This window comes from Phyllostomus discolor, chromosome 2 (genome assembly GCF_004126475.2).
Source record: "Phyllostomus discolor isolate MPI-MPIP mPhyDis1 chromosome 2, mPhyDis1.pri.v3, whole genome shotgun sequence".
NCBI classification, from domain to species: Eukaryota; Metazoa; Chordata; class Mammalia; order Chiroptera; family Phyllostomidae; genus Phyllostomus; species Phyllostomus discolor.
In genome coordinates this window covers 8283419-8423590 of record NC_040904.2, presented here as the reverse complement: position 1 = coordinate 8423590, position 140172 = coordinate 8283419, and the positions used below count along the sequence as shown (strand labels likewise).

General features: G+C 57.2%; 1 protein-coding gene across 5 annotated transcripts; it reads right to left on the bottom strand.

The window, feature by feature from the left end:
* Positions 1-22818: 22818 nt before the first annotated feature.
* On the bottom strand, positions 22819-113704 carry PDE9A (phosphodiesterase 9A). Of its 5 annotated transcripts, none has more exons than XM_036017470.1 (19): positions 113537-113704; positions 90645-90796; positions 89300-89377; positions 83331-83374; positions 55879-55933; positions 54951-55021; positions 47946-48030; positions 41508-41589; positions 40150-40224; positions 36870-36956; positions 35768-35872; positions 35359-35441; positions 34163-34319; positions 30068-30181; positions 27750-27854; positions 26873-27001; positions 25354-25452; positions 23858-23930; positions 22819-22973 (listed from the first exon to the last, which is right to left on the bottom strand). In XM_036017470.1, exons 1-19 carry the CDS (start codon positions 113603-113605, stop codon positions 22960-22962), a joined length of 1677 nt encoding a protein of 558 aa, XP_035873363.1. In that variant the 5' UTR covers positions 113606-113704; the 3' UTR covers positions 22819-22959. The 5 variants fall into 5 exon arrangements, with proteins under 5 accessions (XP_035873363.1, XP_035873364.1, XP_035873365.1 ...); XM_036017471.1 differs by having other exon boundaries at positions 22819-22970; XM_036017472.1 differs by having other exon boundaries at positions 90645-90715; positions 113537-113702.
* Between the last annotated feature and the right edge of the window lie 26468 nt (positions 113705-140172).

Genomic DNA, 140172 nt, shown 5'->3' with positions numbered 1-140172 from the left:
TCGATGTTACTCCTTGCACGTGTGCTGAGCTCTGTGCGGTGCTCCACGCGGTGCCGGCTGTTCCTCGCCCCTCGGCAGAGAGTGTTCCGAGTCCTCTGCTGGAGGAGCGCCCTGGGGACGCGGAGCAGGTCAGGCTGGCGGCCGCGTCAGTCACCGTCAGCTGGGACTCCGCTGTCCTCCTACCTTTGTGCACTCACATGTCTAGCTGCAGTCGTGGTTTCGTCTCATTATCCAATGTCCTGCTGGTTTTGCTTCCTAGATTTAAGTATTCTGATACATTAGCTCTGGCTGGTATAGCTCAGTGGATTGAGCTCAGGCCTGTGAACCAAAGGGTCACCAGTTCGATTCCCAGCCAGGCCGCATGCCTGGGTTGCGGGCCAGGCCCCGGTTTGGGGCGTGTGAGAGGCAACCACACATTGATGTTTCTCTCCCTCTCTTTCTCCTTCCCTTCCCCTCTCTAAAAGAATAAAGAAATAAAATCTTTTTTAAAAAGATTTTATTTATTTACTTTTATTTTTTTTTTTTAGTGAGGGAAGGGAAGGAGAAAGAGAGAGAGAGAGAAACATCAATGTACAGTTGCTGGGGGCCATGGCCTGCAACCCGGGCATGCACCCTGACTGGGAATCGAACCTGCGACACTTTGGTTCGCAGCCCGCGCTCAATCCACTGAGCTACACCAGGCAGGGCTAAAAATCTTAAAAAAAAAAAAAGAAAGAAAGAAAGAAACCAGGGATCCTCGGAGAAAAGGGTGATTCCAGGGCTGGGGCGGGGAAAACCCACGCTGAGCCTGGAACGTTTTGTGGAGCAAGAAAAGAAGGACGAGCCTAAAACCCATGGCCACTGGCTGAGAGAACGCAGGGGCCAGCCCGAAGGGGCTCCTGTGGGCAAAGCTGGAACGGTTTGAGCCGGAAGTAGCTGAGGGCAGGACTGGGTGACAACCCACAGTGTAACACACATACCCACGGGTCCGTCCTGATGGGAATAACTCACTGAGCGAGTAGACAGAGCTGCAGAAGGGATGGGTCCTCCGTACTGGAGAACCCCAGTTAGCACATATACAGAGCAGGACCGAAGTACAAAACCATCACCACCAGGCAAACGCCCCAGTAACGATTGTTGCCAGCAAGACTCTGGGGAGCAACTCGATACCTGCAGTTTCAAAGCACCTCCTCCACGGTATTTATTAGTTACAAAAGGAACACGATGCCTTTATGAGGGGAAAGCCCGGCAGACACCACCCTCGCTGGTGATCAGGGTCCCCCGTAGCCCAGCGTGCGGACACCACGCTCCCGCCCTGCGGCACTGAGGGCCGACGTCACTGCCGTGGAGCTCCTGCGGACACGCACGGCCCCCGGGGTCAGACAAACCCACGCAGAGGGGCAGTCTGGGCCCTCACCCTTCTGAGGCGTCATGGCCACTCGGAAAGGGCAGGCTGAGCGAGGGGTGGCCTCAGTGGGGGGGCAGACGTTGGGTGGGGGGCGGCAGCTCAGTGCCGTGTGGGAGCCTGGGGCGGGCCCTGGAGCAGGAGGAGGGTGTTGGTGGGAACGGTGTTTGACAACTGGGCGACACCCGGGCTATGTGCATGTGTGGGAATGAGCTGGCAGAGGAGGAACAAGGGGTGAGTTAAGAGGGAGGAGAGGCTCCCGGGGGGAAGTCCACGGGAAGGTGGGGCGGTGTGGGACCCACAGCCGCCTTTGCGTGGTTGGGTGCATTTTGGGGTGGGGGCGAATGTCCACAGTAGGATGGGGGGCCCAAGGTGTGTATGTGCACCAATGGGGGCATCACACACCGTCCCTCGAACAGGGTGCAGAGGGCTCCACCCCGGAGACTTTGCCTGGGCTCCCGGCCATCACTGCCTCCCCGGGACCACGCTCGGACCGGGGCAGGTGGGGCCCCACCTCGGGTGGGTCCACAGGCCCAGCAGATAAAAGGCTTTGGCGACCCTCCTCAGGGCCCGCACGTGGAAGTGCCCCCCTCGGGGTTTTCTCATCCCCCTGGTGCTTGGGGACAGCTGACCCCACTGGTCCCTTTTGGGGTACTCTCTGATCCTCTGTGCCCCTACTTCCCGGGATCCGCTGCTCCATCCCTCACTCACTGTCTTCGGCCACACACACATGTACATACGTGTGTCTAGCTTCTGCTCGCCCTTCCGTGTGGTGACGGCCGAGCCAGGGTGGAGACACGCGGGTAACCTGAGAAGGGGTGGGAGAGGGTGGTTCAGAGCCCTGAGTGTCGTCTTACTGATTTAGGCTGGGCAGCAGTCCGAGATGGGGGAGAGAGTGCCCCTCAGAGGGCTGGCGGGCTCTGCTCCGCGTCTGGTTTAGAGCCTGTTTATTGTGCCTGTGTGATTTGTATCCAGACCTGCTGCCTCGGCCCTTGGCGCTTCCCACGTTGGCGAGTGACCTGTGCCTGACCCCCTGTCGCGGCAGGGCCAGGCAGGGCCAGGCAGCACCTGTGAGCGTCCCTCCGGGCCCCCTGGGGCTGTGGGCAGCAGGTTCGCCCTTGCCGCCTCAGCAGGTGCTGGTCGGGAAGCCTGCGCTAGGACCCGGCCTGTTCACCAGCCCTCTCCGGTTTCATCTGTTCACCTGAGAATGTCAGTTCCCCAGCCTGCTGGGGAGCTGCCAGCCAGCGTGCACCTGCCGCAAAGGTACGGCACAGGCCTTTGTGAGCAGACATCGCGACCTGACTTCTCATTGTCCCGACCAGCATGTTACCACCTCCACATCCGGGTCGGCAGCCCCAGGAAGTCCCCCCGCCCCCAGGGTCCTGTGCCCACTCCCCCCACGCCCTGGGACCACAGCCCTGGTCTCTAACACTGCAGATTGGTTTTGCCTGTTTTTGAGCTTGGTGTGCTTGGAATCGAGTTCAAAGTCTCTTTTGTGTCTGGCACTTTCGGTTTGCATCACGGTGTGGAGAACCACCCACGTTGCTGCGTTGTGTCCAGCTTGGGCCACTGCGTCTGTGCGGTTGTGCAGTTGTGACCGTTCTTGTGTGTGTCTTGTGTGATGGGTGCCTGTGTGTGTCTTCACGAGCGTGAGAGGTCAGTCACAGCATGAATGAATGAATGAGTGAGTGAGTGAACTGGGATTGGAATGTCCAGTAACACTTCTTTGGAACTCCAGCTCATAAGTTTCACTGGACGTTGGGCAGGGTTGGCGGGTCCCTCTGACCGGCACGGGCCACACCTACCCATGGGTCCTGTGGTTCTCATCAGGGGACCACCGTGGGCCCGAGCAATCAGTTGTGAGAGGTGACTCTTGATTCTGAAAATAGTCTTCTCCCTGAGATCTTCAGATTTTGGGGACAGTGATTTTTGAGGACTGCGAGGGCTGTTTCCATGGATACAGGAAGAAAAATATTATTTCCCCAGTACTGCTGACCACCGGGGGAGGCATTCCCAGGGTCCATGCTGCTGCGTTTTCACAGCAGCCGCCATCATCACCCCACTTCGCAGAGCGGGAGCCTGAGACGCGGCGACAGGTGGAACCAGTCTGTCTGCCTCCCAGGTCCAACCCTCCCCAGGGCTGGATTCTTGTCTCTGTGAGATAAGGTGCTGTTGTCTCTATGTCCCTGAGCCTGCACAGTCCCCCCCCCCCCAACATAACAGGCACTCAGAGTCATGTGGGGAGCTCCGGGGGGACAGGGAAGCAGCAGCACCCTGTAGCTGCCCCCCCCCCCCGGCCAGGCCGAAGGCTTTCAGGCTGAATGAGTAACGGGTGGGGGGAGGGGGAGGAGTGGAGGACTTACTCATTTCCTCCTGTAATTTGGCTGTACATATTTTGAAAACATTTACTTAGTGGCTCATCGGGTCAAGGTTTCCTAAAAGGAAAATTGTCCGTCTGTTACTAACCAAGGACATGCGTCGTCCCCGGTCATGTTCTTTGCCTCAGGGGCTCTGGTACTTGGTACTGAAATTGCAACATCAGCTCTCTCTTGGTTAACACTTTCTTGGTGTATTTTCTCCAAGCCTTTCCTTAAGTCTCTTGTAAATGGTAGGTGGCTGAGTCTTTCCCTCTGCTCTGAGAGAGCTGCCTTCTAAGTGACGAGCCTGTTCTATGTACGTGAAATGCAATCGCTGGACCCGTCTTGCTGGGTGCTGTCTACTCACCACGTCCTCTTTTATGGTGCCTTCTCTCGCCCCCTGTCCCCTGGTTCCGCTGAGTTTTTACCCATCCCCCTCGCCTCTCTCCCCACCTTTCCGGTAAAATGAAGACAGGAACTGGTTGTTAGAGAAGATGACATTATTCACTGAGATGACTGCGTGGCAGCGTGTAGTGAAATGAATGTTTTACTCGGTAATGAAGTCCTGATGTTAGCTGGGCACATTGCTGCTCAGCCAGAGGGCGGGGCTTTCCGAACAGCAGGGGGAGTGTTGCGCACTGTCCTCCTTCCTGGAATGCAGTCACGATGGCTGGCTTCCCATCCATCATCCTGGCCCACGAGGCACTGTTCCGAGGATGGTGGAGCGGGAAGATGCTTATTTAACAGGTGCACATAAAACTTAGGTCTTGCTCTAAATATTTTACAAATGTCAACTCATGTCATCCTCACAGCCAGCTCTGCTGTTCTCCAGGTCACTTCTCCTCAGCCCCAAAATAGTTCACCAAGCCTCAGATAAGAGGAATGTGGCAGGCAGGAGCAGTGCGCCACTGACCCCGTACTGGCCCTCCCCTCGCCATGCTGTCCTTCCACATACCGCCTTCCGTCTTCATCTCCTCTGTCCTGCCTGCCTTCAGATGTGACGTTTAAGTTCATCTTACATTTTTTCCCTTGCTTGATTTCTGCCATATTCCCCTCTTTGTGGCTTTTCCATTTTAGCCATTTACTTTTGGAAGACAAAAATAAAATCGTAAAGCATGCAGAGGGAAGTGCTGGACGACTCATGGGGTGGCCGTGGGCTTCCAGCTGACGGGTCATGGCGGTGGCAGCAGCTGGAAGGTGGCGGGAGAATCAGAGTGCCGAGAAAAGGGTAACTGCCAGCCGGGCTTGGTAGACTCGGCCAGGTGATCTTTCCTAAACTCGGATGAACTGGGGACATTTGCAAACAAGCAAAAGCAAAGGGAATTTACCGTGAAAGATGCAAAAGGAGGGGTGGACAAAGGAACTGAAAAATGTGGGTGAACATAAACAAGTATTGACTACGTAAAATAACACTAATGATAAAAGAGGTTTACTTGGGCCATTAAAAGACCATGGTAGCCCTGGCTGGTGTGGCTCAGTGGACTGAGCGCCGCTCTGTGAACTGAAAGGTCGCTGGTTTGATTCCCAGTCAGGGCACATGCCTGAGTTGCAGGCCAGGTCCCCAGTTGGGGGCGTGCGAGAGGCAACCACACATGGATGTTTTTCTCCCTCTCTTTCTCCCTCCCTTCCCTTCTTGCTATATGTACATAAATAAAATATTTTTTAAAAAGTTTAGACCACCATGGTAAGCCCCAAAACACTGGGCAACAAAAATGCACTTAGATAAAACAAAACTTAAGTATCCAAAGATATTTGCCTTTTGCAAGAGGGCAGAGTTAGTAACTTTACTTTGTTAATTTAAGTGTACAGTTGAGAATATGGAATGCACCAGCAAGAAGGCTAGAAATAGTGGTGAGAAGAAATGAAATAGAAAAATCTTAACCCAGAAAATGAGGAAAAATACCCAAGGGGGCCTCAGAAAAGCCTGCGGCTGGTGCTGGGGGGGCCAGCGCTGCCCCTCCCCCAGCGACCTCCTCCCTGCCCCCTTCTCACTGGAGTCAGCAGCTGCCCCATGACGTCACCTCGAGGGCCGTGAAGAGATGAGACTTTACTGCCAGTGGCAGCCGGACTCCATCAGAGGACTAATTCCAATTAAGTTGTCACTGACATGTTAACTCACCAACTTTTTTTCCTTTTACCATTAAAAAGCTTCCAATCCAATCCTTTCCTGTTCTTTCTTGAACCGTCCTTGCTTCTGCTGTGCCAGGGACGCAGGACAAGGCAAACCTCCCCTCCTCCCTGGGGGCTGTCCTTCCCCGCCCAGAGGGGTTTGGAGGCCTTTCTAGTTTCCTCTTCACAGGTTGGGAGTCGTTGCTGGCGGAGTCTGTCTTCCTCCCGTTTCGCATTTAAATAAGCCACTTCCTTAATGGAAAGAGATGAATTTCTGATGGAGGGGTTTTCCGTGGGACCCTTGGTGGCAGGAGGACCCTGCCTGTATTTGAAGGCTCAGCTGGGGGTGGCACCTCTTTGGGGGGCACGTGTGCGGATGGGGCTGCAGGGCAAGGGCTGTGAGGAGCGCACTGTTCAGAGCAAAGATGGAAAGCACCTCCCAACCCGTTCCCAGCAGCTGGGAAAACTGAAAACCCCAGGGAAGGAAGGGCAAGTGCAGTGTGTGTGTGTGTGTGTGTGTGTGGGCATGCACTTACATGTGTATGCATGCATGTGTGTACAGAAGCATGCGCTTGTCTGGACCCTTGGTCAGGGAAGGAATTCACACAGTAGTTGCTCTCATTTCCCAAACACTCCCTGTGCCTTGGACGGAGCCACCTGCACCAGAGGGCTGTCCTTGTCCCTGCCTCCCGCGAGCACGCTTTCCCCAGCAAGGCTCACCCGACCCTCGCCCGGCTGCCCAGGGCCCTGTCTTGAAAGCACACTGGTTCTTGAGTGTGCAAAGTAGCTGTTTCCATACATTTCTGAGGAAGGTAGCCTCTCCGGAACGCTGCCTCTTCAGCTTGGTTTGTGTCCTTGTGTCCAGAGGACAAACCTTATCCACTTCAGAGGGAGTGGTCACTGCGCAGACAAGTCAGCCTTCCAGCCCGGGGGACCTGCCTCCCTGTGCTTGGAGGGGGCCCACCAGCCCTGCAGGAGAGCCCCCTGCCCCGCCCCCCCCTCCAGCCCCTGCCCCAACCTGGTGGGCTTTTGCTTGAACTCACTCCTTGCTCTCCGGCAATCACTAAAAGCCACTTCTCCGAAGAGCTAATTTGCCAAGTGACCAATTCCCTGAACTGTTTGTTTCTTTGCACTAATTCATTTTAGTGGAACAGTTTTCAATTCGTGTTCCCATCAGTATATTCAGACTGCTCTTTCGTCTCTGCCTGGGTGCCCTGCAGGTGGGGGGACAGAGAGCAGGGTTGCTGGGAGGGCCCTGGGGAGGACGGTGCATGCACATAACCTTGACTGTGAAGAGTTCTGATCAGCCTGTTCTCTATTAAAGTAGTTGTCATACAGCAAATATTTCATATTGAGGAATATATTCAAGATGACAATGATATATATTCTATAATGTGTTTTTTTTCTTGTAGATTTATTCTTCTACTTTTTTCAATCTGAAGGTGTGAAAGAGGTTGCCAGTTGTCTGTCCAGTATCCATTCTCTCTTTTCCCTGTAACAGAAGGTCTTGTGTTTTGAGGGGATACTGTTGTACCCGGTAAAATGACATTTCCTAGCCTTTGTGAAGGTAGGGGCAGCTGGAGAGTTGTCAACTGATGTATCTGGGTGGAGCCTCATTAAAAGAGTCCTGTAAAGAGACTCACTGGGAGGCATGCTCTTTACTCTTCTGCTTACCTTCTCCTTTCTGCCTGGAATGTGGTCACAATGGCTGGATCTGCAGTGGCCATGTTGGGACCATGAGGTGACCTTGATGCTGAATGCTGAAAGACTGAATGTACAAGTGGACAGTGGCCAAACTATGTATAAAAATAAGACTCTGACCCCACAGCCTACAGCATTCTTCCCAGGAAACCAACTGGTTCGTTATCTGCAGTAACCAGCCCAGGGAGCCGGCTGCTGTGAGTCAGACGTGTAGGAAGTCAGGCCGCTACCCCTAGTGACCATTCAGGCAGCCAAACGATGCCCCCTGTTGCCAGGGATAAAGATGAAGGGGTCGTGTCATGAAGAAGACATCACAGTCTTTAATGTGCATGTCCCAACAACAGAGCTTCAGAATTTGTGAAGAAAAACCTGAAAGAACTGAATGTTGCAATAAACAACCCACAATGACAGCCGGAGACTTCCACGCCGGGTTTCAGTACCCAATGGGATACGCAGACAGAACGTGTAGACAGAAATCTGTGCCTCTAGCCTCCCGCTAGCCTAGCGCGGGGGCTGGACCATCTGGTCAGGCACTGGCTGGTTTGGTTTGTGGTTGCCATGGTTATCCTAGTGCCACAGACTTCAAATCCCACCAGGTGTGGGCTGTAGTGGCCTCCTGGCGAGAGTGGGGGCTGGCGGGCTGGAGGGTTCTTCTCAGGGTTCCCGTGCTCCCCTCGGCTTTTAGCTGCCCCTGCTTGTCTGTCCCACTGGAGGGGCCCCTCGCCAAGCTCTTACCCCCTCCCCGAGAGCCACTGGATCTTTGCTTCTGCCCCTTCTGCAGCAGCTTCGGTCTTCTGCTTGTAAGAGTCCAGGAAGCACGTGGGGCCTGTCCCTGCCCCAGGAGCTGCCGAGCCCTCCACGCCCACCCGTGTCCCCTGAGCGCTCTCTCTGGCCTCCTGCCCTGTTCCTGTTTTCCTAGGAAGCAGCCAGTGGGGGCCCGTGGCAGAGAGCTGGCCAGTGTGCGCAAAACTCCCCTTACTTACGGGACCCCCAGCTTTTCCCAATTGTCATTCCTGCTAGTCTTTCAGAATTTCTTAGCATTCAGTTGAGTCTGTCTCATCCGTCTGTATGGCAGCCACCTCTTTGTTTCGTGCTCTGTCAAAGACGAAACCATTCTCTCTCTCCCCGTCTCTCTCTGTCTCCCCTTAAAGGGACTTGTTTCTTTTTGGAATTCAGTTCACTATGTTCCTCCGTGACTCATCTGTCTGATGGCTTTGAGGATTATCTGAATTTCATCGTTGTTAGTGTGGGAGTGATGTTCTTTGTGGCTTTTTGCATTCTACGTGAAAATGGAAGTCTCTGTTATGCATGTGCAAACCTAGCTAACCACACTGTGAGCTCATTTTCTGTGGAAATTTCTGCAGCAGGCATCACGGGTAATGGCAGGAGCCCTCCGGGCTATGTATGATGTGATGAGGCCGCAGCAGGAAACAGATGGCACAGAAAACTGGGTCACTGGAGAAAGTTACAATGCTGGGGGCGGGGCTAGAGAACCCAGGACGTTGGCGCTAGCGAGAACAGGAGGCTGTGGCGCCCTCAGGTGCGGAAGGGTGAGGGGAGAGGCTGTTTCTCGGGTCCAGAGAGGGGACCGGCAGGGGCCGTGGCCCTCAGTGAGAGGCCTCAGCCAACTTGTGGCTGCACGTACCATAAGCAAGGATGCTGAAGAACCCTGCACTGTCGCCAACCAACAGGATCTGATCAACATTCATAGGACACTCTGTCCAACCCAGGCACAATCCTGACGCTTTTCAAATGCCCACAGAACACGTACCCAGATAGATGGCATCGTGAACCACGACATGCCTCTCAACACATCAGACACATCCCAGATCATGCCAGGTGTGTTCCTTCACGCCAGTGGACTCCAGCTGGATTAGCAACAACAGAACACTAACAGGAAAATCTCCCAGCAAGTGGAACTAAGCAACACACCTCCAGATAATCCACGGTTCAAAGAGGAAGTCTCAAGGGAAATAAAAAAAATATGTCAGACTGAATAAAGATGAAGGTATAACATATTAAGCTTAACAGTACAGGGCGGAGAAGGAAATTTACAGTAGACAATGCTTACACTAGAAGGGAGAAACAATCTCAAATCAATGATGTGGGCCCTGCTCTCAAAAAAAAAAAAAAAGGATAAAATTAACCCAAAACAAACAGAAGGAAGGCAATGATAAAGATTAGAGGAGAGAATGAAATTGAAAACAGAAACATAATAGAGAAGGTCAATAAAACGAATTGGTGGTTCTTTGAAAAAAATAACCCTTTAGCAAGACCGACAAAGACGCAAAGAGAGAGAGAGGTACACAGATTGCCAAGGTCAGGAGTGGAAGAGGGCGCATCACCGCAGATGCTGCAGACTTCAAAAGGAGAAAATAAGGAGACACTTCAGACAACTCCATGTACACACATTTTACGACTTAGGTGAAATGGACCAATTCTTTGAAAAACAGAAACTAGCAAACTTACCCATAATGAAAAAGATAATATGAATAGCTCCAGAACTATTAAGGAAATTGAATCGGTGATTTAAATAATCCCCCCAAAGAAATCCCTACAGCCAGATATTTTCACCGGAGGATTCTTTTAAGCTTAAAAAAAAATAACACCAATTCCACACAACCTCTTGCAGATAATAGAAGAGAAGGGAGTGCTTCCTAATCATTCAACAAAGATAGTGTTACCTTGATACCAAAACCAGGAAAAGACACAACAAAAAAGGAAAATTACAGACCAATATTCCTTATGAATATAGACACAAAATCCTTGACAAAATATTAGCAAATAGAATCCAGCAATCTATAAAAAGAATTAATCACCATGGCCAAGTGGAGTTTATTTCAGGGATAAAAAGTTCAGCCCTGGCTGGTGTAGCTCAGTGGATTGAGCTTGGGCTTGGAACCAAAGCGTCGCAGGTTCGATTCCCAGTCAGAGTACATGCCTGGGATGCGGGCCATGGCCCCCAGCAACTGCACATTGATCTTTCTCTCTTTCTCTCTTTCTCCCTGCCTTCCCTCTCTAAAAAATAAATAAATAAAATCTTTAAAAAAAAAGTTCAATGTGCAAAAAAACTGGTCAAATGTAATCTATCACTTTCACAGGATAAGGAAGGAAAGAACCACAAGATCATATCAATCAATGTGGAAAGAATTTGACAAAAACATACCACCCATTCAATGTAAAATCTTTCAGAAAAACAGGAACAGATGGGAACTTCAAGCTGATAAAGAACATCTACAAAAAGTATACTCAGTGGTGAAAGACAGAATGATCTCTCTCTAAGATCAAGAACAAGGCAGGATGTCTGCACTCACGGCTCTTATTCCACATGGTGCTACCATTCCAGCCAGTGCAATAAGGCAAGAAAAGGAAATAGAAGGCACACAGGCCAGGGGGAAGAAATGAAACGGCCCTTGTTTGCTGATGACATAATTGTCTACATGAAAAAATCCCAAAGAATCTATGAAAAAAGCTCCTAGAACTAATTAGTTAATCAAGGTCACAGGATACAGGACCAATATACAAAAATCAGTTGTATTTCAATGGACTAGCAATGAATGCATGGACACTAAAATTAACAATACAGTTTACACTCACTGAAACAAAGGGAAGTACTGAGGTGTAAATGTAACAAGGCAGGACTTGTGTGCTGGAGACGACAAAGTGCTGATGAAAGAACCGAATCTTGGTGGATTCGAAGACTCAACATAGTGAAGATGTCAGTTTTCCCCAAATTGAAATACAGGTTTTAATGCAATTCCTACCCAAACCCAGCAAGAGTTTATATATTTGAGAAAGAGTTTATATTTGAGAAAAGGTTATTCTCAAATGTATATGGAAAAGGAAGCAACTAAAATAGCTAGTTATGTTTAAAAAAGAAGATGAGAGGAATCAGTCTATTGATTTTTAAGGCCTATTATACAGGGGGTGGGCAAAAGTAGGTTTACAGTTATAATACAAATTATACTATAATAAATATTCAAATTATAATCGGAACTGTACAAGAATAAACTGTTCCGCATACTCACAACTGTAAGATCTACTTCTGCTCACCGCTGGATAGCTACAATAATCCAGACTCTGTGATATTGGGGAAGACACTGAGGGACAGACGGAGATCAACGGAACGTAACAGCGAACCTAGAATCACACCCACACAGATATGCACAGGTGATTTTTTTAATCCTCACCCAAAGGATCTCAGAGAGAGAGAGAGAGAGAGGAAGGGGGAGAAGAGGAAAGAGAGAGAGAGAGAAATGATTGGTTGATTGGTTGTTCCCATTTGCACCCCAACCAGCAATCGAACCCTCTATCTAGGTGTGCGCCCTGCCTGGGGAGCGAATCTGCAACATTTGGGTGCAATAGGGTGACGCTCCAACCAACCGAGGCACCTGGCGAGGGCCGCAGTTGATTCTGACGGTGGAGCAAAGGCAGTCCAGTGGAGGAAAGAGTCCTTGCAACCAATGGAGCTGAAGCAACGGAACACTGAAAAAATGGACCTCAACCCTGACCTCGCACTTTGTATAAAAGTGAACTCAAAATGGACCGTGGATTAAAGTGTAAAAAACTATTAGACTTTTGGAAAAAAACATGGAAGAAAGTCTTCAGGATCTAGGGCTAGGCAGAGAGTTCTTACACCCGACACCAAATGTAAGGTTAGTTACAGGAAAAGTTGATAAATTGGACTTTATCAAAAGAAAAAATGTCTGCTCCGTGAGTGATGCTGAGAAAGAAGGATGAGCTGCAGACTGGGAGGAGATATTTGCAAACCACACGTCTGACAGAGAACGGGTATCTACAGCATGCAAAGGGCTTCCACAACTCAGCAGGAAAAAAAAAATATAAAACAGCAATTCTCCCCCTCGCCCCAAATAAGACACGAGCACACATTCTGCCACTGAGGACGTACAGAGAACATCCTTCCAGACGTTCAGCATCTCAGCTGTTGTGCACTCACACACTAAAGCCACAAGGGCCTACCAGAACAGCTAAAGTGAAAAAGTGAAAACACAAAAAACTAATGAAAGTGTGGAGAAACTGGATCACCGGTGCATTGCCGATGGGAAAGTAAAATGGTATATCCATGCTGGAACAACAGTTTTTTTAAAGAGTAAGTGAGCAGCCCTGGCTGGTGTGGCTCAGTGGATTGCGTTCCGGCCTGCAAACCAAAGGGTTGCTGGTTCGATTCCCAGTCGGGGCACATGCCTGGGTTGCGGGCCAGGTCCCCAGTAGGGGGCGTGTGACCACACATAGATGTTTCTCTCCCTCTTTTTCTCCCTCTCTTCCCCTCTCTCTAAAAATAAAATCTTTTTTAAAAAAGTAAATAAACAATGACCATATTACCTAGTGTTCATACCCCTTGGCAGTCATCCCAGGGAGATGAAAGGTCGTATTCAAACAAAACCTCTTAGTCAATGTTTATAGCAGCTTTACTGGGATGAGTGAAAACCTGAAGTCAGCCCAGGTGTCCTTCAACTGGTAAATGGTTAAACAGACTGTGGCCCACTAACGTCATGGGACTCGACTCACCAATAAAAAGGAACAGATTCCTGACCCACATGACAACCAGGTGAGTTTCCAGAAAATGATGCTGAGTGGGAAAAGCCAGCCCCGAAAGGTCGCACACAGCATGTGGTTCCATTTGTATAATATGCTTGAAATGACAAAATTATAGAATGGAGACCAGAGGGGTGGCCGCTGGGGGCTGAGGCCGGGGTGCGGTGGAAGGAAGAGGGCGTGGCTATGAGAGGGCGGCATGCGGGATGCTTGTGGGGATGGAATGTTCTGTATGGGGACCGTGTCAGTGTCCACACCCCACATGTGATCCTGAACTAGAGTTGTACGAGACGTCACCCTGGGGGGAGCCTGGGTAAAGGGCCCATGGGATCCCTCTGTATTCTTTCTTACAATGGCATGGGAATCTGCAGTTATTCAAAATAAAAAGTTCGCCCTGGCTGGCATAGCTCAGTGGATTGAGCGTGGGCTGGGAACCAAAGTGTCCCAGGTTCGATTCCCATCCAGGGTACACTCCTGGGTTGCAGGCCATAACCCCCAGCAACCGCACATTGATGTTTCTCTCTCTCTCTGTCTCTCTCTCTCGCTCTGTCTCTCTGTCTCTCTCTCTGTCTCTCTCTCTCTCTCATCTCCCTCCCTTCCCTCTCTAAAAATAAATAAAATCTTAAAAAAAAATAAAAAATAAATAAAAAGTTCAATGTTTAAAAATAACCTTTTTTGCACTGGCTGGTATAGCTCAGTGGATTGAGCGTGTGGGCCTGCGAAGCAAAGGGTCGCGGGTTCGATTCCCAGTCAGGGCACGTGCCTGGGTTGTGGGCCGGGTCCCCAGTGGGGATGCGCTAGAGGCAACCACACATTGCTGTGTCTCTCCCTCTCTTTCTCCTTCCTTTCCCCTGTCTCCAAAAGTAAATAAAATCTTTAAAAAAATGCTCATTTTCTGTTATGGAACTCATCGAGGAGAGGTTAATGTCCCAGACTCGCACACGTCTCCGAGCACACCCTGAGCCACGAGGACTCTCCCTGTGCAAACCGCCCTGAGCCCCGCTGCCTTCCAGACACCTGCTGGTCTGGTCCAGCGCTGGGCCCCCCAGGGGCCAGACTCGGACTGGAAATGAGAGTCTGGCAGGGATCACCCAAGAAAGCGGTCTTCTGGTTGTCTTTGAATGGTGCTTCCTGGATTGGGGGGAGGTGGGGCGAGCCTGTGGGCGGGGAGGGTGTCCTGGGGGTGGGGTGGACACCACCTATGGACTGGTTGGTCACTGGGCCCCGGCCTTGATGACGAGGGTCTCCAGCACCTGAGTCAGTGTCGGCTCTCCTTGTGGGGAATTTAAAAGAACCACAGAAGTTCCTGCTGAGGGGACTGTGGAGGTCCTGAGAGGCTAGGGGGCTGTGCCTGGAGAAACAGCAGGAAATGACCCAGGAAGGACAAGTCCTGGGTGCGCCACCTCAAGTATAGGGCTCTCTCTCCGGCTCACGAAGAAGCAGTGCTTGGCCCTGGCCCATGGGGCTCAGTTGGCTGGGCCTCGTCCAGTGATGCAAAAGGTTGCTGGTTCAATTCCCCATCGGGGCACACGCCCGGGTTGCGGGTTTGGTCCTTGTGAGAGGCAACTGATCGATGTTTCTCTCTTACACCAATGTTTCCCTCCCTTCCCCTCTCTAAAAATAAATAAATAAAACCTTTAGAATATAAAGGAGCAGCGCTTGTTAGAAGTGACCAACCGCACTGGGAGCAAAGAGTCTCTCCTCACCCTCCTGGTGGGCGCAGGTGATAAATGTTGACTCACCGGCCAAGCTGCAGCGAGGAGGCTGTGCGGCTGATAAACGAAGGTGTACGGGGCCTGTCGGTTTGCACCCCTCGCACCCCTCCCCGGGGGCTGCTTGACCTCATGGCTCCTCATTCCTCAGCGACTGGGCAGGTGTGGTGGCCTGTGCAGAGGCAGGGGGACTTGAGTGGCTGGGACCCAGGAGGGCTGGGTTTGCCCCCTCCGTGGGCCCCCTGCCCCAGTTTCACCTCCTTGTCCCCTGCCCCGCCCCCCTGACTGGCCTCTCTGTTTCTGATAGAACTACCATGAGCAGCAAAGCACTGCTTTAGCCACTGAAAGGACCCTTTATGGCCAGGAGGAAAGAGCACCCCTTTCCCTTTGTGCAGTAATGCTAATATCCCCCCCTCCCATTTCCCACTTATGCCCTTTGACTTCTGAACAAAAGTGGATGCATTTTCCTAAAGACAAATACATCGGGAATCTGGGTAGCTGACCTGGTGCACAGTGGCCTGCCACAGCCACAGCAATCATAAATATACAGCATGGCGCTCCGCCCCCCCCCCCCACACAGTGTGAGACCCTATCTGAAGCGCCAGGTCTGAGGTGCGGGGAGGGCATGGCATGCCTTTTACCTTCTGTTTCCTCTGCCAGACCTCAGGTCCATTGTGATGCAAAGCTGGTAACTCTCTCAGCTGGAAACAGGAGCACTAAACCCAGTAACTTGACCAGGTTAGCTGTATTGGTAACAGTACAAGCACTGCCATTTAATTCTTTTACGTCACCTGCATGCACCCCTTCATGTGTCCATCAAGGAACCTTGAGCACTTCTTGCCCACACCAGGCTGGGCACCAGCAAGAGACCCGAGAGTGTATCTCCCTCGAGTTTACTGCTGCCCACCCTCATCGACCCCAGTGTGCTCTGGGCGCTTTCCGAGACGCCTCTCTCACCTGTCACACGTTAGCTGTTTAAGAGAACCAAAAAGAAATTTTTTTTAAAGATTTTATTTATTTATTTCTAGTGAGAGAAGGGAGGGAGAAAGAGAGAGAGAGAGAAACATCAATGTGCAGTTGCTGGGGGCCATGGCCTGCAACCCAGGCATGTGCCCTGACTGGGAATCAAACCTGTGATGCTTTGGTTCACAGCCCGCGCTCAATACACTGAGCTACGCCAAAAAAAATTTTTTTAAAGCTTCCTAACCCTGACTGGATTTTTTGGCAGTTTATAGCTCAGGTGACCTGGTGGAATGTCTGGTCTGACACCTTTGCTCATATCAGGTAGGTGTGGGGGAGGCTCCCAAGTTCATGGACAAGATTAGATTTTGAAGGTGCCCAACGGAATGAAAAGATCAGGTAGTAGTTAATAACCAAGTTCAACCACCACGGTTATTCCACAGACTCCACACTAACCTCATTCAGTTCAAGTTGCATGATGGATTGTGGGTGATTAAATGCCTAATTATGACCATGAACTGCAGATCTAATGAGGCCCTAAACGCTGGCCCCATAATCACGGTCTCACTCAGGGGAGCTCCGAGGGAGCTCAGGTGTCCGCTGCGGGGGGGGGGGGGGCATGCGGACTGCAGGGTGCCCTGGGGTCTCCAGGTGGGGCCGGGCAGAGCACCCCCAGGCTGGGGCTACAGGACCACCCAAAGTGTGGCTGCTTTTCCATTACGGGGTGGGGTTTCTCTGACCATGAATATAAATAAAACAAATATCGCCTGTGTGTAGCTTAGAGACATGTCTTGCGTGGTCAGCATTCACAGCCTCTCACCGGAGACCCGGCTGACCACAGAGCCTCAGGCCCGTGGTGTCGCTCTGTGGTCGGGCTGCCCCACCAAAACACACCGTTGTGCCCGGCTACCTTCCCACTGAAACGCGGTGCATTTTCATTGTGGCAGAGGCGGGAAGTGTGCAGAAAAAAAGGGTCCGTTGTAATCACACCTGGAAATAACCTGTGAAATGCCCGTCATTGATATTTTCCCCAACAAAACTGGGACCAGACCGGACAAGCTGTTTTGTGCGCCTGCTTTGCCCAATCTAACGTTATGTAACGAACATCTAAAAATCAAGTTCAGTGCCCTGGAAACACACAGTTTTCGCTCTAGCTGCAGCCCGCCATACCCCGAGGAGGAGCCCCGGTGCCTTCCAGGCTTCTCCCGCTTGTGAGACGCCGGTGTCTGCCCTGCCTGGCGTTGCCTGCGAATGCCCGGTCCCTTCTGAACTTCTCAGAAAACTGAGTGGCCCTGCTCTGCCACCATTTTTAAAAAGATTTTTTTTATTTTCAGAGAGAGGGGAAGGGAGGGAGAGAAACATCAGTCAGTTGCCTCCCACATGCTCCTAACTGGGGACCTGGCCCGCAACCCAGGCCTGTGCCCTGACTGGGAATCGAACTGGTGACCCTTCAGGTCGCAGGCTGGCGTTCAATCCACAGAGCCACACCAGCCAGGCCCTCTCCTACTATTTTAAACAGCAAATAGGACACTTTCTGTGAGCACATAGGGCCTCAGAGTCAAACCTTACACTCATTAAAAAAACAAAACAAAACTCTTACTTATGTGCTGTTCTGCGAAATTATTGTTTACACTTTCTTTACCTTTTTGTCAGGTTCTTCTGATGCGTTGGTACAATAACAATGTAGAAAATCTGGTGAGGCCGAATCACACCAGTGGTAAGAAAACCTCCCTTTGCCTGCTCACAGGTTCGGCAGGTGGACTGCAAGGCTCCCCCAACTCCAGAGGTCGGGGCCCGGATCCCACCAGTGCTGGTGGGCAGCCCGAGACGAACGGGCGGCGGGCCTGGGGCGGTCGCTCCCTGGAAGCCGATGCAGCTTTGTAAGCTGAGCTCCCTCGATGGGCGATGGTTGAGGACCACAGTGAAGACATGGGTTCAGCTGCTCTTTGTTGGCTGGCAAAGTGCCTCCACACCTGAAATCGGGTAACGCTCGGTAGGCTTAGGGAGAAAAGGGGGCGGGCATCTGGTGGTGGAGGAGGTTAAAACAGGACTCTAGAGAGGACGGAAGGATGGCTCCACCGTCTTTGGTTTGGAACCACAGTCTCCCTCCCTCTGGCAGAGGGCAGGAAATGGCCAGGAGTTCTTTGCAGCTCCTTCTGCCAAGATCTGGGCTTGGCCCAATGACCTGCTGTGGCCGACAGCGTAATAAACGTGTGCCCAGAGACTCGTGGGGTGCTCGAGCACCGGGGCTCATGCCTCTGGTTGCGGGTCCACTTTGCCAGCACGTGAATGAGCTGTATCACCCAGCCACACGGCAGACGCGTGGCTGGGACTCCAGCGGACGTCAGGCAACCACTGCCGGACACGCGGGTGCAGCCATCGGGAGGAGCGGCTCCAGCCAGTGGGGCCAGGCCAACACCCTGCCCGGGCACCCCGAGGACCAGGAGAAAGAATCAATGTGTTTCATGTCACTAAGTTTTAGGGTGGGGGGGTTACCCAGCAGGGGCTACCCAATGCACCCTCAATGTCAGACCCCGACAGCTGAAGGCAGCACTTCCGGCTGGAGTCTGACCAAGCCCGTGGTCAGAATTTGCCTTCCTGGCTCCTTAGCTTTCTACCCGCCTGTTCCTGCTGACCCATTCCTGCCAGCTCTTCCCTCCGAGTCACCCTGCCCCCATGTCTGGGTCCCCTCCCAGAGACCCTGCTGGCCCTTCTCCGCACCTGCCTCGGACCCTCCCTGGGTCTGCTGACCCGCAGGGGCCTGCCCTCTGCCTTCCTCAGATCCCGCTCGTTGAGGGGAGCCTGGCCAAGAGGAAACGGCCCCAGATAACAGAGCCACGGCCCTGCCCTGGCAGGGGATGCACGTGGGTGACGGCCCCACGCCGTGATGCTGTAGCCCACGGAGAGATGGAGGCAGGCTCCGGAGGGGTACCTGGTGTCGATGGAGAGCTGGGTGCCGGGCATTATGCCCAATGCCCGGCATGTTATTTCATTTGATCCTCGCCACAACCCAGAGAGGTGGGGACTGACAGATTGCAAAACGGATACTACGAGGGTGCAGGGGTTTGAACCGTGCCCCTCCCCGCAATGAACACAGCCCCTGGCACCTGTGAGTGTGACCTTATTTGGAAACTCGTTCCCTGTAGAGATAATTAAGTTAAGATGAGGTCATCTGGATTAGACTGGGCCCTCATTCAGTGACTGCTGTCCTTATAAGAAGGAAATCTGGACACAGAGACACCCAGAGGAGAGGTTGGGGTGATGCGGCCACGAGCCAAGGAACGCCAAGGGTTGCTGGCAGCCACCAGAACTGGGGAGAGACGAGGACGGGCTCTCCCCTGGAGCCGACAGGCCCCGCAGACTCGCTGGGTCTGGCCTCCGGCCTCCAGAGCTGAGAGGGAGTAAGCTCTTGGTGTTCGGAGCCACCAGGCTTGCAGTGGCCACAGGACACTGATGCAGAAGGTCTGTAGCCCGCACAGTCGGGGAGCAGAGGAACCTGGAGGGGTTCAAACCCCGTCCTGCCGGGCTCTTTCCAGAGCAGGCGGCCTCTGGGGGACCCTCCTCCTGCCGGGGGGAGCTGGACGGCCCAGGAGGGCAGGAGCGGCCAGGTCTGGAGGCCCGTGGAGAGGACGCCGCCGGAGGGGGCTGGCTGGGACCCCCGGACGCCCCTCAGGGTTCCCGTTCAGGGTGGACGGGCCTGTCCCAGCCTGGCAGGTCGTGTATGAACAGAAGGAGCATTGCTGTGTGGTTCCTTCCCGACCAGTCAACTGTGGGCAGCACATCATGTGTCTCGGGCTGGCAGGCGGCCCTGGCCCGTGGAGCTGGCGGAAGTGTCCCTTGTGCTGGGCGCTGAGTGCCACGCTGCCAGCCACCTCCTCCAGCTCAGCCAGCACCCATGGGACACACAGCAGCTGCTGAGCAGGCACCTCTGGGCACCCACTAGCCGCAGTGAGAACAGGCAGGGTGGTCAGCCAGCCACCACCACTTAAGGATTCCTGCTGTTCCATCCCAACTGGGATTTTAAGGTTTTTGTAAAATTATTGTATATTTTTTAAGATTTCATTTACTTCTTAGAGAGAGGGGGAGGGAGGGAGGTAGAGAAGGAGAGAAACATCCGTGTGTGAGAGATACACTGACTGGTTGCCTCTTGCATGCACCCAACTGGGGAACAGGCCCTCAACCCAGGCCCGTGCTCTGACGGGGAATCGAACCCAAGACGTTTTGGTTCACAGGCCAGCACCCAATCCACGGAGCCACACCAGCGAGGGCTGGAAAATTATTTTAAAGGAAAACAGCAGAGATGACTCCAGAGCTCTCACTGCCATGAATAGCCATCAGATGCTGAGGGGGCCTGGATGCCACGTCTCGCTGCCCCGGGAGGGACCCACCGTCTGCCTCCCCCGCCTCTCTCTAGCACCTGTCCCTTTGTTCCTTAGCAAGTCCAAATGTTCCCTGATTCTACCCCGTTTGCTGCCAGGTCTGAGAAACCGAGCCAAGGACAGACGCCAGACATCTTTGCATCGTGTTAACTTCCTTTCTGGTGGCGGGGGTGGCGGCGGGGGGAGGCTCGGTGTGGAATAGGCGCAGGTGGGTGTATAAATGTGCGCTTGTGCACACACACAGAACACACGAGTGTCACTGTCCCCCCACCCCCACCGCACACATTCTGCAGGATGACTCTCCTCTCTGACGTGATTCTTGGGGGTGGCAACCACAGATTCAAATTCACTTATTCATTTGGCACATGTCTGAGCTCCTAACACGTACCAGTCACCAGGGCTGGTCCTGGGGTGTGTGGGGACCTGGGAAATTACTTTTTTTTAGAAGATTTTATTTATTTATTTTTAGAGAGGGAAGGGAGGGAGAAAGAGAGAGAGAGAAACATCAATGTGTAGTTGCCGGGGGTCATGGCCTGCAACCCAGGCATGTGCCCTGACTGGGAATCGAACCTGTGACACTTTGGTTCACAGCCTGCACTCAATCCACTGAGCTACGCCAGCCAGGGTGGGAAATTACTTTTTGCAGGGTACATATCTACATAGCAATGTGGGTCACCCCAAATCAGCTCTGGGCTGTTGGAACTCCAGCGGGAGTCGTGGGGCTGTGGGGCAGGCCCGGAGGACGGGCTCTGGCTGCGGGGGTCAGCGGCGGGGAAGGCGGGGGCACCGCAAGGCCTGGTCAGCCCGTGAATCCCCTTGGCGGTGACTGTAGGTGGACATCGCTCCCCCTTCTCACAGCTGACGGCCAAGACCAGTCCTCAGAGCCCACTGCTGCCTCTCCCGGACAAGGACGGACGTGTCCCTCCCTGACTTCTAGCCTCCAGCGGAGCCCCACTGGTCTGCACAGACACCCCAGGGCCCCTGCGGCCCCATCTCACCGCTGCCTCACCTGGCCACCCTCTCCCCGAGCTCCGAGCATGGCACCTCTGCCACACCGTCCCTACCTCCCCTAGAGAGTGGTTCACAGACGCTGTGGCTCTCAACCCCCCCTGGAGGGCCCCCCCCCCGCCTCCTCCTGGTGCCCGCTGGTCTTCCAGAGGTGGGTCTGGAGCCGCCCTCAGGCTCTTCCTGCCGGTTCCCAGGTGTCCCGTGGGACCACAAGCAATGCAGGAGCGTGGAGCTGCACAACAATCCTTCATTTGCTGGTTTTCCCACTGGCCTGGCCGGGAGCTCCGAGGGTGCGGCCCACAAGGCACCTGATCCAGAGAGGGCACCAAACCCATTTAAGGACCAGAGGGAGGAAGGCAGGGCAGGAGGGCAAGGAGCATGGAGGTCCCACTGCAAAGGAGAGGCATGTTTTCATTCAGCTGGAGTAGGAGGGCTCCGCGTGTTTTTAAAAGAAAATGCTTTTAATGCTTTTTAAATGCCCTGGCTGGTGTGGCTCAGTGGATTGAGTGCCAGCCTGTGAACCAAAGGGTCACCAGTTTGATTCCCAGTGAGGCACACGCCTGGGTTGCAGGCCAGGTCCCCAGTAGGGGGTGCGTGAGAGGCAACCACACACTGATGTTTCTCTCCTTTTTCCCTCCCTTTCCCTCTCTCTAAAAATAAATAAATAAAATCTTAAAAAAAAAAAAAAAAGAAAAAGCAGTCACACAACCTGGGAGAGGATTTTCTCCTACTTACAGGTGTGAAAATTGGGAAATGCGGCTCTCAGAACAGATGGGAAACCTCTCAGCTCAAACATGAACCCTGCGAGGATGGGGAGCAGTGTTCTGGAGCGCACCAAGAGGGCGTGAACGCTCCGCGGACACGGAACCGGCCAAGTCATGTGTGCAGACGCCCTTGAAAGGTCCGTTCTGGAGTGGAGGCTCTCTCACAGCCGCTTTTGTCCCTAGAGCGGGCATGGGTGGGGCCCACAGCCCCGGGGGGGGGGGCACTGGGGGGTGTAAATGCAGGCGGCTGCGCTGAGTGGGGGCTCAGGAGGCGCGTGTGGCCCCTCCCACACGCTGGGGGTGGGTGTCCCTCTGTGGGCTCCGTGCCAGCCAGAAAGCCCCCAGTGCTTGTCCCGAAAACAAAGGCAGGAAGGAAAGGATAGCGTCTCCCTTGCAAAAGGCACCCTCAGATGTGCTGAGTCACCGAGGCCCCTTTTCTCCTCTGAGTTACAGTCAAGGCTCCATGCCCACCTCGCGTCAGCGAGTGCGGGATGTGCCGTCCTGCGTGGTCTCGGTCTCGTCTGCAGGGTGACTGGCTGCTTCGGGCCTCACCTCCCCGCACAGGCACCAGTGCCCCCGCGCGGCTCACAAGCACAGGACGCGCACGCGCCCTGCGCTCCGGGAAGCGGTCACGTTTCATGCAGGATTTACGCGGAGGCATGCGCAGAACATCGACTGGGCAGGTGCTCTGGCCGCATCTGGGGGCACGCACAGCACCCCGTCTCCACGGGGGGACGAGGGGGGGCTTCCATGGTTTCTCAGACACACCACACCACCAAAGAAACAGTACAGTACCCGTTTCCGTATAAGAATATATTATTTAAAAGGCAGTTTAAAAATAAAAATTCTGTACAGCATCATGAATTTCAGTTTCGGTTTTTTTTGTTGTTGTTGTCAGTGAACAAAGTGGTTCTTAAAAAACGTGGTCGTGGGGTGCCAGGGGGTCAGGATCAGCTCTTCTCCGGGCGAAGGCCTCGCTGGTTGGTGGGGCGGCCCGGCCCCGGACGCCCACGGGCGCTCCCGCTTCCGTCAGGCACGGTCTGCAGGGAAGGGAGAGTGACTGCGGGTTTGTTTGTGTCGGGGCTGCCGTGTGCAGACGACATGGCAAATGTCGCAGCATTAGACACAGACTGTGTTTGAAAAATGAGGCCGTCGGACATATTGTCGAACACGTTTAGGCAAAATAAAACAATTTCGATCCCTTTTCCAAGCCATTCAAAACCCTGATGCGGCTTCAAAACCGTGAAGAGCCGGTGTCTGCCGCGTACTCGCACTCTCGGGCACCAGCACCCTGCTGGGGGGGGGCGGGCAGTTGCTGAAACCGCAGACGGTGTGATTGCCTTCACCTTGGCTCAGAGAGTTTGGGCGGCCTGCACACGACACTGAGCTTGTACCAGCAAAGCCTGGCCCCAAAGCTCGGTGTGTCGGATGCTGGGGCCTCCGCTCCCCTCACGAAACCAGACCCGTGTCTCATGCCCGGCACCTTGAATGCTCTACGAACTGAGACTCTCTCTGAAATAGTCCTTTAGACACACGTGTGGTGTAACCCTACTATTCGGCCGAATGAGCTGGGGCGCCTTCCGCAGGGACTGAGCCGAATGGCTGATGTCCGCAAAGACGCGGGAACACCATCACAGCGGTGCCAGCAAACACTTTCTTTGTGAAAAGCTTTAAAGAAGCGTTTTCCTTTAGAAGTGGTGCCCATGCTAATTCCTGACCTTTCTCTATGAACCAAAATACGCCGCCCCCCCTTCCTTCCCAGCCTAATTCTAATGGTCATAAACAAGGAAAGGAGTGTCACTTATTTAAACATATTTGGTATTCAGATTTCCTCCCTCCTCCCCTCCCCTCCCTCCCTCCCCAGCCTCCAGGCGTGTCTCAGTGATTTGGTGGGAATTACTGAGCCATCCACGCGGAGGGGCACTACCTTCGCTTTTTTTCGCGTCTCTGCTCTTCTCCCTCGGCTTGTCGGGGCCCCCACCCGGCCGGCTCTCGGTCGTCTGCAACCAGGACAGAGCACACAGAAGGCAAGGGTCAGGCTCCGGGGACACGGAGTGACGGCCGTCTGCTCAGGAGCATCCTGTGGACTGAAGGGGCTGGAGTGTGAGGCAGAGACGAACGCCCTCAGGCTCACTGTGCTGGCACGTCCGCGCGAGCTGTTCAGACGCAGCTCTGCGCATGAGCCGCCTTCCTGCTACTGGGGGCCTCTCCCGGCACGGTCACTTCTAGTGCTCGGGCAAGGTCACGGTGTGCACAGCCCCGGGGACTGGTGGTGGTGAATGGGGAGTCCACGGCCCTTCTACTGCCTTTTCGGGTCTGTCCTTTTCTGGGGGCAAGAAGGTGCCTTGGAGGGTCCCAGGGGACCCCACTGGGCGGCCGAGACTGGAAGCTGGGAGAACCCGAGGCCCCATCGAGATGGCTCGTGGATGGCCCAGGAGGGCGAGGGCCCTGTAGCTCTCCTGCAGGGGAGCTGGGCGGGGCGACACCTCTTCTGACATTGGTTGCCTCTGTCATTTGCTCTTAAGCTTTTAGCACTTCTGGACCTGTGACTGTCTGCTAGAGTCTAACTACAGAGACCTAGGCGGCTGGTCCGCATTTCCTGAGCTCCTGCAGCACGCCGAGTGCTGCTCTGCCTGGGTTGAGAGAGGCGAGAGCAGCACAGGGCGAGCCTCAGCAGTGCGTGATGGGAGGGCCCAGTGCCAAAGACGTGGGGGGGGGGCACCGTAACGGAGGGGGGGCCCTGGCTGAAGTGGGCTGTGCAGAAGACAGGGTACAGGTGGGGGCACTGCCAGGGCGGCATGGGGTGAGGCCAGCCAAGGCCAGATGGGGATGCAGCCTGAGGCAGTAGGGAGACTTCAGGCTGCGCCGGGGGCCCACACCTGCGGGGTGCTGTGCGGTGGCTGGAGGTCAGGCGGGGAGGTCCTTGGGTGGTCCCCAGAGGCAGGGGGCCCTAGCGCAGAATGTCCGCAGACCGGCTTATGAAGCTCTGTGGAGAGCCTCTGCCCCAGCTCTGAGCCTGGGGACTGCACCAGTGTCCTGAGCGCCCTAAGGCCAGGCCTGGTCTGTCTCCCTGGACCCTGGGAGGGGCCGAGCCATCTCGTGTGAGTCCGTGGCCTGGAGCTGGGACACGGTGGTGGCTTTTCCCTCGCCAGGGGGAGTGTCTCTTTCCACCGCCCCCTCCCGGAACCAGGTCCTCACTGGGGCAGGCAGGCGGGAGGGCGGGGGCTGGGTGCTGCCAGCATGGAGGGAGACACTGTGGCCGTGGACCCTCGGTCACATCCCAGGCGGGCAGCACCATTCCCTGATTTGACTGATGTGGCTTTTCTTCGGGTGGGCGTGAGCGCCCGGCCGGAGGGGCCGCCTCAGTGCCACCGGCAGGGGGGGGGGGGGGGCGGCCTGCTGGCCGGAGGGGGCCGTGTTTACCTCTGAGGTCTTGGCGTCATCTAGTTGCTTCAGCTCCTCGTAGCGGTCTCTGGACTCCCACAGGGGCTTCAGCATGCTCTGCTCCACCACGGGGAAGAGCTGGAGTGGGGCACAGGCTTGGTCAACGGCCCGCCACCGGGGCCACAGGAGTGTTCGGGGGAACACAGGTGGCAGGTCCCGTGTCTCAATGGACTTCGAGGGAAACGTGCCTCCAGCTGGCGCTTTTGGGGCCCCCAGGGGTGCTGCCCGCCTCGGAATCCGGGGTGATGGAGGTTCCGATGCCGTCCGGGCAACGGCTCCCGGAGCCCCTCGCACCTGCCACCTGCCCACCTATTTCCAGAGTCCCTGCTGTCTCCTGCTTGTCCTGGGGGCCTGATGGAAGCCACGCCCTTCCCTCTGCCTCCCGTGTCCGCCCGACTGTCTGTGCTGTGGTGGCCACGGTGCACGCTCCCCTATTCCACGTGCCACCCTCACCCACTAGGCCCCCAACAGTCCCAGAGCCCGAGTGGTCTCTGGTCCCACCTGTCCCCTGGCCTGACAAAGGGGCTCTGACCTCCTGCCTGTCCACCTGGTGGACTGGCCTCAGTCTGTGAGACTCAGTTCAGGGGTGCCCCTCCCCGTGGAGCCTTCCCCAGCCCCGCAGCCCTGAGCACACAGCCTCCCCCGAGACACTTTCTGTGCGTCTGCAGTCACACCTCTGCCCCTGCCACGGGGGAGGGCGGGGCCGCTGACCTCCCGTGAAGGCGCCATTTCTGGAGAGAGCGCCGTGCACAAGAACGCAGCTCCCAGAGAAGTGACAGTGCTGCGGGGTTCCAGGAAGGGCATGTCAGGGGAGTTCTGGGAAGCTGGTGGGAACAGCAGGGGCTGAGGCTGGGACACCCCAGGGGGAGGGAGGGCGGCCTTGGAGGTAGAGGCTGGAAGAAAGGTGGGGGGGAGGAGCTGCGGGCAGGCCATCCCGCAGGACAGAAGCGCTAGAGAGGCTGGGGGACTGCGGCCCCGAGAGGGGCAGCGGGGAGCCATGGACACTTTGGGGGAGAGGCGGAGACAGTCTCCTTGCTGAGGTCGGCCTGGCAATGCTGTGCGCTGGGTGGAGTGGAGTGACTCGAGATGGGGACCGATTAGGAGGGGACAGTGAGAGGGGCGGATGGGCTGGTGGCTGGTGTCCCGGGAGTGCAGGTTCTGGGGTGGCTCTGAGAGGTGCTGTGGTGCTGTGGCACGGTGCAGGAGGGCTCCACGGGAGCCAGCAGGCCTGCCACATTGGCCCAGAGGGGGAAGCCAGGAGGCTCTGAGGCTGCGCTGCTGGGTGACAGGTCAGAGCGGGGAGGATGCGTGTTGGGCACGCTGGTGTTCAGGTGGAGGGTCACTGCAGGTGGGGTCTCTGTCAGGCAGGCAGTGACAGCTCACGTGCGTGTGTGCGCGAGCACGTGCATGCACGTGGGTGCAGGCATGTGTGTGCATGGCTGTGCACTAGTGTGTTTCACGATGTCGTGTTGTCCAGAGTGTGGTGACGGCCACTCACCTTGGCCACTGTCTCAAACATTGGGATGAGGACGAACTTGATGAACCCGATTTGGGCTGTGGCTTTGGTCACTTTGTCCCGGTCCATGAAAGGGGCCACGGGAAGGCCTTCCGACTTCTCTCGGTCGCTCTGGGGAGAGCAGCAGCAGAGGGTGACATTAAAGAAAGGAACATCTGTGGAACCTGGGGGACTCGGAGGACCAGTGCTCTTCGAGAAGGAGGAAGATGAGCTGCGACACCACAACCAACCAAACCGCTCTGCGCTGCGTAACTTAGCAGTAACCGTCACTAATCGTTAGTAAAAAACGGTGATTTCCTGAGTGCTAACAGGGTGTTCACTCATGCAGGGCCAGGCCTGGAGGGGAGGGGACAGGTAGAGGCTCATCACCTGGGCCACGAGGATGCTCAGCGGCAGAAGCAGCTTGTGGAACCCCCACTGCGTGTTCTCTTGGGGTGTAATTACCAAGCTGTTGTCGTCAGAGCTTATTATTCCTTCCAGCACTTTCCACGTTGGCTGGCCTGGCTTTCTGAGTCAGAGCCTGCCCGGGACCCCCCTGCCTCTGCAGTTCTTCTTGACCCTCGGGCTGTCTGTCCGCCACCCCCACCCCCGGAGTGGCTGGATCGGTGGGACCACGTGGCAGTTTTACAGCCTCAGCGGCTCCAGGCTGCCCGTCCTTCATGCCACGGGTTACAGCCTCTGCCGTTTTTGATGGGCGCCTGCGGTGAAGGTCTCTGGGGGCGGGAGAAACTCCCGCCGCTCCATCTGCTGGCCCACGGCAGCCCGTCTGTCACGTCCGCACAGGGACCTCGCGGGAGGGGCCGGGAAGAGTGGCGGGGGTGGACTGCTGTGCACAGGCGTGTGCACGAAACACTCTCACCTGCATGAAGTACTCCTCCAGCAAGCAGTCCACCCAGGGCTCCGCGACTTCTGTCGGACGCACCTCGTTGGAGATGTCGCAGCATTTTATCAAGATCATCTTCAGCTGCAAGGAGAGATGTGGCGTCAGGTGGTGGCTGGGCTGCCCCCCAGGAGAGGAGTGGGTGGGTGGGTGGGCGGTGCTGGCTGTGATGGGTGGGGAGCTGAGCTTTGCTGCCCCTTCCGAGGCCCGGCCAGGTTGCCTGTGGTGGGGGTCCTGGAGGTCTGCAGCTAGACCCTCAGCCTCAGCGGGGGAGGAGGGGGGTCACTGTACCCCCCCCACAGGCTCAGAATGTTTTCCTGGAGAGACCTGAGGGATAACACAGCTCCTTTAACCCAAGGACATTCTGTTACATGAATGTACACGGTAAAGGTCAAAGGTGTCTTCTTAATTATTGAAGGCACAGAAAAAGCGTGGAGCGGCATCGTTAGCGATGAATAATGGGGCCACCGCAGACAAGCTGCTAAATTAGGAAGCTCATGTTGCCTACGGCGTGAGGAGAGGATTCGATGCTTGTTCTAACCAGCCTGGCAACTTCCACCTGAGCTCCCTGAGGTCCTGCATCGATGCTTGGACACATGTCACCCCTCCGGTCACCCTCTGACTGATTACCTCTGAAGGACCAAGGAGAGGATGTTCACGCATCCAGACCACTGGTCACGACCAGACCTCTGTGCATCTGACTGACAACCATGCTGGACCAATCCCAACCGGCTGGGGCGAAGGGTGCTGGGCTGACTCTTCCCAGGAACGTACTTTTTGCCGTAAGAACTCTTAGCTTTTCACTCTTCTTCGGGACACTTCTGGGTGTCTGCCTAGCTGTGTTTCTGGGCTGCAAACCCTGAGACCTTTGGATAAATCTTCACCTTTTGTTTCTAGCCAAAGCTTCCCAACTCTTTCTGAGTTCGTCTGACATTAGGAAGCAGAGGTTGAAAGGGTAATAAAAGTGGAGAGTGTGGGGACCCCCGAATGACAACACGGCACATTGTAAACATAGGCTGAAGGGGACCCTCATGTAAAAGCAGGGAGGGCATGGCCTCAGCTGCCCGTTCCACCCATAGGAGTGGCAACCGCAGTGCTGCCTGCCGACCCCATGGACATCCCCAGGGCAGGACTTGATTCCTCCCGCCCCCTCCGGCCCAGCGGGAGCAAAATGGCTCCAATGCCAGAGACGGCAGTAGCTGCTGCCCTCTGCTCCCAAGCCTGGCGTCTCCCCTGTGCAGGCAGGGGCTCCCCGCCCGTGCACCTTGGCCCCAGCCGCCATCCTGGAGAAGGCCCTTCTTCCCCACCGCGCCCTTCCAGGTCCTGCTCTGCCCCCCTCTCCAGACTCCCCAGCCCCCAGTGGTGGCCCCCTCAGCACAGCCCCGTGCCTGGCCACATCCTGTTTGTGCTCTTCCCCAGTTGGATGCATTTCTGGTCCTCTGAGCCTGGTGAGGTCTGGGAGCACAAGGGTCTTTCAGGGGGAGACTTGTCAGGCCAAAGAATTCAGCTGGACCGTTCAGGTGACCAGCCGGGTGAGTGCCTTTGGGACTAGCTGCGGCCCAAATGACTTGCCCTAGGCCCAAGTGACCGTCACCGGGAATTGCCAGTGTTTGAGCTCCGAGTGTCGGCTGCCACTCAGGGTCTGCGGCTGAGCTGGGCAGGAATGTCCTTGGGGGCCAGGGGCCCCAAATCTGCCTGGCTGGTCGTCCAGGACGGGGGCCGGGGGAACGGCACTTGGCAAAGGACGGCTGCACTCAGCGCGCTGCCTGGCACGGCCTCAGCTGGACCTCGGGGTGGGCACTGCCCCCCGGTCCTTCCCTCGTCGCCCTGACCTGTCACTCCCAGGCAGACCCTTGTGTCCTGCGTGAGGCGTCAGGCCGCTCGGGGACGCTGCCCCCGACACCAGGCTTCGGCCAGCCCGGGCATGGCCGTCCTGGAGGGAGCTGAATCAAGCCTTCAGGCCTCGGCCGGCCACCGAGTGCCAAAGCCGCCCTCCCAGGGGCTGGTATCCAGTGTTTTCTGGGGCGGCGTCTTTGTCGGGGGGCCAACTTCATTCTAGGAAACCAGAGCCAGGCGAGTTGCCTTCACGTACTTGTTATCTTCAAATCGGAATGAGGTGGCGGACAGACGCCGCCGCCCCTCGGGGGCCCCTGCCAGGCAGCTTTCCCGGGAGAGACAGGGGACTTCCTAGGCACCTCGCTCCAAGGCAAGCCCAGGATTCGGGTTTCGTGGTTTCCAGAGTCTGAGCTGGAGGGGAGGACCCGTTCACCAGCAACCCTCCCGCAAAGCCTACTTACAAGGGTCATGTGCTCCTCATTGCTGTAGTCGAAATTCTCCATTTTTTCTTTGAAGGAATCCATGATTTCTGCATGCCGCGCCATGTCAGTGGCCAGGATTAACGTGATCATCCCCTGAATGGTGGGAGAGCAAAGTGTGAACCCCGGGTGTCATCCCAGCGATTCCCCCAAGGGCGCCGGCCGTGCACGGGCCCTCTGTACGCACTCCGTCATTAGTGCTCACGCCAACTCTGCGTGTGTGTCTGGGAAGGACTGCCCTCACTTGTAGACACAGAACCTGAGACCTGAGGAGGCCGAGGACGCTGCCCAGGCCGCAGTGGGGGAGGAGAAGGCTGGGTTCAAGCCCAGGAGGAGCCTGATGCTTCCCAGGCAGTGTCCGCAAAGCAGCAGCAGCCGCACTCCGGCCCCCCAGGAGGGCTGAGGGCTTGGGGGCGGCCGGCTCAGCCGAGGATGATGCTTTCCCCGCTTTAGTGACCTGGACACAGGGCGTGTCCCTTCCAGATCGTGGTGGAGGCTGATGAGCGATTTCCCAAGAGTATTTTTTTCCTATTGTCTGGTCTGTGTGTGATTACACCCACGTCTATTGCTTGGGAATGATGGCGTCCCTCTGTTTACAAATAGGTAAGTGAGGGTGCAATGAGTTCTTCATATAAACATTTTATTACTTTGTTACTCAAATATTGGTTTAAAAATGATGTAATTCAAAACCATGACCATCTGACTGTCCATCCGTCCCACCCACTCATCCACCCATCAATTTGCCCCTCTAACATGTCCATCCATCTGTCCGTCCGTCACTCTGCGCATCCATCCACGCCCTCACCCCCCACCCACTCATCCCGCAAGCATGTACAAACACACCTCTGTCCTGGGTATGGTGTGCTGCTTTTTCGAGAAAATAAAGCCACAAGCACCAAACGCAGAACTCAAGTCAGCCACTACAGATCATCGCAAATGCATTTGGGGGCAGGGGTCACCGCTGGCATTCTGAATGGTGCAGTTTCCCCGGAGAGATTTAGTTGTGTGACAGTGAAGGGTCTCTGCCTGGGAGGAGTTAGTCCTCAGAATATCCGTGACAAAGTTTTACTAAAAATTGCAATGCCTGAAGTTGTCCCAGAGACGCCTTACACTAATTTTTTATTCTTTTTTCTTCTCGTTGTTCTGATTGCTTGCTTTTTGCTTCATGTTCCAAACCATTGATTTGATTCTCAGCTTCATCCACTCTACTGTTGATTTCCTGTAAATTGTCTTTTGTTTCAATTAGTGTAGCCTTCATTCCTGGCTGAATTTTTTTTATGCTGCCGAGGTCCTCACTAAGTTCCTCGAGCATCCTTATAACCAGTGTTTTGAACTCTGCATCTGATAGATGCTTATCTCCATGTTGTTTAGCTCTTTTGCTGGAGGTTTGATCTCTTCTTTCATTTGGGCCATGTTTCTTTGTCTCCTCATTGTGGCAGCCTCTCTGTATGTGTTTCTATGTATTAGGTAGAGCTGCTTTGGCTCCGTGTCTTGGTAGCATGGCCCAACATTGCATCATATAGGGGCCAGAAGGAGAAGAAAAAGAGCAAGAAATTAAAATTCTATTTGGAAAAATAATGAAAGAAAACTTCCCTAATTTGGTGAAGGAAATAGACATGCAAGTCCAGGAAGCACAGAGAGTCCCAAACAAGATGGATGCAAAGAAGTCCACTCCAAGACACATTATAATCAAAATGCCAAAGGTTAATGATAAAGAATCTTAAAAGCGGCAAGAGAAAAGCAGTTAGTCACCTATAGGTAAATTCCCATAAGACTGTCAGCTGATTTCTCAAAAGAAACTTTGCAGGCTAGAAGGGATTGGCAAGAAATATTCAAAGTCGTGAAAAATAGGGACCTCCAACCAAGACTGCTCTACCCAGCAAACATATCATTTAGAATCAAAGTGCAGATAAAGAGCTTCCCAGACAAGTAAAAACTAAAGGAGCTCATTATCAAACCATTATTATATGAAATGTTAGAGGGACTTATTTTAAAAAAAGAAGATCAAAACTATGAACGTTAAAATGGCAACAAATTATAAAATAAAATGACCATAAATACATAACTCTCAACAACTGAATCTAAAAAACTAAGCAAACAAGAACAGAGACAGAATCATGGATACGGAGAGTGTTTTGATGGTTGCCAGGTGGAAGGGGGTGTGGTGGAGGAGATGAAGAGGTGAGGGGATTAAGAAGTATAAACAGGTAGTTACGGAACAGCCATGGGGATGTAAAGTACAGTACAGGAGATGGAGCAGCTAAAGAGGTTATACTCATGACCCACGGACATGAACCAAGGTGTGGGGGCTGCCTGAGGGAGTGGGGGTACTGAATGGAGAGGAGCAAAGGGGGAAAGACTGGGGCAACTGTAATAGCATAATCAATAAAATATAATTTTAAAAAATTGGGACAACTGATTTGACCCTCAGAAAAAGTCTCATGTGAACATCAGTAAAGCGTAGGACGCAGGACAGCCCAGAGTGTTCCCATGGGGGACAGCACAGGGAAGATCCCGGCTGTGGGGTAGGCTGCTCCCCCAGTCAGGCCCCTCCCTCCTTAGGGCGGGGGACCGGTGCCAAGTCTCAGATGATTCTCGCTTCTCTGAGCCTCATGCATTCCAGGTTGCTGACAGGCAGCAGGGGCAGCTGCACCTGCAAAGCCATCTTTAGGTCTTTAGGATTTGCCCCTTTCCCTGCTCCAGAGAAAGGTTCCCTGGGGCTTATCAGAACGCTCGAGGGCTCACTTGGTGGCTCCACAAACACTGGACAGAGGCCAGAGCGCCTGGAGATAAGGGGAGAACTGCGCCAGGAACCCGTGACTCAATGACAACAGTGATTAAGCGCTGTAATTAGCTCTGCATTTCCTGGAAGCGGGGACGAGCAGGGAAACTATGGTTTACGGAGCTGGTTTCTGACAGAGGGAAGCTTATCAGCTCTCCAGAGGGGAGGGGAGTGTTCTCCCAGTGCTGGATGCTGGACTGTTCACCCGGTGCCTCTTCATGCACGGCTATGGGACCTCAGATGGGGGCAGGTTTTGTCTGTGGACTGCCAGAGTGCGGCTCCTGCCGACACTGACGGTGGCCCCTGTGCCGTGCACGCAGCCTGGTGACCGAGAAGATCAGAAAAGTGTTCTCTCGGGGTTCTGGGGCCCGCAGGTCTGAGATCAAGGTGTCAGCCTGGCTCTACTCTTTCTGGGGTTCAAGGGGAGGATCCTTCTCCGCTTCTTGCAGCCTCTGGTGGCTCCTGCATTCCTTGGCTGGTGGCCACATACATCCAGTCTCTGCCTCTGTCATCTCACGGCCTTGTTGTCCGTGCCTGTGTCCTCTCCTCTTCTGTCTCTTCCAGGGACACTGGTCACTGGACTTAGGGTCCACCTAGCTAGCCCAAGCTGATCTTATCTAGAGACCTTAGCTCAGTTACAATGGCGAAAAAACCTTTTTCCAAATCAGGTAACGTTCTCAAGGTCTGAGGTTCAGGAGGCAGACATACTTTTTTCTTGGGCAGGGGGTTGGCTACCATTCAACCCACTGTGCTCCCCCAAGGCATCACCCTGATACCTCCCCCCGCCCCCCCGAAAACACCAGGGGGTGGAGTGCACACTCATGTTCTGTGGGACCTCCTATGTGAAGGGGGTGTCATTTGTGGTCAGTCGGAAGTGTCTGCCTCGGGACAGATGCTGCTCTTACCCTCCCCCCTGCAAGTGCCCTGGGAGAGCAGCTGGGGGCTAGGGGACACTGGTCGGGCCTGCCGTGTGCACTCCTGCTCCCTGGGCAAGTCGCCCAAGGCTGTGAGCCTCGCTCCCTGGGGCCGAGCTGGAGGAATGGCTTATCTCAAAGGGTAGGTTCAACGGTGGCTGCGAAGTGTCTTGGTGGAATCCCGGGGACACGTGCTGGGGCACCACTTGGCCTTGCAGGTGGCGGGAAGGAGGGCCGGTGCCCCAGGACCCCTGGCGGGCACTGCTGTGGCCGGGAGCTCCCAGGAGCCTCAGCCACTGGGCGGGGGCTGTCTGTGGCCGTGTCTGCTGTCTCCCCCCAGACCTCCCTTCGCTCCGCAGGCGAGCGCTCTCCCCCACGCACCTGTCTGATCTGCTTGAACCCGTCCGGCTGCACGTTGGAGAAGATGTTGCACTCGGGCTGGGCGAGGATCTGGAAGGCCACGGCGCAGTGGTGGTTCTCCAGGGGCGAGATGTCGTTGTAGCGGACGGCCAGCTCTGTGCGGGCGTTGATCTGGTACCTGGGGCGGGGGCGAGGGGACAGGGGCCTCAGGAGCCTGCGCTCGCAGGCAGGTGTCTGAGCGGTGCCTGTAGGGGCTGGAAGGCAGTTGTGCGGGGGCTGGTGAAGGCGACTGCACTCTGCCCGCACCGGGAACTCACTTCTCCTGCCTCCCCCGACTCGCTGCTGCCCTTGATCGAGACAGCCCCAAGGTTTTAGAGTCCCACCAGGTGGACACCACCCAGAAGCCTCCATTTCTCCCTGCTGCGGTGCCCTGAAGGTGACCAGGTCTTTCATCCCAGCACCTTGCAAAACATTTCACTGCGTGCAGAAGGCAGACGGCTGGGAGACAAACGGGGTGCTGGGGTGCAGGCCAGTGTGGGAACACCACTGGGAAGTGGGCCACAGGGGAGGGGAGGCCCCTGGACTTCCACACCTTGGAGTCCAGTAAAGGCTGGCAAGGTTCTCGGGCACATATGGGGTCACCACGCACACAATAAACTCGATACACAAATGCACGCACTTGACAGAAAGCAGCCGTACGCCACTGCAAATGCAAACCACTGCCACACCGTCTGCACTTCAGCAGTTAGGTGGGGGGAGCTCTGTGCCCTCGCCCCCCTCCCCCAGGTGGGAGTGAACCAACGCTCCAGCAAAGCCCCCACTGCCCGCCTGCTCGTCTCCGGCTCGGTCCTAGCCCTCAGCCTCGTCCCTGTTGGGAACAGGCTGCGGAGGCTGCAGAGGGGCAGTGAGATCCAGAGAACGAGGAAGGTGGGCAGCCCGCCATCCAGTCCCTATGGGGGCATCGTGCCCTGCTTCGGGGGGTTGGGAGGCCTGGAGCCGGAAGGGCTCTAGGCCGGTGCGGAGGTGCGGCCTGGAGCCAGGACTGCAAAAGGGTGTGGCAGCCTCTGAGCGTTTGGTAACCTTGCAGGGCCCTGCCCCAGAGAGGCCCAAGGCCACGGGCAGAATCCCGCAGCGGGGAGCTGTGTCCTCGGGAGCCCGCACTGACCGCTCCGACACGGGGCTGGTCTGAGCGCCCTGGGAAGCCGTCGCCCACGTACGTGTTGTTGTATCCTGGGTGGTCCAGGTCGTGGCAGACGGCTGCGGTCATCAGGATCAGGATGTCCATCTGGGAAAACTTCTCCTGCGTCAGGGAGGGGGCGTGGGTGAGGAGGGGCGGGACGGGGTCGGGGGTGAGCGGTGTGGGTGGGATGAAGCCCTCCCAGCCCACCCTCTGGGGCGGGAGAGGGCCCATTGCTCACTCTCTGGGGCGGGAGAGGAGGGCCCACGTGCTCCCTGAATCAGAGGAGCCTCGCCTTGGAGGGCGCTGACACCCATGGGCTGGGTGGCTTCCCTGGGAGGGTGCAGGGGCCGCTGGGGAGCCCCATGGCTGTCCCCTCCGGACGGGGGGGGCCCACATCCCTGAGTGGAGTGCCACCCCCCCCCCCCGGAAGGGCCCCCCAGACCCACCTGGAGCCCGCAGAGCCAGACCATGCTGTACATCATCTGGGCCACGCAGAAGCAGTGCCGGAAGTTGTGGAACGGGTTCTGCCGGTAGTTGTCCTGCACGCAGAGCTGGAGGGACGAGAGGGCGCTGACCACCCCGCGCCCGCCGCCCGCCCTCCTCCCCGAGGCCCCCTGCTAGCTGTTTCAGATGCTCCCTGCCCCACGTGTGTCTGAACCCGAGGCCAGCAGGGTTCCCATGGTTACTGAAGGTGGGGGCGAGGTGGCCCCCAGAGGGCGGGTATGGCCACAGGCCTGCCCAGGCTTTCACGTGGGCTCGTGGACTCGGGTGTCCCAGGGGGTGTCACCCTGGGACATGGGGCTGAGGGGCGAGCTGGAGGGACTACTTGAGGGACCCTGGGTCCCCGTCAGCATGAGACCTTTAACAGGTCTTTAATGCTTGGTTCTCAGTAATGTTTTATTTTCAGAAAGCTCTGCTGCTAAACACACACTCATACATGCACACACACTCCCACAGTACATACTCACACATGCATACCCATACACATACATATATACATGCATTCACACATGAACACACACGAACACCCCACATGGACACACATTCCCACACGTGCACACTTATACACACAGTGTCACACACACACACACTCATAAACTTACACCTCTGCACAGGCTCACACTCTCACACGTGCGCACACGCACTCACACATGCTCCCACCTACAGGCATTCACAACACACTCACAAATGTGTTATGCATAGTGATGCACACACTTACAAATGCACACTCACACATGGACACACGTGCACTTCCCCCACAAGCATGCACACACTCAGACACATGCTCATACACCTTGCACACATGCGCTTACACGTGCTCTGCTTTGGAGCACGCTGCTGCTCGTGTCCACCCTGGGTCCTCACCGTTTTCTCGCTCATGGGAGCAGGAGCTCAGGGGCGGAGGGTGCAGTAGGGACACAGAGACCGGCCGGCTGTCCTGGCAGACCTCTCAAGGACGCCCAGTGCCATCGGGAAGGTGCCCAATGGTCACTCCCGTGTAACTCGATGAAACCGTGCTCAGGAGGGACTGGAGGGGCCGCCACTTACCAGCCACCTCTTGAGCGTGATGGGGTTGATGCTGAAGTCTCTGACCAGGCTGAGGTCATGGTACATGTGCTCCAGGCAGCTCAGCATCTGCGGGCGCGGGAGGGGCAAGGATGGTCCAATGTAGGCCGCCCGGCCCCTGAGGTCCTGGGAGACGTCCGCAGGGCACACCGGGCAGCTTCTCCAGGCCCAGCCCCGGGGGTGGGCCCTCCCTGCCCTGGGCTCCTGAGAGTGAAGCCTGCCGACTGAGGGGGTTCAGGACCCCCCAGAAGGGATGCGAAGTTGGAAGAGCAGTCAAAGGAACGGTATGCAAGAGGGAGCAGCCAGGATAAGGGAGCGACGGGATAAGAGGGGGCACGCCCCGCCCAGAGGGCCGCCCCAGAAGTGCCTTTACTTATTTCCACCCGGGAGGCACGGTCTCGGTGGGTCAGCATCCCAGTGCGGGGTTCTGGGACATGGCTCCACCGAACACACACCTGAGGGCGGAGCCTCACAGACAGGAAGGCCCTTCCCCTGCCTGAGCTGGGGCAGGGGGTGAGGGGGGGCTCTGGGGACTGCCATCCCAGACACGGGGGTCCCCCGGGGCCCGAGGTCACCATTTAACGTGCTACATGCGGAGTCCAGAGGGTGAGCCCGTTCCGGGTCAAGGTCCCCTCCCAAACATTCCTTCCCTGACGGTCTTCTAAAGAAAGCCCTGCCCGAGCTGAAACAGATTTTGTGTTCCATCCCAGAGGAGATTTATCGCCACTGTCATCGCCTACTGAAACGGCGCTCAGAGCTTTGGAGCTAATTAAGCGAGGGGAAATGGACTGAATTATTTTAAATAAATGAAAGTTTGACAAAGAGGGCCTTGCCTCCTGGGATGCAGAGCCTGGGAGACAGACATCTGAGGAGCAGGGACAATTAAGATGTCACTTGTGGAGGGGGGCAGCGCATGACACCCACGAGAGCTCCTCCACCGGGGCCGCCAACTGTGCTCTGCCTCTGTCATACCCACCCGCCGATCCGGGGCCCGCACAGCCACGGCGGGCCTCAGGGCTGAGGCTGCGGCCCGACGCCCCTCGCCCCCGCCCCACCAGCCCGGGCGAGGCCCCAGGCCACCCCCGGAGCTCAGTGAAGTGTCTGATGTGGGAGCCGCGTCAAGAGTTGGAGATGATCGGCAGACAAGACCGCCTGGTGCCACTTCTGCGGTGGGTCCGGAGCAGGCGTGACGTGGTCGTGCACCTGTTCCCGGACAGTGTGGCGGGTCGTGGTGGGGCGGCTGGACAACGGGGAGTGTGGAGGACCCAAGGGCCGGCCAGGAGGCCCAGCCTGTACGCCTGGCGCTCGGTAGACAGGCAGGCTCGTCCCCACCAGGGTCCCCAGCCGCATGAAGTCACGGCCTCCTGGTCCGTGAAGGGGGGATGCTGGGTGAGGCTGGGCACAGCGTTGGCCCTGCTTGAAGAGAGAGACATGAACCACCCCCACTGGGGGCTCATACCTTCTCGGGGTGCCAGCTGCTTTGTGGGTGGCCAGATGCAGTTTTGCGGGGGCCGAGTGAGCTGTTGACGTTTTCGAGTGTGACCCTTTGGTCGTTCATCTTTGCTGCTCATTGTCCAAAATTCGTTGTGTCCCCAGGTTTGTGGAGTCGGGGTCCGGTCTTTGGGCATCTCTGGTGTGTCACTGCAGGCAGCTGGAGACTTTCTGGAACCCCTCACCAGTGCCGTGGAGCTGGCTGGTGGGAGCCCAGGCCGGCAGGCGGCCACGCGGCCTGCCTGTGCAGCCAGCCACCCCACGGGTCGGGGTCAGGGAGGCGGCCTGCCCATCACTGATGCGTGACACCCTCACCCTCTCAATGTGCGGGCACATCGGTCCCCGCTCTGGTCACGCAGACCTGCGTCAGAGACAGGGATGGCAGCGAGCGCCCACGCAGGTGCTGAGCCCTCGGCGGCCCCGGCTCCGCTCTAGCTCCTGGTGGGCTGAGGTCGAAGCAGCGTCAGGGACGGTGCTTTTTCTAGACGTTGCTAGCAGTGGGGCTTGTCCACCTGCTGGAAGCAGGGGTCTGCACGTGCTCGGCCACCTGCTGTGGCCACCTGCCCATGGACAGGCCAGCCCGGGTCGCTCGTTCAGGGGGAGCCACTGGGACCAGAGCTCCTCCTCACGCCTCTTCCGTTCCTCTGGGCTGCACAGCTTCCCATGCCCGGTCCCTTTGTCACCGTTATCAGGGACGTGACGGCGTGTTGATCTGGCGGGGACGGCCGCACACGTGCAACGCCTCCTGCTCCCGCAGAGCCATGCTCCCGTCCTGTGCGCCGCTTGGTGGCCGGGTGTTTTGGGGCACACGAGTCATCCGGTTCGATGTTTGCTGGGGGACGGTCCCTCGGACACAGGCTGGCTCTCCTCAGGGTGGCCACGGTGGGCGGAGGCGGAGTCTGTGGGTCTCGGGTCGGTGCCGCCGAGGCGTCTCCTCTGCTGGGAGAGCAGGAACGAGTGTGCGAGCAGGGCTCCCTCGGGTGCTCTGGGTGCTGGGCCGGGCCGGCAAGCGTTCCGGGTGCAGAGTCTCCTTTTCCCGCGATCTGCAGGGAGGCCGCCGCTGCCGCTCTCGTCCCGGTGGGCAGCTGGCCGGGGGCAGCCTTTGTGCGTGTCTCTGTGAGTGGACGCCTGGGAGCGTCCGCAGAGTTTGGTGGCCTGACGTCTGCGACGGGGGGACTTTCTGTGTTCTCGAGGTTCAGAAAGAGAGGGGCGAGACCTATCTGATCTAGCAAAGGAAGTCCCAGGTTTGTGTTTTCTCAGCAAAGGGAAGCGTTAAAGAAACATCTCCCTGCAGGAGATGCCCCGCGGTCCCAGGTCTCGTCCTTGCGCATGTCCGGGGGTCACAGCCGCCCTGTGCCAGCACGGCTCTCCCGCGGAAGCCCGCTCTTGGGGAGCTATTTCTCCACAGCGTGGGTGGGGGTCTGTGGGCAGCAGCTGGCCCGCCGAGAGGGTGTTTGTGGGGTCAGCACATGACCCCCGAGACTCACGGCGATGACACAATCATGCTCCTTGGCAGGGGGGGTGCCGCCGGACCCCAGGGTTTGAGGTCCCTGCACTTGACCGCCTGCCCCTCTGTCTGACACCCCCCTTCCTGAGTTCTGTCTTCAGGGCCCCCCCCGAGTCTACCAATAGTCAGTTTAACTAGAACCTGGAGAATCAAGTTTAAAAAACGGAAAAGAGCAGAGAGGAGAAAGGCGAGGCGGAAGCGTGCCGAGCATGCCTCCCCCACGTCCCGGAGACGCTGGTCCCAGGAGGCCCCTCACTCACTCACCTCGTTGGGCTCCCAGAGCCACACGTCGAAGGTGGGCTTGCGCAGCGCCTCGATGGTCTCCGGGGACAGCAGGTACTGGAAGGACAGCGGGCGGCGTTAGCCTCGGCGCCGAGACAGAGGCCCGTCACCTCTGGTGTTCTCTCCTGTCCCCCCGTCAGGGGCCCCGGGACGCAGGCTGGAAGGCTACACTCTGTGAGAATCCTGGACGGGGCCAGCACTAGGGCCAGGCATCCCGGCGGTGGCGGCCCGCGGCAGGGCCAGAGCGCCGGGCACGGCCATGCGGGCAGGGGAGGCGGCTCGGGGCCGGCGGAGACGCTCCATCCCTCGACCGTGGGGGACGGGACGCGACCACACGGGCGTGCCCAAACCCACAGAGCTCTGCATCTGCAGAAGAACTCCCTGCACGTACGTCCCCGCTCAACCCTGACTCGGGAAAAAACATGGCAGAGCGAAGCGAAGGGGAGAAACGTGCTCGGTATAAATTCAGCCAAGGGCTGAGAAGCTACTTTTCTTTGTTGGAGGGACGCCCGTGAGCCCAGGCAGGCTCTGCAGGTCACCGGAGTCGGGGTCCATCGCCACGGGAAGCGGAAACTGTGACGTTAGACGTAAAACTGTCACGGTGTTCCCCCAGGTTTGGGCGGGTTTTCTATTTTTTTTAAGGAACTGCAGGGGAGCACTGAAACCCTTTTGTTTTGTCCTAAGCTGGGCCTCGTGAGCCCCTGGGGCTGAACGTGAGATTTGGGTCACGTTTTCCTACGGGAAATACACCAGGGTCCGCCTGAAACCCTCAGACACCCTGCAGGACCCTCCCGGCCCCTGCAAGCGAGCAGGAGCGCGAACACTCGCTCTGGAGGGTGTTGAACTCCAGTTTGGCCGGGCCGTTCACGCACCAGCTGAAGGCACTGTTCGGGCGGGTGACCTCTGGGGCTTGGCTGAAGACCCTCCTCCCCAGTGCCCAGGGGCTGCTGCTTTAACAGGGGCCCGAGGTCTCTCGTAACCGTAACAGAGAAATCTTTTGTGATAGAAAAGCAGAACTTCTCATAACAATGGTGTACCGTTCAGGGACAGGAAACCCAAGAAAGCAGATTTTTAAAGATTTACTTAAAAACCTAGCTCTGACTTCCTGGTCTGGGGCTGCTTTTGCTCAACAAACGTCAGCGAGAAAAATGTTCGGCCTGAGAGTAACAGGCGCATCAGCCCCGCAGCCTGGGGTCAGGGCAGGAGCGGTCTTCACATCAAGGTGGACCTCAAAGACCGGGTGGGGCCAGGCGGCCAGGGTGGCCAGTGGCGGGGGAGGCCCTGTGCCCTGGGGCTGTGGACACGGCCACTGTCTCCCCCCAGGCAGGGCTGCACCTTACCTTGGGGTACGTGGGGACATCCCGCCGAGGCGTCAACTTCTTGCTGCTGTCCAAAAAACTGTACTTGCAGGGGCAGCTGGTCCTGGAGGGGAAAGCAAAGATCAGTCCGTTGCTCTGCTCTCGGCATTCCCGTGGGCGGTGGGCAGTGGGGACCTCCTCAGAGCAAACACGAGTGACCCAAACCCCAAACCAGACCACGAGCAGAGCCCACACGCCCTCCCAGTCTCATCTGTTGTGGGACAGTAGTCACGAAGCCAGTGGTGTCTCACTGCCAACCCCCCAGGGGCCCCGCTGGCCTCCGCAGGTGACGCTGGGGGCTGGGGCACGCCGCCCGCATCACAGACCAGCTCCCGAAACCTAGCAAAGCACTCCCATCGTAAGAACGTCAAACAACATGGAAGTAGACAAAGTAAAATTTAAAAAAAAATCTAAGTCCCCACTTCACCCACTTCTTTCCTCTTAAATCTCACACCCTGAAAATGCTTCCTGCTGCTGGGTGTCCTTCCAGACTCTCCCAGGCACGGGCATGCAGGGACAGCCCTGGTGCTTTTAAATGAAGATGGAATTGTACAAGCTTACTCTCTGGCAAGTAGCTTTTTAATTTAATTATTTAAAAGTTAAAAAAAAATCGATTCCAGAAAGAAGCGGGGGAGGGGAGAGAGAAAGAGAAACATTGCTCATCGCCTCCAGCACATGCCCCTGGGAGGGCACTGAACCTGCACCCCAGGCATGTGCCCTGACCAGGAATTGAACCCGTGACCTTTTGGTGCACATCGTCGTTTCAACCAACCGAGCCACCACACTGGCCAGGCTGCCACCTAGTTCTACTCACTTAACCCACCACACACTGGGTGGGTGCTGATCTCCCAGAGATCAACTCCTTTAAGAGCAAGCCCTCCTCTGGTGCCCCGGGGTGTGGCCGCATGGCACGTTATCACCCCAGTCCCCCGACAGACCTCCGGGATGGGCCCGATTCGTCCCACTGCACACACCCTGACAGCTGGATCTGCTCTCTGGCTCTGTTGTCTCCATCGCTCAAGGTCAGTGTTAGCCAATAAGACAGAACAAAAGGAGCCAGGTGTGCTCCGGATGGAGCGCCACCGCCTGGCACTGGGAACGGTGTGCCAGCCTGTGGGGTCGTCCCCGGGGGGCTGGACAGGGAGGGGGGCTGCTCCAGGAGATCTGGCCACTCACTCCGTGGCCTCCTCCCCACCCGGGGACCTTAACGTCCTCAGACATGAACATGCTCGCCATCCTCCCGCTGCTGGGGAGCACGAGGGGGTGGGGGTGTCTGTGACCCCCTCATTGAGATTCCCAGGCCGGTGGGCAGGGGGCCAGCCGGTGTGCAACAGCAGCTTATGTGGTTTGTGAAAAAAGTTCCACCTTCGGGGAGAGCCACCGAAGACCGTGGAGGGGGAATCCTGGAGAAATCTGCACCTTTTAAGCCGTGTGTCCGCTCTGGGGAGTTCATCTTAAGAATCAGACACGAGCAAACAGCTCCGCGCACAGAGGGGCTCATCACCCAGTCCTCTGTTGTTACGGAAACACTGGAGCAAACGAGCAGCTACCCGAATGGCCCCACGCGGGAACTACTGTAAACTGATGCATTGACAAGATGGATTGTCGTGTGATCTTTGAAGTAACTGAGAGAATGCTGTGCAGTGAGGGAATGTGGGGCGGCCGGGGAAAAAGGGACGCGGCAACAGCAAGCACCGAATGGGACGGGAGAGCCACAGTACTCGCCCGGGGGCGAGGATGCAGGAGCCCCTGGGGGGGGGGGGCGGGGGGCGGGGCAGCACTGCGCCTTCTGGACGGACATGGGAGCTGGGTGTGGGTGACCAGGTGACTTACTTGGCACTCACAATGCTGCAAGCGACAAAAGATGACGACATAATATTCCTTAGTTGTCCTTCAAAACCAGATGCCTACACACCAACACTCATCCGGGAAGTCGGTGCCCAGGCTGTAACTGGGGACACGGCAGCTACCGTCCATCTTTCTGGCGACTCTTGCCCCTCACTGGGCTGGCCTGGTGGGTGCCCGGGGAGGCCGGGCCTCCCCTTTTTGAGCAAACAGCCTTCAGCATCACTTCAGGGCACGGGCCACTCCCACTCCTCCCAGCACTCACAAAAACTCACAAAAACCACCAGGTTGCTCAGGACAGCCTCCACCCCTGGGGGGAGGGACTTTAACAAGAGCCACAGATTAAACCGATAAAAGGTGACAAGCGAATGATTTCCACTGTCACCCTGTGAAGGAGAAACCCCCTTGGCACTTTTCTGAGGGTGAGGGACTCGGTCTGTGCACCGACCAGACAGCGCCATTGTCACCTCCTCTCTGCTCTTAGTGCCTTCCTAGGAACCCCAGTCCGCCTGTGCCTTTCCCCGCAGGGCGGCAGATGCTTCCCTGGGCAAGACTCTGAGACCGCTGGAGTCCAGCCGCCTCCTTGGAAACCCCAGCCTCGGGAGGAGCGCCGGCTGGGTGCCTGGCAACTGGTGCCAGGGCCTCCCCACCTCGCCGGGCGACCCTGCCTGCTCCCTCTGCGCCCTGTTGCCATGGGAACCAGCATCCTCCAGCTGACAGAGCAGTTGACACGGTGCCTTTCCTTTTCATTCTGTTTGGGGCATATTTTTGCTTCATTTCCTGGGCTCTCAGCCTCCGCCCCCTCCGAGGCTCAGTCCAGCGGTCAAGGCCGTTTGTTTGGGATAAAGAGGAGATGATAGACTCCTAGAGCTCTCAGATGCCACCCATGTTTCTGCAGCCCTCCCCCGCCTGGGGTCACCCAGCAAGCTCCACTCTGTGCCCTAAATCTGAGCAGGCAGCTGGATCTCTTTCTTCGTGGGGGAGGAAAATGAGAAACCCCCAAGGCGTGTGTCTTGGGGGAGTGCAGCCTATGCTGGGGGTGTCTGTGAGCCTGCCCCTGCCTGCTGCTCCCGGAGAGGAAAGGGGTCTGGCGCACGCAGACCCTGGCCCCGAGGCCCTGTCAGGGAGGCCGTGTGTGGGTGGCTGTGGGTCAGCACTTCAGGCTCATGAGCCATTGGTGGCTGGGGACAGGGTGGGGCTCGCCCGGCCAGGGGCCTTTTTTCTCTCTGTCCTCCCGGAGAGGCAGGCTTGGGTCGGCGGCCCTGGACAGAGCTGCTCAGAGGTGCAGTTTCTGTGCCCAGCAGTGCAGGGGGGAGTCTCATTTAATGAGCCTGGTCCTAGGAGGCCACGGCGCTCCTCGGCATCCCTGCACGATGGGACCCGCCGTCAGCAGACACAGAGCGCGTGCAGACCGCGTGTTGTTCTGCTTCTCGGTTTGTTTCCCCTGAGAAGGGGGAAGGCTGTCCCCTTTGGCCCAGAGTGGGCTGCTGGGCTCCCGGGCCAGGGCCAGGGCCAGGGACCGGCACGGGTGATGCTGCTCCGGACCCAGCCTGAGCCCCGGAGTCCGGCCCCCTTGGTTCTAAATGTGTCAGCGGTGGTTGAGGCGGCTCCCACCCCCAGCCGGCTCTGTTGCTGATTGCAGAGTCACACTGACGCGTCTCCCGTCTGTCACCTGGGTGGGACGCTGCGGAAACTGTCTGCTGAGGATGTCGCCTTCGGGAGCGGTTAGGACGCTGGGAGTCTTTTCTTTGGATCAGGGAGCTGTGAGCTCCAGAATGTGCTCTCGGGGGAGGGGGTGCAGAAGAGCTCCCCATTACCACGGTGAGCCCCCCCAGCACCCGCCGCCCCTCAGCTCAGCCCCACCTGCCCCGGGGCGCGCCCTGCAGATGACAGATGGACGTCCTGTCTCCAGGCCCCGGGTCGGCTTCCTCCCAGGTGCTCTGAGATCAGGTGCGCCTGCCCCAGGGTGTGTTGCGGCCTGAGTTGTACCTCACGTAAGACACACGTTCAAGTCTTAGCCCCGGATCTGGGGGTGTTACTTCATTAGGAAATGGGGTTGTTACAGGTGTGTTAACTAGTTACACTTGGACGGCCATGGAGACCGGAGCAATGTCGCTATGACTCGGGGAGCCCCGAGGACTGCTGGTGCCCGAGGCCGGGAGAGGCCGGGGACAGAGCCTGCCGGGGGAGCACAGCCTCACCGACACCTCGATGGGAGACTTCTGGCCCCCAGAACGGTGACGGAATACATTCCTGTCTCTTTAAGCTCGACATTCCTGTTGCTTTAAGCCCGAGTTTGTGGCATTTGTTACAGCAGCCGCAGGAAACGAACGCAACGGACACAACATCTTGGTTTTCCCTTGCGACCGGACCTGCAGGACCAGCGCACACCAGAAAGCCCCCTGGGAGTAGCCCCCCGCCACCCCTTCCCGCCTGGCTTCTATAGAGAGGGAGGGAGAGGGAGGAGCAGGGGCACCCGAGACACACAGGGGCAAGACCAGCGGGGCGGGGGCTCCGGACTTGCCCTGGCTGCTCCGAGGGGGCGGCATTCAGTCATTCGAGAAGGGACCAGAGGCTGACGAACGCCAAGCGTTACATGGGCTCTGGGGTGACACCTGTGGGTGGGTGGGTGAGGCGCTGCTCCCAGGGGCGGGAAGGAACCCAAGGGGACACCGTCCCAGCCTGAGACACGCCCTCGGGGAGGGGGGTCCTTCAGCAGCTGCACAGACGCGGGGCTGACGCGCCAACAGGATAGACTCCCGGAGCCCTCAGTGTCAGGCTGGACACCAGGACCCGAGTTTGGACCCTCTCCTCCCTGACGCTGAGGACGACTGGGAAGGCCACTGGTGCTGGACCCGCATCCCCTTCCGAGGCCGCCTGCCCCGCCTGGGCCTGGACAGGTGGGCAGCCATGCCAGGTGGCCCCTCCCCGTGGGCACCGCATCGGGTCACAGCCCTCTTGCCACGATGGGCGTGGTGCTCAGCCACGACGGCCAGTCTGAGGCCTGTTGGGAGGGGCCGGGGCAAAGCGTGGCCGACAGGCCTGGCTAACTGGGCAATGGACTGGCCACAGGACGGAGGTCTGGCATGTGGCAGGTGGGGCACAGGGGCACAGGGGGAAGCTGAATCATGTAAGTCATGAGCCAAGGGTGACGCCATGACAAGGGTCACATGGGGTCTGAGTGTCCTTCCAGCTGCCAAACCAGGTTCCAGCCCCCGGTGCTGCCCTGAACAACTAACTCCACAGCTCTTACAAGGTCGCAAGAAGCTGTCTCCTACCCCCTAAAGAGCTCTTGCTACAGGACGGCGAGAGGATGCATTATTCACACCGTTTTCTGTGGCTGCAAACTCCTCTGCCCCAAATCAAACAGAGTGAGACCCCCTGAAATCCAAGCTGCGAAGAAAGTGTGACATAAACATGACCTGGTCCCTGTAGGACACAGGCCAACAGGGCTCTGAGCCTGCCAGGTCACCCCCGAGCCCACCCGAGGAGGGCCAGCCCCGCCAGACTCTGATGGGACGGAGCTGCGACCATCCGGGGACCCTTCACCGCCTGCCCCCGGAAGACCCTTCAGCGCAGCCTCACCGCCTCCCTAAGCAGGCTGCACTCCACACCGCAAACCAGGGAGAGGTCGCCCACCTGTGGGGTGACTCCGTGGGACAGCCGGGTGCATCTGCAGGGCTGCACTGGGGTTCGCCGGTCCCCCTTCAACCCTGTGCAGGCCCGGCGGTAGCCTCTGCCGCAGCTGGCGGCGTGGAACTCCGGGGGTGCAGGACCACGTCGTGACCACTCGGCCCCCTGGATGGGAACTCCAGGTAGGGTGAGAGCCCAGCAGAGCAGGCTGGTCCCTGAGAGCAGAGCCCTCCGGCCAGCCGCACGCAGGAAGTGCCCCGTGTGCTGGCTACGCTGCCGTCACCTTTGCCGTCAGTGGGCATCTCTGCCCTAAACGTGACGTCTGTGACTACGGTTCCAGTCGAGGGTCCTACTGTGCAAAAATCCCACTTTCGAAGGGGCTGTGATGAAGACTGGGGTCTTTTTTTTTCCCAGGAATGTTGGCTCCCTAGGGGCATGTGTGACGGACCCCCTTCTTGTTTGGCGGGACGGGTGACTTCTGTGTCCAGGACAGCTGGAGGCCTCTCCCCCCCTGACCTGCTCTGGGGACGACCACCCCGCCTGGGAGTGGGACTTCTGGGACACAGGGACACTTGTCCCCTGTAAGCCGAGAGCCTTTTCTTTTGACTGTTCCCTGCCTTTGAAAGTGGTGTCAACTTCTTCCCCTGTGGGGGAGTTAATCCCAACTCTTTGATCTGGAGGATTATTCCCCTCGAAGCACAGTCAGCCTCCCAGCCTCAGGCTGCGAACTCGCTTTTATGATAAGAAAGCTCTGTCATTGAAAAGCAAATCCCCAGAGGAGCAGGGCCGCCTCCAGACTGCGCTACCCCCCGCCCCCACCACCAAGAGCTCCAGCTGTGCTTTTGGGAAAACAAAGACCAGAGCCCCACCCCCCACCCCCACATCCAGGCGGAGCGCCGCCCTCCCCCACCCTTCAGCTGGCTCACCCAGCGCAGACCTTACCTGTTGCTTCTGGCTGCCAGTTCCTCCCTCATCTTTTTAATGTCACTCTTGCATTTCTCAATCTCCACCACTTTCAGGCCTTCCACTGGCGACCAAGAGAAACAAGGGGTTACCATGGATACACAGGGAGGCTCTTGAGAGGCTGGTAAGTGGGGGCCGCCTGCCCGTGTCCCTGGCAGGAAAGCTGACTCAGTGCAGGGGCTCCCGCTCCTGCCGGGGCCGCTGATGCTCGGGCCCCGCCCCCCATCCAGCTCCAACATCCTGGGCCTGTTCCGTGGCCAGGTGTGGGCTGTGGCCCTCATCTGTGGGTTTCTGTGGGACGGAGGTCCCTTCTCCCTGCACCTTGACTTTTCCTGTACCCACTTCTAGCTTTCTTTCTTCATACCCCTGAGCTGAGGGCAAGGGACAGAGAAGTCTCTAATCAAAAAGAAAGGAAAAGTTGCTGCAGGGGTGGGGAGGGGGCAGGGTGTGGCCCCAGGGCACGAAAATGCAAGGAAGGCTCCACCGGCAACTTTTCCCGGCAAGGACAAACATTTCGTTGAGATGGGAGCAGTTGGGGGTGGGGGGAGGGCGTGGGTGGTTAACACCTGCCAGGGTGGGAAATTGCCAGGTCACGGACGCACAGAACGTGGGCAGGAGGGCATCCCTGGAGCCCCAGGCCAGAGGTGTGTGTGCCGGAAAAGCCAGGTTCTCATCAAACAAGGAGCTATGGCTTAGGTCTCCAAGCCCAAGTTCAATTTCCAGACCTTCACTCCGCCCCAGAAATGCTGCCCCGAGGCAGGCGGTTTGGAAAGACTTTTAGATTACAGTCGTTCACAAGAAATAGAAAAGATTGGCTTTGTTACTTTGTAATCACACCTCAATTTTTATGCAAAAAGACGCGGCCCACGATGCCACTGCATTCCCCTTTTCATCAAGCGTGGATCTGAATACGGCTAAAAATAAAACGCTGAGATTTCTAAGGAAAACAAAGCGACGAGGGAGAGACTTCAGCAGTTCCTCCCGCCCCCCAGGAAGTGCTGCTCTGGCCCCGGAGCGCATGTCGGGGAAGCTCTCCAGGGGCTGGGCCGGGGAAGCCGGCTGGAGACACAACCTCCCCTCCCCGGGCAGGTTTCTCCACGTTCCCAGGGTCGGGGGGCCCAACAAGGGCAAGGCTACGTGAAAACACCGCTTCTGTTTGCCCAAAGGGACCGGAGTCCGGAGGACCTGACGTCCAAATCTGGTCCTGGTGACTTCCTTCTGTGCCACGTCTGGGGCACTGTCCCTCCTCTACCAGGACACGGGACCAAAGCCTGGGGCCTTCTATGCAAGTGGTTCAAACCAGCGGGGTGGCCGTCTCGGTGGCCCACGCCAGGTGCGCTGCCACCGCTGGGGCAATGACGCTGGGGCAACGACGCTGGGGTAATGACGCTGGGTGTGTTTCTGCTCGCTCTGAGCTCTGAGCACACGCCCTTCCTCTCACAGCGCTCTGTGGCGCACTCCGTCTGGGGTCGCAGACCCCATCGGGAAGTCCGGGAAAGCCACAGGTCCTCTTCCCAGAACAGACGCAGCGGCACACAGCCATCACGGTCAGTGCTGGGGCAGGGGGCTGCGGTGGGTGGCCTCCCAGGGGCTCCCAGACCTCGGTTCACGCAGCAGGGCGGTCGCCCCGCAGAGGGAGAGCTGCCGTGGAGCTGTGTCTGCGGGTCTGCCGGGGGCACACGGACGTCAGCCAATGACGTCAGCCAATGACGGCAGATTCCACACAGGTGGCCAGAGGGCCTCAGCCTCCCCGCCACAGCGAGGGCAGAAAATCCCAAAGAGAGAGCAGATCTGGAGCAGAGACCTGGCGTGTGGCGCGGACTCGGATCCGAGAAGCGGACAGACACCGGGGGGAGAGACGGAGTCGCAGCGTAGGACCCATGGGGGAGCTGACCACCCCCGCCCCGGCAGGGGAGGTCCACGGTTACATTTATTATGTCTCCGACATCGTTTTATACGAAATGACATGTGATAATTGTAGGAAACAGGAAATAACAGAGTGTCCCGAAGAATATTTGAACATTTATCTGTGATCTTATTGGGGCAAAAAGCAACCTGTCTAACATTGCATATATTGGCACGCATCCTTCCAAACCTCCCCCCTCCCCATGCATTCTAACTGTCTGTCTTAATGTGAAAAAGACAAAATTGGGGTCACGCTATGTGCTTCCCCATTATCCGTACGTCAGGGGTCCCCCTAGCTCCCAGGGTCTGTGGGTGCGTGGTGTTTGACCATCCTGATACTGCAGTGGATGCAGCTCGGACTCCCCGGCCAGTGACTGGGGGCGGTGTTACAACGCAGCCCTGGGCCCCACAGCATCATCTCCCTAACCGTGAATCCCAGAGATCCATCATCACGTCAGTTACCTTTATGAAGGGCCTGGTTGCCAAGGAAATGGATGGTGAGTAACAAGATGGCGCAAGTCCCGCATTAATCAACGGAAGAGCACAACCACCGGCCGTGGAACTGAAGAGCGGCACGTGGGGCGGGTGGGCACTGCAGGCCGGGCACCAGCAGACGCGGCTCCTGCCCCCCCAGCCCTTTCGCAGACACGGGGCTGCTGTGGGGAGGCTGCACAGCCCACCGCCTGGACCCACGGCAGTCCCACCCGCCCTGTCCAGGGAGGGAGGAAGCCCAGCCGAGGAGCTGGGCCTCCCCCACAGAGTCCTGCGCGGACTCCAGCGAGACTCGGGCTGCCACTGGACGTCAGTGTCACACGTGCGGCCCCATCTGTCCATCCTGAACCTTAAACAGAGGTGGGCACAGCCCAGAAACCCAAATGACAGCGGAGGCCCCCCAGCCCCACGCAGCACAGGAGCCTGAGGTTTATTCTCCCTGGCTGGGCCCTGGCCGGGCAGGCTGACTCGCGGGGGGCACCCCTGGACGCCGGGCTGTCCCCCCTCGGACTTCAGAGGTGGTTCCGCGGACAAGCCACAGGCCACAGAGAGAGGGGACCTCTAAGGATGATTTTCTAAGAGGGACTCTGGCTTCGGGGACAGGGCCTCGCACGCGGGCAGGAGCAGCAGAACAGGTGCCGGGGCACCTCTTCTGCACCAGCCTGCCCGGCCTCGCTGGGCTCGGGGAAGAGGCCTCGGGGGCGGCTAGGCCCTCCCTCAGCTGCAGAGCTAGTTGGAGCTGTTTGAGGCCACGGGAATTGTGTTCCGACACTTCCTCCAGGGACTTGCGTGAGAATTCGTGTGAAGCACATTTCCCGAGTGACAGGAGGAGATCGAGGCTGGGTTTCAGCGTTGAGTCTCCTGAGCTGTTTGCATGACCCACGGGTCGAGCACTCCCCGGGGTCGGGCTCCGGTCCAGGCCCGGGCACAGAGCAGCCCTGAGCCCACCCGCAGGGGCTCCGGGGCAGCGGCCAGTGTCCAGCAAGCGAGGAAGGAAGGGAGGAAGGAAGGGGGCCCCCGTGACGCTTCATCTCCAACCAGGAAGCAGGTGCGAACTGGGGTGTCCCCTGTTTACAAAAGATCTCTGAACTAGGCAGGACCCCAGACTCCTTGAAGGTGACAAATAGAGAAAGGAAGAGAAGCTTTTAAAGTGAACTAAGGAAGTGGAGACATTTACATTGGATTCAGAAGAAGTATATGTTTGAGAAGGTGGAAAAGAAGCAGGAAATTCCATTGAAAACTAGCCAAACCATGTCAGGTTCCCCGCAGGTGGCCAGCACCGGCCGGATGCCTTCCCCAACTCGAGACGCAGAAAAGAGCTCATAAACACCAAACAGAGCATGCACATGTGTGCCCACGGCCATGGTGTGTGGACGTGTCTGTGTCTGTGGGTGTTCCCACGAGTGGGCAGCCAGGAGGAGGGGGGAAGCGGGGGCTGCCTAGAGCAGAGCCTCCAGAGCAGGGTCGTGGGGGGGCCCCGTCAAGCCCACAGTTCCTAGATCCCTCCCGCCCCCTCCCTGCCCCTGGGAGAGGCCAGCTCCCTCCCCAGCATTCCTGCACCCTGCACCCTGGTGCTGGAAATGCGCGCAGCTGGCAAAAAACAGCAGCAATTTCTACCCACGCGGCGAGCCTGAGCGTGGAGGAGACGGCGCGAGGCCTCTTCAGGTATTCATGCTAATTTGCTGGATTTCTGTGGTTTACCCAAAGGCCCTGTAGGCAGATGCCCTCCCGCCGACGGATGAGGCAGTTCTGGAGAATTCTGGGGCTCCGACGGGCCGGGGGAGAAGATCCTATGGGCCGCGCCCTTTAAGGGTCCTCAGTTCACATGGTGCTTGAAGGCAAAATAAAAATTCTTCTTGGCCTGATCGTCGTCCCCGCGGCCAGACGTTGGAAGCCGCCTAGGTCGAGGTCAACACAGTTTTCTCTAGGGGTTTTGAAAACTCCTTCCTGGCCTCTTCTGCTGGCCTGTTTGCAAGTAACAGTGGGCTCAGGGGCCGGCTTCCGTGTGGGGAGTGGGAGGTGAGACGGGCAGAGGGCAGGAGAGGGAGGGGAGGAGGCAGAGCAGGGGACGCCTACCGCTGTCCCCAGACATCTGCACGCCCGACGGTGACCTTCCCCTCTGTAAATGGAGATGGGGACTCAGCAGCAAATGTGTTTCATTTGCTGTGTTCCTTGGCTGAACCCCTTCCCGTGTCTGGAGGTTCCCACTCTGCGGGGCTTGGTGGGAAGCCGAGCCCGCCTCCCACTGCAGAAGGCGGAAACGCCAGATGCTCACCGTGGGGGTCTGAGCTGTGCTCTCTGCCCAAAGACGTGCTCACATCCCCTTTCCCAGAGCTGTGCACGGGACTTCATCTAGAAAACAGTTCTTGGCAGATTTCTCCCGATGAGATCATCTCGGACCAGGGTGGGTTCTAAACCCAAAGCCAGGTGTCCTTAAAAGAGATCGGCAGAGGGGACTTGAGACACAGAAACGCAGGGGACAGGGGCCCTGTGAAGACAGTTTGGAGTGATCTGGCCACGAGCCCAGGGTGGCTGGTGGCCACCCACAGCTAGAAGCAGCTTGGAACTCCCTCAGACTCCAGAAGGAACTGACCCTGAAGATGCCTTGATCTTGGACTCCCAGCCTCCAGAGCTGTGGGAGAATTCACTTCTGTGGTTTCAAGCCTCCCAGTTTGTGGCACTTGGTCATGGCGGCCACGGGACACTCACGCACTTTTTACGGCCTCTCCTGCAGCTAGGGTGTGGACACACGGTCCCCCACTGTCCAGGCTTGGAATCTGGAGCCAGGCCCCCTGGGGAGAAGCAGCCCGGTGTCTGTGGCAGTAGGCGCGGGAGCCGAGGCTCGCCGAGAACAGAGCGTGGGGTGCTGCCACGGGCACCACACGGGCAGGGCTCAGACACAGCCGCTCAGTGTCCTCACGGAGTCCTTGAAACTGGAGCTTGGGGCATCTTTCCTGTGGCATAGCAGGGCCCTGTTCCTGAGCCCTCCTGGTCGCCATGGGAGCTCCCCAAAATCCTTGGGGAAAAGGTTCTTTTCTGTTCATTGCAGCCACACCGTGGTCTCTGGCTGCTGCTGCACACCCAGCTGCAAGCAGCCTGCCTCCCAGCCGGCGTTCTCAGGCCTCCTTGGCGGTGGGGGGGACCCCAGCCGGAAGTGGAGGATGCCGACCTGTCCCAGAAGGGCAGGCAGCAGGCAGAGAGAGCTGCTGGTCCCACGTTTATTTATTTTTCTGATTTGCTGAGTGAACTTGAGCACAGGGCTGATCTCTCAGTGGCTTCTCCATCATCCACGGGGAACAGGAAACTGTTTTGAAGTTGGCATGGCGAACAGGACTTTAAAAAATGTCAATGCCCTTTGAAAAGGAGGACTGTGTGAATCACATTTCAAGTGACCTAGGTGAATTGCTTTTTGCATGACCCTAAAAACCCAAGCAGTTCACGTACGATAATGAAAGGCGACCTTAGCAAAGTCCTCAGGATGTGAATCAGCGGGCTAGAGTCTGGTGCCGCCACAGCCCGGGCGGCCTCGGGTCCGGATTCTGTTTAGTCATCCTCCAAGGTCACAGACACGGTGCTCTGAACCGCTACCCTTTGCCCGACACTGATGAAGAGCGCCCCCCACCCGCCCCACCCCCACCACATTGAGAGTGGGAGGGGGAGCTGTGAGGCACACAGGATTCCAGCACAGTTCCTGATCTGGGGACAAGGACATAAAGGACATGTGACGTGAAGCTGTTCCACCCCCAGAATTTTAGCTTCTGGTCATGGAATCAAGACTTGAGTCGACTCTTTGCTTTCCAGCAGGCTGTCCGCTGTCCTTTGGGTGGGCAGGGGAGCGGGAGGTGGTGACAGCACCCACCCCAGGACTGCAGCACATGGGTCGGCACGCCCTTGTTCATGGAAAAGGAGACACGTGGGGGGTTCAGCGGGAGCTCCCGTCCAGAGAGGCCTAGACCGAGGCCTTCCCGCTCTCCTTCCCCTCTCTTCTGCCCAGGAGAAGTGCTTTCTTTTACATCATTTTATCGTTGTTCGGTCACAGCTGTCTGTGTTTCCTCCAACACCCTCCAACCAACCGCACCTCCCTCCCTTGCTCCCACCCTCCCGTTGGCTTTGTCCATGCGTCCTTTACAGTGGTTCCTGAAACCCCTCCTCCCCACGGTCCCCTCTCCCCACCCCTCTGGCTATTGTCAGATTGTTCTCAATTTCAGTGACTCTGGTTCCATTTGGTTTGCTTTTTTCTTTTGTTGATTACGTTCCAGTTCAAGGTGAGAGCATATGGCATTTGTCTTTCACCGCCTGGCGTATTTCACTCAGCATAATGCTCTCCAGCTCCATCCACGCTGTCGCAGAGGGTATAAATGAGGAGTGTTTTCCTCCCAAGCCCTTACTGTAGCATGTTCCCGGGTACTCGCTACTTTTCAAAGGCTGGGATCAGCTGCGGGTCTAGCCTGTCTGTCAACATTCATTTCCAGGCGCTTCACAAAGAAAAGACCTCACACTTCCCTCTGCCTCTCGCCACCGGCTGAGGAGGTTAATTTAAATAGAGGTTCGAAGACACAGAAGCAAAAGGAAAGGAGCTCCACTCACGTTCCACGCGCTTCTCGAGCACGGCCAAGTGGTTTGCAACTTCTGCTTTGAGTTCGTTGATTTTAAATGCTCTGGGAATAAAAAAAAGAAGACAAGACGTACGTCATAAGAAGACCCTCGAAGTGGAAAGGGGCTCGGCCAACAGCGGTGGGGTCAGTGCCGGGGAGGAGGCGTGCAGGTGGGCGGGTGAGGCGCGGGTGCTTTTAAGGAACGTGTGCAGTCTGGAGGTGGGAGGGAGGAAAGAGAGAGACCCTCCGACTATCTGGAGGGTGCATGGCCCCCAGGGTACACGGCAGTACCCTGCCGGTGGGGAAGGGCGGTGTCCTTCCCCAGCTGGAGAGTGAGGGGGCGCTCTGCTCTCAGCTGGGACAGCTCTGCCCCTGGGCACAGACCACCTCAGGGGACCCGGTGCGCCCTCTCTGGGGCATTCAGTTAAATAAATCTTGGGCTTTAAGAAAGCACCACCCATAGGCCTTCTCCCCGTGTGAATTCCCCTGGGGCACGCAGTGAGGTGCCGTGATGAAATATCTGGGAAATGGCAAGTACAGACCCCAGCAGTGGGGGGTGACCCAGGATGAAAGGGACCCGCATCTGCATGGCATCTCCGTGAGGAAGCCTGTTTCAAAAACAGGTGGCGATGCCTGTGGGCTGAACTCTGAGTCCCCGAAGAGCCATGAGAGACAATTCTCGGCAGGACGAGCTCTCAATCCCAAAGGGCCCACCTCACGCGGCCTGTGATAGGAGGCAAGTGTTTCCCGGCCCCCACCGAAGTGGCTAGTTACAGGGGTCACAGGAGGACTGAGTTAGGAAGGCAGCTCCTGCAGGTAGTTGTCTGCTGGCCGAGAGGGCCTCGGGGGAGAGGCCGCCGCTGCGACCAAAAAGAACAAGCGTCCGCCTCCAGAGGTTATGTTATTTGAAGAGTCTGTACCTTGAGAATTGCTCTGCGACCTGGGTCAGCACGCTCTGGATTAACTCTTCTTTTTCTACAGACCAAAAGAGAAAGACAGATGGAAGAAGGACAGGGTCTGTGGAGCAGCGCGGCCCGCGTCCGTGTGCTGTGGGCCCGTGGCGCCGACGGCGTGGGGAGGAGCAGCCTGCCTCACCTGCACCAAGGCCCTGACCCCCTGGCAGCACCTGGCCCTCTCTGCCCACCTTCAAATGCTTTCTTTCTTTCTTCCCTCCTGGACTGTCCCAGGCCACCCACCTGTCTTCCAATGGCCTCTCAGTAGAGTGGCCAGGGCTGTCAGCACCAGCTATAAAACGCAGGCAGGTCAGGGCTCTAAGTGGAGGGTGTTTTCCTGCAGTGACCTGGTGCGTTTTATGAGGGCAACCTCTATGACAAAGAGAGTTCAAGGCATATTTCAAGCGCAAGACGTGGGGTTCTCACGGCGGTCCAGGGAGCGGAAGCAGGTGAAAGTCGGCCCCTTTGTTGCCTGGCATGCAAAAACCGGGCTGGGTGACTGGTTTTACGAGGGGGAGTTCCCAGGCTGAATATACCCTGCCTGGCTTCCTGTTTCCTGCCTGGCCCAAAGCCAGATACCTCGCAGGAAGGAGTGGATGCTCGCAGACCCGTCTTCTCCAGCAGGTCTACGCTCTCGGGAAGGCGGCGATGGCTTTCTGGCCCCAGCTGGCCACCAGTTTGGGCTCCAGCACACTGAGAGCCTCCCCGAGGCTGGGTCCCGCTTCCGTGGGGTCTCTGCTGACTCCTTGCCTAACCCTTCACCGAAACCGAAAGGAACCTGCCCAAACACACAGGAAACCCCAGTTCTCCAACTGGGCAACAGGGCTTGAAAGCTGCACACGTTCTCTGAGCTGGTGTCCCCATTCCCAGGAAATAACCACGCATGTGCACAGGGATGCCTGTCGGTGGTATTTCATGAGACGAAAACTAACACCCTCACGCCCTTCAAATGGCACCAAATACACGATGGCGCACCTGTGCTGAGCAATCACGTGCTGCTCTCAGAAATAATATCTCGGAAAACGGTCGTGTCTATTGTTAAAGCAAAAATAGAAAAAGACTATAAAACAGAGCAATCCCATTTTTGGAAACATTGGGAGGATATACTCCAAAATAATGACGGTAGTTATTTTTTGGCTGTAAGATTATATGCACATTTTATTTTCTTCTTTTTGCTTCTCTGTATCCTACACATTTGTACAGTGTGGCTCAGTAGGTTGAGCGCTGGCCTGCGAACTGCAAGATCGCTGGTTCGATTCCTGGTCAGGGCACATGCCTGGGTTGTGGGCCAGGTCTCCCGGTCAGGGGCATGGGAGAGGCAACTGATTGATGTTTCTCTCCCACATTGATGTTTCTCTTCCTCTGTCTCTCCCTCTCTTTCCCTCTCTCTAAAAAAGTAAATGAAATCTTAAAAAAATAAACATATGTTAATTTCACTTAAAAACTTAGGAAATTAATCCATCCACATTAACCTCCTGAGAACTCATCCCGAACGGAAGGTTCCCAGGGCTCCCTCTGAGTGAAGTATTCCATGACTCGGGGGAGCAGGAGGAAAACACCCTTGGGTTACATCCCTCGACACGGTCAGAGTAAAACTGTCAGGGACACTTGCACGGAGCCGTGCGCTGAGCTGCCGCTGACCCAAGGCCCTGGGCTTCTGAGGGGCCCGCGCCCGCTGGGGAGAGAAAGAGGTGACCGCACTGGTGAGAACCACCAGGGAGAGGCTTCACCTGCCTCCCTGGTGAATCAGCCAGACTTCAGATGGCTTGTGCGGAAATCTCCGGCACAAGTAACATATCTTTAACCTCCAAGAGTCAATGATCTCCAGGTCGTGAGATAAATTTAGAAGGCCATGAAACAACTGGCATTTATAGACTACTCCACCTAACAGTAGTGAAACAGGCGCTTTCTTCCAGGTGTCTACCAGCCATGTGCCAACACAGACCACGTCCTAGACCGTGAAGGACCGGAACCATGTAGAGTATGTTCTCTGACCACGAGAGAATCAAACTAGAAACCGGTAACAGACGCGCAGCAGGAAAACCGCCACACACTGGGAAACGAAACAGCACACATCTGAGTAATCCACGGGCCGAAGAGGAAGCCCTCCTCTGGGAAAATGTAAAAAGGCATCAAACCAAAGGAAGATGAAAACACAACACGTCGAAGTTCAGCCGCGAGACACAGGCGGCGCCATGCCGAGAGGGTCGTGCACAGCACCAAACGCTTCCGTGAAGAGAGGAACGGTCTCCACCCAATAGTCTAAGAACCCACCCAGAAAAAGAAGAGCAAAATAAACCACAGCAGCTGCAGACGGGAGGAAGGAAACAAGAAAGAGCAGAAATCAATGAAATGGCCCTGGCTGGCGTAGCTCAGTGGATTGAGTGCGGGCTGCGAACCAAAGTGTCATAGGTTCGATTCCCAGTCAGGGCACATGCCTGGGTTGCAGGCCAGTCCCTCAGCAACTGCACATTGATGTTTCTCTCTCTCTCTCTCTCTCTCTCTATCTCCCTCCCTTCCCTCTCTAAAAATAAATAAATAAAATCTAAAAAAAAGAATTCCTATGGAAAAAAAATCAATGAAATGGAAACCAGAGAAGCAATGTAGAAAACCCATGAAAGGAAGAGCTGATTATATAAAACATCAATAAACTGGCAAACTTCTAGGAAGGCTGATGGAGAACCGCAGAGAGAAGACACAGACCGCCACCACCGCAACGAAACAGGGAGCGCCACCACAGACCCTGCAGACGGCGAGGGCAAAGGGAACGCTCCGAACAACGTCACACTCGGACCTCGGACATCTCTGATGACCGTGGGCTGACGCTTAGGAAAGCACGAACCACCCCGCTCTTCCGATATGAAACGGGCAAGCTGAAGAGCCTGTAACTACTAAGGAAGTTACACTTCGCATTTAAAAACTCCCCCAAAGACATTTCCAGGGGCAGGACGCTTCATTAGAGAATTCCACCAACCATTTGAAGAAGGATTAACACAAATCTAAACAATTTCTTCCAGAAAACAGAACACGAGTGGACAACACTTCCTGATTCACTTTACAAAGCTAGTGTTCATTTGATACCCAATCCAGACAAAGACAATCAAAAAAAGATGACTACAGACCAACATCCCTCATGAAAACTGAAGTAAAAGTCCTTAAAAATATTAGCAAACGGAGTTCAGCAATAGATAAAAATAAGTATGTATTTAAGTGGGGTTTAAATGAGATCAAGTGGGGTTTGTTTCAGGGATGCAAGGCTGGTTCAAGATTCCCAAATCGATCAATCAATGTAATCTACCATTTTACAGGATAAACAAGAAAAAACTCAAACGATCACATCAATTAATTGGTAAGACGCGCTTGACGAAATTCAATGCCTGGTCATGACAAAACCCTCAGAAAAACAGGGAAAGGGGAACTTCTTCAAGTTGACCAAGAACCGACAAAAGGCCACCAGCGAACGTCGTCCTGGCCGGTGAACGACGGAACGCCCTTGCCCGAGACTGTGGCCACGCGGGCTCTGCTCTCCCGTTCTCGCTCCGCACAGCGCCGGCCCCACCAGCCGGCGGGCGCAGCGGGCAACAAGAGGAAGTGGAAGGCGTGGGAGCTGACAGGAAGAAATAAAACCCCCTTTCTGCTGATGACCTAATTGTCTACACAGAAAATTCCCAGGGCTCTACAAAAAAACAAAACAAAGCAAAACCCTCTCAGGACTAATAAGTGAGTTCGGCAGTTCACAGGATATGAGATAAACATACGTAATCGGAGAAACACGTATTTACACATATGAGCAGTGGTCATATAGACACTGAAACGAAACCACAGTACCATTTACAAACTCTTAAAAACTTAGGTGTGCCCTGGCTGGTGTGGCTCAGTGGATTGAACACTGGCCTGCGAATCGAAAGGCCGCTGGTTCGATTCCCAGTCAGGGCATGTGCCTGGGTTGCAGGCCAGGTCCCCCACTGGGGGCGTGTGAGAGGTAACTGATTGCTGAATCTTTCGCATATCCATGTTTCTCTCCCTCTCTTTCTCCCTTCCCCTCTCTCTAAAAATAAATAAATAAAATCTTAAAAAAAAAAACCTTAGGTGCAATTAGAACAAAGCCTATGCAGAAGGGGCATGCTGAAAACCACAAAACACCCAGGAAAGAAGTTAGAGAAGACATGAATCAGTGCGGAGACCCAGCTGGAGGCTTCCACCGGGTATAGGAATCAGTGCTCCCCAAGTGACAGACGGGTTTAACACAAGTCCTATCAAAACCCCAGCAGATCTTCTTTGTAGAAGCAGACAAGGTTTTCTAACATTTACATGGAAATGAAAGGGAACTAGAATAGCTAAAACAATTTTGGAAAAGAAGGTAAAACGGGGGGTGTTGCTGATCTAATTTGAGAACCTATGACACAGCTGCAACCACCAAGACTTCCTGATGCTGGAGACGTTCTGAGGGGTGGACGCGGAGGTCGGGGAACCCGGGATCACGCCCGTGTGCACACACATACACGCACAGCTGATCTCTGGCCAGCGCGCAGACGCATTCGATGGAGGGCGGGGTCTTTTCAACGAGCGGTGCCAAAGCAGCTGAACGTTCACAGGCAGGAAAAGGAGCCCGACCTAAACCTCCCTAAACCTACATAATAACTAGTGCAAAGTGGACCACAGATGTAAAATATAAAACTATAACCCAGGGGTGTCAAACACATTGTCACTGGGGGCCACATCAGCCTCGTGGTTGCCTTCAAAGGGCCGCGTGTAACTTTAGGACTGTATAAAGTGCAACTACTCCTTAACAGTTAAGTGAGAGCTCAGCACTGCTGTGGGTAGAAACAAGGTGCTGGGTGGGATAAAACAAGGTGGAGGGCCGGTTTGGACTGCGGGCTTTGTGTTGGCCCCCTGTGCTGTAACACTTTTAGAAAAATAGGGGAAAATCCTCAGGATCTTGGGCTAGGCAGGGAATGCTTACTGGACACCCAAACCCCAAACCATAAAAAGAAAAATCGATAAACCGGATGTCTTCACCATGAAAACTTTTGTTCGGAGAAAGATCGTGTTCAGAGGTTGAAAAAACAAGCTTCAGCCACGGAGAAAACACTGGCAAACCACACAGCTGACAAAGACTTGGATACAGATTTTGGAAGACTGCCCAAACTCCACAGTAAAAGCCAACCTGAAACTGGGCAAGAGACACGAGGAGAAGTCTGACCGCAGAGCACACGCAGACCGACAGGAAGGAGGACGGGAGAAGACGCGAGGGTCTTTCACCATCAGGACATGCACCCTAAAACCACGGAGCGACTCACCACACGCTGACCGGAAGACGGACCCAGAAAGGAGTGACCACCCCAAATGTTGGGAGAGATGTGGAGAGACGGCCACACACACGGCCAGTGGGCATGTAAAATGACGCAGCCCCTCGGGGCGATGGTTTGGCAGCTTCTTAAAAATTCTAAAGGTGCAACTACCATATGACCTAGCAACTGCACCCTGGAGCAGAGCAGTGGAAATTCACATTCACACGAAGACCTGGACGTGAGGTTCCGAACAGCTTTTCCGGTCCCGGCCCCAAAGCGGGGACAACACAGACGTCCTTCGGGGGGTAGTCAGATAAACGAGCTGTAGTGAGTACACCCTGGGACACAACTCGGGGCCAGGCAGCATGGGCCCGCCCGTCCCCATGACAACCTGGACGAATTTCCAGAGCACGACACTGAGTGACGAAAGCCGATCACCAAGTCACCTATGGAACGACGGTATTTAAAGAACACCCTTGAAATGACAGGATTGTGGACACTGAGAACAACTCGGGGGTTTCTGGGCGAGAGGGAGCTGGCAGGGAAGGGTCGTGGGAGTCATCAGTGAGAGGGCACAGTGAGGGGGTGGCACGTTCTGCGTCCGGCCCGTATCTGCAGCCATGGCCTGACGGTGATGCCGCGCCGCAGCCTGCACGGGTGTGGCCATCGTGGGAAAACGGGCAAAGGCGCCGTGGGCTCTGTCTGTGTTTTTTCTTACAGCCGCCTGTGAATCTTTAATTATTTAAAAATAAGAATGTGTAATAAAATGTTTTATAGAGAAAACAGAAGAAAAAAGTTAAGGAGGTATTTTCTTTTGGACTTTGGAGGTGGGGCCCTTTGAGCATCATAGCATTTTAATGCCCAAACTTGACCTCCAGCCCACGCGGTCATAATGCTTCCCGTCGCTTCATCTCACACTTTCTCTTCTCCCAGCAGCAGCGGCATGGGCCAAGGGGCAGACCGTCATTCGCATTCTGGTCCAGGGAACACCCACACCTCAGCCCACGTGCCCCCCAAGGCCAACCTATCAGCTGTTCTCAGAAAGGGCCCAGGTGCAGGGCTGGGCTTCTAGCGAGGGCAGCCTGGGCACCATGGCCAAGGTCGTGTGCTCACGCTGACTGTGTGTGTGTGAGGCCTTCCCTTTAGACAATGCGCGATCTGCACGCTCGGGGAAAGGAGCGAAATGCTTCTGTGCACAGAGGCCAGCCCCACCCGCACCCCCACACACCCCCAACCTCGGTCCGGAAGTGGGGGCCTCGGCTCCCACCCGCCTCACGGCGATTCCTGCGGTGGCCGCTGTTTCCTCCCAGCGGATTCCAGCACTTCAGAACAAAGCGATTTTACATGTGTCAAGCATTCCGGGCAGGGCCCTCCGTGAGTGCTGTTTGTATCAGCTCTGGTTGTCATTGTTGCTCCCAGCACATCTCCGAGTGGCGCTGGTGGCCACAGGTGGCGCTACATCACTACGGGTCACCGGCAGCCCTTTCCTGCCTCCGGCACCTTCCCCAGGGAGTTCCCAGTTCCCGGGGGCGACAGGCTGAGTCTGGGGGCACCACCTCCAGGTGGAGAAGAGGCAGCACCCTGTCTGTGATGTCTGGAATGTGGCCCTCAGTTCCTCAGCACCTCTGGAACCCCCCAGGAGCCCTAAACTCCTAGATTTAGGGGCAAGAGCAATGTTCAGTTGCAAAGGTTAGTCATTCCCAACCACTGTGGCCAAACCACACCCTATCTGAAAAAAACCGGCCCTGCCTGGTGTGGCTCAGTTGGTTGGACGTTGTTCCAGGAAAGTGAAAGGTTGCTGGTTCGATTCCAGGTCAGGGCACCTGCAGGGGTGGCAGGTTCTGTACCTGGCTAGGGCACATGTGGGAGGCAACGGATCCATGTTTCTCTCTCACATGGGTGTTTCTCGCCTTCTCTGTCTTCCTCTCTTCCCCCTCTCTAAAAATACATGAATAAAATCTTAAAATAGAAAAAGAGAAAAAACTGACATTACATGCGCTCTTCCACCTGCTCTCTCCTATGCTGGCTGCATGGCATATATGAAATTTTTTAAATTAATGCATAGTCAAGTAATTTTGTTTTAAGAATTTCTTTTTTGTCTTCAATTTATTTATTTATTTATTTTTAGAGAGAGCAGGGGGAAAGAGAGAGCAAGAGAGAGAGAAAGAGATAAACACTGATTTGTTGTTCCACTTATTTGCATATTCACTGGTCGATTTTTGTGTGTGCCCCGACCTGGGATCACACCCACAACCTTGGTGTACGACCATGCTCTAATCAACTGAGCTACCTGACAAGGGTGAGAATTTAATTGCTTTATGAATATCCAGCAACAGCCAGGGGTGCTGGCAATTCAGGGTTGGACATGACCGGGTGTGTGGGGTCCCTGTGGACCCGCATTTTTTAAAGGAGACCGGGAGAATGGACACAAGATTCCGAGAGACAGGCGGTCTGCACAGAGGGAGGCCTCGCGAGGGCCAGTGGACGTTCACAGCCCGTTCGCATGTTCCCCAGAGGAAACTGCCCCTCAAGAACAGCTGGTGGACTGTCTAGCAGGGTCCCTATGTCTGGGCATGCAGTGACTTCAAGGGCACTGCTGCCAGCTCCCTGTGATGGACGCTTAGGCACCAATGACCCTTGAACCACCAAAGGACAGAGGTTTCGGTGGGCTCATTGTCAGCCTCTGAGAGTCTGGGCTGCTGGTCTCCAGGTCACAGCTGGACCAGCCAAGTCTGCAGTGCTTGGGTTAGATTGTCTGGCTGGCCTCTCCCATGACAGGCACAGCGTTTGCCGGGCAAACGCTGGGGCTGGCAGAGCGTCTCCCACGTCAGAGGAGAGTCTGAGTTATTCCAGGGTGGTCTCGGAGGCTGGCAGAGGGTGGGTCCCGTTTTCAGGGTGCTTCCCAACCAGCCCAGCCTCGGACCATGCATCTGCACTTAGTGGCCTCAGGACCTGACCGCTGGAACAGAACCGAGGGGACTGGAACCGCCGAACCTCTGGAGATGACTGCGGAGTTGCCTCTCGGGGTTCGTGGACAGGGCGGAGCCTGTGGGCTGGGAGGACGGGCCCCTCCCTGCGGTGCTTACCCGGCTGCTCTCATGAGTGCCCAGGGCAGAGTCTACCAGAGTCCTGCACTTCCCGATGCCTGGAGGCTGGGGCCCTGACTCCACCTTGGGCTGCTGTGGGCAGTTCAAGGAACCCGCCTCTGCCACTCCCACCCCTTCCAGGAATTGTTTGCTTGCTTCAGAGAAGCCGGGGCTCCCCAGCACAGAAGGACATGCAAACCCGCTCTAACTGACCCACAGGCCAGCACAACCCGTCCCTCCTGCTCGAAAGATCAGTTTAACACGACGCACTGATTCAGTTCGCCAGCCCGCCCCCTGGCTTATCGCTTCCTCCTGTGCCGAAGAGAATGACGACCACCATTCTTTGGTCCTCTGCACACCTGAGTTGGTTGGGGTGCCCACCTCTCTCCCCGTGAGCAAACGAACGCAGACCCGGCCCCAGCAATCCGCGGGCCCCCGACCCGGGCACTGAGGGAAGACGCACAGCTGTCGTCGGCATGGGCCGACATCAAAACCCCACGCTTTGACCCCCCGATGGTGCGATGAATACCAGCCGTGAGCATGTCCAAAGTGCCTTGGAGTTCACCATTGGTCCCCATCTCTCCCAGTACGTGGGCACCCGTGGCCCACACCACCGTTGTGTTCCGATGCTGTTAACATGATGCAATGAGCCGTGGTCCACCTTATCAGTCTCACCTGAAGCCACGGAGTGAGCTGCTGAGCATCCTCCACGGAGTCGTACGGAGCAGGTGCCCTCCCAGAGCACCGAAAACCGCACACTGCTATCCTTTCAGGGAGGGGCATCTTGCTTGGCATGCTGGAAAACCCTCATTGCTTGGCCCCCAAAAGACAGATGCCCCTGAGGCTCTGATTGGGGGGTGCCTTTATTGCTGCTCTTTCCAAGGCTCTGCTTAGGAAAGGCCAGGAGGGGGACTCCCCATTTGCCCTTCTCGACTCCTTCTTGGGGTGTCACCGCCCTCTTCCAGGGAAGCTAGAGGGGCGCACTCACCTGTCCTGTTCTTGCTCTCCGGGCCCCTCCAGCCGGTGGAGGATGTCCTGACCCAGGGCTCAGCCATGGGCAATTCACTGTTTATGAACGTCGTAAAACAGACATGCAGAGTGAGGATGTTTCCTTTATAACCCAGGAGCACAATAAAGTTACGTGGTGAACAGTGACCTCGTCTCGCTTCTTAAAGGCACAGGAGCCCTTTCCATGGTCTGTCCCTCCGAGCAATCACTTTTGTTTATAAGCAGCCAACGGGACCTATGTCCCAGATGACTTGTGGTATGACTTTAACTGGATGCTGTCAGCCATTCGGACCTAATGGCTCCAAGGACCCTGCTGAGCACATCTGAAATTCTGGGGGCATGTTTCACACCTGCCTGGGTTGCTCCTCAGGGGCAGGGATCCGGTGGAGTTTTCCCCTCTCATTTTCCGGAGGGGACCCTCCTACTCTGCACAGTTTGAGTTTGACTTCAGATGGTTGGGTATGATTCTCCTTACACCCTCCTCCTGTCCTCCCGCCCCCCACCCCCGCCCCCGCCTCCACCCTCCGCTTCTCCTCAGGCTTAGTCTGCAAGCAGAAAAATGCCTGGAAGGGGAGTGGCCTCTGGGACAGCTGGCTATGCGATTTTCCTTTATTGTTTTACCGACTGCGACCGACGGACCGTAACCATCTTGATTGGGCCCCTATTATGTCCCAGGCACTGTCCTAAGTAGTTTGCATACATTGATCATTTAATTCCCCTAATAACCCAAAGCAGCTGCGAGATCTAGAGTCAAGGCCAAGGCACAACACAGCCAGGTCATGTTCCTACGTACAGCTACAAAGATGGGGCAGCATCACACTTACCCTGGGGAGAGGCCTCTGCCCTCACTCTTCCTCCCTCTGAGCCAGCCCCACCCCCACCCCACCATAGGGTGATGAAGTCACCTCCGAGGAGAGGCACGTGACTATTGACAGGGTTTGAGAATGCCCTCAGATGGATTCGAATGTGAAAACGGGCAGCTGACTGTACATGCTGGTGGGACTTTGTCCCTTCTGCGATAACTGGTCCCTGTGACAAGGCACCCCATGGGAAAGTTTAATTGTGCTGAGGTCGAAGGGGGTCAGCCCTGGTTCACCATGTCTGGGCTTTGACGGTGAGTCTGGTGACCCCACGAGACTGGTGGTTATACAGGTAATGCTGTCGGGGTAACTCGGTCCAATAAACTAATCGATTATGGTGCCAATGACAGGATTTTTGCTAAAAGCTATTAAAGATGGAGCCTTTCTTGCAGACCAGATGTCTTATTCCATCTGTGGGCTTTTACACGTTGCACACAATCGTAATGGCTGTTGCAAGATAAATTTAAAAAATAAAGCCCTAAGTGACACAGATATTGAAGTGAGCAGATGGAGCCCTTAATGCCGCCATTATAAGCACATCCGAGGACTACAGCAAAAGATGTTAGGAAATAGTAAACAGGTGGGGGACCTCGAGAGAGAAATCTATGAGTCAGAATCAAATAAAACTTGTAGAACTTAAAACTACATCCGAAATCAATTCATGGAGGGGCTTAGAGCAGTGTGGAGTCCGCAGAAGAGTCAGGGAAATTGAGGACGGATCAATAAAAACTATGCAATCTGAAGAGCAGAAAGAAAAAAGGATTTAAAAAACTAACAGAGCCAGTGGAGGGACCATAGCCAAATTCCTAACGCATGTGTAATAAGGGGTCTCAGAGGCGGAGGGAGAAAGAATGATGCACTAACTATGTTTAAAGAAATAATAGCTGGCGATTTTGCGAATCTGGAGAAAACACAAATTTATGGACCGTGGAAGCTCAATGAACTCTACTCGGAACAAGCAGAGAGCACACCAGGGCCACAGCCATCGGGGCGCACTGCTGACAGCAGCCGCAAAGGACAGGCACCTTGACAGCGGCCACAGGAAGAAGACACGTTCCGTGCAGGGGGATGAAGATAAAATAAAAGTGGATCTCTCATCAGGAATCACGCGGGCCGGAAAAAAATGAATCGACACCTGCAAACACCGTTTAAAAAACAAAACCGGGAACCCAGAATTCCATGCCTTGAGAAACCATCCTGCCAAAGAAAGGCAAAAGAAAGGCATGCTCAGAGAAGCGAAAGCTGAGGAATTAGTCACCAGCGGTTGTGCAGGCAAGAAATGTCAAGGTCAAAGTGGAATTCCTCGGCTGAAGGGCCATAACACCAGTTAGAAGCTGGGATATACAGGAGGGAATAAAAGCACCAAAAATGGCAAACATGTATTTTTTAAAAAATTGTGAGCCCTGGCTGGCATAGCTCAGTGGATTGAGCGCGGGCTGGGAACCAAAGTGTCCCAGGTTCGATTCCCAGCCAGGGTACATTCCTGGGTTGCAGGCCATAACCCCCAGCAACTGCACATTGAAGTTTCTCTCTCTCTCTCTATCTCCCTCCCTAAAAATAAATAAATAAAATCTTTAAAAAAATCGTGCATACATTTTATTGATTATGCTGTTAGAGTTGTCCCCATTTGATCCCCTTAGCCCCCCTCCCCCCAGCACCCCCACTCTCTCAAGCCACCCCACACCACTGTTCACGTCCATGGGTCATGCATGTGAGTTCTTTGGCTATTCCATTTTCTACACTGTACTTTACCTCCCCACGGCTATTCTGTGGCTACCTATTTGTACTTCTTGATCCCCTCACCTCTTCGCCCGTTCTCCCACAGCCCCCTCCCACCTAGCAACCATCAAAACACTCTCTTACATCCATGATTCTGTCTCTGTTCTTGTTTGCTTAGTTTGTTTTTTAGATTCAATTATTGATAGATATGTATTTATTGCCATTTTATTGTTCATAGTTTTGATTTTTTTCTTTTTTTTTAAGATTTTATTTATCCATTTTTAGAGAGGGAAGGGAGGGAGAAAGAGAGAGAGAGAAACATCAATGTGCAGTTGCTGGGGGCCATGTCCTGCAACTCAGGCATGTGCCCTGACTGGGAATCAAAACTGCGATGCTTTGGTTTGCGGCCCGTGCTCAGTCCACGGAGCTATGCCAGCCAGGGGAGATCTTTTTCTTAAATAAGTCCCTTTAACATGTCACATACTAATGGTTTGGTGATGATGAACTCCTTTAGTTTTTTCTTGTCTGGGAAGCTCTTCATCTGCCCCCTGATTCTAAATGATAGCTTTGCTGAGTACAGCAATCTTACCTGTAGGTCCTTGCTTTCATGACTTCGAATATTTCTTGCCAATCTCCTTTAGCCTACAAAATTTCTTTTGAGAAATCAGTTGATAGTCTTATGGAAACTCCCTTGTAGGTAACTAACTTCTTTTCTTTTGCTGCTTTTAAGATTCTCTCTTTATCTTTAACCTTTGGCATTTTAATTACGATGAGTCTTGGAGTATGTATCTTTGCATCCACCCTGTTTGGGACTCTCTGTGCTTCCTGGACTTACTTCCTGGACAAATTAGGTAAGTCTTCTTTCATTATTTTTTCAAATAGAGTTCCAGTTTCTTGCACTTTCTCTTCTCCTTCTGGCCCCCCTATGATGTGAATGTTGGAATGCCTGAAGTTGTCCCAGAGGCTGCTTATACCACTCTTGTTTTTGGGGATTCTTTTTTCTTCTTGTCTTTGGGGATTCTTTTTTCTTCTTGTTTTTCTTTTCTTTCTTTTTTTTAAGATTTTATTTATTTATTCTTAGAGAGGGAAGGGAGGGAGATAGAGAGAGAGAGAGAAACATCAATGTGCGGTTGCTGGGGGTTATAGCCTGCAACCCAGGCATGTGCCCTGACTGGGAATCGAACCTGCGACACTTTGGTTCGTAGCCAATCCACTGAGCTACGCCAGCCAGGGCTTCTTCTTGTTTTTCTGATTGCTTGTTTTTTGTCTCCTTATGTCCCGAATCATTGATCTGATTGATTCTCAGCTTCATCCACTCTACTGTTGTTTCCCTGTAAATTGTTATTTCAATTAGTGAGTCCTTCGTTTCTCACTGGATCTTTTTTTTATGCTCCTGAAATCCTTGATGAGTTCTTTGAGCATCCTTATAACCAGTGTTTTGGACCTGCATCTGATAGATGCTTATCTCCATCTTGTTTAGTTATTCATTTGGAGTTTTGTTTTGTTCTTTCATCTGGGCCATGTTTCTTTGTCTTTTCATTTTTGCAGCCTCCTGGTGTTTGTTTCCATGTGTTAGGTAGAGCTGCTATGACTCCCTGTCTTGGCAGCATGGAATAATGCAATAGGTGTCCTGTAGGGTCCAGTCTCCCCTATCACCCAAGCTGGGTACTTGAGGTGTGCCCTTTGTGTGGGCTGAGTACACCCTCCTCTTGTATTTGAGTCTTGGTTGCTGTTGGCAGATCAGTGGGAGGATCAATGTTCCCAGGCTAGTCAGCTGAAAGGACTGGCTGTGACCCCTGACCACCAATATCTGCTCTCCGTGGAGGATCAGCTGTGCAGGGATGGGGTGATGGTGCTTCAGCATGGTTTGTTGCTGTCCACTGGGTGTGCAGGCTCTGGTACTTCCTGGGTGGTGCAGGCCAAGGTCAGCCCTTACCTGTATTTGGCCCGGGGCCACCCTGCCTGGGCTATAAAGCAATCTGAGGTAGCTGCCACTTGTAGTGGGCCTGGAGAATCCCAGGCAAGTCCAAGCTGTGAATCTAGGCAGGCTGCTGCTAGTGCTGGGCCTGGGGCCACTTAGCAAAAGGTACAGGGACTGGGAGCTCACTGAGGCCAGCTGTTGCTTGTTAGAGAGGATTTAGGAAGTTGTAAAGCATGAGCCAAGACCAGCCATTCATATGGTAAAGTTTCTCTTTAACAGCTTGGGTGGCCCTTAGGTTGGGTGGGATGGAGTCTCAGATATGGCACCCACCTGCTGGCTCTGTGGCTCTGTGGGGGAGGGTTCAGAAAAGTGACAATGGCCTCTGCCCATCTTTCTGCCTGGGAGAAAGCTGTCCCCTAGCTCCTGCCTTGATACTAGACTCTTCGGTTCCTCCCTGTGTGCCACTGGTGCCTTTCAAGCTGCTGCCCCAGTGCTGGAGCTCAGAGGGAGTGGGCCTGAGCAAGTTCGAGTGTGGGTTCTTTAAGAAAAACTGCTTGGGACTCCAGTAGTTTCTTCTACCAGCTCAGTCCCCACTCGTTTTTGCAGTCAGAAGTTTTGGGGACTTATCTCCCTGGCACTGGAACCCGGGGTTGGGGGTGCCTGGTGTGGGACTGGGACTTCTCACTCCTGAGATATCCTTCCTGGATTTTTATCCACTGCACGTGGATGTGGGACCAGCCCATTCCATGTCTCCCCCTCCTACCAGTCCGGATGGATGTAGTTTCTTCCATTCCATAGTTGTCAGGCTTGCGTTCAACTTGATTTCTGACAGCTCTGAGTGATGGTTGTTCTACAATTTAGTTGTAATTCTGATGTGGTTGTGCAAGGGGTTGAGCCGTGTTTACCCATGCCACCATCTTGACCGGAAGTATCCCTTTAGATTGCAAACATGTATTAACTGTAAAAAAATTATCTTTAAGTTTCTTTTCGTGATTTCTTCAAAAGACAACTGGCTGTTTAAAGCAAAAATCATAATATTGAATCATGGAGTTTATAATGTATGTAGATTGCCTCCGTCCATCTGGGCTGCGCTAACGGAACACCATAAACTGGCTTATAAACAACAGAAATTTATTTCTCACAGTTTTGGAGGCTCGAAGTCCAAGATCAAGGTGCCTGCAGATCTGGTGTCTGCCGAGGGCCATTTCCTGGTTCGCAGACGGCTGTCTTTGCACTGTGTCCTCACGTGGTGGGAAAAGCGGGGAGGTGTTCCCCGGGGTCTCTTTCCTTAGGGCACCAGTCCCATTCACGCGGGCTCTGCTTTTGTGAGCGAATCACCTTCCAAAGCCCACCCCTCGTACCGTCACATCGGGGGTTCGGGTTTCAAGGTATGAGTGTGAGGGGACAGCAACCATTCAGTCTACAGCACAGATGTAAGCTATACGGAAACAGTGGTTCACAGGTTGTGGGGAAGGAAGGACGTAAAATTATACAGCTGCAGAGTCCCCGCCTTTATTGGGAAGTGGTACAAAATTATGATTTAAAAATGGGCAAGAGATCTACAAAGACATTTCAATAAAGGAGGAGATACCGATGGTAAGTGAGCATGTAACAGGATGCTTCCTGTCCTCTGTCACCAGGGAGCTGCAAATTAAAACAACCAGGAGATACCACTGCACACTCACCTATCAGAGTGGCCACAGTCCAGCACGCGGACACCACCAAATGCCGACGGGGATGCAGAGCCACAGGGACTCCCGGTCACCACTGGTGGGAGTGCAGAGGGGTGCAGCCGCGGGGGGAGACAGTTGGGCGGTTTTTTGCAAAACTGTCTTCTGAAGAATGGTAAACATATGCTACCAGAAGTCACGCTCCCTGGTATTTACCCAAAGGAACGGAAAACTTACTTCCACGCAAAAACCTGAACGTGGGGCTTACAGCTGTTTTATTCACCATTGCCAAGGCTTTGAAGCAACAAAGATGTCCTCCGACAGGTGAATTGATAAACTGACAAAAAACAGAGCTCTGAAGCCATGAACAGGAATGGAGGAAGTGTGAATGTGTGTTACTAAGTGAGAGAAGCAATGCCCACTGTCTGATTCCAGCTCCATGACGTTCTGGAAAAGGCCACACTAGGAGACAGGAAAAAGGTCATGGTGTCCGGGGATTTGGGAGGAGGGAAGGAGGGATGAACAGGCAGGGCACAGAGGACTTTCAGGACAGTGAGACTACTCTGTGTGATACTATGGTGGGTCCACATCATCACGTATCTATCAAAACCCACAGGATGTGCCCCACGGAGTGGGAACCCTGATGTCCGTCGTCCGCCGTGGGTTTGGGTGGACACTGGGTCAGCACCAGCTCACGGGTTACAGTGAGGGTGTAATTGTAACGCAGGGGCGGGGTGCTGGGAGCGGCCGAGGGAGCCTGTGCGGAGGCAGTAAATACGTGAGCACTCTCTGGACTTTTTACTCCATTTTGCTGTGAACCAAAACTGCTCTAAAAATAAAGTCTATAATTTTTTTATAAAGGTTAAGGATGCATCATGTAATACCTAGAACAACCACTGCGACAAAAAATGATGCTAAAAAGTATAGCTAAACAGCCAGTAGAAGGGATAAAATAGAAAACAAACATTTGTCCAATTAACCCAAGAGAAGGCAGAACAGAAGGAGCAGGAAAGAAAACCGAGATCAATAAAAAGCAAACAGCAACGTGGAAGAGCTAACCCCCACCCTACCAAGAAACACAGTACACAGAAAGGGAGTCCAGAGGAAATAATACCCACATTACATAGAGCCTTTCAGGAACCAGAGAAGAAAGTACGTTTTGTCATGTTTCCATGTGGGGGTTAACAGAACGTGCTGGAAGTTGAGTTTCTTCTCCATTGTCTGAATGATCTGACGCAACGTTGGCAGTTTCTTAAAAAGTGAAACACACTGGTCATGGCCACCAGCAACATCCGTCCTCGGTGCCACCCAACACGCCTTCAGGGACACGTCCACGGTCAGACTCGTGAGACGCTTACGGCCGCTGAACCCCAATCTGGGAACTGTGCAAACGCCCATCAGCAGGCAGGTTAGGGGACGCGCTGTGGACACACCCACAAAGTGGAACGCTACTCAGCAACACGAAAGGAAACCACTGATCGCGTGAATCCAGAACACGCGAGGCTGAGCGGAAGAACCCACTCGCAAAGGAGCACATGCCACAGGACGTCTCGCTGGGAAACTCGTGGAGAGGAGAGGACACGGCTTTGTGACGGCGTGTGCAGGCTGACTTGAAAAGAGGCACAGGCTGGCTGGCGTAGCTCAGTGGAGTGAGCGCGGGCTGTGAACCAAATTGTCGCAGGTTCGATTCCCAGCCAGGGCACGTGCCTGGGTTGCAGGCCATGACCCCCAGCAATCGCACACTGATGTTTCTCTCTCTCTCTCTCCCTCGTTCCCTCTCTAAAAATAAATAAATAAAATCTTAAAAAAAAAAGAGGCACAGAGAACTTCTCTGGGGTGCTGGCAATGTCTTTGGTCTCAATTGGGGCACACTTCTATCAAAGCCATCAATCACCCTGGGCAATTTCACGCGTGTGTGTCTCACGGCTGTTCCACCGGACGTGGACGCCTGTGGGTCCTGCCTGGTCCCGTAAGTGCCCGGAGGCAGGGGGCGCTCCGAATGCCCGCCTCCTTGAGGTGCCGGCAGGAACGTCCAGAGGTCGTCATCGTCTTCACTGCACCAGGTTCTCGGGTCGTGACACTCGGGTTCCGGTGTTCGTGTGGGCCACCCACACGGAGCGCAGGGAGGGTCCGAGTGATGCTGTGTCTGTGGGCTGGACCACCCCACAGGGGGCAAGAACACACACTTCCACGAAGGCACAGGAGACAAAAAGGGAAGAGCCCCCCAGGCATCACGGGAGGACCGTTAGCTCTCATTTCCTACACCGCACCCTATCTGTTTTAAAAATAAGGCAAGCCAGGATGACGAAGGCTATGATTAGAAAGCTGTCTGCCGTGAAGTTTCACTAAAAATAGGGACTATTATTAAGAAGCTGCATTATCGCTCACACACAACGTGCCGGTGCTCCCACTTCAAGCATTAGCTTCTCTTGCAAGTGAAAACCGAGCCAGCAGCTCGTGCGTGGGTTTAGCCTTCGGAAGCATCCGTGTTCCACCGAAGCCCAGCAGTTCCGCAGACACAGAGCTGCAGACCTTCACACACGCCTGCAGGCAACTCTAAACGCCAGCCACCCTTCCCTGAGCACCGACCGGGTGGCAGGCGCTGTGCTAAGCATTTTGCATCAATCGCTTCATTCATTAAGAACCACGCGAGGCGCGTATCCGAATCCCTGCTCTGCGGGGGCCACTGAAGCGCTGTGGGGTCGGGAGTTTCCCTGGGCCCATTTCTCCCCCCGGCAGATGCACGAGGGCAGAGGGGTGGCCCTTTGTTCTTATCCTCCCAGTGTCCCAGTCTTCTGCTCTTAGGTTGGGGGCCTCGAAAGCAGGCTGGAGCCGAGGACTTGGGTGCCAGTGGTGTACTTGGGGGTGATCCCAGGAAACCCTTGGAGGGCGTGGGAATTGAGGCAAAGAAGGAAGGCCACAGAGGGGGCGTCAGGGAGAGGGTGGCCGCTGGGGCGGGGTGACTGCTGCCGCTCGTGGCTCTGGGGTCCCTCTGGTCAGTGGCGTAGATGACGCTGGAGAACACGCGGTCCCACCTCGGGGGCCAGGAGGCCAGCCTCTGTGTGTCAGCTCCCTCTGTAGCCAGGAGGACCGGGCTGGGGCGGACGCCCTCCGTGCCCCTGCCTCGCAGACAGGAAGTCCACGGGCAGGCGGGGACTCGCCCTGGCGCTTCAGCAGACATGCCTCTTGTTGTCCCTTCCCTCCAAACCTCACGGCGCCGAGAGACTGGTGTCACTCTGTGTGCTTTGCAGCGCTGTCTGTTAGCAAACCTCTCTGTGGCTCCTGAGATCCGGGGTTGGGGGTGACTGAAACAACCCCCTCCCCCACTGCCCACCCCGCCCACTCAGCCACCTGTGGGGGCCCCATGAGGACGTGGAACCCAGCCCTTCACCCCAAGTCCTACGGGGGCAGAACTCAGTCCTCAAGACAGCCAGAGCCACTCACACTGGCTCTGGCTTCTGTTATGTTCCTTCCCTTAAGGGGCCCCCAGTCCGCCTCCCACTGGTCCTCGCCGGGCTCCAGAGTGTTACAGAGTCCCCTTCACTCTCCCCCCGGGGCCAGTCTGGTACGTTTCCACACGTGGATGGCAGCGGGGTCTCCAGTCTTCCCTCCCCGGAGCCCATCCCTGGGTCGTCCGTCCCTCACTCGGGGGCTTCCTTGCCCCTGGCCCTGCGTTCTGGGTGGTGCCAAGTGGCCAGTGCCCTCTTTCTTCTTCTGGAATTCCGTCCTCGGCTCTCAGGGCCCAGTCCATAGTCCCTCCTGCTCCCTGCCTCCCTCCTTGGTGAGCTCATCCAGCCCCACAGCTACACACATGTCCCACCCCTGCGTCACACCCCCAGCTGAGGGGGAGCTCCAGGCTCCTCTCGACCTGTCTCCTCAACATTGACCTTCAACAGCCAAACCACGTCCAGCACGTCCCAAACCGGGCTCCTCTCCCCTCTATGTGCCTGCGCCGCCCTCAGCGCCACCCTCACGGGGAGGGGGTGTCACTCCACTCTTTCAGTGGCTCAGGCCGGACCCCGGAGGCTTCTCTGACTCATCTGTCTTTCCTGTGTCTCTTCTGCTCGGGAAATAACCTTGACTCTTCCTTCACAAGATGCCAGAATCTGGCCACTCCTCACCACCTCCACGGCCTCCTCCTCCCCCTTCTGGCATGGCCTCTATGTGGACCCGCACGGTCACCTGTGATCTGCCCCCAGCATCCCCTGACCTCACGTCCAAATGTTCGAGCTCCCAGTAGCCAGAGTGGAGGACGCCCGGGGGGCAGCCCAGCATCCAGTGAGGACCCAGGGTGAGAGGGGTCATGCCTCAGCAGCAGGACTGAGCTTCCTCCACAACCGTCCGGGCAACCTTGAAACCAGGTCCCAGAGGCATCAGACTGACGGGCGAGGGACCCAGCTGCCTACCAGGGCAGAGCCTGCACTCTTTTAATGAGGGAAACACGACCCAGACGACCAACAGTATGACAAAAAATGCAAACACGGATCCATGCAAAGAGATGAAGACAAGCATCCCTGAGTGGAGAAAGCAAAAGCGCCAGCAGTGTATCACGAGCTCCTCCGTGAAGGCGGAAGCGGCACGGAGAACGGGGTGGGGACGGGAAGAGTCCAGCGGTCAGGCGCCTGCGCTGCTGGGAGCGCAGAGACTGTGACGACCGAGGATCCGTAACGTAAAGCCAAGAGCAGCCACAAAGAAACACAGTAACGGAGTGGAGGTCACAAACTGAGAGTGGAGAAAAAATGGAACGAAGAAATCCTCACTATCCCCCTGGCTGGCATAGCTCAGTGGATTGAGCACGGGCTGTGAACCAAAGTGTCGCAGGTTCGATTCCCAGTCAGGGCACATGCCTGGGTTGCAGACCATGGCCCCCAGCAACTGCACATCGATGTTTGATGTTTCTCTCTCTCTCTCTCTCTCTCTCTCTCTGTCTCTCTCCTTCCCTTCCCTCTCTAAAAATAAAATATTTAAAAAAAGAGAAATCCTCACTATCCAAAAGGCATAGGAAAACAGAGAAAAATATCAAAAAAGGATGAATGAGACAGGTAGAGAAATGAATAGCCAGGTAATAGATTTAAATTCAACCATATGGGTAATTGCCTTTAATGTAAATGGTGAAAAATTCCAATTAAAAACTGGAATTGCCAGCATCGATAAAAGCTGCCCGTCAGAAGTCCAGTTCAAATGTAAAGACGCAGATACACTAGAAGTAAAAAGATGGGGAGGTATACAACACGGGAGCCCTGCACATAAGGAAGCCGGAGTGGCCATATTTATGTGAGATAAACAGCACTGTAAAACAAGGAATAGTGTGTACTGAGGATAAGGGGCAAATTCCGTCAGGATAGAGGCGTAGATCCCTCAGGAAGACACCACAACCCTAAATAAGTGTGTGCCCAACAACAGAAATTGAAAATGCATGAAGCCAAAACTGAGAGAACTGGGAAAAGAAAGAAACACACCCACAATATAGTGGATATTTCAAGCTCATCTTTCAGCAATCGGTAGAACAAGCAGACAAAAATTAGTGAAGGTGTAGGATGCTTAAACCACACTATCAACAGACTTGACCTAACAGCAGAATAGGCAGTCACCACGATATACCGTGTACCTCAAAAAATTAAAAAAAAAATGACTCAAGTTATACAGGGTTTACTTTTGATCACAACAGAATTACTAGAAACCAACAGCAGAAAGATAACTGGAAAATACCCAAATATCTGAAAATGTCACAGTATACTTCTAAATAGCAAATGGAGTATAGAAGGAACTACAAGGTAAATTAGAAAATATTCTGAACTGAGTAAAACTGAAAACACAGCATGCCAGAATTTATGAGCTGCAGCTAAAGGATGCATAGAGGGAGATCTGTAGTTTTATTTTTTATTTTTTTAAAGATTTTATTTATTTATTTTTAGAGAGGAAAGGGAGGGAGAAAGAGAGAGAGAGAGGAACATCAATGTGTGGTTTCTGAGGGCTGTGGCCTGCAACCCAGGCATGTGCCCTAACTGGGAATCGAACCTGCAACACTTTGGTTCACAGCCCGAGCTCAATCCACTGAGCTACATCAGCCAGGCCTGTAGTTTTAAATTTTATCAAAAAGGAGGGGGAGGGTGGGAGCAAGGGAGGGAGGTGGGTTTGGCTGGGGTGTCGGGGAGTGGTGGCAGGAATATGCGGACAACTGTAATTGAACAACAATAAAATAATTTTAAAAAAGGAGAAAGGTCTAAAATCAGTGATTCAAGTAAGCTTCCACTTTTATTAGATAGAAGGAGAAGAGCAGATTAGCCCTGGAGCGAATTAGAAGGAAGGGAATAAAAAAGGTAAGAGGGGAAATCAATGACACAGGAAAGCAAATAGAGAAGACCAATGAAACCCAAAGCTGGATCTTTCAAAAAAGAAATCAGTAAGATTTATAAATGTCTACTTAGACTGATTAACTTAAAAGAGAGATGATATAAATTACTAATATCTTGGATGAAAGCAAGGATTTCACTATAATCCTGTGGATACAAGAAAGATCATAAGGACATATTTCAAACTCCGTCCTGCCAATAAATTCTTAGATGAAATGGACACAATCTCTTAAAATGAATCCCCAAATAAGTACAAAACCTGAGTACACCTGTCTATTAAAGAAATCGCCCTGTCTCAGCTGTTGAACGCTGTCCAGCAAAGCGGAAAGTCCTGGGCTCCGATACCCGGTCAGAGCACATGTCTGCACCACAGGCCAAGGCAACTGACTGGTGTTTCTCTCACACATCACTGTTTCTCTCCCTCCCCTTCTCCCTGTTTTCCCTTCTCTCTAAAATTTAAAAAAAAATTGAACTCAAAATTTAAAACCTTCCCTCAAAGAAACTCCAAGCACAGATGGATTCACTGGGTATTCTATTAAGCTCTTAAGGTAGAAATAAGGCCAACTCTATACAAACTCTCCCAGAAAAATTGCTTGTCTCTCATTGTTCTTTTGAACTAAACTCCATGTTTAGTTCTTTTTCTGGGGTTTTGTTCTGTTCTTTCATTTGCACCATATTCCTTTGTCTCCTCAATTTGGCAGCCTCTCTGTGTTTGTTTCTGTGTATTAGATAGAGCTGCTTTGACTCCCTGTCTTAGCAGCGTGGCCTATTGTAGAAAAGCGTACCATTTAAGTTGGATGGGGCGGAGACTCAGGTAATTGCCAGGGCGGGACAACCTGTGTTACCACTTTGTGGCTCTGGGTGGAGAAGAGCTCAGACAGGGGACAATGCTGCTGTCTGGGAGGAAGCTGTCTCCCAGGAGTACAGAGTCCCAAACAAGATGGACCCAAAGAGGACCACACCAAGGCACATCATAATTAAAGTGCCAAAGGTTAAAGATAAAGAGAGAATGTTAAAAGCAACAAGAGAAAAGGAAACCGTCACTTACAAAGGAGTTCCTATAAGACTGTCAGCTGATTTCTCAAAAGAAACTTTGCAGGCTAGAAGGGACTGGCAAGAAGTATTCAAAGTCATGGAAGGCAAGGACCTACATCCAAGATTCCTCTATCCAGCGAGGCTAATATTTAGAATGAAAGGCAGATAAAATGCTTCCCAGACAAGGTAAAGCTAAAGGAGTTCATCATCGCTGAACCGTTACTATATGAAATATAGAAGTATGAAACATACTATATGAAAAAAAGAAGATCAAAGCTGTGAACATTAAAATGGCAACAAATTCACAACTATCAAAAACTGAATCTAAAAAAACAAACCAAGCAAACAACCAGAACAGGAAGAGAATCACAGAAATGGAGATCATTTGGATCACAGAAATGGAGATCAAATGGAGATCAGCGGGGAGGGGGAAGGGGGAGGATGGGAGAAAAGGTACCGGGAATGAGAAGCATACATTGGTAGGTACAGAGCACACAGGGGGAGGGTAAGAATAGTACAGGAAATGTAGAAGCCCAAGAACTTACATGCACGACCATAGACATGAACTAAGGGGCGGGACTGCTGGAGGGAAGGGGGGTACTGGCTAGAAGGGGGCAAAGGGAGAAAAATTGGGACAATTGTAATAGCATAATCAATAAAATACATATTTTTAAAAACTGTCCCAGAAAAAACATGAGGCAGCCTGGGAACACTCCCTGGTTCATTGTATAAGGCCAGGCGAACATCATAAGAAAAAAACTGTAGACCAATATCCCTCATAAACTTCACACAATATTTGCAAATTGAATCCAGAACAAAAAGAAAATGCACCATAGCTAAATGGGGTTTGTACTAGGAATGTAAGATTAGTTTAATGATGTAAAAATCTGTCAGTTAAATTCACTATTCATAGGACGGAGGAGAAAAAAACCCCACATGATTCTCTCAATAGAGGCAAAAAAAACACTTGACAAAATTCAACATCAATTTATAATGAAGACTCTCAAATAAATTAGGAATAGAAAGAAAAAAAGCCCTCAACCTGATAAAGGACATCTAAAGAAAATTACAGCTGAAGTCATAATTGTTGTTGAAAGACTCCACAGGTTCCTCCGCCACTGAGTGCAGAGCAAGGACCTCTGCTCTCACACCTTCCAGCCTTCTATGGGCCAGGTGTCCTGGCGAGTACAGCAAGGCAAGACAAAGAAATAAAAAGCATCCAGAAGAAAGAGCAAGAAGCAGTTCTCTACAGGCAGAGGTAAAAAAATCAGGAAATCCATAAAAAGGCATTAGACCTAACAAGCGATAGTTTAGCTAGGTCAATGTACGATAGCAATTATGTTTCTATAAACCAAAAATGATCAGAAATGAAAATTCAAAAATCCATGGACAATAGCATGAAAAATATAAAATACTTAGTAATAAATGTATCAACAAATATTAAGAACTTCACACTGACAACTATAGCATACTATTGACAGGCATTAAAAGAAACCTACATGAAAGATACCCCATAGGCATGGGTCAGAAGACTGAACATTAAGATAGTAATTCTTCCCAAATTTAATCCTATATATTTAATCCAATTTCCATCAAAATCCCAGTCGACTTTTCTTTTGGTAGCAACGGACAGACTGATTCTAAAATTCATTTGTAAATAAAAGGAACTTGGAATAAGCAAAACGTTTCTGAAAAAGAAGAGAAACGCCTGGACTTGCATTTTCTGAATCCAAGACTTACTATATAAGCCCTGGCTGGTGTAGCTCGGGCTGCGAACTAAAGTGTCGAAGGTTCGATTCCTAGTCAGGGCACATGCCTGGGTTGCAGGCCACGGCCCCCAGCAACCGCACATTGATGTTTCTCTCTCTCTATCTCCCCCCCTTCCCTCTCTAAGAATAAATAAATAAAATCTTAAAAAAAAGACTCACTATATAAATCTACAGTAATCAAGATGGCATGACATTGCTCTAAGGACAGACATGGAGGTTAATGCACCAGAACAGCGAGTCCTGAGAAAGACTCGTACATATACGGTCAACTGATTTTTGACAAAGGTGTCACAACAATTCGATGTGGAAAAAGATCGTCTTTTCAACGAACGCTCTGGAGGGAATGGGTGTTTGCACAGAGAACAGGAACCTCAGGTCTTTCCTCTCCCATTTGAAGGTGGGCTGGACTTACAAGGCCAGAATGGGGGACACTCCATACAGGCTTCTCAAGAATGCCAAGTTCCTGACAGCAAGGGAAGTCTGAGAACCGTGAGCGCGGAGAAGCCTGGGGAGACGGAATGACGGGTGGCTATGTGGGCACGTGGGCTGTCTGCTGGGACGGAAAAGGCACGTCAGGGAAAAACAGGTGAAATCCCCAAAAAGCACAGGGTTTAGTTAATGATAATGTGAAAAACTTATGATTAAGTCAAGGGATTAATAAGCTTTTTATGTTCAACAGTATTTTTGCAGTAGAAAAAGCTAAAATTCATTTTCTATTCTAAATGTACTCTCAGGAGAACAGAATTGTTTTCTTTTTGAACCCCCACCTGAGGACATGCTGACTGATGTCAGGCTGAGGGGTAGGAAGGGGGAGAGAGAGGAAGGGAAACATCGATGCGGGAGACGTGGGTGGGGTGCCTCTCGCACGCACCCTGGCTGGGCACCGAACCCGGAACGCAGGCATGTGCCCTGACTGGGAATCGAACCACAGACCTTCTGGTGTACGGGACGATGCCCCAGCCCACTGAGCCACACCAGCCAGGGCCTGACTTGTTTTCCTGAAGAGCTACTCAAGCAGAAAAGCCATGTAAAGCAACCGGTGCTCCTGGGTAAACATCATCACCTTAGAAACCAGAGGCGGGCCCAGAGTCCTCAGCGTCCACCTGGCAGGCTACCGGTGGTTTCAAAATCCTGCTCTGTGGCCGTCAAGCTCATGAAAATTAAAATTGCATGAGCATTAAATTTGGAAAGGGAAAAAAACCCCTCCGCTCTTGCCTCACACCGCACACAAAAATGAACTCACAATGGGTCACAGACCTGTAAAAAGCTACAACTATAAAACTGCTAGAAAAGACATATGAGAAAACTTCCTAATTATGGAATAAACTAAGATTTCTTAGGACACAGATAGAAGCACAAACCAAAAAGGGATAAATTGATAACTTAGGCCTAATCCAAGGTTAAGATGGCTGCTGATTAGTTAAGAGACACTAATAAGACAACGAAAAGGCAACCTGCAGACTGGGAGAAAATATTATAATGCACAGGCGACAAAGGGGGTGCGCCCCAGATACACCGGGGACACTCACAGCTCAGCAACAAGAGGGAAGCAGCCGCCGCCGGCACCGAATCAGGAGGGTTTGAGCACACGCTTCACTGAAGAATGATTATGAATGACCAGCAAATACTCTGAAGACACTCACCGTCATGAACCACTAGGAAAACACGAATGAAAACCTAACGCAATTCCACCGCACACCGTCAGAACGAGTAACATGAAGACTGCTGCTACCAAGTGCTGGGGAACCAGTGGAACATCTGGGACCCCCTCCCCCGCACTGTGTGGGTGGGAATGCAAATGGGTGGAGCTACTTTGGAAAAACCGATACGCAATTTTAAGAAATAAAGTGAAACATGTGCTTCACCGTACGACCCAGCAGTCCCATGGAAAGGAAAACACGTCCTCACACACGTTCTCACGGCAGCCTGGTCCAGAAAGCCCCGGACTGGGGACAGCCCAGACGCCCTTCCGCAGGTGGCTGCATGACCCAGCCGGGGTCCTTCCCCCCACGGAACAGCCTCCCCAGGGAAGCGGACTGACCTACCGACACACGCAGCACCCAGGCGAGGGGAGACGAGCACGCAGTGTGCGATTTCTTTGATCTGATTCCCTTCAAAAGACAGATCTCGTCCGCGGTGTCGGAAAGCAGGTGGGTTGCTGATGGAGGGGGTCAGTGGGAGGGGGCACGAGAGACCTTTTCCAGGTGATGTAAATGCCGTGTGTCTTAGTTTTGGTGCCAGTTACAGGGGTGTCTAAATTTTCCAAAGCTCATCAACATACATGCTCCGATAGGAGCGCTGGCCTATGCATGAGGCTTACGTAAGTGACAGGGAAAGAGGGCCCAAGAGGAAATGGGAGTTTAAAGCAGTAGTGCCACTGACTGACAGAGACATCCCGGGGGCGGCCGGCTGCAAACGGCCCACCTCTGTGGCTCACGGTCTCAACGGGCAGGCCGGGCTCGGCCCGAGGGAGGACACGAGTGGACTATCGCCCAGTGTCTGCTCAGTCCTCGGAGAGAGGGTGGGGGGGTCCCTCAGCGGTCGTCAGGAGCAGAGTGTGAGGTTGTCTCTGCGGCTGCGTGTGGCTTTAGGGCCTGCAGGAGCGGGGCCTTTAAATGCTAATGCGCAACTAAGAGAGATTCATCCCGCGGGCAGCCTGGAGCCTTCCGCTCTTCTTTTAATCGTTAGGATGGTGGCAGGGCCTTACCGGAGAGCTGCTTGACGGCCACGGGTCTCACTTTGTAGGGCGTGCTGCAAGAGAGAAGACAGTGCACCGTGAGAGGCTGCCGGAGTCGGGCGCGGCCCGTCTGGTCCCCGAGATAAGCTGCCGGGTGAATTAGAATTCAGGGGATTAGGTGTGTGTATGTTTTTTCAAATTAGTTCCTTCGGCTGTTCTGCTGACGCTCTTCGTTCAGAAGAATTCTAAATAGTTTCAGCGGATGAGTGAAATGATGAACTTCCCTATCATGTTCCTATTGGGCCAATGACACCAATCTGGTCCTCAGTGCCACTGTGGCTACTTGGGCGTGGCGTCCAGCTGGGGTGGCGGGGACTCCGCCAGAACCGCCCACGTCTGCCCCAGCCGTTGACCAGGGCGGGAGGGCTCTCTGTCCTCTCCTCTCCTGGTGGCTGCATCTCCCGAGGGCGCCCCAGAGGACGGGGCCAAGAGCTCCGTTGAAAATACACTGGCATCTTGGTGATGCCACCTCAGAAATCATGAGACCCAGACAGGATGGGGGAGAGACTACCGGTGACATTCAAGACCGATGAAAGGTCAGTTGCTGATGTACAAGGACCTCTGGGCAAAGGGACAGGAAAAGACAATTAAGCCCATGGAAAGTAGGCAAAGGATGGAAAGAAGCAATAGCTATTAATAGTAAAAAAACAAAAAAAAAAAAGAAGGAAGCAAGGAAGACTAACCTTAAGAAAAATGCCACCAGGCCCAGGGAAGCGGGCTCTCATGAGTGTCGCTGGAGCAAGTGTGGCCTGCCACGGCCCTGGGGAAAGCAAGCCAGTGACCCCAACCAGAGTTGAAGGCACAGAACCCTCTGTGGATGTGGGGGCAGGTGCAGCCTGAGCCGTGGCTGGAGACAAAGCCGAAGCTGTCCCAGGGTGGGCACACCACAAGGAGGCGGGGGCCTCAGGAAGAGACAGTGCTGCTGAGGAAATCGGAGGCAGCGGGGACAGAGAGAGACCCGAGATGACATGGATGGAGTCCAGGGAAGGAGCCAGAGGCCGAGTCCGCAGGAGCGAGGCAGGCCTGCTGAGCACCGGGCGGTGTGGCCGCCACGCACTCACGGGGTTGCCAGGAGCCAGAGCAGACTCCACGGCTCGTGACAGCAATCCGTGGTCGCAGCACGTGAGGTTGGGAACGGACAAAGGGTCAGTGCACTCGGACATCTGCGGAGGGCATTGGCTCTCCGCTCTCACTGGGTCATTCCTCCCCTCGGTGACTGGCTCACCGAGGGCTCCCCGTGAGCAGGTCCCGGCGATGGAAAGGCGAGCACGACAACACGCTGCCGTCCTCCCGGGACTGCCCTCCACATTTGAGTGCAGGTTGAAAGGACGTGTCTGGCCATGGTCTGGAAGGCTGGCTGGCATGGAAACGCTGTGGGCTGTCTCCACAGGGGACAGATGCTGCATTAGCTGCCCCAGGGAGGGCCACTCAGTGCTTAAAGATGACCTGGAGGGATGCCGTGGGGAACAAGGCTGGCTCCACAGAGGGATGGGGGTGGGGAGAGACAGAGACGGGTGTCCTGGCTGAGGACAGACGCCCCGTGGACAGGACTCAGGAGCGGACTCAGGCAGGGGCCCTTCCATCGCCACACAATCCCGAACGGACCCCGACACTCCCCGCAGAGCCATCGCAGCCGTGAAAGCACGCACCTCTCGTGGGTGACCTGGGGAACGGGAACCTGAACTGGTGGCTGGAGCAACAGTGGGCGTGGGGCCGGGCAGTGAGCCCGAACGTGCCAAGCAGCCACAGGGACCTTCCAGGCTCGTGACCCACAGGTGCTGGCATTGAGTTTCGGGCTCCCCGAGATTCCTCCGGGCTCCCTGACCCCCATCCTGACTTGGAACAGCGGGGCCGCCAGGACTGAATGGGCTCCTGGCTCATCTACCACCAGCAGCCTCTCGTCTTGCTCTTCCTCAGCAACCAAACCGATGCAGACTACGCTCGGGATCCACTGGCCTTGAACTTCTATGGTGTTCGTCTGTTTGGAAAACACTACCGCCTGGGCGCCCTCTTTTCAAATACGCTGAGTGGGGAAGGCGCCCCGCTGGGACCCAGGGGGCCCGTCTCCCAGGCTGGGGGACGGCCGAGCACGCCACCTTCGCAGGTGCACAGCCCCTCGTCCACCAGAACGCTGCACATGTGACACCTTGGCTGGACTGGGAAACCAAAGGGAGGCTTGTGCGAGGGCACACGGGCCGTGGCCCTCTGGATCCCTCCTCTCTCCACACCCCAGTTCTTCTCATGCCCTGTGAGCCTCTGTTTCCCTCCTCGGAGGAGGCCTTGAAGCCACTGCTGCAGAAACGGAGGGGGGGGGGCGTTGTCCAGAAGCAACACCTTGGTCGGCTGGCGACCAGGGGGTCCAGAATGGTCCCCATCCAGAAATGAGCATGGGGCTGAGCGGCTGGCTCAAGGTCCCTCCGAGCGTTGTCGGGACAACACTGGGAAGCGTCTCTTTGTACTTGCTGGTCGCCAGGGATCAGCGTTGCTTGGTAATCCGTCACCGGTCTAACTTGCTCCCCGAGAGATGGACGCCACTCAGCCCGCTGCTAGAAACCAGAGCCCCCGACTGGCGCCAGCAGGCTGCAGGCGCGTCACGACGCTGGTCTGGACCTTCTGTGACCGGAGGGAACAGCCAGGGGCCTGGGGCGGGGAGGGGGCCCTCGGTGGGTTCTTGCCCGCCTGCCCGGGGAAGAGGAGCAGCTGGGCACGGAGCTGCTGGCCGGCACTCAGGTGTCCTCAGAGGGAGGGCGAGTGGCCTGGTGGCAGCGGCGGACCCTGATGCGGTCATGTGTGTGGGCACGGGTGTTTCGAGGAGGAATCGGGCCACTCTGACGGAGGAGTGGATGACCTCCTGCAGCTAACGCACCCTGGAGAACGCCCCGCTGGGGCACGGCACAGGAAGGCCGTGCTGGGGGCCGATTTTCCCGGAAGGTGGGTAGGACTCAACCTCGGGGTAACCGGAGGCACAAGCCCAGAGTCTGTGCATGGGGAGCCGGGACCCGATGTGTCGGTACACGCTGGGGGGGAGTCAGCTGAGGAAGGCATTGAGGCGGGACTCGTTTCGAAGGAAGACCCAGAAGGTCACGGTGTCTGGTTTGCAATGAGCCACAGCGTTCAGACAGAAGAGATGGGACCCCCGGGGCCCCTGTGTCTGATCCGTCAAGAGCCCTTGGCATTTGGGGATGACATCACGAACAGCTCACCCTGTGAGCGGGAGATGGGGGGCAATGCTGGCACTGGCACCCAGCCCTTCCCACCAGGTGGGCCCCGAGCCTGAGGCTGGGGCGCAGGGAGGTGACAAGGCCAAGCCGAGAGGCTGAAAGTGTCCTCAGAAGCAGAGGAAGCTTGAGGGACAGACACAGCCTGACTCACAGCGCCCCTGACCTGGCCGTCGCTGCTGAGAAGAAGCAAAGTGAACCCTGCACGTCTCCTAGGAGGGAAGGGCCCATGTGTCTGTCTGCAGACACGGGCGGCTGCGGCTACCGGCGGGCTGGGCACCAGCCTGGGGTTGAAGGTCGCCCCTCAGGGCTTCCACACTTTCTATCAGCGGTTCTCACCCGGGCTGCATGGGGAGCTTTAAAAATCCCTCACAAATTCCCAGTTAATTGGTCCTCGCTCCCTGGTGGTTTCAACCGGCAGCCGGGGCTGAACGTTATGTGTTTATCTGGACGAGTTCATGCTGTGTGTTTAGAAGGGAGAGGACCCCCCACAGTGATGGGGCAGGAGAGGAGCGAAGGGGACAGGGAGGCCGTGCTGGGGGCTGCTCGGACGTGACTCTGGGGAAGATGGGCCAGCTGCGGACACCTCTGAGGCTGCCTGTCCCAGGCGAGGGTGTGAAGCAGACAGAGACGGGGGAGAGTCCAGGGGAGGTCGCAGGTCCCCAGGTGGGAAAGGTCACACCTCCAATGTGGGGAGAAGCCGAGGGGCTGAGAGTGGGGGGGGAGCACAGAGGTCAGAGGAGGGGTTCTGCTGGGGTCCCGACCGACACCCTCACTGTCACCTGGGAACCTGCAGCAATGCCGACTGTGGGCCCAAACCTGGAGGGTCAGAACCTGGTGGGGTGAGAGGGCAGGGAGGGGTGCTCTACTGCCACAAGCCGCCCCCCCCCCCCAACCTGGGGTGCTGACCAGCACTGTGCAGAGGCTGGTGACCTTTGGCGACGGCCAACAGCTCTGTGTAGAGAAGGTGGTGGAGACCTCACGGACCAGGGTTCCCCGCCTCCGACCACGGGCGCTGGGCAGCCCGTTTCTGTGGTGGGGCCGTCCTGGGCAGGGTGTACCCTGACCTCCGCGCACTGGACGCCCGCTTGTGACGGCCATAGTGTCCCCAGACCTGGCCAGGTGGCCCCCTCGCCCCCGCCGAGAAGCGCTGGCACAGAATCAAGCACCAAACCAGTGACAAGGAGCGAGCAAGTCTGAACAGACAGACTGCAGAGAAACGGCTTGAACTGAATTCAGGAAACACTCGGCTTTGGAGCCAATGAGCAGCACTCCCTCCGGGGAGCCCGGAGCCCATCACCGGGGGGGCAGAAGCTCCTGATGGGTGAAGCCAGGGGGCTGATGGGCACTGTGGCTGCAGGAGGTCTGGCTAAGGTGTCCGGGTGCGTGGGGAAGGCCAGTGCTGGCCACGGTGCCCTAGGGCTTGGCACTCCCCTCACCCCAGGGTGCTAATTGGCCTGCTCCCTGCCCCAGAGCCTCCGCTGTTCTCTTTCCTCAGGGGGACGGCACCCTCGCCTGGGCTTGGGGGGGGTCTACACCCAGCCTAGTGGGGGGTCTGCACCCAGCCTAGTGGGGGGTCTGCACCCAGCCTAGTGGGGGGTCTGCACCCAGCCTAGTGGGGTGGCGGGAAGTCTGGCTCCTGTGGGAGGGAGGAAGCGGAGCATGTGTCCGTCCCTGGGCGCCTAGGTGTGCACGTACCCAGGGTGGGGTGAGCCTGCAGGGGAGGTCCTGGGGCCCCGGACCATGGGGAGCCCCAATATTTCCAAGCTTCCACGAAGCAGCTGCAAGCCCTCCAGCCGCTGAGTGTGGGAGGGGCTGCCGGGTGCGGGCTTTGTCCTGCGGGCTCAGAAAAGCTGGCACGGCTCCCCGTTGATGGGACACCCCGAGGACCGGACTAACGCAGGTCTCTGAGGACCAGAAGAGACGGACTGGGGACCCAAGGGGCTCCCCCGACCCCTATCACACTCCTGTTCCCTGCGGAGAATGCAGTTTAAACCCTGCCTCGCCCCACTGCCAGGGTGGAGGGGGGACCGCTGGGGACTCGGCAGGCTGCTGGGCAGAAGGGCCGGCCAGGGGTGGAGTGGCCCTGGCTCTTTGAGTCCTTGTCCTCTTTTTCTCTGGCCACACACAGCTGGGATTTACCAGGTGGCCTTACAGTCACAAATGTGTTCCGTGCTGACCCCCGCCCAGGCCCTCCCCTTCACCTCCTAGCCAGGGCTCCTTCCCCTCCCCAGTGCACAGAGTTCTTCGGGCGGGACTTCATCAACCCCAGGGTTCGTTCCACTGGGGAAACTGTCCCCCAGGGGCGCTGGTCAGCAGATGTCCTGCTCCCCTTTCTGAGGTGGACAGGGGGTGGTGGTGAATATAGGGTCCCCCGGCCTGGTTCCACTACTCATCACTCTGTCCCCCCCATGCCTCAGTTTCCCCATCTGTGAAGTGGTGATAACACCCATCGGAGCTCCCGGAGCTCTTGCTGGGAACTGGGTGCGGAGCCCTGGCGCACTCCTGGCACCTTTGCAGTTGTTACCGTCTAGGTCAGGAAGCCGCGAATGAAGCCTCCTTCCCCGCCCTTCCCACCCCGACCCTCCCACCTCCGGTTTGAGTTCAGACTTCTCCAGCAGTAAATTACGAAAACCACCGCAGAGATCCTCGTGTGGGCGGGGAGACCTGTCAGAGACACTACAGAGGAGGCAGGGTGGGGCGAGGCCGCCGGCCGCTTACCGTTCGGAGTTTGCGGGCATGGTGGGGTCGATGGAGACCATGGCGTCGTCCGTGGTCAGCAGGGAGATGGTTGTGTTCCTGGAAGACACGCCGTGTCAGCGCCTGCCCCCAGGACGGCCTCCCTGGGGCGCATGCACCCTCGAAGGGGCCTCGTGCGAGACAGGAGCCCGGAAACCCAAGGCCAGGGGCTCACCCTTCAGGCCCGAGGCTCTGTTTGTGGATAAAGCGGAAGGCTGAGCAGCCCTAACGCTTCATAGACTTGCAAGGAACTTCCAACGGGAATTTGAAAGTCTAATTTACTGAGCTGGAAGGTTACGTGAAACTGGGGCAGAACGGAAAGAAACACTGTATCGGCTCATGATGGATTCGGTCTGCCTTCCCCCTTCACCCCTTTGGGAGCCCACCTACCTACAGGAGCACGGCTTCTCCTGGGGAACAGCTGCGGGTGGGTAAGGTGGGCCTTCCCGCAGCCCCTCACCCCGGGGGGGGGCGTTGCCTGCTCTTCGGCTGTGTGCTTGTGAAATCTGTGCAATGCGGGGTGGGGGGGGCACTCAAATCTCGGGGTCATCCGGAAGGACAGCACGTGTGTATTTCCTAGCACAGTGCTCGTGAGGGAGGCCCCATCTCCGGGCTATTTTTGCTGCTGCAAAGTGCCTGCTGTCTGCTGCCATTTCAGCTCCAGACCCCTTTCTCATGGGTCTCTGACAGCCTCCCATGGTGCTTCCTGGCCATCTTCTTGACACAGATTCTGACTTTAAAGGCAACTGTCGTGCCCAAGCGACTCTGGGTTGCTTCGCAATCAAAAAAGCCACCACAGGCAGACGCACTTGCTCTAACGCACTGTGGGTGTGGGAAGGTAATTCTCATGGCATTCTGACGGTTCCACCAGGCAGAGCACTGGCCTTTTCGACTCATTTCAGAAGTCGGTCCTTCCCCAAATACGGATCTGCCATGACCCACCCCTGAGACAGGAGACACCTGCTGGACCGTTTGGGGACGGGGGACCAAAGCCAGACACGGCCGCCCCCCTTCATCCCTTCTGCAAAATCAAATGAAGAAACGAAAGAAAAGGCAAACTCTCAGTGGTGCCGGCTGCCTAACTCCGCCCAACAGCTCCCTCCTTGCGGGCACAGCGGTGCCTGCAGGCGCCTGTGGCCGGGCTGTGGCCGAAACCGCCAGTGTTCTGTAGCGAGGTGGGCCCATGGGCCTTCCACTCCTCTCACCCCTCCCTTCCCTCTTCCCCGGGCGCCCCGCCCTCCCCGGGCACCTCCCTGTCGAGGTGAAGGGGAAGATGCGGAGGCAGAAGGGCGCCTCACGGCAGGCAGGCCGAGGCTGCGCCACTCACCGCGGCAGGCCGGTGGCGATGCAGAAGAGGTCCATGATGTCGCTGGAGTTGCAGTACTTGCTGAAGACCACCTGCAAGACAGAGGGGCGGGCCGTGAGGAGCGGCAGAGCGGGGTGGCCGGTGTCCATGCTGAGGCCAGAGTCCGCGGGTTTCTTTTAAAAAGAACTAAAATAAGCCCTGGCTGGCGTAGCTCAGTGGATTGAGCTCGGGCTGCAAACCAAAGTGTCGCAGGTTTGATTCCCAGTCAGGGCACATGCCTGGGTTGCAGGCCACGACCCCCAGCAACCGCACATTGATGTTTCTCTCTCTCTCTCTCCCCCTCCCTTCCCTCTCTAAAAATAAATAAATAAAATCTAAAAAAAAGAAATAAAATGTAACCTCGGGCACTGGGCCGTTACACAAAATACTCCTCATTCAAAATACTCCTCATCCGGTGCATGTGGAGAGTGTGTGTGATGAACCTCATTCCTTTGTCATTGGGAAGGGTTGTGAGAACACAGCTACCACCTCGTGAACACCACACACCTGTCACCGGGGCATCTGACTCACTGGAGACAATCTGGGCCTAGGGATGTCTCACCGCAGGGAGTCCCCAGTGGCCTCAGGAAGGCCATGATGTGTAAAACAAATTTTTAAAAGGTCTTTACTTAGAAAAATTTGTCCTTTAGGATTGGGGCTGAGGCGGCATGACTAAATCAAAGAGGAAATCACAAGGAGGAGGGATGCAGAATGAATCACACGTGACCGCCTGGGCGCCCGTCCAGCCCACGGGGGAGAACACACTGGCATCAGCGCCTTCTGTCCACGGGGTCTTGAGTCCCATCCTGGGGGGCCCCGAGCACAGCGAGGGAGGTGGTCTTCAAGGCTGGACAGCACAGGGGACGGTCCACGCTGCAGCCCAATTCGCCACGAGCCTGGGTCGGGCCTAGAAGCCAGCCTGAGTGGGCGGTGATTTTTCAGCTAATATCAGCCTGCATCTTCCCTTATTGGAAACAGTTAAATATAATGAGTAGATATTTCCTCCCATAAAGGCAGCTGTTCTGTGACTAACACCACTTCCTGTGTGCCGACGGCCTGGCCACGCTGAGACGAAGTCACCGTCAGTGACGGTGCCCTTGGTCTGCACTGTCCACCCTGCAGCCGCGGTCCTGGCGCAGCCCTGGACTCCCGCAGCAACCGATCCCCGCACCGGTCCATGCTTCCGGCCTCGCCCCCCGGGGCCCAGCCTCAGTTTCCGGAACTCAGATCTGGTTGTGCCACCGAAGGTCCACCTCCTCCCCTGCCCACGTGAGGTTCCAGGGTTTTTCCTTTCTAGCCTGAGTCCCTGCCACGCCCCTATCTCTGGCCTTCAGTCCAGTCCACGGGTGTCCCCACCCCTGGCCCTCTGTCTGCTCCAGCCACTGCTCCAGTCCCTCCTCCTCCCTTTCCCTTATTCTTTCTCTGTTCCCAGCCATTAGGACTCAGTGGCAACTTCTCCATAAAGCCTCCCAACCCCACTGCCGGAAAGCCTGGCCTCTGACCACGTGCCAGGCCCGCGTTCTCACGACAGTGCACCGCCAGCGGCCCCAGCACAGGCCTCGGCGTTCCTGGTGGCTGTGCTGTCAAGGGTGTGGTGTGGGAGGGCTGTGCCCAGGGTCCTGGCCACTCACGCACTGGCATGAGAACATCCCCGACGTTGCCGTCTTGAACCTTGTGAAGTTCATTTCCATCCCTGGGTAGGTCAGGTGGCGCTGCCTCCGCCCAGGAGAAGGAGCACCTTCTGTAGTTCTTCAAGGCAGACGAGGTACGGGGCCTTTATAAAGGTCCCCGCTCCTGGAGGGGCTCAAGCGCACAGACACCACATGTCCAGCAGGGGTCCTGTCCCAGCCCTTGGGAGTTCTCGGGGTGGGGGGCTGGAAATGATCTCGGGGGTTACTTCTCTGCAGTCCCACCGGGCAAGACAGCTTCAGGCCATGGGCTTTCGGAGGCTTGACTGAAGGAGCCGTTATCGACAACAGCACCTCAGAGGGCGAGGGGGCTGCGAATGGGATCGCAGCCCCTTACGACTGGGGGGCTCCCTGACTCTGCAGAAGGAGCTGGACTCTGCCGAGGGCGGCCGTCCCACAGACCACAGCGGCTGGGATGAAGGCGTGGGAGCCGGGCTGCCTGGTGGCCCTTGGACGCCTCTTACCTCTGCGACTTGCACGAGCTATTCGGCTCCTGTGCGCTCCAGTGTTATCTTGCACGGAACAGGCAAAAGCACCGCGCTGTCACCCACAGACAGGTGGCTTGACTCAGACACTTGCCCGAAAGGCTCTGTGATCCATTAGAGGCCAGCGCACGACTCCGCTGGAAAAGGGCCCTTTGGGGTCCCGGAGAACAGGACCGTGGGGACAGGCGTCTCGCAGCCTCATCCGGATGATGCCCAGACCGCGCCAGTGCGCCGACCGGGATTTCCAGAGCTCTTTGTCGTTAAAGAACAGACAGCTCGATGGCGTGGCTAACCCGACACCCAGCGGGAGGGCAGTGCAGGACCTTGGACCTTCCACTGTGCTGGTCTGCCCTTTTCTGGATTGATTCTTGGATCGATTCTGGATCGATGTGAAGCAGCTCTTTCTATCCTCAACTCTTTCATTTATTTATTTATTTTTAGAGGAAGAAGAAAGTGAAGGAAGGAGAAAGAGAGGGAGAGAAACATCAATGTGTGGTTGCCTCTCGAGCGTCCCCTACTTGGGGACCTGGCCTACGAGCCAGGCATGTGCCTTGACTGGGAATCGAACCAGTGATCTTTGGATTTGCAGGCCTGTGCTCAATCCACTGAGCTACACCAGCCAGAGTGCTATCCTTAAGGCTTAACAACCTAAGAGATCCTTTTGCAAAACGAGAAGGAACAGTTTCAAATGGTATCTGATTTTTTATTGCTTGTCCTCCCCTAATACAGGAGCTTTTAGTAAGCCTTTACCTTATACAGCCATATTGTTACCTGCAAAGTGACCCTAAGAATCTGTCCCCTTTCTGACCAGGGTACACCCGGGGGAATCAGTTTTGAAGCCAATTTGCTCATTTACTCAGGTGCGGCCAGACTCCTATAAGCAGCCGAGTGTGACTACAAGGATTTGGTGCTTGCCAATCCCCCCCGCTCCTGACCTCCCCAGGGCACTGACCTGACCCCTGGCCCCCAGGCCCCGCCTTCCGGGTGGGAAGAAAGGCCTTACCTACTGGGAGCACAGGGGCCTCGGGGTGTTTTGGGGACCCCGACAAGAGGTGAGTTCAAATTTGTAAGAGAGTTTTGTGCCCAGACCTTCCCAGCCCTGGGACAGCGCACAGTCGAAGCCTGGCCAAGCCCCGGTGTGAGGTCTTGGGTGCAGCCGACACCAGGAGGCCCACACGGCCGCCCGCTGACCATCTCGCTGCCCTGCGCGAACTGCGCAGCCAGGCCTGGGGAGGCCGGCTCTGTTCTGCGGTCTGGAATAACCTTTCCTTCAGATTACTTTCGACAATGGGCTGGGAGGCTGGACGGAAGTTTGGGACAAGAAGAAAACACTCCACGGGAGGGAGGGGAGGTCTCCCGTGGTCACCCACGCTGCATCCACCAGCAAATGTCTTCCGATTCTGCACAGACACAACAAGGCTCTTTGATTCCTCTCTCAAACCGGCTGTGACAGCTTAGCAGTTCCCTCAATCCACTAATGCGCTGGGAGAAAACCTTTGATGCGCGGCCCTTCTGTGCCTTTGCCTCGAGCATGCAGTTAGTCAGCGAGCCCCCAGCAGGGCCGAGGCAGGCGAGAGGCAGGGGTGAGGCAGCAGGGGTGTGCGCCCCATGTCGGGTGTGCTGGGCAGGGTCCCGCCGCCACTGGGCAGGGTGTCCGAGGGGCTCCGGCCTGCATCAGGCACTGCTGGCTGTGGGCACGCAGCCCCCACAGCGCCCGCCTATGCTGGACGGCCTGGGGAGACCCGCCCCCACCCCACCCACGCCCGCCCCTGCCCCGAGGAAGCCTTGTCTGGAGGGAACCAGGCTTTTTGTCCCCAGGCCGACTCATTCCGCAGCTCCTTTATCCTTTATCCCGAAACAAAGAGCGCCCAAAGAGGGGGGGTTATAAAATAAGTGAGGCGTGGGGGCAGTAAGATGAACGAAAAAACAGAGGTTTGTGTCCCGCTGCCCCACGCGACGCACACCGAGGCTGGAGCTCAGGAGTGAGCGTGGCAGGTCACCCCCAGCTCTTTCATGTGGTCTGACTGGCAGCCCGTGACATTAAAACAAGACCCGAGACATCAATGGGAGGGCAGAGGCCTCTCGTCCCCGGATACTGATCTTCCCTCGGACGCAGCTGGGCCTGTGAGCTGCCGGGAATCCGGAGCCCCCCAGCCCCCCCCGCCCCCTGCAGCACAGAATAACCGACGCCGAGCAGGAACCCAAGGCTGAGGGGTCTCCACCAGGGGCCGGAGGCTCACAGAGCCACACGGGGCTCCCACCGGCCCAGCCAGCAGGCTGCAGCCGGGACTGCACCCCAGGCCGCCGCTGTCCAGTGCCCACACCTGGACACGGCACCCACAACACCACGTCTCTGCTTGTCCTTGACGCCCACACTCCGCCAGCGGCCTGGCAGCGGCGGTGCCGCGGCAGGCGCCGGGGGGCCAGTGCTCGTCCCACAGTCACTCCTTCTGCCTAACGTCTTCTCTTTCACCCCCCACCCGGTGAGCAAGGCCATTCTGGAAGCAAAGGGGGTTCACCGCGTCAGCTCTGCCCCCCTCTCAGGGCTGTGAGGAGAGACACACGAGGCAACGCGTGTGTAGGAAGCGCTCAGAGCACCCGCTGCTCAAGCAGGAAATTCAGCGTCACGCCGTCTCGCTCAGGGGCCCGGGAGCCCCGCAGTCCCTGCTCAGTCTAACACCTTGACTCTGGAGGCAAGTCTTCAGGGGTCTCCGAGCTGCCGAATGCATCATCTGGCCGCATTGTGCTTGGGACCCAATTTTATGTTAGTGGCAATTCAGTCTGCCGAGTTTCCACAGCTTGGGGAAAGAACGTCTAAGGCAGCTCCTCTGTTTCCTGTGTGTCTTGGGGGAGAGAGTTGCCTTTGACTCTGGAAAGTCAAGGGCAAGGCCTGGGGGGGCCCCCTCCCCAAGCTGCACGCGCACAACTGCCGGGTCCTCTGCTTTGCTGGGACTGACGGACAGCCAGACTCGACCAGGAAGAGAGGCGAGTGCTCCTGGAGCACACGCTGGCTGACTCCCTGGCTCAGCCCGGGCTCGGGACCGGCCTCGACCCTCCCGTGGGGGAGAGCCGCAAACTGGGGCCTGGTGCTCGGTCAGGGCGGTGCCGGGTTGGCTGGCAGGCACCTTCCAGGCAGGTGCCCTTTAGTCCTGTCCTTATGAGTGGGGACAAGAGCTGAGACCCGGGGGCCTGCAGCGGCCAGCCAGTACCCGTCACAGCGCGGGAAGCCTCTACCAGCTGCCTCTCCAGCACACTCCCTACAGCCCTGGACACGCAGTCCTGGCTCCTGGCGGCCGGCCCCGTCCCCAGGGTCTGACCTGTGACTGCCCATTACCCAATCACCTTTCCTCACCAGAGCTTTTCCCATGTGACTCAGAGCTGCTGGCTCAACTGGGGTGAGTGCAGGGTCTCGGGGAGTCTGTCCTCAGCTGACCACAGCAGCCACCCAGACGAAGAAGGAGGCACAGCCCCTGGGAAGGGTGGGAGGGAGGTGATGACCACAGAGGGGAAAGAGAGGAAAGCAGGGGGCCCAGGACCCCCCAGATCCCAGGGCTTTTTCTGGGGACCCTAAGTGTCCAGAACTCTGGGCGAGCCCCCCTTCCGGCACCCATAGACCCCCCCACACGCACCTTCCTGAACTGGCATAAGAATGTTTCTTGGCATCAAAAGTGCCTTGACCGACACACTCAGCAGAACAGGACTAGTGGCTGTGAGCCGGTGGCTCGGGGGCTGCCACACCGGCGTCCAGGTGGCCTCGGGTTAAAGAGACAGGATGGGGCCGTTTCTAAAAGGCTGGGAGTGACCTCTTCTCAGTTCTGGGTCCAGAGGCCTGTTCCCGAGACACGACTCCAGCGATAAAAAGCAGAGGTTCTGTGCTTCCCTTTGTGCCCCCGGACACCCACGCAGGGGCTCACTGAGAGGAGGCTGCAGGAAGGGCCCCCCCCCCCCCCCGCCCCGCCCAGGGCCGGCCTTCCAGGTACACGCTGTGCTGGTTGTGCCAGAAGCCGGGAGGACGCCGTCTCCAGGCCGCCGGGCAGGCCCAGACAATCACATTTGCGGTGACAAGGTTGGGGTGCAGATCTGATCAGCGCTGCGCGGAGCTTCCTGGAAACGCTCCACCCGGGAGAGCGGCGGTGCCCCTCGGTGAGACGCGCAGTGAGGGCGTGGCAGGGCCCCACGGCGGGAGAGGAGGCGGGTGATGGATGATGAGCTGGTGGCAGGCTCTGGAGGGGAACCAGGACTTGGGTGATGCGAGGCCTGAACAGGGGAAAAGGGCACCGGCGATGCCAGCCGCGACGTGGGGGTGGGGCCGGGGGTCCGGGCTTCATCAAGACCAACGGAGGCAACGAGGCGTTCACCCACAGACAGGGGCAGGCCCGCCTGTGCCAGACCTTTTCCAGAAGGTTCTTCCACTTACTGAGAGGGGCCTGGCATTGGGGCTTCCTTGCCCTTGGCCTGTGGGAAGAAGCCAGGGCTCGCCTTTGTCACCTCCTGACCCTGGCTGCGACCCCCTGCCTGGACCGCTCCTGCTGTTCTCGTGGATGTGAAAGGGGATGTGATCAAGCGCTACGTCCAGTTTGGAGGGACTGGTCCAGCGAGAGCCCTCCGGCGACCAGTCCTTTAACTCAGCAGCAGACCACGGTGGGGAGGCTGCCCGGGCTGTGCCGCACGCAGGTTTGAGAAGCCCAGGCTTCCGGCCGGCACTCGGGAGGGAGGGAGCGGAAGGGGTGTGCACCACCAGAGGAGGGCCTCCGGGACCTCACCTGCGACCTTGACCATGGAGTGCCGCAGGCCCAGCGCCTGCTTCCACGCCCACCCGGCCCTGGCCACGGGTGGTGCTGGCGGCCACGCCGCCCGTGTTCAGACGTGGAGGCCGTGTTTGTCCGTGTGCCCACAGCCCCAGTGGGGACTGCCCCGCAGGTGCCGCATCCGATTTTTGCCAGATTCCAGGTTTGGTTTTCGGAGAGCGCACCCATGGATGGACGGAGGCTCCCTTACGTGGGCATCTCACATCCATGTGTGGACTCGCCCTTGTGAACACGCTGTAAAACGACGCTTTAAGAAAAGCGCGTCCTAACGCCCAACGTCTGCTCTCCTTTTTCTCCCTGCCTTTGTCTGTTTGGGGTGTTTGACCAGTTGCCGTGGAGGGTGCCCGGCCCAGAGCAGGGCCTGTGCGGTCCCAGGCCTTCCGGGCGGCCGGAGAGAGGGCAGCCTGAGAGAGGGCAGCCCGAGGGAGGCCCCGGCTGCGAAGCGCTGGGCAGGACCGCAGGGGAAAGCGCGGGTGTGACGCCTTTCCTTCGGGCTCCACACGAGTGAGGATGACTCGTCCTTGTCCCCGCCCCACGGACCCTCATCACTTCGGCGTCTGTTCAGCCCAAGGGCTGCTGGCCGCAGCTGCTGAGGAAGCGGTTCCTTCTGAGCAATGGGACGCCTGTCCTGCCCGGCGGGAGGGTCGTGGGGACACTACAGGGGCCTGAGCGGCGGAGGGGCGGCCTGGCCCCTCTCCCCGTGCCCCCCCCCCACCCCGCATGCATCTCCTTCTGTGTCTTCCACGCTGGGTGCGGGGAGAAGACCCCCCAGTTTGGCTTCCTGTTTCTGTTTGGATAGGAACCCCTCGCAGCTGCTGAGAACATTTCCTGCCGGGCTGTCGGATTCCAGTTTGGGTTGGCATGAAGTCCGTGACCACTAGGAATTGTGGGTTTCTCGCACGGATGTTTGTGGGGCTACGTCCTCAGGGCACACAGAATAACTGTCCGGCAATTTAGGCTGGGGCGGCATCTGGAGCCCGGGAAAGACAGACACCACCACGGCTGCGGCTGCGGGAGACAAGCTCAGGGCGTGGGGGCGGGCGGGGGAGGGGGTGGTCAGAGGACCGGGGGTCCCGGGATTTTCTCTGCGAAGCCCGATACGAGCTCTTCCACCCAGGAGATGACCCCATCACGCTGCAGGGGCGTCCGTGCCCTTTCACGACCCCAGAGCACACGGGGTCACCTTCCTAAGTCAGGAGACACTCCCCCAGTCAGGTAAGTCGGCCCGGGGGCTGGCTGCTGTGCCACACGCAACCCCGTTCACTGCCTCGCTGGTGCAGCTCCCCCGCCCGCCCGAGACATCTCCTCTCCCGTCGCCTCAATGGCGGTTTCCCAGCGTTCCTCTGAGGGTGGAGTAACGACTCTAAGGGCAGAATTTTCCACCTTCTCCCCCAGGTGATGTTACATGGCTGGAGGCGAAGGTAAGACCGGTAGACACGGTGATGCCAGGTCCCACACGGAGCAGAAAAGAAAGGGACTTTTTCTTTCCACGAGTGGCCTTCCCGGGGAGCCAGGAGGTGTGACCTCTGCGTGCCCTTCCTGCCTTAATCAGAACCGGGAGCCCCTTCCAGCCACATTCCCTTTCTGCCCCTCCCCCGTCTCTTCCCATGGGCTCCTGCTGTTGTCCCCACCAAAACCCCTTAAGTTTCAGCATATCACGTCGTCATGGCTTTAGTGCCTCTTACAACTTGACGATGATGCGCATTCATTACCAGCGTCACCCCGACATCAGAAACCTCTGCCCAGCCCACAGAAGGAGGGGTGCTGGCTTCCACAAACAGCCCCCCGGCCTCTGAGGAGCTGACTGATTTCATCAGACCGGCCCTCAGGAGAAGGGTGCACTGCCCAAATCGGGAAGCGGCCTGCACGCCCTTCCACGGGCGGGCGTCAACCTGCAGGCGGTGCCTGCGCCCTGCAACCTGCCCAGCAACGGAGACGGATGCGCAGCCCACACAGCCGCTCCCACGGGGCTCAGGGGGACTTGGGCCGAGCAAGCAACAGCCAGTCCCCAGAGGTCACACGCCATAGGATTCCATTTACAGGACCTTCCTGACCTGCCAGAATGATAGACGCGGAGAACAGAGCAGCGTCCGCTGGGAGTCAGACACCAGGGGGTGGGGTGGGTGGCACGGGGGCGGGGAAGGGGCTGGGTGTGGCCAGGAGAGGGACCGAGCTGCTCTGTCTGGCGGCTGTGGGGGGTGGGGGGGACAGGAGCACCTGCCCATGTGATGAAAGTGCCCTAACCGAACACACATGCCCAGGTGGTCCCTGCGCACAGGGGCATCCGAATGACGGGGGGGGACTGTCCATTGCCAACATCCTGGTGGGGACACCCCTCGGAACTTCTCCAGGTGTCACCCCAAGGCACACAGGCCTCTCGGTCGTCTCTCTTCTGCAGGAATCCACAACCGTCCCTGAGAGCCTGTCTGAAATAAGGCGATGGTACCAACACGGGGTTGCTTGTGGGTGACGACCCCCACCCCCCCGAGGAACCTGAGTCCACAAGCCAGGGGTGGGGGGGGGGGTGGGCAGGGAACACTTTGGCCCTCAGACCCGGAATTGTATTTCCAGGAATCGCTCTCAAGGAAACGACGACAGCAAACAAGACACCAGAACCGCCCGTTACGTGTCGGCCCCTGCCCTGGGCACTTTCCCGGCACCGGCGCGTCTTCCCGGTGAGCCGGTCGCCTCCCGGGCTCATGCCCAGACCGCTGCGGTCCCGTGACGTCACGCTGCCACCCACCACGCGCCCGCCGCCGGGGAAGCTCTGCTCGCCTTACTTCTCACGCAGGGTTCGGCACGCATGACGGAAGGGTCACCTGTGAGTGCGTCAGCCTCCGTGGTGGAGCCTCACACAGGCACTCGTACCCGTGTTCCAGGGCGGTTGCACGCTGCACCGGAAACGCTGCTGACGAGGTACCGAGTGCAGGCGACTGGCACAGAAACTCGCGTGAAAGACAGACACACACATGTGTGCGCACGTGCACACACAGGAGGAAACACCAGTGGGGGGATGGTTTCCCTTGTCTGGCGAGGTCACGGGTTATTGCATTTTCTTTTCATGCTGCTCTGCACCTTTCAAAGGCTGCCCCACGAACACGCAGGGCCTTCACGGCCAGACAGAAGTGTCCCCCGCCCTAGCGCTGGGGCCGGGGATGGACAGCAGAGGCGGCTCCCGCACGCTCCGGTCCCATGGCGGCATCGCTGCCCTGCGCTCGCGTTGCGTTCTCAGGAGAGAAGGGGGGTCTCTGCCGCTTTCACTTGGAAAGAATACTCCTCGGGATTACGCCAAGCAGGTGAGAAAATTAAGTGACGGTGAACCAGAGGGCAAAAACCAAAATTTAAATAGCATTCAGCTAGGAGTGGGGGGGGGTGCGTGAGAGGGAGGCCACCTGGAGGGAAGCAGAGAAATGGGGGGGCGGGCAGAGACGGCGTGGGGGCAGGGGCACCGGACACAAAGAGCAAAGACCGAGCCAGGCGCCTTCTGGGATGGAACGGGGAGAAGGTTCCAAGGTTCTGAGCCGGCCACAGGCAGGCAGGCGGAGCGACTGGATGAAGATCACAGAAACCTGAGGCCGTGCACCCGGCCACGGGAACCAGAGGGAAATGGGAGTGGGGGGACAAGGCCCCCTCCCCTCAGAGTCCCTCTGGGTCCTGGTGGCCATGGATTCCGTTTTCTCTTCCTCAAGTAGATCTACTTAACTTCTTTAGACACTAATGACAATGCAAGCACTCAGCTTAATGTGAATTAATTTAATGAGACTTAATTGGTGGGGTGTAGAGCGAGACCTAAGATCCCAACTGTCACATGCAGCCGGCCGGCAGATGGTGGGGGGCAGGCATCGATGTCAAAATCACCCTTGGAAACGAATGTGCAGGTGATGGGTGCTGGGAGAGAGAGCTGACCTTGAGGGCCCGCCCGGAGGGCACAGGGGGCAGGGTGGCACCAGGCAGGAGGGGACGGGAAGGGGTGGTCTCCTCACTCTGCCCGTCTACCCTCCAGCCCAGCATTCCCGCTGGGGCAGGGCGCAGTGAGGAAGCCTGAGCCATCGGGCCTCTGCAGCCGAGGAAACATGGTGTGAGCCGAGGCTGGACACGCATGTACCATCCACTCACAGCCCCTGAGTCATGCCCCACCTCCCAAAGACACACGTCCCCACCCCAGGAGCCTGGGACTGTCACCTGGTGAGCACCTGAGTGTCTGCAGGTGCGATGAGATTACCCCAGATGACCCACGCAGGCCCTAAGTGAGATGGCAGAATCAGTCAACCGGGAGGCAGAGGGGCTGATGACACACACAGAGGAGGAGGCTGGGACCGTTACTGCGAGCAGCGAGTCCTCCAACCTGTGTGGGGCGCGGACGGTACGTGTCGGTGGGGCCAAACTTCAGGGGGGATCCACGAGGGATGGGCTAGAGGGAAGAGACACTGAGGGCTGGGGAGCAGGCCCCCAGCTGCCCCCAGAAGAGCTGGTGTGGGCCTGGGCAGGAGCTGGGACGTTCGCAGGCCGGAGGGGGCTGTCTGGGAGTGTGTGGGCACCTCCTGTCCTGGGGGAGGACGCTCTGTAGGAGGACGCAGCTCCCCAGGCTGTCTGCACGCAGCGCCAGCTCTGACTCCCGGCGGGGCAGGCCTCGGGGCCGCTTCCCCTGCCTGCGTCTGCGGGGTCTCGGGCCTCCCCCGCACTGAGCTCATTTGTCACAGCCGCTGCGATCGCCGCTCCTGTCATCCTCCTGGGTTGCCTTGTTTTGCGGTTTTTACTTCTGGTGTCTGAGGCCCGTCTCCACGGCCATAAATAATGGATCACAGGGGACCGGAAAGGCAGAAAGCAAGGAGCGGAGGGCACGAGACGTGGGCCGAGCCGGAGCCCAGAGGGCTGTGTCAGGAGGGGACAGACTGAAGGTGTCTCTCCGGCTTCAGTGTGCTTTACTCCTTGAGCTCGGGGTCAGAGAGGAGGCACCTGTGGATGCACAATCCCTGTGTTTCCCCCAACCCCAGGCCCTCCCCCGCTCCTCTGCCCACTTCTCCCCTGCGCCTGACCCAGCTCTGCTGTATCCGTGTGCTCCACGCAGGCTGTCCCTGGGGTCAGAGCTCCTGGGCACGCCTGGGGACAGGGAGGGGGAGGGGCTGGGGAGGAGGGCCTGGGGCCACAGACCCTCCCGGCCTTCCCCCGGGAGGAAGACACTGTGTCTCCCAACACAGAGCCCTGCCGCCCCGTCTCCAGGCGGGATGTGGGAGCAGCAGTGGCTGAGCAAGGGTGGAGAGATGTGGAAGGAACCGTGTGAAAGCGAGACCTAAGACCAGGAGGTGGGAGGACGCCCGGCCCCAGCCTAGACCCAGAGAGCTCCGCTGTCCTGGCCATTGAGCACCACCGAGCCGGAGCCGAGGCCCTCGCACGGGCGCCCCGGACAGCGCCACAGTTGGAGGCACCTCGGGAAGAACTCGTGGACGGGCGGGGCCCCAGGAGCTCTGTCTGCCTCGGGCAGAAGGCCTTCCTCCCTCCCTCCCTCGCCTCCTCTCTCTCCTTTCCTTGTTATTGCTTGAAATTCCATGAGAAAAATTGAGCATGGTTTTCCTGCCAGAAAAGAAATGTCTTGGAATGTGGACAAGAGGGACCTCGGGTCGGCCCAACTCGGCCCCCCGCCTGCCGCCATGGCGGCTGGAGTCACCTTCCCGCCCGTCCTGCTGCGTGTCCGTGCAGAGGCCGGCCTGCTCCCACCGGGGTGCAGATCTCGTCGGGCTGCAGACCTCGCGTGCCTGCTCTGCTTCAGGCCCCCCCGCCCTCACCCCGGCTCCCGAAGACGTCCGTGAGGCAACATCAGTGTCTCCTGGACCACACTGAGACCAGCTTTGCACCGCAGCCACAGCCCGCGTCACGCAGCACACCCACGTCACTCGGCCTGTCGCTCGCTGTTGCACTGAACCAAAGACTCGCTCTTGGGCTCTGTGTGTTTTGTGTGATGCCTGGGTTGCCTCATGGCGGTCGGTTGGAAGCTGTTGACGCCTGGGCTCCCTCACCCAGAAGCCAAGCCTGGTACTTCACAGGGGCAGGTGGGAGCAGGAGGGGCCCGTCTGGCGTCTGGGCCTGATGCGGCACCAGGGCTGTCTGATCCGTCATCGGGAGGAGACACAGTGCGGTCACTGCAGAGAGCGGGACTGAATCAGAAACCCCAGACCCAGCGGGCCCGGAGGCTCCTGGGAGGCCTGGCGCCCAGCGGCAGCCCTGGCTGCTCTAGCTTCAACACCAGGAGACTCGGGGTCCCCAGTCCCTGGAGATGCCTGGGCTTCGGGGAAATCCCTCGGAGGAGGGATGCGGGGTGAAACACTGGTTTTAAAAATGGGGTACGGGGCTTGGTGCTCTATGTCGGGTTCCAGTGACACGGTGGGGAGCAGGGAGTGAGGGTGTCTGGGCGTCTGTAGCTCAGCACGTCACCTGAGTCCGCTGGCCCACTCAGCCCACACTTTCCAGGCTTGTACACGGGAGCCCCTCCGACCAGGTGGCGATTATGCGGGTGCACACTTTCGAGCCCGGGGCGACGGCTCGGACTCTAGAGGAACCCTCTGCCTGCCCCGCCCGCCAGGCGTCTGTCCGAGTTCCTCCGTCACCCGGGCCCGTCTGCACGGGTGTGTCCTCTCAGCTCCCGGAGGCTGGGACCCGTCTCCGTCACCTTCTCAGCACTGTTTTGGGAAACATCGCAGGGGACGCTCGCCGCTCCTCTTTACAACCTGGCCGCGGGGACTCCTCTCCTGGCCTCGGCTTCTTGGAAGATTCCAGGCTGTCCCTGCCAGCTGACCGCAGACGCCACCCCCCATCTCTGCTGTTCGGGGCTCAGCCTTCAAGACACCACATGCAGAACGGGACTCAACCCCGTGTCGGGACCACGGGTGCACAGCCCGGCAGTGCAGGGGGACGTCCAGTCCTGAGGACCCCGAGTGGCCACAACACGGTCATTCACGGGCCACCTCTGGAGTCATGCTGCCCGGCACTTCCTGTCCTGAACTGGGCTATGGCTGGGCTTCTCGTCACTGTGGCAGCAGGACATTCTCAGATTCCGGCGTACGTCTGTCTGACCGTGGACTGGGAACCTTGAGCTGCCGCTCACACCGTAACCTTTCCCTGTGCGAAACGCAGCCCTGAGCGGGAGCATTTCTGGCGGCCGCTCCCCAGAGCACTTGGGAAACAGTGGGACCAGCGGACTCGCGGCCAGCACGGCCTCCCGCCGCCCCCAGCTGCCTCTGCTGCTGCTCATCGGCCCTCGGAGGGCCTTGGTTCGCTGCTCCGGGCCAGCTGCGCTGTCGAATGCAAACTCCGGGTGGAGAGATTACTGACCATCTCTAGGTGATAATGATGTCAAATACTCTGCCTCCTTTCCGGCTACGTGTAAGGCAGTGAAAGCTTTAAAAGAAATCCCAAAGGCAGAGGCCGTGAGGATAAAGACAGCCTGAACCCCCGGGCTCTGCCGATTACTCTGCTTACAGAATAAGTCAGCGCAGGGTGCAAGGGTGACCGAACCCCATCTGGACAGATGGTGCTCGGGTCACCCTACAGCAGCCATTTAGCAGCGGTAACTGGAAGAGGCCGGGGCGGCACCTCTTCCTGACCGCAGTGTCCTGGGTTCACCGAGGAGAGCCGGCCTGCGCCGAATCCTGCCAGCTCCAGCCATCCTGCAGTGGGCTCTGACGTGGTGTCCCCGAGGCCCCCGTCCACCTCCCGGAGCCGAGCAGCAGCTCTCCCTGGCTGCACCAGGGGGGCTGAGGGCTGTGGGGGAGGTGTGGCCCGCAACCAAGTGAGCAAGCCAGCAGGGTGCTCTGGGGCTGTGACGGACAGCGCTGGCCATGCCCTCTCCAAGCACAGCACAGCACAGTATCTCACCTCACTGTTAAGTGCTGCGGGCAGCACTGCCACACCCTCCAGCAAGACCAACGGGCCTGAAGCCTGGGAACCGTGCCTGCGCTGCGTGCTCACCCTCCCTCCCTCTCTTCTGCCCTCCCTCCCCTCCTCCTTGCAGCCCTGATGGAGCTTCTTCACTTCTGAGAGGGTCAGAGGAGAGATGAAAGGCATTCACCCATTCGCAGGCCTTTCCTTGGTGGGGAGAATGGAGGAACCCTGACTGGTGTGGCTCAGCTGATTGAGCATCATCCTGCAAGCCAAAGGGTCGCAGGTTCGATTCCCGGTCAGGACGCATGCCTGGGTTTCAGGTTCGGTCCCTGGTTGGGGAGCCTAGGGGAGGCAACCAATTGATGTTGCTTTCTCACATCAACATTTCTCTCCCTCCCCTCCTTCCCCTTCCTGTAAAGTCAAAAATAAAACTTAAATTAAAAAAAAAAGAATGGGGGAAGGAGCTCGGATTAGGGGCTGACGTGGGACACATAATCACACGGTGTCAGTGAGCTGGAAGCACCCACAGATCACGCTGGGACACGCGGCCCTGGGCTGAGACGACGGCGGATGCCCACGGGCTGCACGCCGACCCGGGAGCACGGGGCGAGGGCTCTGGGGGAGGCTCCCCCACCCAGACATGGGGATGCGGCCGCCTTGAATCCACAACATAAACAAACAGATAATAGACAGATAACAATAACCATGACTCTACAGAGCACTCCTCACGTGCCGGCCCCGTTTTCGACTTGACACGCATTCACGCCTCTAACCTTCACGACCCACTTCATGGAGGGGACCCCGAGGTGTGTAAGTAACTTGCACACACAGGTTCACACACTCCCGGTTCACACGCTGCAGACCAGCGTGCCCCAGCATCCGTGCTCTTGACCATGACGACACGCTGCTGCTAGACGCGCCGAGTGTAATCGAATCTGAAAGGCACCTGTCCGCCCTGGAGAGGGCGCTCCTCTCCCCGCCTGCAATGTGTCACGGGTCCTGCTGCACAGGGACCTCCGCACACACGACTGCGAGGGGGGGACGGCAGGGTTTCGGGGAGCAGTTTCTCGGAGACACAGCAGCGCACCGCTACAGCGGGCCAGCGCCTCGCAGGCCGAGGAAGTGAGCACGGAGGCCGGGGGCTAAACAGTGTCAGGCAGGTGCGTGGCGGATGGACAGGTGAACAGAACGTGTACTCCCACCCAGCGGGACGCTGTTCCGACTTCACGTGGGGGGGGCATTCTGACACACGCTCCGACACGGGGGGAGCTGGAGCACGGGGTGCCGCGTGAAAGGAGCCAGTCACGCAAGGACAGGGTCCATGTGATTCCATGCCCAGGAGGTCCCGAGAGCCGGGGGGGGTCACAGAGACAGAACCCAGAAGGGTGGGTAGCAGAGCTGGGGGTGGGGGGTGGGGAGGGGTGAGCATTTAACGTGGGCGGGGTTTCAGTTCGGGAAGATGGAAAGTTCTGGGGACGGACGGTGGTGACGGCTGTGCGACAGTGTGACGTGCTTGATGCCCCTGAGCCGTGCACTCAGACGTGGCTGAGACAGTACAACTTCATGTGTCCTTTCCCACAGTTTTTAAAAATGAAAAAAAAAATGTCAGCAGGGAATCTAAGCCAAGTGAACACAGGTTCTGGATCGTCTTTAACTGTGTCTGGGCCACGTTTTCAGGGGTGCTGCGAGTTCTGTTCCCGGTGTGTGCTCGCGGTGGGCTCAAGGGGACAGGGAGCCGGGGCTGGGGGAAGGGGGGCTGCCCCGCACCAGCACACGCGGAGGTGTTTTCTGAGCTCGGAGACGTCTGAAGCCCTCTGCACAGCCCCTGGTGCACCTGCAGGTGACCCGCCGCAGGGCTTTGAGCCGAGGTGCGGGGAGACAGGCATGCACCTCTCCTGCAGGCAGGTGTTTAGGTCTGCACTATATTCAAATTCTTTTTTTCTCAAAAACACTCAAACCTCGGGAATGCAGATCCCCAACCACAAACGCAGGAGGACTTGGCCTGGTGAGCTGAGCGAGGGGCTGCGCGCCCCTTCCGAGCCGGGCCGCTGACCTGCCCCTGCACTGGCCGCGTGCCGCCCTGCCGGCTGGGGCTTCCGCTCTGTGCAGCGGGAGCAGGGCCGAGCCTGCACACGTCTGTCCCCGTGGAACTCCTCCAGGTGGACGGCGCTCACCTTCCCACCTGTCCGGCCCAGGGGGCAGGACGGGAGGCCAGGGCAACTCCTTCCCCGGGGTGAGACCGGCTGGTGGGCTGCTGCCGTCTTGTCAAGGCGGACACCTGAAGTCCCTCTGTGTCCCTTGAGACTCTCTGAGCCCCCACTGCCACATACCAGCCCCCCCCCCCCCCGTGTCCAGGAATACCGCCTGCTGGGTCACCCACAGCCGGGAGCGGGAGGCTGAATGGAGATGGTTCAGCTTGTGCCGCTCGTGGTGGGGGAGACTGTGGGGTGGGGGGAGACTGTGGGGTGGGGGGAGACTGTGGTGGGGGGAGACTGTGGGGGGGGAGACTGTGCGGGGGAGACTGTGGGGGGGTAGGCAGCATCCTCAGGCAGCAAACCCCAGAGAGGGGCGCAGGAAGCCAGCCTGCAGGGACCCAAGGCTACCTGTGGGCCAGTTCCTGAAGCACACCCCCACCCCCCAGCCTGCTGACCGCCGGCACGGAGACCAACCTCCTGGATGCACCCCGCTTTGTCTCTCATTTGCATGCTGCTCACATGCGCAGTCTGATGTGAGTGTGCACCCCCCCCCCCGCCCCACTGCCCTTGTCCCTCTTCCCCGATGCCCAGAGTGCATTCTGCACGCTTCTGAAGCCAGGCAGCCACGTGGCCCCTAATGGCTTTGGTAAGGACCCCTCAGCTTAGGGTGCGAAGCGCCCCACTTCCAAATAGGTGAGTAGCCTCCGCCAGGTTGGAGACAAAGGTGCCCAGGGCAGTGGAGCCCGGGGTCTTGGGGTCCTTGGCACTGCCTCCCTCTTTGTGGCTCCGGTTCACAGCGGGTTCCCAGAGGTACAGAGCAGATGCCAAGGAAGCACCTGCCGTGGCTTCTTCCCGAGTCTCTAGTGGACAGGCCCAGGGGAGAGGGAAGGGCCGTGCTGTGCCCGCTGGGGCCAGAGGACAGGCTGGGTTCGCTGAGCCTCCCCAAGCGACCAGCACGCTATGGGAATTGCTTAGTGCCGTCTGCGGTCACCCCATGGGAGGCACCACCACTGCGTCCACTTCACCGAGGACAAAGTGACTTCCCAGCCGGCAAGTGACAGAGCCAGGCCATCTCCCAGTACCACGCCTGCCCCCCTCGGTGTGGCCAGCAGGAGCGGCCCCAGCCCCTCCAAGAAGGGGCGTGTGATGTTGCTGCACTCAGTCTGCGAGGGGCCCACGTCATCATCTGTCAGCCCCGATGCCGTCAGTGGGGTTCACGCCTCCAGCCACCCCCTTCCCGGGGCCTCTAGCTGCCGAAATGTCTGGTTTAAGCGGCCTTCAGACCTTGGCACGTGGGAAGGGGAGGGGGGGGGAGGGCGGGGAGAGGAGAGAGGCCAGCAGCTCCCCGACTGCTCCGAGTCCCAGGGCTGGGATTTGGAGACGTGTTTCCAGAAGTTCTTTACGGGCAGCAGTGGCCGGGCTGGTTTGCGTCAGTGGCTGATGTGCTTGTTGAAAAAGAGACCGAAAATCTTGACACTCGGTTTTCACAGCCCAGCTCTGACACAGCTGGAGCCGGACGGCGCCGTCGCGGGCCGGGTCGGGCTGGGGTCAGAGTGGCCTGCTCCTCTGCCCGCTCACCTCCAGCCGCACCCCTGCTCCCCACTGGAAACCCAAAAGGGAGCAGAAGCAACCCTTTCTCCAACCTGCTTGGGTTGCCATTAGCTTCTGTTACCGTTTTAACATCTCCTCAAAGATCTTAAGTTATAAACACGTACAGGAAGGTACATGGACTTTGCTGGAACTGCTGACGATGGCCAAGGGGGTCCACCTGGCAGGGACGGGGGCAGCAGCAGGTGGGCACTTGGAAGCCCAGAGAAGTGACAGGTCCGCCTGCCCTGCACCAGGGTCCTGCGGGCCCTGCGGGTGGGTGGGACAAGGAGGCTCTGAGTGGAGGGCCGAGCAGGGGGGCTGGTGTTAACGTGAAAGGGAGTCTCCAGGGGGCTTCGCTGCCAGGCGGCAGGACAGACACATTCCGGCAGGGGGAAAGGTGCCTGCGGAGGGGACTCAAGGTCCCACCCACTGCGTGGACCACTCCGAACGAGACCCGGGTCAGGTGACCCTCTGACCAACAGAAGACAGGACTGCCCCGAAAGGCGGGCAGCCAGCGGGAAACACCCGCTGTGTTTGTGGCAGAGGCAAGAAACAAAGGCAGAGGGGGCTGGGGTCCCTTGGGCGGGGCAGGGCAGGGCAGGGCAGGGGACACAGGGAAAGATGGGATTCCCTCCTGCTGGACAGCCAGCAGGGTGAGCAGAGGCCTGGGCTCCGGGTGCAGGCGGGAGGGCCTCAGCCACAGAAGAGAGACCGAACCTCCAGGGCGGGGTGGGACGGTGGGCCAGGGCCCCGCAGCGCCATGGCGGGGGAGGGGGGCTGTGTGCTGGCCTCGGAGGCATCCAGGGGGCATGATCTGGAGTCCCAAGTCGCAATAGGGCCAGGCTGCGTGAGAGACAAGCATCTCGAGAAAGACCCACAGGCTGAACACACCAGGTGCCTGGTTCTCGCCACGGAGGGGGAGCAGTCCGGGGTGGGGGGGCGGTTTGTTAGGAAATAGGAACCGTCCTCTGTCGACATGCTAACAGCTTTCGAACGCTGCTCTCCCCTTCCAGTTCTCCTCACTGGTTCCCTCGGTTTAGGGCAGAAACAACTCAGCGAGTGGCTGTTGGCTCATGAAGACCTGGGAGCCAGCTGCAGGTCGAGGCAGGGGCATGCACACAGCAGCTGGAAGGTGGTCCCAGCAGAGAGCCGGCACGAGGGGACTGCCCCCCAGGGGACTAACTGGTAGACCAGGGCAGTGCACCCACAGAGGCCTCAGGAGCCCCAGGCCAGGTAGCCTGGCCCGGACCAGGCTTCCCAACACGCCCCAGCCCGAGGCCAGGCCTGGGGACGCCACCAGGGCCTCCCTCTGCCTCACTCGGAAGGTCGGCACATCCAGGCCTGGACAGGCAACCAGGCAGGAACCCCTCGGGCTTCCTGCGTCAAGGCCATTGTCCTGTCATGCCAGAGGGGGCGGTCACTCAGTGGGACTGACTGAGAGTTGTGAATGGCGTGTTCACACTGGACCCCAGCACTCGGCACATAGTAGCTGCTCAGTAAACCCGTCTGGAGACTTGACGAAGTGGTTGGCCTGGCCCCACTGGATTCTTCCAACCAGCAGCGCTTCAGCGTTATACGCATGTGACGGCCAAGAAACAGTGACACGGAAGACAGGGGACTAGCCCAGGGTCACAGCGTGGAAGTAAGGACACAGCACTGGCCCCTGTGCAGACACTGTGGCTGTCCCCCCGGAGCTTTGCTGGAGCAGATAACACCCCTGGGAGCCACCTTTTGGAGAAAGCGTGGAATGACAGTAGTGGGGTGACTTGGGGGACAGACAGCAGAAGGAATACAGGAGCCACAGGACAGGTGATCAGACGGGACGACAAAAGCCACCTGCCACAGTGTCACACCCACGCCTTCTGTCCTCCCTCCACACCCTGTCCTTGGAGGCGACTCGGGGTCTGCGTCCGTGACCTTTCACAGGCAGGATGGGACGGACACAGGGGAGACAGAACTTGGCGGCATGCGGGGGAATGTCAGAATTAATTAGGCATTTGGGGCCTGAAGAAACCTCAGCCCTGAGCGGAAAGAGCCCTCGGCTGAGAGAGACATCGGAAGTGTGGACAGAGCTGCTGGTGTGGAGTCCCGAGGGAGGGAAAGGTGACCAGGGTCCGGCACACCCTTGGAAACCCCGCACAATCTGGCTCTTGGCCAGGCTACGAGTCCGGGTCTGAGCTTCCAATAGTGCCGACGACACAGGGAGAGGCCACCGAGCAAGGTCAAGGATGAGTAACAGACACCGCAGGGAGGGCAGAGGTGTAGCGACCACGGCCCCCTTCCTCCTCACTCGTGTCAGGGAAAGGACACTGACGGGCCGGAGAGAGTGCGCACACTGCCCCCGCGCCCCGGCGGCGCCCCCGCGCCCCGGCGGCGCCCCAGCTCTGTTCGGTGAAGATGTCACACCGCTTCACAGGCTAGCGGCCCAGCTCAGGGCAGCCCACGGACTCGCTCGAGATCACAGAAGCGGCGGCGCCAGCACAACCTCAGAGCCGGCCCCTCCCAAGGCCACGGCCTCCCTCCCAGACGCAGGTGCCCCGGGTCTCCCAGAGCCACCCACAGGCTGCTTTCTTTCCTGGAGGTCACCCCAACCTCGGGTGTGTCGCCCTGGGAAAACCACCCTGCCCACAGGGACAGCAGAGCAGCCAGGCCGGACTCCGCGCTCACCGCCCGCCCTCTGACCCTGTGCCCCTACACCCACTTCAGCTGAGCCTCCCCGGAGCCCTTTGGGAAGGAGCTGTCACTCCCGACCTCAAGACCACATCCCGTGGTGCCTCTTTGAAAAGCCGAAAATGGCTGATCTTTGACACTCCTTCTCTGGTGGGGCGGAAAAGAATGCGCCAGTGTATGTGCGCACATGTTTGCCTGTTTGCACGTGTGTTTCCCCATGTGTTTGTGTGTTTTACATGCACGTTGTATGTGAATCCATGTGCACACTGGAGTGGGGGTGGGTATTCAGCAAAGGGCCATTTCTTCCTGTGTGGGGGGGTGTTATACATCCCTGTGCAGTCCCGGGTGCCCAGTCCTGGGAGTCAGGGGACTTGGGTGGGGGCCTGTGCCTGCTGCCACCCACCTGCCCGTGCAGATGCCGCCTGTCTCCCGCTGTCTGGTTCTGTTGAAGTGGACGACAGCGGGGGAGGGGAGGCTGTGCCTCTCACTTCACCAGGACCAAAACTGGGGACGAGTGAGAGCGAGGTGGCTTGTGGACAAGTGGAGCCGCTGGCAGAGGCCCGTCTGAGAACCAGAGGGCCCCCCGGCGCCTGCTCTGTGCCTGGTTGGGCACCCCGGCCTGGCTTCCCGACTCGGGTGCTCCTGGGGAAGTGCAAGGTGACACAGTGTGCCGCTGACGGCTGGAAGGGTGGCCTCACTGTGGCTTTTCCATGGGGGAGTGGAGTGGGGGCTAAGCAAGCCCCCCTCCAAGCGGCTCACTTATTGTCCCTCTCAGCCAATCAGAAGCAGGGGTCAGGGCTTTCTGGACCCATGCCAGGGGCTTTAGAAGAGGTGGGGCCACCAACAAAGGGTCTGCTCTGGATGCGTCTCCCGTGGGACTCAAGTTGGCTAAGGACACGACATTTGGAGGGCTGCATGTCTCCAGAGGAGGGCAGATGGACAGCAGAGCCCGTCCAGCAGGCCACCCAGCCTCTCTGCGGGGCCCAGGAGGTAGCGCAGCCCCAGTCCGCCCGCCCTGCTACTGTCAGAGCTGACCACCTGAGGGAAACGGGGACAGGGACACAGACGCGCAGCTGGGAGTAGCCCCCGCTGAGCCAGCCCGCACCTGCTCCCCACCGGCCGGGAAGCCGCACCACCGCGCAGGGGGCGGCTAGCTCCGGCGCCCTCCATGCGCGGGGACCCGTCCGCAGGTCTGCCCACCAGCTCCAAGGCATCTGCCCTGGGATCGTTCCGCCGGAAATGAAGTGGGTTCACCTACCAGCCTCTGAACGTACAAACTCACCCTACTCAGATTTGTTACAAAAGAAAGCTCTGCCCGTGAAATCTTAAAACTATCGCCGTGCGAATCGCCCCCTCCCACCGCGGTCCAGTTCTTCGGGAGACCCGCCCCGCAGAGCCCTGCCGCCCCCTGCCGAAGTCGTCCGAGACCACAGTCCGGACTGCGGACGACTCGGTCCCCCTCCCGCCGCGGGCGCTGCGACCCCGGGCGCTGGCACCCGGGGAGGGGCCGACGCTGCGGTCTAGCGAGGTGGGGAGGGGGCGTCCGGAGGTGGGGAGGGCTACCTTCTGAATGCGTCCGTCGATGTCCAGGTAGATGGCCTTGGGCCGGTAGCTGGAAGGGCCGGATCCCATCTTGAGACGGCGGCTGCACTTGGACTTTTTACTGTACTTTCTCGACGCCAGCGGCGCGGGGAGGGCGGGGAGGAGGAGGGGGCGGGGGCGGGCGGCGGAGGACCGGGGCCCAGCCAACCAGAGCGCGGCCGCGCACCCGGCCGCCCGGGCCGCCGCCTCCGCTGCGCGCGTCTGCGGCTCGCGCTCCTCCTTCTGCCGCCGCCTCCCTCCGCCTCCTCCCTCCTCCCTCCTCCCTTTTCCCTCTACTTCCTCCCTCCTCCCCCCCCCCCCCCATCTCCTTCCCCTCTTCCCCCCTTTCTCACCTCCTCCTCCCTCTTCTCCTCCTCCTTCCCCATACCCTCTCTTCACCCCCCTCTCCCCTTCCCCCTCCTTCTCCCCTTCCTCTCCCTCCGTGTCTTCCTCCCCCTCCTCCTCTTCCTCCCCCTTCTCCCCCTTCCTCCTTGCTCTCCACTCCCTTCGTCTCCTTCCCACTTGAAGACACACTCTCCTCTTCCCTTGGACCCAGGCCGGCTTGCTGAGAGGACCAAATGGGCAGGGCCTCTACATGTGCCCTCTGGACAAGCGCCCATGGCTAGCGACACTTGGAGCAGATTCCCATAGCGACCCCCTCTGGCTGCAGGGCTGGTCACCTCCCCCCACAGAGAGTTGCCCGTAGAGACCTCCTCAGGTGGACAGCCAGTCCTCAGCCAGCACCTGGCTGGCAGGGGACCCTGAGCTGTTTGTGGTCAGGAAGCAAACCCAAGCAGCACTTAGCACTGGGAAAATTCTCCTAGGTTCCCCTCTGCCTGTTCGTTTAATTTGCATGGGAAACGGGACAAGTTTCTTCTCAATTCAGGCACGTCTTTCCCCTAAGTTTTCTGTTTGTTCTTGGGAGCGAGAGCCTCTTCTATCTGCCCCAGAGCCAACATGGCGAATTTTTCTGTCCTTAACGTAGCCAGAGCAAGGACTGCCCAGCCCCCCTGCTGTGTTCTGGTTTCAGCTCTCCTCTGCCCCTCCCCCCTTATTAACCGTCACAGGGAGCGTGGGGCGAGCTGGAGGGGAAAGCAGGGATGTCAGGCAGACGTGACCCGAAAACCCGCTCCGGGGCCTGCCCCCGAGGCTCCCCAGTCCTCTGCAGGCTTGCCCAGTGGGAACAGGGTGCAGGGAGGACGGAGGGGCTCCCAGCCCCCGTTGCTTGGGGAAGGGGGTGTCCAGGCAGTTTGTTTCCTTCTAAGCGGGTCCCACGCCACCGTCTTGCTTCCGTTGCCTGTCTGGATTTTGCACCGTCCCTGGCTTTCCGGCCTCTGGGTCCAGGGCCACCTGGCGTATGGGCTAGGCTGCAGCCCCAGGGAAGGCGGGGCTCGTCATCCTCAGGTGAAACATCTTCTTCAGGCTTTGGGCAGCCCAGCGTGTGTCCCTTTACGTGCCTTGCTGGCTCGCGGGGGCTGTCAGAGAGTGATGCTGGCTTTGTCTCCAGTGCAGTGGAGGGACCCCGGGCACCCTGCACACCCTTGCTTTGCAAGTCACTGAGGGTGAGAAGGGGACAGCCCGGAGGCCTCTGAAGTGTGAGTGGGTGTGTGTGTGTGTAGGGGGGTGTTCCAGTCGTGTGTCCCAGTGAGCGCCCTGGTGATGTGTGCCCCCCACGGTGGACGATCATGTTTGACTTTGCTATTGAACGCTCTGGAGCTGTCTGGGCCGATCCAGCCGCCGATTTGCGGGGCTGGAGCACTGCTTGCTGGCACAGAGCTCTCCCTGCCCGGCAGATGGCTCATTCATGAGGTTGGCACTTATTTATTCTCCATGTGTTATTGTCATCTGACCCAGCCCCCTCGGATCTCCTCCTCCGAGCACCCTGGAAGGATGAGCGCCCAGACTCGGTGGCTGGAGGGGGGCGGGGCTGCGGGGCTGCGGGGCTGCGCCCGTGCCTGTGGCAGCACGTGGGCCGGGCCTCTTACACCGCCTGGCTGGTTCTATATTCAGAATGCGGAATGTAGCTGCTCCCCTAAGTCTCCGACTGACTAGACTGCCATGCAGGGATTCAAGCAGCGACACAGCAGTCCTGGCCTCGACCCGGTTCCTGATGGAGCTGTGGTGATCCTGGCCGCCACGGGCTCTGTCCTTACCGCATGCGGGTGCCGCTCTAGGCCCGGTGCACTCACTGGAGAGCACAGAAACACGAGCCCTGGCCTGGGGGAGCGGCGTTCCAGTGGGAGACAGGCAGATGGGCTCAATAAATAGGACGTGTCGCCGGGCGGATAACGATGAGCACAGAGGAGAAGAGGCACGCAGGGAAGGAGCTGCAGAAGGTGGAGTGTGGGAAGCAAGCAGGGGTGTCTGTGAGAGGAAAGAACCTTCTAGCAAAGGGAGCAGGCTCGGGCCCAAGGTCCCTAATGTGGGAGGCCAGTGTGGCTGGAGCAGAGGGAGGGTTCAGAGGGGAGTGTCGCAGTGTGTGAGGTCAGAGCGGTGGGGATGGGGGTGGGGTGGGGTGGGAGGTGCCTACGAGGGACTCAGCTCCACCCAGTCAGAGTCCGGGCAGGAGGCGGAGCAGGGGTAGAAGTGGTCTCTTCTGGTTCTAAGAGGGTCCTCCCGCCCTGGGCTGGGTAATGCCCTGGCAGGGAGGGGCTGCAGCGGGAGGCCAGTGACAGGGTAAGAAGTGGTGGGATCTGCACCTGATTCGGAGACTGTCCAAGTCTTTCATCTCTGCTCCTTGGTGGGGTTGGAGCTGTTCTGCTTTGGGCTCTCCTTCCTTCTCACAGAATGTGGTTCTGCCTAAACATATGCTCCCTCATCCCTCAGGGCCTTGGGGTCAGGTTCCGGGAACCAGCCCTCGGGTGCCCGTGACGTTAGCCTGAGGATCCCCGGCTGCGTCCGGACCCCCATTCCCGGTCCTGGCCTGTCCACCAGGAATGTGGCCGATGTAAGTTCCCAGAATCACGACAACAAAGAGTAGACCGCCTGCCGCCTGCCACTGCCAGGTGGGCTGGGGGCCGGGACGAGGAGCCTCAGGGGAGGCTTGTGGGTCTGGGTGGCCTCCATAACCCAGTTTGCATAGTTCTGAAGAAGCTGAGTCCTGGGGAAGCTCCAGGGAGCAAAATTTCCAACTGTCTTTGGGACGAAGGTGTGAGAGCCCGCCCACCTGCATCTCATAGGAAAGGGGGTGGAGGTGCAGGAACTCCTGGGGATGCGAGCCATCAGGCTCCTGAGAGCTGGGGCCAGGTCCCGACTCTGTGTCCCACCCCCGTATGGGCTGCGGTTTCTTCCGGGACCGTTCTGCCTGCCCACCGGCTGGAACCTTTGTACAGAGCTCACCCTGCAGTGGCTACAGAGCCTGCACCGAAGGAGAACTGCAGGGTGAGGCGCAAGAGCCACATCGGTGAGCAGAGGGCTGAGCAAGGCTGTGGTCCCCGGGTCCCACTCCTGCTCTTCATCCTCAGCAAGAAGGAGCAAAGCCAGGATGAGGGGGAAGAGGAGGGTCTTCCACGTCCCCTCAGAGTGGGCAGCTGCCACCAAGGACACAGACAGGGGAGGGAGGCCTGGAGCACTTGGGAGAAGGCTGGAGGGTGGATCTGACCAGGGAAGGCGGCGTCTGTCCAGAGAGGCTGTGCGGGGGCAGGCCGAGCATCCTCCAGCACGGCCCCACGCCGCCCGGTCCCACATCGCCCGGTCCCATGCCGCCCGCAGCGTCCAGGGATGCTTTTGCAGCAACGTCCCTGGGCTGGGCGGGCCGGGGGCATGTTCTCTCCCTGCTCTGACTGGTGTGTCTAAAGGGCTGTTCTGCAAAAGCATCCAATTGCTTTCCATGCCAACTTTTCTGAACCAGGGGTGGGATGGGAGGACAGCACGAACTTGTGGAACAGGCAGCATGCACCGGCGCTTACTTCACACGAGGCACGGAGCAGGCCTCATCGCAGGGGGTCGGGCTCCCGGGGCTCCGGACACTCGGGGGGAGAGGAGTGAGGTTATAAAGCAGTTGGAGGTGAGGAGTGTTACACTCGGAAGCTCCAACAACGGCCTCTTGGAGGAATCAGACCGCCTGGAACGTACGCTAGGGACTGGACAACACCCACAGACTGCCTGACGCTCTGAGAAAACCACTGGCAAGGTGCTCCCGGAGTTCAAGTTCGGGTCCAAGTTCTCGGTGACCTGACTGAGGCGTTCGTGCAGAGGCGACTGTGGCAGTGTCAGCTTTAGGAGCGTTTGAGTCACACACACGTCTTCCTCCTGGTGGGCGTGGTACTACAAAATTATTACTAACTGTAAATAGTTTACACAGTGTTGTAGAAAGTCGAAGTCCCACCTGGGTCACAGGACAGAGCTCCGCCCCTTCGTGGGCCTCCCTGGGTCCCTCAACTGCACGCTCTCCTACCTGCTTAGGTGAGACGCAGCACTGCGTGACATGGGCATTCACGGTCCTCCAAGAGTTTCTGGTTGTGAACCGCGTGAAAAAACACCCCCCCCGTCTATCTTTTTGTGCTACTGTTCTGCAGAACTGATTCTCAGAAGTAAGATTTCTGGATAACGGTGCGTGCACGTGTCCATTTCTGACTTCGCCGCGTTGCCCTGCGTGGTGGAAAGTGGCCTGAGCTCCCAGCCCCAATGCATGGGTTGATGTGTGGGCTTCCCACACCAGCAAGCGGGTCTCGGGTGCCACCTGCATGGAGACAGGGTCAGCTCCCACAGGGGAGGGACTCGGTCCCGTGGGGCTGCCTGCCCCCACTTCGGATGCCCCCTGAAAGTCCAGGTTGTCACCTGTGTTTCTGACGGGCCGCTGTAGATCGGAGGCGCTTGATTAATGTGCGGGAGTGGTTCACAGCACTTGGAGAAGCTCGTTCCTCACCAGAGCATGGGTTTGACCTCCAAAGATGGGGCTTGTCCTCCAAACAGGCAGGCAGAGAAGATGCACAAGGTGAGGTGTGGGAAATGGCACAGTGCTCCCATGGCCTCTCTGAGTGTCCTGCTCTCCCCGAGTGTCCAGCTGGGCAGCTCTCCACACCCCGTCCTTTGAATTTGAGTGGAGGCTCCGTTCCATAGACAGGGTGGGTTAGATCCTGGGCGGCTGGTGGTGGGTGCCACTTCTAGGCTCTCCCCTCCCCCCACAGATGGGGGCGGGGTGGGGTTGAGATTTCCAACCGATGATGGGGGGGCGGGTGAGTTCCCCTGGCAACTGGCCCCCATCCTTAGGTGGCCTAGGTGCTTTCCAAAAGCCACCTCGTTGACAGCATCTCAGGAGCGATGGCCAGGACTGTGCTAGGAATATCGAGGCCCCCCGGCCTGCTGTTGTTATCCCTGGGAAATGCCAAAGGTTTCTGACGCTCTGTGCCAGAAATAGGGATGGGGAGCAACCATGTATTTCTTATTGTCAGCCCCAACATCGCACAGGGTTGCACCATGTACACGCCCCCCATCAGAAGATGGGAGTGCCCCTCCCCCGCACCTTCAGTGAAATGTGACTCAGCCCTGCTGATGTTTTCTGGTCCAACCAAGGGGGCGTGTCTTGTTTCCAATGGCATTTCTCCACGTGCAAGTGAGAGGAGAAGCTCCTGTATGTGGCCATTTGCATTTCTCCGGTGAATTCATATTCTTTGCCCTTTGTTCCATTTAAAAAAAAACCCTTCATTGTTGATTTACACCAGCTGCTTCTATACAAAGGATAGTAACTATCAGGCATTTACATCTTTTAATTGTATTCATGGTACCTCCAAAATGTGGCATTGTGTGTTTAATCAAAACTCCGCCACTCTTCTGCAGGCAATCTGGATTTCTTATCAGCCTAGAAAGGAGATGTCATTTAATATAAGAAAAAAAGTCTAAAGAGAAAGAGAAAAAAAACTGACCTAAATTTACAAAGATTGGGACTGACTAATTAAACCGTGGCACATTTGCTGACGCGAAGATCAAGGTCAATGATTACGAAGAGTGTATAGACGCCGAGAAAACTCTGGTAACTTGAGTGACAAGGAGAATCCACAGAGGCGTTTAGGCTCTGGCCGTTGGAACGAGAGACCCCCAAACTGAGACGGGTTTGTTGGTCCCCTGCCTCCCGCCCCTCCTCCAAAGTGTGCCGGCCGCTGGGCATGCCCCTGAGAACCAGCCGGGGCTTGCAGGAATCTGGGGAGATCCTGTGAAGGGGCTGTGTTGGGGTGGTGGGGTTCTAGGCATGTTTTTCAAGGTATTTTTCTAACGCTGTGATGTTTATGGCCATAAAACTGGGAAAAGGAGGACTGTAAGAGGGGTAAAATTAGTGCTGGATGGAGCAGTTTCCAGCACACGTTGCAAGTGGCTGGTTACAGAAGAAGGCGTCTCCCTGGGAGCGTGGCGCAGTGACCCCTCGGGGCTGAACACACTCGGGTCACTTTATCGCTGCGGTGTGGAGTCGCCCCGTCCCTCCGCTGGCCTCCCCAACCCCCTTCCTGGGACGGCGACCGCCTCTGTGGAAGCTGGTGGGTCACAGACCCTCCTCCTGTCTTGGCACATTTTCGTGGTGTCCCGCCAGGTCCCCTGCTCCCCTAACCCACTCACCCTTCTCACCTGTGCGTGAGCTGATCTGCCCTTGTCATTTCCCTGGAAGGTCTTGCTCGGGACGTCCCATCTCCTCCCCGTGCGGCACCCCAGGCATCTGCTGCCCAGCTTGTCCTTCTGTGTCCCCGCCCCACCCCGTTTCTGCAGCAGACACCAGAAACTCACCGTCACATCGGCCTTTTGCACCTTGTTTTGTCCCAGAGAATGTCTCTCCTTCTCTCGTCACCTCGATTGCCTCTCCTTTTAAGGTCCATTAAGGTGCCACCTTCATGGTGTCATATCCCCTGGGCCCCCAGCTCTCTGGAGCGAGGTGGGGAGCTCCTCCAGCAGGTCCCCAAGACCTGGCGTACCTCTGTGACCCCCGCAGTGTGCCCCCGGACGAGCCTCAGACTCCTGGTTGGTGGAATGGGGGTGATAGTGGGGGGCCCAGGACAGTGTGTGACGATCCATCAGCCCCGGCGCACAGTGGGAACACGGGGCTGGTGCGTCGTGTTTCTGTAGGGAACAGCAGCGTTGCAATGTCACTGCCCCTGTCCTCCTGCAAACTGTGACCGGGCGAGGGAGCCGTGGGGTCTTCACGGCAGGGGCCGGGCCTCCCCCCGAGCTGCGTGGCCATCCACATTCCATCCGTGAGTGCCCCTGAGTGATGCAGCCACCAGCCAGCGGCCCTCCGTACCAAGCTCTTGGCCTGCGTTGAGTCTCTGACCTTGGCTCACTTAGCATTCAAGCCGGGACTAAGTGCCAGCTCTGCCCGCCCTGCCCCCTTCAGCTAAAATGGCTTTTACTGAGTTTCTGAAGGGAAAGAGCTGTCTCACGCTGACCTCGGGAGGCCTCTTTCCCCGTCCAGCCCCGGGAGGAATGTGCTTCCTGTCTGTCCCTCGGAGCCGCAGCCCCAGACACAGTGCGGCTGGGAAGGGCGCAGGGAGGCGGCACGGGCCGTGCTCTGTAGCCGGGCTCCCGTGCAGCCGAATCACGGGGCTCAGCTGGAGAGAGCCCGGGCCAGCTTGCCGCTGTGTGCTGGGGGTGCCTGGAAGAGGGGGGCTCCCTAAGGCCGGGACTCACCTGCCCCTGCACACAGCAGCACGTCAGCACCTCCAATGTCTTAACGTGAACTCTGGCCACGCCTCTCACTCATCTCCCCCATCTGTCGAAAAGACCACAAATGGGCTCTCCCGTGACCTTGGCGGGACCTCAGGTCAGTTTCGCTCACCTGTTAGGAGCTCCAAGGCTGTATGTGAGTGTGACTGAGGAACACGCACGCCACCTCTCTCGAGACCACGGTCCCAGCGATGGGGAGGCAGACAGGGCGGAGGGCGCACTCTGGGTTTGCAGAGCTGCGATCACGGCGAGGGGAACGATGAACAATGCGGCTGCTGAGGACTGAAGGAGGCTCCAAATACGACACGTGGGGTGGGGTGAGGTGCGGGGGTGACCCCTTCGGGCCCGGCCATCGGGGAAGGGCCCTGAGACCTGTCACAGAGGTGGCGGGCGGCTGGCCCCCAGCCCTCGTTTCTGGGTCATCTCACGGCCTCCCTCAACTCTGTGGCACGGGGGAAATGGCTGCCCACCAGGCAGACGCCAACCCCACCGGCTGGCTCCTTTTCCTCTGGGCTCAGGGACGGTCCTGGGAAAGCGTGGTGGGCGCCAGCCTGCCCTCAGCCTGTCTGCCGCAGGGGCTCCCGAGGTGGCCACACAGAGCAGCTCCAGATTCTACGTCAGCGTCGGGGCTGCGCCCAGAACCCAAGTCACCGCCGGCCTCGGGCTTGGCTGAGCAGTGAGCCCGCCGAGGTCCCTGGAATCAGCCGCGGGAGGACGGCCTCGTTTCCGGAAACAGGACACGGAGCCCCACTTGTGTGCAGGCCCGGGCCCCACGATGCACTGAGGGCGCGTGTCCTCGGGCCCTGGAGGTCCAGCTTCGTTGCATGCTTCTTAAAGAGGCGGCTGTGGGCCATTTAGTTCGGTGGCTTCCACGGTGCTTGCAATGCTGTGAAAATGTGCTGAATGCTCGTTGTAAGGGCCAGAGCTGGAATATAGTTCAGTGAAAGAAATGTTTCTGTAAACTTAAAAGTTCGTGGCTATGCCTCTTTTAAATTTGTGCCTAATTTCTTGAGCAGCTGCCTGTCCGGTGCACAGGAAGGTCCTGGTCTTGCATTCTAGGAGTTCTCTCCGCCTCCCATGTCGCCCACAACCCAAGGCTTCGTGAGGGTCGGGAGGAGGAGCCTCTGAATCCTCGTAGGGGCAGAGGGCAGGGCGTCTCCTCCGTTGCTTCCCGCAAAACAAGTAAATGTGTGAGACATGGTATTTTTTACAAACTGCAGGTGCTAGAAAAATGAGATCTTCGCAGCAGGGAAATCCTATCCCTTTTTTCCTTGTCTCCTGGCTGTGAGCTGTTACCGACACTCACGTGTTTAAGCAATGTGGCCCTGCAGCCATGTGATGTGGGGGACACTGCCGTGCCGTCGCCGTCAGTGGGACAGACGTCCCCGACGGCAGCTTCAGGAAGCAGGGTCTCTGCAGACCCAGCTGTGGGCCACCTGCCCTCAGAAAGGTCCCCCTTGTCTGTGCCACGACAGCGACCCTGCTGGGGTGGCAGCTGCCGCAGCCTCAGGGCCCTTCCTGCTCCTACTTGCGCTCTCACTCTCGACTGGCGCTCTGAGCCCCACCGAGCCCCTGCACTCGCTGTGGCGTTCCTCCCCACGCTCTGGCCCCTGGGGAGAGGCTCCGAGTTCAGCCCCGACACCCCAGCCCTGGCCTCTGGGCCCACTCCCACCACCGGACGCCCTTTGCTGAGAAAAAGCACCTTTCAGACCAGTTTGGACCAGAGGAGACTGGAATTTTCCAGAGAAGCTTCTAGTGAGAAATGAGGAGAGGTAAGGCATGGAGGGAATCAAAGAACCTGCCGGAGTTTGGACACACGAGTTCCCAGGGGCCTGTTCCTGACCGGATGTCATGAGCGCCAGCGGTGGCGCAGGTGGAGCGGGTGGACCGGCAGGACCCACCGGGCCTTGCAGCCCCGGGCCCAGCCCAGATCCAGACAAGAGCAAACAAGCGCTCGCGGAGCTGGGGTCAGGCGAAGCACGGGGCAGGAGCCGGGAGCTGGGGTTGGGGCGAGGCCATGTGCAGCCCGGCCCTGCTCTCCGACGAGCTCACAGGCTGACAGAGGCCGTCAATGTATAACCCCCCACCCTGCACCCACCCCGCACACGCACACAATACGGTAGGCGCCATCTGTAGTACGGGTTTGCGAAAAGCTCCACCAATAAACAAGGCGGGTAGAATTCTACTAACCTTGGACGTGTATTCTGGTGGGGAGACAGACAATAAATATCCACTTGGGACTTAAGTTCTGGTAGGGAGACAGACAATAAACAAACCAAAGGTGTATAATGCCAGGACAGAGATAAAACCTAGAAAAAAGAAAAACAATATGCTAAGAAAAAGCATAGAAGATTCTTTGGGCTACTCTTTTGGGTGTTGTGGTCAGGGAAGGCACTGTGGAGGAGGTGGCATTTGGGCAGAGACATGCATCGACTGGAAGAGGAGGCTTCTCAGAGGAAGAGCTGTCCTGGTGGAGGGAGCTACAGCAGGGTCGGCGGGGGGAGCTGGCACCGGGCCAGGGAGGTGGTGGAGAAGAGGCAGCAGAGCGCCGGGGCCAGAGTGGGCTGGCTTTGCAGAACCTAGGGTTTCATTCTAGGGGTGGTGAGAGCCACTGGAGGACCCAGATCTGTGGGGTACCCTGAGTTGGCTTGGGTACAGGGGATGTGTGTGAGTTGGGTACAGGAGGCCGGTCTGTCCATCATAGTGGTTAGGCCAGCGGGCCCTGGTGTCTGGTCAGTGGGGGTCTGAGTCCAGTTCTCACTGGCCGGCAGCACTGGTAAGTTAGTTGCTTACCCTTCCTAGGCCTCGGTCTTCTGCTCTGTGAAATGGGCTGTTAGGGCCTGTGCAGGCTCCAGTGGCACCAGGTGTGTAAAGCAGGCAGTCGCCAACAACATGCCCTGATCCAGGACTTTCCTCTTCGCCGCCCCGCGGGCCCCTCCTTCCTGCCCTCGACTGTGTGCACGAACTCGGAGGCCCCTGTGCGCGAGCCCCGTGGTTTGCTTTCTGTACGGCGAGCTCTAAATCACCGTTGCCATGGCAGTTGTAATTTTTTTCCCCTTGGGAGCACAGGTTTAAGGATTGCTAAAGAGGCCCCTTTAAAGCCAGCTGAATACTCTAAACAAAATTTCTGCTCCCACATATGGGCGGGCGGCAGTTTCTCTCTGAGATGACTCCAAGTAACGGCATCCAGCTGTCGGAAGGGGCTGGCGGGCCAGTGTTGACCTTTTGCGAGAGTCGCCGGGGGCTCGGTGAGGCCTTCCAGGGGCGGAGCTGGTCCTGCTGACCTCCGCCAGAGCGTGGGCTGGGTTCCCCGTGTGTGCACCCAACCGTCTCTCTTCAAAGGCTGCCTCCCTGGCGACCAGCTGTCCACATCAATACGATGTTGGTACAGGAGTCGCTCTGTCGCTGTGGTTATAGGTTGTCGCTGTTGTTGTTTAAACGTAAATTTGTCGCCCCTTCTTCTTCTAAGCACAATGGCAGGAGCAGGTCTGACAGCCTGCCAGTGAAACTCCGCATTGTCATCGTGGGGCGAGCTGGCGTCAGCCACGTCACCGGCAAGGTGAAAAGACAAGGGTGGCTGTGCGCGGAGCAGTTTGCAGCTTCAGGACAAACGGGCTTGAACTTGGCATCTGCGAGGTGCCCTACACATTTCTTGATGATGCATGACACGGTCCCCCACATTTCTTTTCTCCTGAGACAGGACCAGCCAACGTCACTTACATCCGGGGTGTGTGAGAATCTTTTGTGCTTATGCTCAGCTCGGGCATAAGCAAAGGTGATGCTTTGATGCATAACCAAAAAGTCCAGGGGTGGGTCTGGCATTAGATGCAAAAAGATGCAGGGCCTTAATCAGTCTGACTTGATCCATCTGTCTGTCTCCCCTCCCTCCGGTGGCCTTTCCCCACGGGGCCAGTGCCATTGCTGGCCGGCTTCCCAGAACTCCCATCCCACCAGCTCTGTGACCCAAGTAGAAAGAGAATAACCTCCTGAGAACTCGGTGACAAAGGCTCCGAAGGGAACCCTGAGAGGCCAGCCTGTGTCCAGCACACGTCACTTTGGTGGGGACCGGGGTCACTGCCTGAGCAGTCATGGTCATGAGTCACAAGCTGACTATGTTCATTATCCTTTTAAAAATAAAGATTTCATTTCAGAACCGTTCTAGGTTTGCAGGAAAACTGCAAAGAGAGCGTACACGGTCTTCATACCTCATGTATCCCACACCCGTTTCCCCTGTTGTGACTCTGCTGCCTTGGTGTGGGACACTTGTCACAGTGAATGAACTCATGTCAACACATTGTTCTTCACCAAAGTCCACAGGTCATTCAGACTGTCTTGGTTTTCCCTGAGTGTCCTTTTTCTGTGCCGGGACCCCATTCAGAAAACCAGATAACACGCAGTCATCCCGTCTCCTTAGGCTCCTCTGGGCTGTGACAGTTCTCAGATGTGACTGGCTTTCCATGACCTTCACAGGTCTGAGGGGTGCGGGTCAGCTGTGTAGTAGGGAGCCCCTCGGCTGGATCTGTCTGGGGGTTTTCTGCGGGGTGTGGGCTTGGAGCAGGAAGAGCGCGGAGGCGAGGTGCCATTTTCATCACATCACATCCGGGGGGCACGCTGCCAACCTGACCACTTGTCACTGTCGATGTTGACCTTGACCACCTGGCAGAGGTCGTGTTTGTCTGCTCTCTCCCCTGTACAGCTGCTCTGTCCCCCTTCCCATGCTGTCCTCTCTGGGAGGAAGTCGTCGCACACACTCACACTCACTTCCGGGAGGGCAGAGCGTCTGCCTGGATCCCGAGTCCTCCTGCCTGGGAAATCTGTCTCTTCTCCCCTACGTGTTTATTTATTCAACCATTTATTTATGTCCGCAGGGACTCGTGGGCATTTACTTTATTCTCGGGCTATAATCCAGTATCACTTTATTTATTTTTCGCTCAAATTGTTCCAGCTCCGGCCACAGGCAGCTTTTTCAGTCGGCCGCTGCTCCCCCTTGACGTGCCTCCCTGTGCTTTTCTTTCCTTTTCTCCTCCCCCCGCCTCGCACATCCTTCCCCTCTGCACCACACGATGCTCCACGCTCATCGTGCGCATTTCCCGTCCCAGGCCCAGATTCAGCCCCTTCTCCGGGAGCCCTGGGTCCTGTCATGTGGGAGTAAGATGAGAAGCCAACACCTGGTGCCAGGTGTGCCTGCTGCCACTAGTGGCGTTGCTTCTAGACCCTCCCAGCTGACAATGAAGAAAATACGTGTGCACAGACTGACCTGTGTACATGCACATGTCTGCAAATATGTCCACGTATAATCTCTGCATCCACGCTAATTCAAATGCGATCATATTGGCGTCTTCAGCTTTGACCCATCACCAGCCCCTCCTCTTAACTGTCACCTCCCACTCCCCCCTCCGTGGTGGAGCTGGCTCCCACCACCCACCGTCCCCTACTCAATTGTCCGGGGCCATCCATGTGTACTGACATTTGGAGAGCACGTCGCGGGGGGTGAGCCACCCGGGTGCAGAGGTGAGGGAGGCCCCTGCGGTTTCCAGCTGGGGAGTCTGGCTAGAAAGCCAGGGCGCCGTGTGGCCTGTCCCCCTCCCAGCCCCCGGGACCATGGCTGCAGAATGGTTCAGGCTCGCATGTGGGGCCCAGCGGCATTTGAGGAGTTAACCTTCTGCTGTGAAATTCACGGACAATTAAGCTTCTTCTCTGCAGAATGTTCGATAAGGGGCCTGGATAGAGGCTCATTTCCTCCCCCCAGCGAGGGCAGAGCGCGGGGACTGCAGAGAGACAGAGGGGCAGGGTGTTCTCACGAGCCCTCCCTGTGTGGGAGCCCAGTAGCCTGCCTGCACAGCCCCACGAGCCATCCAAAGCTGCTGAGAATGAATAAAGACTCTGGGAGGGGACCTGTCAGCCCGGCCAGAGAAGCTCTCACACCCGGGGAGGAGCAAAGGCAGTCTGCCTGCCCACAGAAGAAGTTAATGTGCATTAAGCGGTGGGCCTCTGGACAGGGGTTCGAGGTTGAAATGGAGACTTCAAAGCAGAATGTTGAAAGGTAGCCCTGGTCTTGCCCTTTGTCCAAAGCGACCTGCCCCTTTGAGAAGCCCCCCAGTGGACCCAGGTAGCTTGGGCAGAAGCTCAGAGGAGAGTGATTGATGGCTGTATGGAAGTACTTGGCACCAGGGTGCTCCTGGCCCGGGGCCTTGCAGCACGGCCCTGAAGCCTTCCCTGGCATTTCGCACCCCAGGTTGGGGGTGTGGGTTTGGGGCTGGCTACCCCACTGGCTGTTGTCGTGCCCCCTGTGAGCAGCCGCTGTGGCCAGGAGTCCCTCTCTCTGGGTCAGAGAGCTGGCCTCAGTATTTTGCTCTAAAGTAGCCTGACACTCGCCATTGGGGAGTGTGGCAAGTCCCCGTATAACCTGACCCCGACACAGGTTTTCTGTTGACACTCCAACTATCCTTCGTAGATTGCCGAGAAAGGAAACAGCGTCCTCTTTGTCCCCCTTCACCTCTCCACAGGCAGCGGGCCGTGGCCCCCTCACCACGGGTTCCCCTCCCTATTATGAGCGGTCGCTTGTTATCAGAAAAGCAGCGCGAAACTCAGTGCTCAGAGCGTGATCAGCCTGGGAAGGAGGCGTGGGCCTTCCTCAGGCATGCACATGCACGTGTGTGCGTGTGCACACGCCGTCCAGCTCCACTCACGAGCCCCTTTGGCTCCAACGAGAACACAACTCGAGCCCCTCTTGTGGTTGCTTAGCCTCGTCCCACCTCCGGAGCCCACTCGGCCTCCCAGGCCCGCTGCACAGACGTCTCCTCATGGCGGCTTAAGAAAATACGCAGCCCTTCCGTACCCGGGGAACATTCATTTTTTTACCATTTTGGAACTCAGATTAATTCTTTTAAGAGATGCTGTTACCAGGCACATGGGGTTGATGTAATTATGTGCATGGCAAAAATAATAACCCGCCTCCCGGCTAATGCCATTATACGTCCCGTGTGATTGGTTGGTTTTATACACTGGCCTTCCACTCTCTCTCCAGCTCTAAAAAACAGAAGAAACTGGTGCACGAAATGGCATCGAACTGGGAAAGGTGAAGCTGTTTGCAACACGGTGAAGGCTTCTTTGGAAATGCTCCCTGCCCGAGCGCGGTGTTTTCAGAGAGTTATTAATAAGGCGAACAGTGGCGCAGCGTTACGGCATTAGTGTGTTACGGAACGAGAAAAGAACCACTGGCCTCCATGGAAGCATTAGGCAGACTGAGGATTTATCACTCTGGAATAAATATCTGGTTATTTGACTGAATGCAACCCTTTCCGGGGGCTGATTCCATGCCCTGCAGACAGAGCTTTAATGAATCATTGTTAGGTCTCTTTGGCTGCCTCTTGGAGGGAGGACAAAAGCCGTCTCTAAGTAAACAGAGGATGTGCTCCAGAGTTCTCAGCGTTCTGTTGTTTGCTTTAACTGAGGGCCAAGTGAGAAAGGCCGCTGCCACCAGTGAGGGCTTCCCTGTGCGCCAGCCCAAGGTTGGCACAAACGGCTGACCTCCAGCCCTGGGCTGTGCAACAGCTGCTTTGCGCTGGCGACCCTACAGGAGGCGAAGCTTTCTTGAGCCATGGCACTTGCATTTCGGGGTCCCTGTGTGCTTCTATATGCGACCTCCAAAAAAGGAGCCAAGGGAGGAGTTAAGGATGAGGTTAAAGTCGTAAGCCACAGGCACCTGGTGGAGTGACGCTAGTGTTGAAAGGGTTCAGAGGATATGTCTTAAATGAATGAATGAGTGATGGGTGGATGGATGATGGATGGACTGTGAGTGCTTGGATGAGTGATGGGTGGTTGGATGATGGATGCTTGGATCCACGTACGGAGTTTTGCGTGGATGATGGATAGCGGCACAGGTGTAGGGACGACTTAACAAATAAAGACGGCTGGTTTGGGTTAGGAGAACCGGCGTGTCCCATCACGGAAGTCCCGCAGGCAGGTGGGCACACAGTTGTTGGGTGCTTACTTCGTGACAGGTGTCACTGCAGCTGTGGAGAACGTCACTACGGTCCCGTATGATCTGGTTAATGTTATGAGTGGTGCGGGTGTGTATTTTGTACAAAACCCTACCTTATTACAAATTGGTAGATAAGAAAAGCAGTCATTTTACTATATTGTTCTGGAGAAGAAATACTAACGTCTCATGTGAAATAAGCTAAATTGCTTCTAGAGTGTCAGAAGAAGTCAATCTCTTAATTCAAGCAAAGATGTTCTGAGGAATTATGGGGGACCCGGGTGTCAGCTGAGTCCAGCAGAGACGGGGTTCTGCCCCCCCAGCCTCATGGCAGGAGCAATCCTCCAGCAGAGCCGGGTTCCCAGGGCCCCTGGGTTTGAGCTGGGGAGTATTTAAGAATGCCGCTGTGTGGGCCCTGCCCCAGACCAAAGGAATCAGTCTCGCTGAGGGTGGGCCTGGGAATCTGTGTTTTTAACAACCCTCCCCCTCCCCCACCGGTGGCTGCTGAGAACCATTGCAAAGAGCTTCATGATTGCTGCAAAATCTGAAGCCAGGTGGGTACCCACTTTTGTGTCTGGGGCCAGGGCAGGGGACTGAGTGGCCATGACTGATGAGGAGTGGGGGGGGGGGCTCTCTCTGCCCCTCAATCAGCATGATCCTGGCTGCTCACGGCCGCACGGAAGGCTGCTGATCGCTGTACAGGGAGGTGAGAGGGTTGGCGCGCACCCACAGGGCCGACCCCACCTCCACAGCATCCCCAGGAAGACAAGCGCTCATTAGCTCCTTTTCAATACGCGTCATTATCCAGCTGCCCCGAAATTAGTCTGTGCACATCCACAGGCATTTCAGGGAAGCAGTGACTGACAGCTTGCCCGAGAATGGAAATGCAGATGACAGAAGCTCCATCAAAATAGAACGGGCCGTATTTTTAAGGCCCCACACTTGGAGGCACAGCTTGCACCGGGAACGCAGTCACAACATGGCCTGGAATCGGAGCACGTCGAGCCGTAAAGATGTGACTCGGGGACCCAGGGAGAGGTGCGTGGCCAGCGAACGTCTCTCCGTGGCAGGGGTCGCCCACTCTGATCACACATTACCCGCCGTGGACTTGACCCCTCCCCGGGGCTCTGCCTTGTTCATCTCAGTAATCTGCATAGCATCCAGCGTCATGTCAGGCACATTATAGGGCTTCAGTTTTTATTTTTCTTAAGGAGTGAATCAATAAATCCAGCAGCATCCGGGAGGTAGGAGACACAGCAGCCTCCATGAGGCTAACGGGCGGCGCCTCTCCCTGGACACTGCAGGTTCCCGCCGCCCCTCACCACCGGGGAGAGAGGAGCTTGCCCAGCAGCATTTTCGGGGTGGTGCTGGTCCACCCCAGATGGAGCTCAGTCATTGGGAAATAGGAATGAGGGAGCTGGAGAAGTCACGTCTCCCAGTTCAGTTGGAGTGGGCGCCATCCAGCCGCCCGCCACACCCTGAGTCTGAGACCTGGGCGCGACAGCCTCGTGCAGGAAGGAGGCCAGCACACGAATGAAGGTGCCGTGTGTGTTCCCTCGTTCGCTTGCTCAGCAGCATCGCTTTGAGTGTCTGTAGGTGGGGGGCGCTGAGTTGGGCCCCCCCCCCCCCCCCCCCCCCTCCGGGCACCCAGGTGGAGTGAGGGCAGCTTGTCCTCATAGAGGCCACAGCCTAGTGTGGAGACAGACTCGGAGGTGAGTAGTTCCAGCTCCACCGAAGGACTGAGACGGTGCGTGCGGGGCAGGGGACTCTGAGGACCGTCACCAGGGCTGCGGGCAAGGGCAGCGGCCCACACTCAGCGGGCAACGGTGGGGGAGCGCCTTCTGCTCTCCTGCGCTCTGACCACGGGGCATTCCAGCTACGCGGGGCTGATGTCGCAGCAGCAGGGGGGCGGGAAGAGGGCCTCGGGTGGGGGTGGGGCGTGTGCGTCCTCAGAGCTCCGCCCCGGAGCCGAAGGCCGCGGAAGCGTCAGGCCAGAGTGCTGGACCCCAGTGTACAGAGAAGGAAGAGGAAACGGCTGCCTTCCACAGCGCCGCTCACGACGCCGCGCACGCCCGGGTCCGCGTGACAACAGGTGGGCCGCTCCCAGCTGCTGGAGGGGGCGGGCAGGGCCTTCTCGACCGCCTCAGCCGCCTGTCCTGCCTCACCCGTGTCTCCTTCTGGCGCTCCACGGACAAAAGCGCCACCCAAGCCTGCCTGCGCCTCTTGCACAGGGAGGCTCGTGGTTGCCTGGTGAAATGTCTTTGTTTTCATCGTGGGCATTTTCTTATTTTAGCTTTCAGCTGCATTTCCTTGGAATACGAACCCAGAAGCGGATGGGCTACATTTCTGGCCATGCTTTAAGGTTTTAACTCGCCCCAGTGGAAGATGGCATTCCTCGGAGTGGGTGTTTCCATGTATCCCTGAGATTTGCTTTTCCCTCCCTGTTTTCTGCTGCCAGGCTCCGAGCCTTGCAGCCACTGGAAGCAGGGAGGCCGACAGGCCTTCTGTTGGGCACCCCGGGACGCAGGAACGCCGCACGGAGGAAAGGCGAGCTGACTCCAGAGCGCAGCCGTGCCCTACGGGGCGATTTTCAGGGAGGTTCGCAGTCAAGGCTCTGTCGACTCAAGTTCACAATTACTCTGGGGAACCTCAGCCTAGCGTCGTCACCGTCAGACGCCTCTGGGCAGAGAGACGCGGGCTTCCTAGAACATCTGTTGTGAACGAATCCCATTCACGTTGGGCATTTGCACGCCAGGCCACCCCACCCCACTGTGACAACAGGTCACGTCTCAGTGCTGTTCCTAAGAGAACAGTAGGGGTGTGCCCTGCTGCTGGTGGCAGGGGTGGGGGTGGGGGCGGGGTGAGGGGCGGGGGACACGGCCAGGGGTCTTGCCTCGGAGATGCGTGAGCAGTTTTCCCTGATTTCAGAAGCCTGAGTGAGTCCACGGGCCCTTCGGACTTCTTGTTACGATGCTCCTGAATCCCGCGTGAGGTCCTGTTGCGAGGTGAGACCCTGCCGTTTTGAAGGCAGCCACTTAAAACAGTTTACAACGCTTGTTTTTGCAGGGTGCACAGGTCAAGAAGCGCGGGAGCACAGGGAGCGTTGCAGCGCGCGGAAGACACCTGCCCCCGGCGGAGGGATCTCGCAGCGCCGGGGAAACCCTCTTCCATTCGCCTCTTGAGTCCTTCTGTCTCCCTTATGAAAGTTCTTCAAGGGGTAACGTCTTGTGGAAAACACGAGCTTTTGTGCCAAGACACACTCGGAAGTAATGGGCTGCTGCAGAGCTGGGGGGTGGGGGGGTCGGTGCGGGCAAAGTGGGCGGTGATTTGCGGGGGGGACAGCAGGTCGGGATGCGGCCCATTGCTCCCCCGTTTGACAGCCACTTGCTGTTTCTCTTTCCAACGTGAAAACTCATCCATCGCAGTAAGCCTCCTCTGGGACGAAAACCTCCTTACTACATTCACAGAAGAGTAAAAGATATGGACCATGTCTTATGGTTCGGGCTGCAACCTAGAAATAAAGACAGAGCTAATTGCTTCCGCCGGTGGTGAGACCGTTTGTGGCTCTGAAGCCTGCGTACACTCAGGGGGACCTGCCAGGTGTTCCGGCTGCAGATACCCACTTGGATTCTGGTTTGGAAACGACAGGAGCGGACTCCAACCGAATAACCAATATGCCCAGAATTGAGGAGAAGCTGGAGAAGCAGACCCAGCCAAGGGCGGGGACCCAGGCGGGCCCAGCAGCAGAGAGCGCGGTCAGATGGTCCCTGGGAGGGTCCGTGACAACGCTGCGGCCTGGGGACATTGGCCATCATGAACACCCTGCTCTCCGCTGCTGCTCCCAACCACACCGGCCCTCACCCTTTCGTTGCTCCTGCAGTCACCTGGGCCAGAGCCACGCGCCCGCCTCCCACTGTCAGGGAGACGCCCAGACCCATCCTTGGGGGCTGCTGTCCCTCATCAGGCTCTTTGCTGCTCTTGTCTGTTTGCAGCTAAAACAGGTCGTGGGAGAAACCAGGTGCCCCTGGGTCTTATGTGCATGCCAGACATTCTTTCCCTAAGTATCGGCAGCCCGGTACCTCTAGGACGATGAGAATCAACCATTCCGGCCATCATGGCATCTTTCTCTGTCCCTTGGTCTACTCGCACGATGGGCCTGAGCCGGCAGTGGGCAACCCATGGACGTCCCCGAGAATGGCACACAGTGCCGCCGAGCTGCGAGGGGCCAGTGCACCAGGCAGGCAGCCCTGGGCTGGCCAGCGGTGGTGACCGTGCAAGGACCCGGCTTCCGCTAGCCTGCGCCCTCGCCTGCGGACTGGGCCGAGTCACGTCCACCGTGCGGGGGTGGGGCCCAGGCTGGGCTCGCAGTGAGAGCTGAACCGCTCCGGGTGCACACACCGTCCTATGACGGGCTCAGAGGCTTTCCGATTCGCAGAGAAACTGAGGGCAACGAGCTTGCCCGTGAGCGGCGGGCGTAGGCCGCCGTAGCCTGCCCGGAACACGCACATGACTCTGGTTTGTGTTTCAACCGATGATAATAAAAAAAGCAACAGCACAGCAGCATGTGAACTTATTTGATTCATCCGAGGCAAAAAATTTAAAAATACATGTCGCCAGAGGACCCAAGCGGACAGGCGCCGGTGCTATAAACACTCATAAATACACGCAGTCCAGACGCCCAGGGCGGCCCCTGTCCTTGCCTGTCCCCATCCCCCACGCCACGGCCACTCTGGATGCAACACGGACGCTGGCCCACCCCAGGGCTGATGGGAAAATATCCAGACTTGGACCCTGAGGGGTCCCCAGGATGCAGAGTTCTGGGGAGACAAGGAGCTGGAGAAGCAGGCGTTCCCTGAGGGAACTGAGCAAGGTACGGGTCCTCAGGGACGGCCCTGCTGGTGCCCCTTTCCCCCAGTCACCTCACTCGCTCTCCCTGTAGGCTCTGTCTCCGCTGTTGCCACTGCTGCCTGGGGTGACAATGGCGGGGAGAGACGCCTGTTCTAACAGGTGCCTCCATCCAACTGCAAACAGGTGGGCCAGGGATGAGTGTGAATCAATCATAGCAGCGTCCTCCCTCCCTCCCTCCTCTCGGAGCCGAGATGCCCTGTGGAAAAGGACTCCGGGGTTTTATCATCGCAGAGAACCGTGAGCTGGGTTGGGGGTAAGGAGCACCTCAGGTGCGGGGCAGGTGGGGTGGGAATCTCCCGTGGATACGGGGACCCCAGAAAGACACTGGAGGCCTGGTGGCCGGTGCTTAGAACACAGGGAGAGGTGGGGGAGTGCCGAAGGCAGGGTGGGCCCTCCTCAGGCTCGGTGGAGAGAGGGACACCTCACATCTCTTTCTCCTGTCTGCACCCCCGATTCCGCAGCACGGAATGCAGGCCACTGACTGCTGTGGCCCCAGCGGCTCAGCCCACGACGGGGCTCCCGAGGGCTGGCCTTTCCTCCACGGGAACGCACGCTTTGGACCCGAGACAAATCGCTCACACGTTAATGTGGGATGTGACCTATTCAGAGTTTTAGGTCGGCCTGTGGTGGAGCTTCGGAACTCAAGCTAGAAAGCTTGGCTTGGGTTTTTTTTCCCATGACAAAAATGCTGCCCCCAGCAGCTCGCAAAAACGTAACCCTATACTTCCCCCGGGAGCGGTGGTTCAGGGTTTGCTAATTCCGCGTTCGCACACACTTTCTGGCACGTCACTGCTGCGCATCGTGAGGCTTGTCTATTGTGTTGCAGGTTAGTGGTGTTCATGGTGGTCCCATCCTCTTAGGAACTCGGGTGACTTCTGGCTGCAGTGAAGGGAGACAAGGGCTGGCCTCTCTCTCTCTCTCTCTCTCTCTCTCTCTCTCTCTCTCTCTCTCTCTCTCTCTCGCCTGGAGCCCAGTGGGCAGAGCCCCAGCCCCAGCTGCTTCCTCTGTCCTTCTGAAATGATCCTCTGGGCGTCACCTCGTTGCCAGAGGTGTTAGACGCGGAGGTAAGTCCGGGGCTTGATTTTCTTCTTGAAAGCGCCTGGGGTCAGTTGCTGCACTTGTTGCTTCGGGCGGGCGCTCCTCCGTTTCATCACTTGGCTGTTGGTGTCGGAGGACCAGCGGCTTCTTTCTGACGCTGCGAGTCCCCCAGTTGGTTCACTCACCCTCCCCTCTCGTCCCTGCTTGCAGACCAAATCATTGTTCTCTGAGCTCGTTTATTTCTTGCATCTCTCCAGCAGAGCCCGAGGTAAGCAACACGCACTCCTCAGATCAGATCTCGTTTCCAACCACTTCCCCTGGAGCCACGGTTTCCCAAGGTGTAAGATCCACTCCCAGGAGGAGAGGGAGTCGCAGGTGACAGCTCTGCTCAGTGAGTCACCGCTGTCTACCTCAAGCCACCATTTCCCTGCCTCTGACAGCAGTTTCCACCCTGCCCTCCCGCCAGCCTCCTGTCTTGCCGGCTACACCCCTGGGACCTTGGGGGACCAGTGGGGACCGTCAGGGAGGGTCAGGGGCTCTGGATCCCATCTAAGCCAGACTTGCAGAGCAGCTACCTTCTTGGACACCACCAGCCACCATGGCGGAGGGCAAAGAGCCTGGGGCAGGGTCACACATGGGCAGTTCAATGCTCCAGCCCAGAAAGAACATGTCACTGTCACCCCCACTCACAGCATGTTGGCCGAACAAGGCAGGGGCTGGCGGTACCCTCGCCGAAGTACTTAAAAGGGGCTCGATCTGGAAATACCTGGCAAAAAACATGTTAATGACTACTACGGAGGACCAAAGAGACGGGAGGACTTGCGGGGGACTCATGGAAGATGATGCAGCGTTGTAAGCCTGTTCGGTAGCGTCCAGGGCCGGGGGACGAGCCCTACGGAGGGGGCTGGCCAAGCTGGTCAGGAGAGCGAGCACACCTGTGCCGCGGTCTGTCCCCTGCTCTGGCTCGTGCTGGCTGCACACGGGACGGCGTCTTGGGGACAGCAAACCGGGGCACACGCCTGCTCGTTTACCTGAAAGCCTCAGTGTTCCCCCCACCACCCCCACCCCGCCAGGGTGCTGATTCTGGGAACAGCTCCTGGATTTTAGTTCCACCTTCACTGGGGATCCCTGGAGCTGCGCTGTGTTCACTGCTCCCTACGCCGCATCAGCAAATGGCTCGGGCCGCTTCGGAGCGGGGCTGGGCCTGTCCTGGAGCGGGTCAGGAGTGTAATCCGTTTGTCCCCCGACTGAAAACCCTCCGGGGGCCCCCAGCTCCAATCGAACCCCGTCTCCGCCCCTCTGAGCCACTGGCTCTGGGACGGCTTCCCTGCATCCCGTACAATTTGGAGGCATCCATTCGTCACTCCCCCTACTTGGTATTCCCGAGACATGCTCCTCTCACTTCATCCTGCGGTTTCTATAAATAAAGTTAGCGGTGACTCGAGCGTCTTACTCATCTCTCTCCCCTTTCCACTTACAAGATCCCATGCCGAGGAGGTGAGCGGAGGCCCGAGTGCCCAGGTTCGCTCCTGTCGCTCACGCCCACCTTCTGTGTGTCCTTCCGGGGGGCACACGTGTGACCTCCGGCACAGGTGGGGCTCGCCCCTTGGGCTCATGGGTTAGGCCGCCAGGCGGGACCCACGTCCCCGGGGCTCCCAGCTCTGTTCCTCGCGGGACCGCTGCGTGGCGTCCCCTGGCTTGTCGGGGCTCCGATGACCTCGTCTGACCTTTGTTCCCACAGCCACAGGCGGAGCAAAAGGTCTTGTTCAGGCAGCCAAGTTGTTTGGGGTGCCATGACAGGATTCTGGACTTTTTAAAAATATATATATTTTAGGAGGAAAATGAGAGCGACATAGCAGGTCCAAATGAAGCAGTTAATGTGCTGTACTGCTAACTGCTAGGCGACAGGCACAAGGAACTTAACATGTTGTCTTGTCTGTTTTTTGGTGCATGAAACTTCCCATAAGGAGCATAAAAAAGCTGCAAGACAAAAATCACAGGGGTGCCTGAGGGGCTGTGGCGTCTTGGGTCAGAGGAGGTGAGTCTGGGCCTCCTGCCTGGGCTGGGGAACAACGGATGGTCAGTGAGCTGCAGGCGCAGCCGATGCTGACCCTGGCTCGGCCACAAGGGGCCGCGGGGCTGGAGTGCAGTAAGCTCCCTGGGCCTCCGTCCTTCGTCTTTTTAATTAGGAGGAGGGGTAACGAGGCTTCACAAGAAGCGTTGGGAGCAGTGCGCGGTGGCTGAGTGAGAAAGGGCTTCCCTGTGCAGGAACTATGTTGGGGGTCAATCTCCCTCCGCGCTCTCCAGCCCTGTTCCCGGGTTGCACCTGGTCCCCACCCGCCTCCCCTTCTCCCCCCAGGCAAAACGCTTGCCCTTCGGTTCCTTGTACCACGTTAAATGAGCCCAGAGAAGCGGTGGGACCCTCTGACAGCCCGACCCTGAGGGGAGCGCAGTGGGGGTCTCCTGGGCCCCAGGGGAGCCCAGGCTGGGGGGTGGGGGGGATGGGGGTGGTCTTCCCTGTAGAGGACGTCCTGGATGCTGGGCGCTGTCCTTCCCGAGGTCCTTCTGTGAATCGGCTCTCGGGGGCCCTCTTGTGGCAGCAAAGGCAAGTGGGTGATACTAGAACAAAAGGAAACAAAAACCCGGTCTCAGCCTTTCAGACACCTGGTCAGGTGCACCTTGCAGACCTCGGGCAGTGGGGCCCCACGTCTTCTGTCAGACTGCAGGGCACAGCCCCTGCCTGGACCCTGCGGCACCCCCGGCACCTGCCCCAGATCCGCAGCGGGGGCTGAGGTCATGGAGTGAAGATGGCCCTCGGGGTTGGGGATACCGAGAGGCATGGTGGCTGCACCCCGGGCGCCTGGGGCAGAGGTCAGCTGGAAGTTGGCATGTACCCAGGACAGGACGGACACACAGGCCAGCGGCCGACACGCCTGGGCCTGGCCTCCACGGTGTCTCTCTCTTTGGGCCTCAGTTTCCTGAACTGTTAAGTGACCTCTAAAGTCACTGTCAGCTCTGAAGTTGTGACTATGTGACCACAGTCGAACCTGTGACTCTTCCACCCAGACTTGCTTTCCTTCTGGCCCTCAGCTGCTGCCCTTCCTGGTGTCTCCTGACACAGACCCCCCCCCCCCCCACTTCCCCTTCCCTGTGCCCCCTGAGTCACCTCCCACACACCACCCTTGTCCTGGCCAATATCTGCCCCACCTCCAGGGCTTCTGCTCCAAGGACCCCTGGCCACCGGGTCCCCACCCCTGAGCCCATGGTGGCTGCTGTCCCCTACAGCTGCACCCACCCAGGGTCCAGCTTGGCTCTCACAGCCTCACCCCTTCCCTTGCCCCTCCTTGTTCCTCCTCCCTCAGCCCCGCTTGTCTGGAAAAATCCCACGCAAGTCCCCGGGTCTGCAAGCTCTTCCCCTGCATGGTTGGCTCTGTCGTTCCCCAGATTCTCTGCGCAGCCAGCCCGTTCTCCCGCCCCATGTCCTGGCTTAGATTCTTTCACAGACACGTGGGAAGCTGCCCCCCCGCTCGCTGAGTTAGATGACAAACAGTGAGGTCAGAGCCACATTTACTTCTCAGGGCAGGGAGGGCCCAGGGGCCGTGTCTGGGGTGCTGGTCAAGTTCTCTCTCTTGCCCTGGAGGCTGGTCGCATGGCTGGCCACGTGCAGCCACCGGGCACAGAGGCTGCGAGGGGCTCCCGGGCCAGGGCCTCGTTCCCCGTGGTGGGTGCAGAGAAGGTGACGCGGACCCCCGGTCTTGGGGCTCAGATGTGTTTATGGAGTCAACGCTGTAGTCCTTGCCCGTAGGCAAGCAGCCAGACTCGCGGGTGTCCACCGAAGCTCCCCAGGTTTCCTGGCACAGACTCAGCCGATCCGTGGCCCTCAGCCGCATCCACTTCAAGGCAGAAAGATATGTTTTGGCCAGAATTGGCTGTGTGTCTCAGGCCACAGGCTTCGTGTGACTCCAAGTGGTAAGAAGGTAGTACGAATCGATCATGTTTAATCCTGGTGGATCTGTGCATGCTGACACGCACCTGTGCTGTGTGCCAGCCATGACCAAGCCACTGGGGGCCATCAAGAAACCACCAATGAACAAATTCGACAGGCAGAGGAGAGAGAAAGGTGTTCAGAACAGTTCTACAGAGGCCTCCGGACAGAGAGGGGGAGAATGAATACAAGAATATGAGCAACACGGACAGGTCACGGGGTACCTCCCGCCTTGCTCACTCACGTGCACTCTTCCTGCTCGAGGCTCGTCACTGCCCTGGCGCTGGTCAGCGCGCTGGCTCGCCCTGGTCTGGGCCCGGCTCCCCCTTGGCTGCTGCCTGGGAGGGGAGCGATGAGGAGGACCCTTTGGATGGGTGGGACACTGCCTTCCGGCCCAGGTGTCTGGGCCATTCATTGCCCCCGGCTGGCTGGCGACAGGAAGCTGCAGACCCGCTGAGTGTGTTACTGCAGCCGAAAGGCTCTGAGGATGGCAGTCTGACACCAGCATCTCCAGCCCGCGCCCCTTCCATTCCTCAGGGGCGCCCGGGATTTCCCAGGGGCTCCAAGGGCAGGCAAGGCACAGGCCAGGGCTGAGGCAGGCCAGGGCATCTGCCTAGTGATGGTGGGCCCATGGGGTTATAGCAGCGCTGGAGGACTCCTGTTCTGTAGTGACTGTGTGGCCACTGTAACCCCGTAGCACAGGGCACTGCTCCCACGTGGATGGCGACACTGGTGTCCACAGCCCCACTGCACTGTCCGGTGTATAAACGTGCAGCACACGCAACTCTGTATGACACGTGGCACCTGATGATGATGACAGATGACTGTGTTAGTGGCTTATATATTTATTATACTGTTCTAACTATCGTCATTTCAGGGTGCGCTCTTTCTGCTCACAGAGTAAAGCTGGCTATGAAACAGCTGTGCCACAAGGGCCGTGGCTTTCATCTCGTGTTCCACAGACCCCGTGTGAGTGGGCGCAGGTGTCCCTCCGGGTGATGGACGACAGCTGGGACTGGACAGGGGGCGGGTGCACCATGAGGTGAGCGCACCCATGCC

Coding starts and splice junctions, on each gene's coding strand:
- PDE9A (XM_036017470.1), bottom strand. CDS start 113,605: ATGGGATCCGGCCCTTCCAGCTACCGGCCCAAGGCCATCTACCTGGAC. Junction 55,934..83,330: donor GGCCGTCAAGCAGCTCTCCG/GTAAGGCCCTGC, acceptor TTTGGTCTGTAG/AAAAAGAAGAGTTAATCCAG. Junction 34,320..35,358: donor CACCCAGGATACAACAACAC/GTACGTGGGCGA, acceptor CCCCCGCCCCAG/GTACCAGATCAACGCCCGCA.